Genomic DNA, 140,060 nt, shown 5'->3' on the forward strand with positions numbered 1-140,060 from the left:
TTAAATATATGTTTTTTTGTTATATGTATGTTTGTGCAGTAAGGGAGGGAAACAGGGAAGACTATTATGTCGAGAGGGAAGGAAAAATGCCGGAGAAATCTTAATGTTAAGAATGTTAACTCTTAATGTCCAAGGTATGAATACAACAACAAAAAGGTCCTTAATATATAAATATTTAGTCACTGAACATATAGACTTGGGATTTCTACAAGAAACCCATTGGAGGCAATCAGACAAACAAACGTGGGGTGGTAAAAAATTTCCGCTTATCATACAAGCCTCAAACAAACATAAAAAAAAATGTGGAGTAGCTTTGGTGAAAAATTAAAAGTTGAAATAATCCATCAGCCACAAGATGTGGATGGTAGATTCTTGATAGTGGTATGCAAAATTAACTCTAAGATATTTACACTCTGCAATGTCTATCTCCCAAATTATTCACCAGCTTCTTATTTAAGATCTATTCTAGAAAAAATAGAAGAAAATAAAAAGTAGGAAATTTAATACTGGCTGGAGATTTTAATGCGGTCATCGACCCACAAATGGACAAGAAAACAATGAAAGGTGTTAAAATAAATAAAATGGTAGTCAAACAGGCTAAATCCCTAAAAAATATCAAAGATGAATTCAACCTGTTTGATATCTGGAGAATTCACAATTTTAACCTGAGAGACTATACTCATTTCTCCAAAGTTCATTTCTCTTATTCAAGGTTGGATATGATTTGGATAGATCCAAACTTATTGAAAAAATCCAAAAAGTATATATAAAAGAAACTATTTGGACAGACCATAATGGTGTAATATGTGAAATAGATATTGGAAAAAATTTAAAAGAGCCATATAGTTGGCGTCTAAATGACAGTTTGCTTGGCACTGAATTGAATAAAAAACTTATGAAAACAAATATAAATAATTACTTCAAAGAAAACAGCACAGAAGATATTGACCCACCCACTTTGTGGTGCGCCTTCAAGGCAGTAATAAGAGGCCATTTCATTAAACTCCAAAGCCAAATCGATAAAAATATTAACTTATCTTATCTCCATTGTCAGTTAGGGAAGTTGACTCAAAATAATAAACAAAATCCAACAGTTGAAAATTCTGAGAAAATATCAGTAATAAAAGATAAAATCAACCAAAAATTAATGGAAAGAACGGTTAAAAGCTTAGATAGATTAAAATTAAAATATTATTCTAAGGGTAACAGAGCTGATAAATTGTTATCACAAAAACTTAGAAAACAAAAGGGACTAAATAAAGTGGATAAACTAATAAACAATGGAATAACCATAGTAACCCCTAAGGAAATAGGTCAACAGTTTAATGATTTCTATAGTAAGCTATATAACATACCTCAAACTATGATGGTTGAAGATATTAAAAACTATTTAGGACAAATAAATAAGTTTCAGCTAACACAATTACAAAATGAAGCAATAAACAAAGATATAACAATAGATGAAATAATGAAGGCTATAAATTATTTGGAAGAGTCTAAAACCCCAGGTCCAGATGGATTCAGTAATTTATTTTATAAAACATTCAAAGAATTAATTTGCCCTTATATGACCAATACTTTTAACAGTGCAGCTAAAAGAGGTTTCTTTCCAACAGAGATGTTAAAAGCCAACATCTTACCAATTCTAAAACAAGACAAAAATCCTACTGATGTTAAGAACTATCGTTCAATATCCCTGATAGACGTTTGTACCAAACTATACGCCTCAGTGTTGGCTGCTAGAGTGAAAAAACTCTTACCATTGATCATACATCGAGATCAAATAGGATACGTTCCAGGGAGAAATTCGTATACTAATATCAGGAAAATTATCAACATCTTGGACGATGCCAAAAGAAACAAAGTTCCAGTATTGGCTCTGTCGATTGATGCTGAAAAAGCATTCGACAGAGTCAACTGGACCTATTTAGATGCGGTACTGTCGCATTACGGTCTTGATGGCTGGATCAAAAAAGCCATCATGGCCCTATATGCAAACCCATTAGCTCGCACTAAAGGACCAAATATTACTGCCCCATGGTTCCATTTGAAAAATGGTACATGACAGGGGTGTCCACTCTCACCATTACTGTATCTACTCTCTATTGAACCATTAGCTGAGAAAATCGGAAATAATAAAAAGATCAATGGCTATAAAATACTAGATGTTGAACAGAAATTAAGTCTATATGCGGATGATATTTTAATTACCATAATTAACCCGGATATTTCATTGGACTTTCTAATGTTAGAAATCGATAGTTACAGTAAAATATCCAATTACAAATTAAATATAAACAAAACTATGATTCTGGATATCAATTTGGATAAGCAAATTAAAGATAAAATTAAGGATAAATATAAATTCTCATGGGTCGAAAACAACATGAATTATTTGGGTGTTAAATTGACAAGAGATGTAAATAAAATTATGGAGACAAATTTTTTTAGATTCATTATTAAATCTTAATAAATGGTTAAAAAACCGACGAAATATAGAAATATCTTTTTGGGGAAGAATAAACGTAATTAACTCATATGTCATTCCAAAATGGAACTATATGTTCCAAATGTTGCCATTATACATTTCTAACCAATGGTTGGAAATGATTCAGAAAAGTTTCACCCAATATATTTGGAAAGGTAAAAAACCAAGGTTGAGCCAGTTAGTATTAACACAAAAATTAACCAGAGGAGGTTTAGCTTATCCTTTAATATTAAATAACTATAGAGCAGCTGTAATTCTACATATTTATAGGATGCAAGTAGAAGAGAATAAAAATGAAGGTTGGTATAAAATAGAACTAATAGCAGGAGAAGTTCCTAGTCTGGACTGTTTAATTTGGAATACTACCAAATCCCTCCATAAAAAAGATTATTCCAATATAATTCTAACACATTTAATGAATAGTTGGTTTTAAATAAAAAAAAATCTTAAAAATAGAAAATAAATTCCCATGCCATCAAAAACTTGATTTTGTTGAACAACAAGTTGCAGACATAAATCTCAAAAATTGGAAACAAGTTGGAATTTTGCGATTGTCCCAACTACTTCTAGAAGACAAAATTAAAACTTTTGCACAATTAATTCAGGAATATAATGTACCATCAAAAGAACTGTTTAATTTTTTAAGAATCAAAAGTTATCTGATGTCACATCTAATAGCATCAAAAACTAGTTTGAAGAATGCGTTAAATACACTATTCAATACAGATAAGATAAACAAACCACTCTCAAAAGCTCTGGTAATAAGCAAAATGTGTAACAAAGAAAAAACTCCAACAGCTATAGCAGTTTGGGAAAAAGAATTGAATATAGAGATAAATATAAAGCAATGGGGATCTTCTTTGACTGAAGTCTCGAAGGGTATACACTCGTTGAATCTACTGGAAACCCACTTCAAGGTTTTAAATAGATGGTACTTAGTACCAGATAAATTAAATAAAATGTACCCTACAATAAACCATCTATGCTGGAGATGTGGTATAGATATAGGTACCTTTAAGCACATTTGGTGGGAGTGCAGTAAATTGAATAATTTGTGGTTTAACATTCAAAAGTTTGTGTCGGTAGATTTAAACCTTGAGCTGAGACTCTCTCCAGAGATAGTTTTGCTCCATCTAAATTGGCCGGTAATGGCGTACGATCTGAAAATTACTCTTATCCATCTTTTTTTAGCAGCAAAAATTGTAATTGCAAGAGGTTGGAAAAATGATAAGGATGTTTCCTGGGATCAAGTCAAAGCCCAGCTAAAGTTTCAGATAAAAATGGAACTGTTGTTGAGCAAACAAAAACCAAGTAAAAAAAACAACAGTATGGATGAAATGCTGGGAGTGGAGTAATAAATAAATAGAGTTTTTTTTTTTTCTTTTTCTTTTTTCTTCTCCTTTTAGTACACAGGTCAAAAACTAACCTCTATGCAAATTTATAAATAAACTGGGTTCGACTCTTTATACCTTGGACAATATAAGACATAAGATATACATCTCCACTTGACATGTTTCTTCCTTCCTCCCTTTGCTGCTCTGTTTTGTCTATATAAATATATATATATATATGTATGTTAAAGTAGTGTCCCTGTTTAATAGAAGTGTTCAGAGTAACTTTTTATGGATGCATTTTTCAAATGGAAGCAATGCTTTACCTTTTGTATGTAATTTGTAGTTTTGTCGAAAGTAAAAGAAAAAAGGTAAAACCTTTTAATAAAGATTATTTTAAAAAAAAGAATAACATGGCCTCTATATACAGAGTAACCTGGCTTCCCTCTATATACCGTGTAAACATGGCTCCCTCTATATACAGAGTAATATGGCTCCCTCTATATACAGTGTAAACATGGCTCCCCTCTATATACAGAGTAACATGGCTTCCCTCTATATACCGTGTAAACATGGCTCCCTCTATATACAGAATAACATGGCTCCCTCTATATACAGAGTAACATGGCTCCCTCTATATACAGAGTAACATGGCTTCCCTCTATATACCGTGTAGACATGGCTCCCTCTATATACAGTGTAAACATGGCTCCTCTCTATATACAGAGTAACATGGCTTTCCTCTATATACCGTGTAAACATGGCTCCCTCTATATACAGAGTAACATGGCTCCCTCTATATACAGAGTAACATGGCTCCCTCTATATACAGAGTAACATGGCTCCCTCTATATACAGTGTAAACATGGCTCCCCTCTATATACAGAGTAACATGGCTCCCTCTATATACAGTGTAAACATGGCTCCTCTCTATATACAGAGTAACATGGCTCCCCTCTATACAGGGGCGTACCTGAAGCTTTTGGCACCCGGGGCGGATCCTTTATTTGGCACCCCCCTCCCCAACTTTGAAATGTAAAAAACAACTGCAATTTTTTAAAATGTATGTGTATGCAGTGTGTGTATAGTGTATGAAGTGTATGCAGTGTGTGCATAGAGTGTGCAGTGTGTGCATAGTGTATGCAGTGTGTGTATAGTGTGTGCATAGTGTATGCAGTGTGTGTATAGTGTGTATGCAGTGTGTGTAGTGCATGTAGTGTGTGCAGTGTGTATGTAGTGTGTGTATATTGTGTGCAGTGTGTACTGTGTGTGTATAGTGTGTGCATAGTGTATGCAGTGTGTGCATAGTGTGTACAGTGTGTGTATAGTGTGTATAGTGTGGGTGTATAGTGTGTATATAGTGTGTGCAGTGTGTATATAGTGTGTGCAGTGTGTGTATAGTGTGTATGCAGTGTGTGTGTATAGTGTGTGCAGTGTTAGTATAGTGTATGCAGTGTGTGTATAGTGCAGGGGTAGGCAACCTTTTGGTAGTGCTGTGCCAAAATAAAACTTTGACGTCCCTTGGTGTGCCGGCAATAAATTCAATGAGGAATGCATGGTTAAGAAAGTTTAATATTTTATTAATGATGACAACAAATAAAGAAGGTCTGTTTTAAGAGAACAACTAATCATATTGATTTGTCTTTTGCTTTTTAATGTAATTTCTAATTACATTTACACGTGCTGAAAATATTTTTAGAACGTAATAACAAAGAACATACAACAGCATTTTTTTATTTTTTACAGGACAAACTTAGTGAGATCCCTGTCCTTGCTTTTCCTTGCTTAGTTCCTCTATGTCAGGAACATACTGCGTAACTTTAAGCTTCACACAGGCTTCTGAATGAGCAGTTGTGAGACGGCTTCGATGCGGATTCAAAATGATCTTCATGTGTGAAAAGATTTGCTCACATATATATGTTGACCCAAAGGCCGAAAGCAACGCAAGTGCAATTTTCTTTAACCTCCCTGGCGGTATGATTATGTCAGGAATTTTGTACCAAAAGCGGTACCATTTTTTTGCATTTGAATTACCCGCCCAGTTCCGCCTCCATGTCAGGCATGTCAATCAAATTTTAATTAATCAAATCACATAATTACGTTAAAAGATTATTTAAATATACATGTAGAATTTTAATATATATGCATTTATAGGTATTTAAATTCTACGTGTATACTAATGTAATTTTTTATGTAATTATATGTATTTATCTCTATATATATATTTGCGGTTATTTGTATTTTATATATATATATATAGATATATATAGAATGTCATTCTAAGTGTATTTTGTTACCGATATATATATATTAATAACAAAATACAGTTAGAATGAAATTACATATGCATATATAATTTATATTAAATTTTGTTTCAATATTTTATTTATTTATTTTATTATTTTATTTATTTATTATTTTAACCCCTTAAGGACACATGACATGTCTGACACGTCATGATTCCCTTTTATTCCAAGTTTGGTCCTTAAGGGGTTAAGGACCAAACTTCTGGAATAAAAGGGAATCATGACGTGTCACACACGTCATGTGTCCTTAAGGGGTTAATTATACGTATTTATATATATATGTACATCTATTATATATATAATATATATACATATTATATATATGTAACGTCATTCTAAGTGTATTTTAATATTAATATATATACTTATATTAATATTAAAATACACTTTGTATGACGTTACATATATATAATATGTATATATATTATTATATAATATATATACATATTATATATATATAAAAATATATTTAATTTATTTTTACACTTGTCTTTTATTTATTTTTTTATACTTCCCACCAGCAGGGGGACTGTCTGATATTTCAAACAGTCCCCCTGCTGGCAGATCCACAGCCAGCTATAGAGGGCCATGTGATCGCTCTTTGAGAGCGATCACATGGCCCCCGGGGGCCTGATTTGCCGTGGGAGGGCTGCCTGGGCTGTGAGGCAGTCCTCCCGAAGCGGATCGCGGCGGAGGTAAGTACATCTTATCTACCCCGAGCGTGACTCGGGGTTACCGCTTCTGGCAGCGAAAATTAACCCCGAGTCACGCTCGGGAATACCGCTAGGGAGGTTAAGCAGATGAATTTTTCAGGTAGACTGGTCCAACATTGCACAATGGCAGCTGATCTATCTGTGCAATTTCCCTCCAGAGTTTTCCGCAGTTCTTCAAATTTTGTTCTCCATAATTCTGATGCCTTCAATTCAATAAAAAAAAATTGAACAGAAAAATAAGATGAATCAAGAGGCGCAGTAAGGAATATTAAAGGAGGTGTAAATGTCCCATTTTGTCAGAAATTACTAGTACAGTGTACATGCCACAGACAGGCCTGTAGAGTTCAGCCCCAGTCTAATAACACCAGAAAATAACAAATGACACAGCGACATAATGGGCTTCAATAAGAGGGTAAATAAGTACAAAGATACTCTTTCCTTTTTTATTTTTTATAATTCTTTATTTTTGTTGTGAATGAGATTACATTTCAACTTTTATTGCCACAACAGCGAGAAGTAAAACACATACAAGGCATATAATGAAACGATTGTATGCCATTTTTATATACTGCACTATTTGCAGTAACAGGCCAGGTTTACATGTCTGTGTCTGTTTCAGTAGTAGTGGATGAGCAATCAAAAATAGACATGTAATGACAATTAGATCTAGAAAATAGTGGTACACCCAGAAGGCCTCAGCCATAGGCATTAGGTGTGGGATCGCTGCTGCTGGGGCCACTGATTCCAGGCAAGCTGCCAGCTTCTCCCAAAAGGCGTCCGAGCCGGTTCAGCCGATCCTGCATATCCCATTTCCCACTGCCTGGGTCAGAAGCCACCGTGTCATTTTAGTTGCCACATGGTGTTGGCTTTGTGGTGGTGTCGTGTGCTCCTAGCTCACTGAGGAGGGAGGACAGGGCACAAGCTGGTGTTTGGCTTAGCACAGGCTGCTCCAGGTGGGAGATTGGCCGCCCCTCCCTTCCATGCTTCACACCAGGCCGCAATATGCTCGGAGCCCCCTCCAGGACTGTCAGCCACAATCACAGCTTGTCGCCAGTAGTCGGGTAAGCCCAGGTTAGAGCTACTGCAATATTGATTTAGAGCGTGGCAGGGCCCAGCAGGGTCCCCAAAAACAACCATGACTACTTAAATGTATTTAAGTGGTCATGTTACCTGGAGTCCGTGGGTGCCAGGATCCACGTCACTAACATTTAGCAGTGCAGGTTGGTCCCCAGTAACCCGGCCTCCAATGATGATGCAGAGGAGACAGAACTATGCTTCCACCTGAAGCCATACCAGAGATTAGGAGAGTGATTGACTGAGAGTGCTTAGTTGACAGTTTATCACAGGTCTCAAACTATGTACGGAGTGTATTAATGTATTCAGTGGCGTATTTTGGATTTGTGCTGCCCAAGGCATGATGAACTTGGGAACCCTCTAATTTAAATTTGCCCCACCTTTCCTGTTAAAGACTAACTCACATTTTGACTGACACACACACACACACACACTCACTGAATTGAAATTTTAATTGAATTGACACAATCTGACAGACACACAATAACTCGGACACACACTGACAGAAGCGCACATGCACTGACAGACACGCACACTCACACATTCATTGACAGACACGTATAATCACTCAGACACACATACAGACATACACAAACTCACTCACAGACACACACACCCATCCACCCACATTCACTGACCCTCACACACATTCACTTACAGGCACACACACTCACACATTCATTGACAGACTGACACAAACTCACTGACAGACACAAACTTACACACACACACACTCACACACTGAAAGATATAAATACACACACTCAAAGACCCACACTGACAGACACACAAACTTACTGACAGACAGACACACATATATTCACTGACAAACACATACACACACATTTTTCCCCCAACACTCACAAATTTTTGCTATTTCTTTTAAAAAAAATAAAAAATCTACCCAGCCTCATTACTGTTGAGAAAGCTGGGTGGATAATTTACCTGTGGTCCAGTGGGGCTCATGGGAGGGCAGGCAGATGGGCTTGCAGGCAGGCAGGCTCGCAAAGTAGGCAGCGGGGGAGCTTGCTTGCATGCCACTTAGTGATGCCGGCAGCTGAAATATGATGTTGTATTTCAGCTCGGAGCAACACTAAGCGGCGCGCGAGGGAGCAGAGCAGTAAGAGCTCACAGATCAGTGATCCCGTGCCGCCCACATGGAAAACAACTAGCTGTCCACCCCACGGGGGCCCAAAACTGGCTAACCGGTCAGCTCTTGGGCCCCCATAAAACAAGGCTAACAAGGCATGGGCATTTGGAGCTGTGTTTTGGAAAGTGCCGCCCAACGCAAATACCTTGTTAGCCTCACGGTAAATGCATCGCTGAATGTATTATAGAGCCCCACAGCAATAAAATGCGCGTGTATGTAAGGAGAAGTGTATCACACAGCTCAACTGCAAAAACAATCACAATAATATGAACGTAATAAATGCAGTGTATGAACATATCACAGAGCCCTCAGAGATACAACTCACATCAAAGTGAGTGCATAATTTCATCACAGAGCTCCGCAGCAATAAAAATCAGTTATGTGGTTCAGAGTGCATCAGTGTTCTACTACTGTGTGTGGGATGTCTGTGTATTGTACGGCTGATTGTGATGTGTGTGTGTGTGTGTGTGGAGGAGGGTAGCTGTTGTGCATATGGTTGGCTGAGTGTGATTTGTGTGTGTGTGAGTGGTGGAGTGTAATGTGACACATTGTAGTCGAGTTTACTGGTCACACTTCATGTCTGATCTCTCCTAGTCTCTCACATTGCAGGAATGGCTCCAAGAGCTTGCAATCTAACTCAAGCTAGTATTTCTGTTTGTATTTTTTACATAATTAGGAAATGCTCACTTGACTTAGATTGCAAGCTTTTGGGGGCTATTCCCTTAAGCCTTTACATATAGAAACCAGGGCACCCAGGGAATGGACTGTACAGCTTACAATCTAACACAAGTTAACATTTATGTGATATATATATATATGAGTATAATAAAACTTTTGTATCACATTAAAGTTAATTTGAGTTAGATTGACAGCTCTTGGGGACCATCCCTGTATGCCCTGATGAGGATTTATTTGTAACATAAATAATGTGGCACTGGCACCAGGTAAATTAAGGCAATTTACCTGATAGTATTCAGGGTCAGGGACTGACAGGCAAACAGTGAAATAGTAGTAGCAGACACAAGGGACAAGGCAATCTCTGATTTTGTGACACAGTCAGGAGCAGAAGTGATTCCTGTGATCACTACTGCTTCTGATTGGCTCCCATAAACAATAAGCCCCACACAGATTTGCTGTAGACCTGTAAATAAATCATCCAGTCTGAGGATGCTGCTGACAGAGTAGGACAGGAGGCGGGGCTGAAGCTTGGTCTGGAGGCGGGGCTGAGGATGCTGCTGACAGAGTAGGAGGCGGGACTGAAGACTAGGCAGGAGGCGGGGCTAATCACTAGGCAGGAGGCAGGGCTGAGGATGCTGCTGACAGAGTGGGAGGGCTGGAGGCGAGGCACAGATCATTGGAGCTGAGGTAAGAGTGGCGGAACTCCAGATCGCAAGTTCTTGTGATGCTGGAAGTTCCGCCGCCGCGCAAGTTCCCTTCCGGTTTCCCTCAGTGTAGATCGGTCGGCAGCCTCGCGTGCCGGTCAAATGCACCCCGCGTGCCACGAGTGGCACGCGTGCCAGAGGTTGCCGACCCCTGGTATAGTGTATGCAGTGTGTGTAGAGTGTGTATTGTGTATAGTGTTTGCAGTGTGTGTATAGAGTGTGCAGTGTGTGCATAGTGTATGCAGTGTGTGTATAGTGTGTAGTGCATGTAGTGTGTGCAGTGCGTGCATAGTATGTGCAGTGTGTATAGTGTGTGCAGTGTGTATGCAGTGTGTGTATAGTGTGTGCATAGTGTATGCAGTGTGTGTGTGCAGTGCGTGCATAGTATGTGCAGTGTGTATAGTGTGTGCAGTGTGTATGCAGTGTGTTTATATTGTGTGCAGTGTGTATGCAGTGTGTGTAGTGTGTGTATAGTGTGTGCATAGTGTATGCAGTGTGTGTATAGTGTGTATGCAGTGCGTGTAGTGCATGTTTAGTGTGTAGTGTGTGTATAGTGTGTGCAGTGTGTATAGTGTGTGCAGTGCGTGTAGTGTGTATATAGTGTGTGTAGTGTGTGTGTATAGTGTGTGCACCGTGTATGCAGTGTGTGTGTATAGTGTGTATGCAGTGTGTGTAGTGCATGTAGTGTGTGTAGTGCATGTAGTGTGTGCAGTGTGTGTATAGAGTGTGCAGTGTGTGCATAGTGTATGCAGTGTGTATAGTGTGTGTGCATAGTGTATGCAGTGTGTGTATAGTGTGTGTGCATAGTGTGTATGCAGTGTGTGTAGTGCATGTAGTGTGTGTATAGTGTGTGCAGTGTGTATAGTGTTTGCAGTGTGTATGCAGTGTGTGTAGTGTATGTATATTGTGTATAGTGTGTGCATAGTGTGTGCATAGTGTGTGTATAGTGTGTACAGTGTGTGTATATTGTGTGTATAGTGTTGTGGACATGAAAAGTAAATCCGATTTTCTTTTATAGTAAAATGTCTATTTACTCATAGTTTTGATCAGCATTTATAACTTCATAATGTGATTTATTTAGTTTAGCTAAAATGGCCGCTAGGGCCAGGGAGTTTTCCCTTAGTCATCGAAATAACACTTGCACTAACAAGATGGCGCTGGAATCTGGGGGAGACTCACAAGATGCCAGTGACATCACACCCGGTAGGACGAGCAATGAATCAACCACTTAACCCCTAACCAATAATTGATGCATAAATCAATGTTATCTCTGACAATGCTTATGATGTTTTTCATTAACCTGAAACTTGTGTCCGGTGTGAATTACTTCAGGGAGCGTGCACGCACTGTTTCTTAATTTGGCCAGGGGCAGATACACAAAATAATCAATTTATTGATTGATTTCCATTACATTTGGCGCCCAACGTGGGGCTTCGGATTGGCCATTTCGGAGGGCTGGAAACCAACGGACCGGAGCGAACCTCTGGAAAGTGGGACAACCGGAGCCTGATCACCTCCAAATACAGCCGTTGCCTGTATTCTCCTGTTTTGTGTCGGTCTGTCTCCGTGTTCACTTCCGGCTTCCAGAAGGCTACAAGACAGGTAAATTCTTATCCGGTGCCTCTTTTAATGAACCTGTCAATTGTCTATCTCCCTCCTGAGTGCTTGTGGGTATGCGTGTAACGGCCGGTGTATGTGTTTTGCTCTTAATAATTTTAGCTTGACTGCCTAGCGGGCAGGGGACGCTATAGCCAGTGAAGGGCTGGGGGCCACCCGAGTTAGAGGGTTGGGTTATTGATAGCAGCGCTGGGGACCACCTGAGCAAGAGGGTTGCTCCTGATAGCTGGTGAAGGGCTAGGGACCACCTGAGCAAGAAGGTTGGGTTATTATTGACAGCCGGAGAAGGGCTGTGGACCACCCGGGATAAGGAGAGTTGGGAAGATTACGAGCAGCCAGTGAAGGGTTGGGACCACCTAGTGTAGGGTGGGGTTATTACAGTTGATCTGGTAAAAAGGAGAGACTGGGATTGTCATTATTGTGGTTTACTGTTTAATGATCAATGTCTTAATATGTACATGGCCATATTGCTCTCTGTTATTTTGTGGATCCTGTTTAATTGTTGTTACAGTGTGGCTACCCTTGGTGTGTGCGTGTGTGTTGTGTGGCTTGTTTTGGATTCTGGAGTTCACCCTCATCTCTATGTGTGTGATTTTTGTAAGTGTCTCCTACTTAGTCTCGCCACGTTTATCTTTTCCTTTATGCTCTATCTTTCCTGTGATTGCTGCCAAGAGCTGTGTTAGTCACCCACGCTCGCTCCGGTCCGTGGCCACCATCTCGGGTGAGCGTACCCTCGTGACTAGTCTACGTTTAGGGAAGACGCACAGGACTCGAGTCCTTGTGGCAGTCGAGCACTGTAGACTTTCCTTCTTCTTCTTCTCCCTTCCACTGTCACTATCACGTGGCGCTCTTTGTTTGATAAAGATGGGGCAGGATCATGCTAGACCTGCTAAGGGATTTTTGGCTTGTGATATTGTGAAAGAAAGGGCGGGGGAGGAGGCAATGCTGAAAGTAAAGAAAATAGCCAAAGTTTGTGGTTCTCAAATGTCACCTATCGGTAGATTGGAGAAAGTTACTTGTCGATAAGGAGGGTCTGTTGTTAGATAATGGATTGACGAAGGCTGTAGAAGCCTGGTATAGGGTTGCAAGGGGACTCAAACGGGAAGGTTGGACAGAGGAAGAACTAGAATTTGAGGGGCAAACGATTTATGTATATCATCGAAATGTATGTAATGACGATGCATCCCTCACTACCCCACGGCCACCGCCCTATGATGGCGCCCAGAGTGTGCTGAGCGGTTCTCGCCAGCTTCCCCAGCTAATGCCCAGACTCCACCCCCCAGTATTGTAGGACATGCCCCAACTCCCCTATGTCCCGTAATTGGAGCCGATGGGGCTTACTATTACCCTGTGCCGATTCATTATTTTTCCCATGCCCCCCTCTACAGTCGCATTTCCAGGTTCCCGACCCAGTTTTGTCATCGCCCTATCCCAAGACCTCCCCGGATGTCCCTACGCCCTCACCGCTCCCTTGTCCGCCACCTCTCCCGATATCTCCGCCTATTCCTATTGTTCCTCCGTCCATCCCTCCCTCTCCTATCCCTGATCCCATCCCATTCCCTTCTGATACTTCTATTCCACCTTCTTCTTCTTCTTCTTTCTCTCCCTCGTTGCTCCCACCTGCCCCTCCCCTTACTAACATCTCGTCACTCCTCAACGCTATTTCTGCTGCTCTCAGTCATCCCACTAACCACACCCCTTTACCCATTGACGCTTCGCCTACTCCCGATCCCCCCCCTAATTCTCTTAACATCCCTCCCTCTGATCTATCATCCCTCCTCATCGCTCTCTCCTCCTCAACCCATCTTACTACTCCTACCCCTCCCACTACACCTTCTGACGTCCTCCCTAATTCCTCCCCTTCCGATTTACCATCCCTCCTCGCTGTCGTCTCCTCCTTAACCCATCCTACTACTCCTACTCCTCCTACTACACCTTCAGACGCTCTTCCTAATTCTCCCACCGACCTACCATCCCTTCTAGCTGCTCTCTCCACTCTAACCCGCCCCCTTGCTGCTGACGCCCCTACTACTCCTACTCTGTTACCTCTCCCACCTCATGTGCCTACCTTAGCACTCTCCGATCCATTGTTTACCCTTGCCTCAGCCCTGTCTGCCTGGTTTCCACACCCGACTCAACCTGTGTCTGCCCCCAACCATCCAACTTCCCTCACCCCATGTTCTCCCGATGCAGGACCCAGCTATCCACTTATGGCAGTCGGCTCGGATGAGTCCGCGGCCTCGGGACCACCCCATGCTGTGGGTGTTTCCCCGGCGGCCTCAGGTTACCACCCCACCACATCACAGATGATTACTCCCCGTAATATTGCAACTGATCTCCCCCCGGCCGGGCCCTCAGCTACGCGAGCCCCGGCTTCCCTTGATGTAGCTTCATACCACGATCTCCCGAACGTACCCGAAGATGATAACACACACGGGCATAGCTTGTTCCGCTCTCGAGATCACAGACCTTTACAGAGACAAACTGTCTCTGGAGTGCACCTTCAGGTACTCCCTTCTACTGAGGGGGCTCCACCGATGTATGTCACGTTCAATCCTTCACAAGCAGCCACTCTGGTCACTTCCCTCCCTTACCCTGAAAAACAACCTATGCCCTTCTACCGTAGAATGGCTCAGATACGTAAAACATATTCCGCAGCCTGGCGGGACCTTTACAGTTTGTGTGAAATTAAAGCTGGTGATGCCTATTGTCCGATTATGGCTAGGAGTTTTAATGATGCAACTCTTACCACTGACATGGACTTCCAGTCAGGTATTACATTCTGTGAACAACTCCGTACATGGGCCCAAGATAAGCTAGCTGACCAAGCCGCCTGTATTAACGATATTGTTCAGGATAAACTCGAGTCTGTAGAGAAGTATCATTCCCGCCTCACCCAAACTTTCTATGATCTTGGTTTTAGTGTCTACAACAAAGCACATACTCAGATGTTGTCTGCTGCCTTTGTGGCCGGTTTAAGGGAGACAATACGTAAAGGCTTAGTCCTTTCTCGCCCTGAATATAGAATAATTCCCCATGACACACTTTTGCTGTAAGCCAAGGGTCTAGAGTCAGTGTCACAGCCTGTGCAGAGAAGGAATAACCCTCTGATGCTTGCTGCACCAGCCCCAGTTGCAGATCTGACCGCACTCCCCCCTCCCCCGGTTTACCCCATGCAACAGCACCAGCCCATGAATCCCACTCGGGGCCGCATCCAGACCGCAGCTAGAACTTGCTATAATTGCCACCAGACTGGCCACTTTCGCAGGGATTGCCCTCATCCCAGGTTGAACAGGCCACAACTTCCCCGGTATTCCAACTCTTCTGCTGCTGCCTATGGATATTTCCCTCCAGGGTATTTTCAACCGCCACCACCTCCACCTGTTCCATATTTCCCTCCACCTGAGTATTCCCAGGCTCCTCCCCCACCCCCTCCGGACGCCCGAGCTCATCCTCCGGCTCCTGCTGAGAGGTATGATGCTGATGACTGCCAGGAGGAGCGCCCCGTACTCATACAGAGCCTTGCTGCGCACCCGGCTCCCCAGACTAGCCTTCCCACTACTTCCACACGCCGATACACTGGTCCTGACCAGGCTCATTTAGATTTATTGCAATAGGTAACCGGCAAGCCTGTGTCTGATACCCCTGTTATGGCAGTGTCTACAGGGGATGGGGGGGGGGGGGGGCACTTGCTACAGTTGTCCTACCCGTTGAGGGACACCCTACTACCTTTTTAGTTGACACAGGTGCAGCCCACAGTGTCCTTAGGGAACAAGACCTGCCAGACCCGTCCTGTCTGTCAGACACCGATGTATCCTGTGTAGGTGTTGACGGCACGCCCCGTAGTAACCCATTAACTAAGCTTCTGCGCGTAGGTTCAGACATACTCTCTCGATTTGTAGTTTCTTCCACATGTCCCATTAACCTCTTGGGAGTAGATGTTTTATCCCGCCTTCAGGCTTCCATTACATTCACTGCTGATGGTCAGGTACAACTACTCACACCCCTATCACGCAAAGACACCTCTGTACTCTGCTCCTTACCTTTGTTGCTGCACCTCACCTCCCCCCCTAGAAGAAACCCCCAGTGCTTTAGACAGAATCCCTGTCAAGTTATGGTCTACAGGCCACGATGATATTGGCCGCCTGCGTCTCCCACCGGTTGTGGTCACCCTTATCCCAGGAGCCGCTCTGCCACGGAGACCCCAATATCCACTGAAACATGCTGAGGCACTCGCTATCTCTAAACAAGTTGACAGTCTTCTAGCAAAAGGAGCCCTCATCAAGTGTGTGTCCCAGTTCAATACTCCATTGTTTCCTGTCAAGAAGAAAACAGAAAAGGGCCAACCTGATTACCCCCCACAAGAAACTCTAATCCTCTTTAAAATATCAGTGGGCAATATAATAGGGTAAAATATACAAAGGGGAGAGGCTGGAGTTTAGATTGTATATACCAAACGGAGAGGCGAAAGATAAACCTTTTTATTCAAATGATATATAAGTAATGAATATAAAATACAAGAATGTAATCATATGTTATATTGTGTACCAATCTCCCCGTTGTCATGTCAACCGACATATACAGAGATCGCGAGTGCCGAGCGCATAGTGATGACGTATCGGCACACAGACGGAAACCGGAAGTGACGAGTGGATCAGGAAACAAACTGAGAGTGAGGCTTGGAACGCAGGGCGTCACCGTTTCCATGGTGAACGCCCGCGATTCAACAAGCCGGAAATCAATCACAGTACCCATGAAGAGGTACTTATAGCAGGAGCCAGTCCAAGGAAGAAGCAAAGATTTTTTCTCCAAACCCCAGTTGAAGAAGCCAGATCGGCGAAACGCATCCTGGGGACCTTGTGAGGAAAGAGACTCTTACATTGGACTTTTTTAGCCATTTTAGTGGTATTTTATGTATAGAAGATATCTTATAATATTATTACTTTTTTATATATGATTAATAAATTGTTTATTATTTTTTATACCACTTGTGGCATCTCCTGCTATTTTCACAAAGAAGGCTTGTAGTCCTTAACTACATACACCCTCAGACCAGAGCCGATGTGGAGGGCTCTGGGTTTGTAAGTACAAAATTTTACTTGTTTTAATATCACCACTGGAACCCACAATATTGCACCATAGATGTCTGTGTTTTAATCTAGAAAACCAATGACAAAAGAACAACTACCCAAGAAGGGATAGGGTCGCCTTCACGGACCCCACAGGCAATCACAGTGAGCTATATATTGTTAGCTCCTGAAAGTGTGAGTGGGCATATTTCCCCTATTTTTATATACCACTTATTCATATTACAGTATACACTATGTGTGGTTATTTTGCCTTTTGTCTTTAAGGTACAGCATACCTCCATTAGGACTCCTGTATTAAAATATTCTAAGGTAGAGGCTTCTGAAATCTGATGAGATCAGGCATTTTCAGACTGGTATGGCCATAGGCAAAATTAATCGAATGCAATTTCACTGATGTTGGTAGAATATCAAACACTGGTTGCGACAAAAGACAAGACGCTTCTGGATAGGGAAAAAAGGGATCTGATTATGACATCATAATGCAAAAAAGAAATAAACAAAAGCTTATGGCACCTGAGGTTCTTAGTTGGTCTCCCATACAAGTACTAACCAGGCCCGAGTCTGGATGGCTTCTGAGATCCAACGAGATCAGGCATTTTCAGACTGGTATGGCCATGGGCAAAATTAATTGAATGCAATTTCACTGATGTTGGTAGAATATCAAACACTGGTTGCGAAAAATGACAAGACGCTTCTGGATAGGGAAAAAAGTGATCTGATTATGACATCATAATGCAAAAAAGAAATAAACAAAAGCTTATGGCACCTGAGGTTTCTAGTTGGTCTCCCTTACAAGTACTAACCAGGCCCGAGTCTGGATGGCTTCTGCGATCTGACGAGATCAGGCATTTTCAGACTGGTATGGCCATAGGCAAAATTAAACGAATGCAATTTTACTGATGTTGGTAGACTATCAAACACTGGTTGCGACAAAAGACAAGACGCTTCTGGATAGGGAAAAAAGTGATCTGATTATGACATCATAATGCAAAAAAGAAATAAACAAAAGCTTATGGCACCTGAGGTTCCTAGTTGGTCTCCCATACAAGTACTAACCAGGCCTGAGTCTGGATGGCTTCTGAGATCTGACGATATCAGGCATTTTCAGACTGGTATGGCCATAGACAAAATTATTTAAATGCAATTTCACTGATGTTGGTAGAATATCAAACACTGGTTGCGACAAAAGACAAGACGCTTCTGGACAGGGAATAAAGTGATCTGATTATGACATCATAATGCAAAACGAAATAAACAAAAGCTTATGGCACCTGAGGTTTCTAATTGGTCTCCCATACAAGTACTAACCAGGCCTGAATCGGGATGGTTTCTGAGATCTGACGAGATCAGGCATTTTCAGACTGGTATGGCCATAGACAAAATTGATCGAATGCAATTTCACTGATGTTGGTAGAATATCAAACACTGGTTGCGACAAAAGACAAGACGCTTCTGGATAGGGAAAAAAGTGATCTGATTATGACATCATAATGCAAAAAAGAAATAAACAAAAGCTTATGGCACCTGAGGTTCCTAGTTGGTCTCCCATACAAGTACTAACCAGACCCCAGTCTGGATGGCTTCTGAGATCTGACGAGAACAGGCATTTTCAGACTGTTATGGCAATAAGCAAAACTAGTAGAATGCAATTTCACTGATTTTGGTAGAATATCAAACACTGGTTGCGACAAAAGACAATACGCTTCTGGATAGAGAAAAAAGTGATCTGATTATGACATCATAATGCAAAAAAGAATTAAACAAAAGCTTATTGCACCTGAGGTTCCTAGTCGGTCTCCCATACAAGTACTAACCAGGCCTGATTCTGGATGGCTTTTGAGATCTAATGAGATCAGGCATTTTCAGACTGGTATGGCCATAGCCAAAATTAATTGAATGCAATTTCCCTGATGTTGGTAGAATATCAAACACTGGTTGCGACAAAAGGCAAGACGCTTCTGGATAGGGAAAAAAGTGATCTGATTATGACATCATAATGCAAAAAAGAAATAAACAAAAGCTTATGGCACTTGAGGTTCCTAGTTGGTCTCCCATACAAGTACTAACCAGGCCCGAGTCTGGATGGCTTCTGAGATCTGACGAGATCAGGCATTTTCAGACTGGTATGGCCATAGGCAAAATTAATCGACTGCAATTTCACTGATGTTGGTAGAATATCAAACACTGGTTGCGACAAAAGACAAGACGCTTCTGGATAGAGAAAAAAGTGATCTGATTATGACATCATAATGCAAAAAAGAAATAAACAAAAGCTTATGGCACCTGAGGTTCCTAGTTGGTCTCTCATACAAGTACTAACCAGACCCCAGTCTGGATGGCTTCTGAGATCTGACGAGAACAGGCATTTTCAGACTGTTATGGCAATAAGCAAAACTAGTCGAATGCAATTTCACTGATTTTGGTAGAATATCAAACACTGGTTGCGACAAAAGACAATACGCTTCTGGATAGAGAAAAAAGTGATCTGATTATGACATCATAATGCAAAAAAGAATTAAACAAAAGCTTATTGCACCTGAGGTTCCTAGTCGGTCTCCCATACAAGTACTAACCAGGCCTGATTCTGGATGGCTTTTGAGATCTAATGAGATCAGGCATTTTCAGACTGGTATGGCCATAGCCAAAATTAATTGAATGCAATTTCCCTGATGTTGGTAGAATATCAAACACTGGTTGCGACAAAAGGCAAGACGCTTCTGGATAGGGAAAAAAGTGATCTGATTATGACATCATAATGCAAAAAAGAAATAAACAAAAGCTTATGGCACTTGAGGTTCCTAGTTGGTCTCCCATACAAGTACTAACCAGGCCCGAGTCTGGATGGCTTCTGAGATCTGACGAGATCAGGCATTTTCAGACTGGTATGGCCATAGGCAAAATTAGTCGACTGCAATTTCACTGATGTTGGTAGAATATCAAACACTGGTTGCGACAAAAGACAAGACGCTTCTGGATAGGGAAAAAAGTGATCTGATTATGACATCATAATGCAAAAAAGAATTAAACAAAAGCTTATGGCACCTGAGGTTCCTAGTTGGTCTCCCATACAAGTACTAACCAGGCCCGAGTCTGGATGGCTTCTGAGATCTGACGAGATCAGGAATTTTCAGACTGGTATGGCCATAGGCTGAATTAATGAAGTGCAATTTCACTGATGTTGGTAGAATATCAAACACTGGTTGCGACAAAAGAAATAAACAAAAGCTTATGGCACCTGAGGTTTCTAGTCGGTCTCCCATACAATTACTAACCAAGCCCAAGTCTGGATGGCTTCTGAGATCGGACGAGATCAGGCATTTTCAGACTGGTATGGCCATAGGCAAAATTAATCGAATGCAATTTCACTGATGTTGGTGGAATATCAAACACTGGTTGCGACAAAAGACAAGACGCTTCTGGATAGGGAAAAAAGTGGTCTGATTATGACATCATAATGCAAAAAAGAAATAAACAAAAGCTTATGGCACCTGAGGTTCCTAGTTGGTTTCCCATACAAGTACTAACCAGGCTTGAGTCTGGATGGCTTCTGAGATCTGACGAGATCAGGCATTTTCAGACTGGTATGGCCATAGGCTGAATTAATGAAGTGCAATTTCACTGATGTTGGTAGAATATCAAACACTGGTTGCGACAAAAGACAAGATGCTTCTGGATAGGGAAAAAAGTGATCTGATTATGACATCATAATGCAAAAAAGAAATAAACAAAAGCTTATGGCACCTGAGGTTCCCAGTTGGACTCCCATACAAGTACTAACCAGGCCCGAGTCTGGATGGCTTCTGAGATCTGACGAGATCAGGCATTTTCAGACTGGTATGGCCATAGGCAAAATTAATCGCATGCAATTTCACTGATGTTGGTAGAATATAAAACACTGGTTGCGACTATAGACAAGACGCTTCTGGATAGGGAAAAAAGTGATCTGATAATGACATCATAATGCAAAAAAGAAATAAACAAAAGCTTATGGCACCTGACGTTCCTACTTGGTCTCCCATACAAGTACTAACCAGGCCCGAGTCTGGATGGCTTCTGAGATCTGGCATTTTCAGACTGGTATGGCTATAGGCAAAGTTAATCGAATGCAATTTCATTGATGTTGGTAGAATATCAAACACTGGTTGCGACAAAAGACAAGACGCTTCTGGATAGGGAAAAAAGTGATCTGATAATGACATCATAATGCAAAAAAGAAATAAACAAAAGCTTATGGCACCTGAGGTTCCTAGTTGGTCTCCCATACAAGTACTAACCAGGCCCGAGTCTGGATGGCTTCTGAGATCTGACGAGATAAGGCATTTTCAGACTGGTATGGCCATAGACAAAATTAATCTAATGCAATTTCACTGATGTTGGTAGAATATCAAACACTGGTTGCGACAAAAGACAAGACGCTTCTGGATAGGGAAAAAGGTGATCTGATTATGACATCATAATGCAAAAAAGAAACAAACGAAAGATTATGGCACTTGAGGTTCCTAGTTGGTCTCCCATACAAGTACTAACCAGGTCCGAGTTTGGATTGCTTCTGAGATCTGACGAGATCAGGCATTTTCAGACTGGTATGGCCATGGGCAAAATTAATTGAATGCAATTTCACTGATGTTGGTAGAATATCAAACACTGGTTGCGAAAAATGACAAGACGCTTCTGGATAGGGAAAAAAGTGATCTGATTATGACATCATAATGCAAAAAAGAAATAAACAAAAGCTTATGGCACCTGAGGTTTCTAGTTGGTCTCCCTTACAAGTACTAACCAGGCCCGAGTCTGGATGGCTTCTGCGATCTGACGAGATCAGGCATTTTCAGACTGGTATGGCCATAGGCAAAATTAAACGAATGCAATTTTACTGATGTTGGTAGACTATCAAACACTGGTTGCGACAAAAGACAAGACGCTTCTGGATAGGGAAAAAAGTGATCTGATTATGACATCATACTGCAAAAAAGAAATAAACAAAAGCTTATGGCACCTGAGGTTCCTAGTTGGTCTCCCATACAAGTACTAACCAGGCCTGAGTCTGGATGGCTTCTGAGATCTGACGATATCAGGCATTTTCAGACTGGTATGGCCATAGACAAAATTATTCGAATGCAATTTCACTGATGTTGGTAGAATATCAAACACTGGTTGCGACAAAAGACAAGACGCTTCTGGACAGGGAATAAAGTGATCTGATTATGACATCATAATGCAAAACGAAATAAACAAAAGCTTATGGCACCTGAGGTTTCTAATTGGTCTCCCATACAAGTACTAACCAGGCCTGAATCGGGATGGTTTCTGAGATCTGACGAGATCAGGCATTTTCAGACTGGTATGGCCATAGACAAAATTGATCGAATGCAATTTCACTGATGTTGGTAGAATATCAAACACTGGTTGCGACAAAAGACAAGACGCTTCTGGATAGGGAAAAAAGTGATCTGATTATGACATCATAATGCAAAAAAGAAATAAACAAAAGCTTACCGCACCTGAGGCTGTTTGTTGGTCTCTCATACAAGTACTAACCAGGCCCGAGTCTGGATGGCTTCTGAGATCTGACGAGATAACGCATTTTCAGACTGGTATAGCCATAGGCAAAATTAATTGAATGCAATTTCATTGATGTTGGTAGAATATCAAACACTGGTTGCGACAAAAGACAAGAAGCTTCTGGATAGGGAAAAAAGTGATCTGATTATGACATCATAATGCAAAAAAGAAATAAACAAAAGCTAATGGCACCTGAGGTTTCTAGTTGTTCTCCCATTCAAGTACTAACCAGGCCCGAGTCTGGATGGCTTCTGAGATCTGACGAGATTAGGTATTTTCAGACTGGTATGGCCATAGGCAAAACTCATCGAATGCAATTTCACTGATGTTGGTAGAATATCAAACACTGGTTGTGACAAAAGACAAGACACTTCTGGATAGGGAAAAAAGTGATCTGATTATGACATTATAATGCAAAAAAGAAATAAACAAAATCTCATTGCACCTGAGGTTCCTAGTTGGTCTCCCATACAAGTACTAACCAGGCCTGAGTCTGGATGGCTTCTGAGATCTGACGAGAGGGGCATTTTCAGACTGGTATGGCCATAGGCAAAATTAATGAAATGCAATTTCAGTGATGTTGGTAGAATATCAAACACTGGTTGGGACAAAAGACAAAACGCTTCTGGATAGGGAAAAAAGTGATCTGATTATGACATCATAATGCAAAAAAGAAATAAACAAAAGCTTATGGCACCTGAGGTTTCTAGTCGGTCTCCCATACAATTACTAACCAAGCCCAAGTCTGGATGGCTTCTGAGATCGGACGAGATCAGGCATTTTCAGACTGGTATGGCCATAGGCAAAATTAATCGAATGCAATTTCACTGATGTTGGTGGAATATCAAACACTGGTTGCGACAAAAGACAAGACGCTTCTGGATAGGGAAAAAAGTGGTCTGATTATGACATCATAATGCAAAAAAGAAATAAACAAAAGCTTATGGCACCTGAGGTTCCTAGTTGGTTTCCCATACAAGTACTAACCAGGCTTGAGTCTGGATGGCTTCTGAGATCTGACGAGATCAGGCATTTTCAGACTGGTATGGCCATAGGCTGAATTAATTGAATGCAATTTCACTGATGTTGGTAGAATATCAAACACTGGTTGCGACAAAAGACAAGGCGCTTCTGGATAGGGAAAAAAGTGATCTGATTATGACATCATAATGCAAAAAATAAATAAACAAAAGCTTATGGCACCTGAGGTTCCTAGTTGGTCTCCCATACAAGTACTAACATGACCCGAGTCGGGATGGCTTCTGAGAGCTGACGAGATCAGGCATTTTCAGACTGGTATGGCCATAGGCTAAATTAATTGAATGCAATTTCACTGATGTTGGTAGAATATCAAACACTGGTTGCGACAAAAGACAAGACGCTTCTGGATAGAGAAAAAAGTGATCTGTTATGACATCATAATGCAAAAAAGAAATAAAAAAAAGCTTATCGCACCTTTGGTTCCTAGTTGGTCTCCCATACAAGTACTAACCAGACCCGAGTCTGGATGGCTTCTGAGATCTGACGAGATCAGGCATTTTCAGACTGGTATGGCCATAGGCAAAATTAATCAAATGCAATTTTACTGATGTTGGTAGAATATCAAACACTGGTTGCGACAAAAGACAAGACGCTTCTGGATAGAGAAAAAAGTGATCTGATTATGACATCATAATGCAAAAAATAAATAAACAAATGCTTACGGCACCTGAGGTTCCTAGTAGGTCTCCCACACAAGTACTAACCAGGCCTGAGTCTGGATGGCTTCTGAGATCTGACGAGATCAGGCATTTTCAGACTGGTATGGCCATAGACAAAATTAATCGAATGCAATTTCACTGATGTTGGTAGAATATCAAACACTAGTTGCGACAAAAGACAAGACGCTTCTGGATAGGGAAAAAAAGTGATCTGATTATGACATCATAATGCAAAAAAGAAATAAACAAAAGCTTACGGCAACTGAGGTTCCTAGTTGGTCTCCCACACAAGTACTAACCAGGCCTGAGTCTGGATAGTTTCTGAGATCTGACGAGATCAGGCATTTTCAGACTGGTATGGCCATAGGCTAAATTAATTGAATGCAATTTCACTGATGTTGGTAGAATATCAAACACTGGTTGCGACAAAAGACAAGACGCTTCTGGATAGGGAAAAAAGTGATCTGATTATGACATCATAATGCAAAAAAGAAATAAACAAAAGCTTATGGCACCTGAGATTCCTAGTTGGTCTCCCATAAAAGTACTAACCAAGCCCGAGTCTGGATGGCTTCTGAGATCTGACGAGATCAGGCATTTTCAGACTGGTATGGCCATCGGCAAAATTAATCAAATGCAATTTCACTGATGTTGGTAGAATATCAAACACTGGTTGCGACAAAAGACAAGACGTTTCTAGATAGGGAAAAAAGTGATCTGATTATGACATCATAATGCAAAAAAAAAATAAACAAAAGCTTACGGCACCTGAGGTTCCTAGTTGGTCTCCCATACAAGTACTAACCAAGCCCGAGTCTAGATGGCTTCTGAGATCTGACAAGATCTGACGAGATCAGGCATTTTCAGACTGGTATGACCATAGGCAAAATTAATCGAATGCAATTTCACTGATGTTGGTAGAATATCAAACACTGGTTGCGACAAAAGACAAGACGCTTCTGGATAGGGAAAAAAGTGATCTGATTATGACATCATAATGCAAAAAAGAAATAAACAAAAGCTTACCGCACCTGAGGCTGTTTGTTGGTCTCTCATGCAAGTACTAACCAGGCCCGAGTCTGGATGGCTTCTGAGATCTGACGAGATAACACATTTTCAGACTGGTATAGCCATAGGCAAAATTAATTGAATGCAATTTCACTGATGTTGGTAGAATATCAAACACTGGTTGCGACAAAAGACAAGACGCTTCTGGATAGGGAAAAAAGTGATCTGATTATGACATCATAATGCAAAAAAGAAATAAACAAAAACTTATGGCACCTGAGGTTCCTAGTTGGTCTCCCATACAAGTACTAACCAGACCCGAGTCTGGATGGCTTCTGAGATCTGATGAGATGGGCATTTTCAGACTGGTATGGCCATAGGCAAAATTAATCAAATGCAATTTCACTGATGTTGGTAGAATATCAAACACTGGTTGCGACAAAAGACAAGACGCTTCTGGATAGGGAAAAAAGTGATCTGATTATGACATCATAATGCAAAAAAGAAATAAACAAAAGCTTATGGCACCTGAGATTCCTAGTTGGTCTCCCATACAAGTACTAACCAAGCCCGAGTCTGGATGGCTTCTGAGATCTGACGAGATCAGGCATTTTCAGACTGGTATGGCCATAGGCAAAATTAGTCAAATGCAATTTCACTGATGTTGGTAGAATATCAAACACTGGTTGCGACAAAAGACAAGACGCTTCTGGATAGAGAAAAAAGTGATCTGATTATGACATCATAATGCAAAAAAGAAATAAACAAAAGCATAGGGCACCTGAGGTTCCTAGTTGGTCTCCCATACAAGTACTAACCAGGCCCGAGTCTAGATGGCTTCTGAGATCTGACAAGATCAGGCATTTTCAGACTGGTATGGCCATAGAATAATTTAATCAAATGGAATTTCACTGATGTTGGTAGAATATCAAACACTGGTTGCGACAAAAGACAAGACGTTTCTAGATAGGGAAAAAAGTGATCTGATTATGACATCATAATGCAAAAAAGAAATAAACAAAAGCTTACGGCACCTGAGGTTCCTAGTTGGTCTCCCACACATGTACTAACCAGGCCTGAGTCTGGATGGCTTCTGAGATCTGACGAGATCAGGCATTTTCAGACTGGTATGGCCATAGACAAAATTAATCGAATGCAATTTCACTGATGTTGGTAGAATATCAAACACTGGTTGCGACAAAAGACAAGACGCTTCTGGATAGGGAAAAAAGTGATCTGATTATGACATCATAATGCAAAAAAGAAATAAATAAAAGCTTATGGCACCTGAGGTTCCTAGTTAGTCTTCCATACAAGTACTAACCAGGCCCGAGTCTGGATGGCTTCTGAGATCTGACGATCTCAGCCATTTTCAGACTGGTATGGCCATAGGCAAAATTAATCAAATGCAATTTCACTGATGTTGGTAGAATATCAAACACTGGTTGCGACAAAAGACAAGACGTTTCTAGATAGGGAAAAAAGTGATCTGATTATGACATCATAATGCAAAAAAGAAATAAACAAAAGCTTACGGCACCTGAGGTTCCTAGTTGGTCTCCCACACAAGTACTAACCAGGCCTGAGTCTGGATGGCTTCTGAGATCTGACGAGATCAGGCATTTTCAGACTGGTATGGCCATAGACAAAATTAATCGAATGCAATTTCACTGATGTTGGTAGAATATCAAACACTGGTTGCGACAAAAGACAAGACGCTTCTGGATAGGGAAATAAGTGATCTGATTATGACATCATAATGCAAAAAAGAAATAAACAAAAGCTTAGGGCACCTGAGGTTCCTAGTTGGTCTCCCATACAAGTACTAACCAGGCCCGAGTCTAGATGGCTTCTGAGATCTGACGAGATCAGGCATTTTCAGACTGGTATGGCCATAGACAAATTTAATCAAATGCAATTTCACTGATGTTGGTAGAATATCAAACACTGGTTGCGACAAAAGACAAGACGCTTCTGGATAGGGAAAAAAGTGATCTGATTATGACATCATAATGCAAAAAAGAAATAAACAAAAGCTTATGGCACCTGAGGTTCCTAGTTGGTCTCCCATACAAGTACTAACCAGGCCCGAGTCTAGATTGCTTCTGAGATCTGACGACATCAGGCATTTTCAGACTGGTATGGCCATAGACAAAATTAATCGAATGCAATTTCACTGATGTTGGTAGAATATCAAACACTGGTTGCGACAAAAGACAAGACGCTTCTGGATAGGGAAAAAAGTGATCTGATTATGACATCATAATGCAAAAAAGAAATAAACAAAAGCTTATGGCACCTGAGGTTCCTAGTTAGTCTTCCATACAAGTACTAACCAGGCCCGAGTCTGGATGGCTTCTGAGATCTGACGATCTCAGCCATTTTCAGACTGGTATGGCCATAGGCAAAATTAATCAAATGCAATTTCACTGATGTTGGTAGAATATCAAACACTGGTTGCGACAAAAGACAAGACGTTTCTAGATAGGGAAAAAAGTGATCTGATTATGACATCATAATGCAAAAAATAAATAAACAAAAGCTTACGGCACCTGAGGTTCCTAGTTGGTCTCCCACACAAGTACTAACCAGGCCTGAGTCTGGATGGCTTCTGAGATCTGACGAGATCAGGCATTTTCAGACTGGTATGGCCATAGACAAAATTAATCTAATGCAATTTCACTGATGTTGGTAGAATATCAAACACTGGTTGCGACAAAAGACAAGACGCTTCTGGATAGGGAAAAAAGTGATCTGATTATGACATCATAATGCAAAAAAGAAATAAACAAAAGCTTATGGCACCTGAGGTTCCTAGTTGGTCTCCCATACAAGTACTAACCAGGCCTGAGTCTGGATGGCTTCTGAGATCTGACAATATCAGGCATTTTCAGACTGGTATGGCCATAGACAAAATTATTTGAATGCAATTTCACTGATGTTGGTAGAATATCAAACACTGGTTGCGACAAAAGACAAGACGCTTCTGGACAGGGAATAAAGTGATCTGATTATGACATCATAATGCAAAACGAAATAAACAAAAGCTTATGGCACCTGAGGTTTCTAATTGGTCTCCCATACAAGTACTAACCAGGCCTGAATCGGGATGGTTTCTGAGATATGACGAGATCAGGCATTTTCAGACTGGTATGGCCATAGACAAAATTGATCGAATGCAATTTCACTGATGTTGGTAGAATATCAAACACTGGTTGCGACAAAAGACAAGACGCTTCTGGATAGGGAAAAAAGTGATCTGATTATGACATCATAATGCAAAAAAGAAATAAACAAAAGCTTATGGCACCTGAGGTTCCTAGTTGGTCTCCCATACAAGTACTAACCAGACCCCAGTCTGGATGGCTTCTGAGATCTGACGAGAACAGGCATTTTCAGACTGTTATGGCAATAAGCAAAACTAGTAGAATGCAATTTCACTGATTTTGGTAGAATATCAAACACTGGTTGCGACAAAAGACAATACGCTTCTGGATAGAGAAAAAAGTGATCTGATTATGACATCATAATGCAAAAAAGAATTAAACAAAAGCTTATTGCACCTGAGGTTCCTAGTCGGTCTCCCATACAAGTACTAACCAGGCCTGATTCTGGATGGCTTTTGAGATCTAATGAGATCAGGCATTTTCAGACTGGTATGGCCATAGCCAAAATTAATTGAATGCAATTTCCCTGATGTTGGTAGAATATCAAACACTGGTTGCGACAAAAGGCAAGACGCTTCTGGATAGGGAAAAAAGTGATCTGATTATGACATCATAATGCAAAAAAGAAATAAACAAAAGCTTATGGCACTTGAGGTTCCTAGTTGGTCTCCCATACAAGTACTAACCAGGCCCGAGTCTGGATGGCTTCTGAGATCTGACGAGATCAGGCATTTTCAGACTGGTATGGCCATAGGCAAAATTAATCGACTGCAATTTCACTGATGTTGGTAGAATATCAAACACTGGTTGCGACAAAAGACAAGACGCTTCTGGATAGGGAAAAAAGTGATCTGATTATGACATCATAATGCAAAAAAGAATTAAACAAAAGCTTATGGCACCTGAGGTTCCTAGTTGGTCTCCCATACAAGTACTAACCAGGCCCGAGTCTGGATGGCTTCTGAGATCTGACAAGATCAGGAATTTTCAGACTGGTATGGCCATAGACAAAATTATTCGAATGCAATTTCACTGATGTTGGTAGAATATCAAACACTGGTTGCGACAAAAGACAAGACGCTTCTGGACAGGGAATAAAGTGATCTGATTATGACATCATAATGCAAAACGAAATAAACAAAAGCTTATGGCACCTGAGGTTTCTAATTGGTCTCCCATACAAGTACTAACCAGGCCTGAATCGGGATGGTTTCTGAGATCTGACGAGATCAGGCATTTTCAGACTGGTATGGCCATAGACAAAATTGATCGAATGCAATTTCACTGATGTTGGTAGAATATCAAACACTGGTTGCGACAAAAGACAAGACGCTTCTGGATAGGGAAAAAAGTGATCTGATTATGACATCATAATGCAAAAAAGAAATAAACAAAAGCTTATGGCACCTGAGGTTCCTAGTTGGTCTCTCATACAAGTACTAACCAGACCCCAGTCTGGATGGCTTCTGAGATCTGACGAGAACAGGCATTTTCAGACTGTTATGGCAATAAGCAAAACTAGTCGAATGCAATTTCACTGATTTTGGTAGAATATCAAACACTGGTTGCGACAAAAGACAATACGCTTCTGGATAGAGAAAAAAGTGATCTGATTATGACATCATAATGCAAAAAAGAATTAAACAAAAGCCTATTGCACCTGAGGTTCCTAGTCGGTCTCCCATACAAGTACTAACCAGGCCTGATTCTGGATGGCTTTTGAGATCTAATGAGATCAGGCATTTTCAGACTGGTATGGCCATAGCCAAAATTAATTGAATGCAATTTCCCTGATGTTGGTAGAATATCAAACACTGGTTGCGACAAAAGGCAAGACGCTTCTGGATAGGGAAAAAAGTGATCTGATTATGACATCATAATGCAAAAAAGAAATAAACAAAAGCTTATGGCACTTGAGGTTCCTAGTTGGTCTCCCATACAAGTACTAACCAAGCCCGAGTCTGGATGGCTTCTGAGATCTGACGAGATCAGGCATTTTCAGACTGGTATGGCCATAGGCAAAATTAGTCGACTGCAATTTCACTGATGTTGGTAGAATATCAAACACTGGTTGCGACAAAAGACAAGACGCTTCTGGATAGGGAAAAAAGTGATCTGATTATGACATCATAATGCAAAAAAGAATTAAACAAAAGCTTATGGCACCTGAGGTTCCTAGTTGGTCTCCCATACAAGTACTAACCAGGCCCGAGTCTGGATGGCTTCTGAGATCTGACGAGATCAGGAATTTTCAGACTGGTATGGCCATAGGAAAAATTAATGAAGTGCAATTTCACTGATGTTGGTAGAATATCAAACACTGGTTGCGACAAAAGACAAGATGCTTCTGGATAGGGAAAAAAGTGATCTGATTATGACATCATAATGCAAAAAAGAAATAAACAAAAGCTTATGGCACCTGAGGTTCCCAGTTGGTCTCCCATACAAGTACTAACCAGGCCCGAGTCTGGATGGCTTCTGAGATCTGACGAGATCAGGCATTTTCAGACTGGTATGGCCATAGGCAAAATTAATCGCATGCAATTTCACTGATGTTGGTAGAGTATCAAACACTGGTTGCGACAAAAGACAAGACGCTTCTGGACAGGGAATAAAGTGATCTGATTATGACATCATAATGCAAAACGAAATAAACAAAAGCTTATGGCACCTGAGGTTCCTAGTTGGTCTCCCATACAAGTACTAACCAGGCCTGAGTCTGGATGGCTTCTGAGATCTGGCATTTTCAGACTGGTATGGCTATAGGCAAAGTTAATCAAATGCAATTTCATTGATGTTGGTAGAATATCAAACACTGGTTGCGACAAAAGACAAGACGCTTCTGGATAGGGAAAAAAGTGATCTGATTATGACATCATAATGCAAAAAAGAAATAAACAAAAGCTTATGACACCTGAGGTTCCTAGTTGGTCTCCCATACAAGTACTAACCAGGCCTGAGTCTGGATGGCTTCTGAGATCTGACGATATCAGGCATTTTCAGACTGGTATGGCCATAGACAAAATTGTTTGAATGCAATTTCACTGATGTTGGTAGAATATCAAACACTGGTTGCGACAAAAGACAAGACGCTTCTGGACAGGGAATAAAGTGATCTGATTATGACATCATAATGCAAAACGAAATAAACAAAAGCTTATGGCACCTGAGGTTTCTAATTGGTCTCCCATACAAGTACTAACCAGGCCTGAATCGGGATGGTTTCTGAGATCTGACGAGATCAGGCATTTTCAGACTGGTATGGCCATAGACAAAATTGATCGAATGCAATTTCACTGATGTTGGTAGAATATCAAACACTGGTTGCGACAAAAGACAAGACGCTTCTGGATAGGGAAAAAAGTGATCTGATTATGACATCATAATGCAAAAAAGAAATAAAGAAAAGCTTATGGCACCTGAGGTTCCTAGTTGGTCTCCCATACAAGTACTCACCAGACCCCAGTCTGGATGGCTTCTGAGATCTGACGAGAACAGGCATTTTCAGACTGTTATGGCAATAAGCAAAACTAGTAGAATGCAATTTCACTGATTTTGGTAGAATATCAAACACTGGTTGCGACAAAAGACAATACGCTTCTGGATAGAGAAAAAAGTGATCTGATTATGACATCATAATGCAAAAAAGAATTAAACAAAAGCTTATTGCACCTGAGGTTCCTAGTCGGTCTCCCATACAAGTACTAACCAGGCCTGATTCTGGATGGCTTTTGAGATCTAATGAGATCAGGCATTTTCAGACTGGTATGGCCATAGCCAAAATTAATTGAATGCAATTTCCCTGATGTTGGTAGAATATCAAACACTGGTTGCGACAAAAGGCAAGACGCTTCTGGATAGGGAAAAAAGTGATCTGATTATGACATCATAATGCAAAAAAGAAATAAACAAAAGCTTATGGCACTTGAGGTTCCTAGTTGGTCTCCCATACAAGTACTAACCAGGCCCGAGTCTGGATGGCTTCTGAGATCTGACGAGATCAGGCATTTTCAGACTGGTATGACCATAGGCAAAATTAATCGACTGCAATTTCACTGATGTTGGTAGAATATCAAACACTGGTTGCGACAAAAGACAAGACGCTTCTGGATAGGGAAAAAAGTGATCTGATTATGACATCATAATGCAAAAAAGAATTAAACAAAAGCTTATGGCACCTGAGGTTCCTAGTTGGTCTCCCATACAAGTACTAACCAGGCCCGAGTCTGGATGGCTTCTGAGATCTGACGAGATCAGGAATTTTCAGACTGGTATGGCCATAGACAAAATTATTCGAATGCAATTTCACTGATGTTGGTAGAATATCAAACACTGGTTGCGACAAAAGACAAGACGCTTCTGGACAGGGAATAAAGTGATCTGATTATGACATCATAATGCAAAACGAAATAAACAAAAGCTTATGGCACCTGAGGTTTCTAATTGGTCTCCCATACAAGTACTAACCAGGCCTGAATCGGGATGGTTTCTGAGATCTGACGAGATCAGGCATTTTCAGACTGGTATGGCCATAGACAAAATTGATGGAATGCAATTTCACTGATGTTGGTAGAATATCAAACACTGGTTGCGACAAAAGACAAGACGCTTCTGGATAGGGAAAAAAGTTATCTGATTATGACATCATAATGCAAAAAAGAAATAAACAAAAGCTTATGGCACCTGAGGTTCCTAGTTGGTCTCTCATACAAGTACTAACCAGACCCCAGTCTGGATGGCTTCTGAGATCTGACGAGAACAGGCATTTTCAGACTGTTATGGCAATAAGCAAAACTAGTCGAATGCAATTTCACTGATTTTGGTAGAATATCAAACACTGGTTGCGACAAAAGACAATACGCTTCTGGATAGAGAAAAAAGTGATCTGATTATGACATCATAATGCAAAAAAGAATTAAACAAAAGCTTATTGCACCTGAGGTTCCTAGTCGGTCTCCCATACAAGTACTAACCAGGCCTGATTCTGGATGGCTTTTGAGATCTAATGAGATCAGGCATTTTCAGACTGGTATGGCCATAGCCAAAATTAATTGAATGCAATTTCCCTGATGTTGGTAGAATATCAAACACTGGTTGCGACAAAAGGCAAGACGCTTCTGGATAGGGAAAAAAGTGATCTGATTATGACATCATAATGCAAAAAAGAAATAAACAAAAGCTTATGGCACTTGAGGTTCCTAGTTGGTCTCCCATACAAGTACTAACCAGGCCCGAGTCTGGATGGCTTCTGAGATCTGACGAGATCAGGCATTTTCAGACTGGTATGGCCATAGGCAAAATTAGTCGACTGCAATTTCACTGATGTTGGTAGAATATCAAACACTGGTTGCGACAAAAGACAAGACGCTTCTGGATAGGGAAAAAAGTGATCTGATTATGACATCATAATGCAAAAAAGAATTAAACAAAAGCTTATGGCACCTGAGGTTCCTAGTTGGTCTCCCATACAAGTACTAACCAGGCCCGAGTCTGGATGGCTTCTGAGATCTGACGAGATCAGGAATTTTCAGACTGGTATGGCCATAGGAAAAATTAATGAAGTGCAATTTCACTGATGTTGGTAGAATATCAAACACTGGTTGCGACAAAAGACAAGATGCTTCTGGACAGGGAATAAAGTGATCTGATTATGACATCATAATGCAAAACGAAATAAACAAAAGCTTATGGCACCTGAGGTTTCTAATTGGTCTCCCATACAAGTACTAACCAGGCCTGAATCGGGAAGGTTTCTGAGATCTGACGAGATCAGGCATTTTCAGACTGGTATGGCCATAGACAAAATTGATGGAATGCAATTTCACTGATGTTGGTAGAATATCAAACACTGGTTGCGACAAAAGACAAGACGCTTCTGGATAGGGAAAAAAGTTATCTGATTATGACATCATAATGCAAAAAAGAAATAAACAAAAGCTTATGGCACCTGAGGTTCCTAGTTGGTCTCTCATACAAGTACTAACCAGACCCCAGTCTGGATGGCTTCTGAGATCTGACGAGAACAGGCATTTTCAGACTGTTATGGCAATAAGCAAAACTAGTCGAATGCAATTTCACTGATTTTGGTAGAATATCAAACACTGGTTGCGACAAAAGACAATACGCTTCTGGATAGAGAAAAAAGTGATCTGATTATGACATCATAATGCAAAAAAGAATTAAACAAAAGCTTATTGCACCTGAGGTTCCTAGTCGGTCTCCCATACAAGTACTAACCAGGCCTGATTCTGGATGGCTTTTGAGATCTAATGAGATCAGGCATTTTCAGACTGGTATGGCCATAGCCAAAATTAATTGAATGCAATTTCCCTGATGTTGGTAGAATATCAAACACTGGTTGCGACAAAAGGCAAGACGCTTCTGGATAGGGAAAAAAGTGATCTGATTATGACATCATAATGCAAAAAAGAAATAAACAAAAGCTTATGGCACTTGAGGTTCCTAGTTGGTCTCCCATACAAGTACTAACCAGGCCCGAGTCTGGATGGCTTCTGAGATCTGACGAGATCAGGCATTTTCAGACTGGTATGGCCATAGGCAAAATTAGTCGACTGCAATTTCACTGATGTTGGTAGAATATCAAACACTGGTTGCGACAAAAGACAAGACGCTTCTGGATAGGGAAAAAAGTGATCTGATTATGACATCATAATGCAAAAAAGAATTAAACAAAAGCTTATGGCACCTGAGGTTCCTAGTTGGTCTGCCATACAAGTACTAACCAGGCCCGAGTCTGGATGGCTTCTGAGATCTGACGAGATCAGGAATTTTCAGACTGGTATGGCCATAGGAAAAATTAATGAAGTGCAATTTCACTGATGTTGGTAGAATATCAAACACTGGTTGCGACAAAAGACAAGATGCTTCTGGATAGGGAAAAAAGTGATCTGATTATGACATCATAATGCAAAAAAGAAATAAACAAAAGCTTATGGCACCTGAGGTTCCCAGTTGGTCTCCCATACAAGTACTAACCAGGCCCGAGTCTGGATGGCTTCTGAGATCTGACGAGATCAGGCATTTTCAGACTGGTATGGCCATAGGCAAAATTAATCGCATGCAATTTCACTGATGTTGGTAGAATATAAAACACTGGTTGCGACTATAGACAAGACGCTTCTGGATAGGGAAAAAAGTGATCTGATAATGACATCATAATGCAAAAAAGAAATAAACAAAAGCTTATGGCACCTGAGGTTCCTACTTGGTCTCCCATACAAGTACTAACCAGGCCCGAGTCTGGATGGCTTCTGAGATCTGGCATTTTCAGACTGGTATGGCTATAGGCAAAGTTAATCAAATGCAATTTCATTGATGTTGGTAGAATATCAAACACTGGTTGCGACAAAAGACAAGACGCTTCTGGATAGGGAAAAAAGTGATCTGATAATGACATCATAATGCAAAAAAGAAATAAACAAAAGCTTATGGCACCTGAGGTTCCTAGTTGGTCTCCCATACAAGTACTAACCAGGCCCGAGTCTGGATGGCTTCTGAGATCTGACGAGATAAGGCATTTTCAGACTGGTATGGCCATAGACAAAATTAATCTAATGCAATTTCACTGATGTTGGTAGAATATCAAACACTGGTTGCGACAAAAGACAAGACGCTTCTGGATAGGGAAAAAAGTGATCTGATTATGACATCATAATGCAAAAAAGAAATAAACAAAAGCTTATGGCACCTGAGGTTCCTAGTTGGTCTCCCATACAAGTACTAACCAGGTCCGAGTTTGGATTGCTTCTGAGATCTGACGAGATCAGGCATTTTCAGACTGGTATGGCCATGGGCAAAATTAATTGAATGCAATTTCACTGATGTTGGTAGAATATCAAACACTGGTTGCGAAAAATGACAAGACGCTTCTGGATAGGGAAAAAAGTGATCTGATTATGACATCATAATGCAAAAAAGAAATAAACAAAAGCTTATGGCACCTGAGGTTTCTAGTTGGTCTCCCTTACAAGTACTAACCAGGCCCGAGTCTGGATGGCTTCTGCGATCTGACGAGATCAGGCATTTTCAGACTGGTATGGCCATAGGCAAAATTAAACGAATGCAATTTTACTGATGTTGGTAGACTATCAAACACTGGTTGCGACAAAAGACAAGACGCTTCTGGATAGGGAAAAAAGTGATCTGATTATGACATCATACTGCAAAAAAGAAATAAACAAAAGCTTATGGCACCTGAGGTTCCTAGTTGGTCTCCCATACAAGTACTAACCAGGCCTGAGTCTGGATGGCTTCTGAGATCTGACGATATCAGGCATTTTCAGACTGGTATGGCCATAGACAAAATTATTCGAATGCAATTTCACTGATGTTGGTAGAATATCAAACACTGGTTGCGACAAAAGACAAGACGCTTCTGGACAGGGAATAAAGTGATCTGATTATGACATCATAATGCAAAACGAAATAAACAAAAGCTTATGGCACCTGAGGTTTCTAATTGGTCTCCCATACAAGTACTAACCAGGCCTGAATCGGGATGGTTTCTGAGATCTGACGAGATCAGGCATTTTCAGACTGGTATGGCCATAGACAAAATTGATCGAATGCAATTTCACTGATGTTGGTAGAATATCAAACACTGGTTGCGACAAAAGACAAGACGCTTCTGGATAGGGAAAAAAGTGATCTGATTATGACATCATAATGCAAAAAAGAAATAAACAAAAGCTTACCGCACCTGAGGCTGTTTGTTGGTCTCTCATACAAGTACTAACCAGGCCCGAGTCTGGATGGCTTCTGAGATCTGACGAGATAACGCATTTTCAGACTGGTATAGCCATAGGCAAAATTAATTGAATGCAATTTCATTGATGTTGGTAGAATATCAAACACTGGTTGCGACAAAAGACAAGACACTTCTGGATAGGGAAAAAAGTGATCTGATTATGACATCATAATGCAAAAAAGAAATAAACAAAAGCTAATGGCACCTGAGGTTTCTAGTTGTTCTCCCATTCAAGTACTAACCAGGCCCGAGTCTGGATGGCTTCTGAGATCTGACGAGATTAGGTATTTTCAGACTGGTATGGCCATAGGCAAAACTCATCGAATGCAATTTCACTGATGTTGGTAGAATATCAAACACTGGTTGTGACAAAAGACAAGACACTTCTGGATAGGGAAAAAAGTGATCTGATTATGACATTATAATGCAAAAAAGAAATAAACAAAATCTCATTGCACCTGAGGTTCCTAGTTGGTCTCCCATACAAGTACTAACCAGGCCTGAGTCTGGATGGCTTCTGAGATCTGACGAGAGGGGCATTTTCAGACTGGTATGGCCATAGGCAAAATTAATGAAATGCAATTTCAGTGATGTTGGTAGAATATCAAACACTGGTTGGGACAAAAGACAAAACGCTTCTGGATAGGGAAAAAAGTGATCTGATTATGACATCATAATGCAAAAAAGAAATAAACAAAAGCTTATGGCACCTGAGGTTTCTAGTCGGTCTCCCATACAATTACTAACCAAGCCCAAGTCTGGATGGCTTCTGAGATCGGACGAGATCAGGCATTTTCAGACTGGTATGGCCATAGGCAAAATTAATCGAATGCAATTTCACTGATGTTGGTGGAATATCAAACACTGGTTGCGACAAAAGACAAGACGCTTCTGGATAGGGAAAAAAGTGGTCTGATTATGACATCATAATGCAAAAAAGAAATAAACAAAAGCTTATGGCACCCGAGGTTCCTAGTTGGTTTCCCATACAAGTACTAACCAGGCTTGAGTCTGGATGGCTTCTGAGATCTGACGAGATCAGGCATTTTCAGACTGGTATGGCCATAGGCTGAATTAATTGAATGCAATTTCACAGATGTTGGTAGAATATCAAACACTGGTTGCGACAAAAGACAAGGCGCTTCTGGATAGGGAAAAAAGTGATCTGATTATGACATCATAATGCAAAAAATAAATAAACAAAAGCTTATGGCACCTGAGGTTCCTAGTTGGTCTCCCATACAAGTACTAACATGACCCGAGTCGGGATGGCTTCTGAGAGCTGACGAGATCAGGCATTTTCAGACTGGTATGGCCATAGGCTAAATTAATTGAATGCAATTTCACTGATGTTGGTAGAATATCAAACACTGGTTGCGACAAAAGACAAGACGCTTCTGGATAGAGAAAAAAGTGATCTGTTATGACATCATAATGCAAAAAAGAAATAAAAAAAAGCTTATCGCACCTTTGGCTCCTAGTTGGTCTCCCATACAAGTACTAACCAGACCCGAGTCTGGATGGCTTCTGAGATCTGACGATCTCAGCCATTTTCAGACTGGTATGGCCATAGGCAAAATTAATCAAATGCAATTTCACTGATGTTGGTAGAATATCAAACACTGGTTGCGACAAAAGACAAGACGCTTCTGGATAGAGAAAAAAGTGATCTGATTATGACATCATAATGCAAAAAATAAATAAACAAATGCTTACGGCACCTGAGGTTCCTAGTAGGTCTCCCACACAAGTACTAACCAGGCCTGAGTCTGGATGGCTTCTGAGATCTGACGAGATCAGGCATTTTCAGACTGGTATGGCCATAGACAAATTTAATCGAATGCAATTTCACTGATGTTGGTAGAATATCAAACACTAGTTGCGACAAAAGACAAGACGCTTCTGGATAGGGAAAAAAAGTGATCTGATTATGACATCATAATGCAAAAAAGAAATAAACAAAAGCTTACGGCAACTGAGGTTCCTAGTTGGTCTCCCACACAAGTACTAACCAGGCCTGAGTCTGGATAGTTTCTGAGATCTGACGAGATCAGGCATTTTCAGACTGGTATGGCCATAGGCTAAATTAATTGAATGCAATTTCACTGATGTTGGTAGAATATCAAACACTGGTTGCGACAAAAGACAAGACGCTTCTGGATAGGGAAAAAAGTGATCTGATTATGACATCATAATGCAAAAAAGAAATAAACAAAAGCTTATGGCACCTGAGATTCCTAGTTGGTCTCCCATAAAAGTACTAACCAAGCCCGAGTCTGGATGGCTTCTGAGATCTGACGAGATCAGGCATTTTCAGACTGGTATGGCCATCGGCAAAATTAATCAAATGCAATTTCACTGATGTTGGTAGAATATCAAACACTGGTTGCGACAAAAGACAAGACGTTTCTAGATAGGGAAAAAAGTGATCTGATTATGACATCATAATGCAAAAAAAAAATAAACAAAAGCTTACGGCACCTGAGGTTCCTAGTTGGTCTCCCATACAAGTACTAACCAGGACCGAGTCTAGATGGCTTCTGAGATCTGACAAGATCTGACGAGATCAGGCATTTTCAGACTGGTATGACCATAGGCAAAATTAATCGAATGCAATTTCACTGATGTTGGTAGAATATCAAACACTGGTTGCGACAAAAGACAAGACGCTTCTGGATAGGGAAAAAAGTGATCTGATTATGACATCATAATGCAAAAAAGAAATAAACAAAAGCTTACCGCACCTGAGGCTGTTTGTTGGTCTCTCATACAAGTACTAACCAGGCCCGAGTCTGGATGGCTTCTGAGATCTGACGAAATAACACATTTTCAGACTGGTATAGCCATAGGCAAAATTAATTGAATGCAATTTCACTGATGTTGGTAGAATATCAAACACTGGTTGCGACAAAAGACAAGACGCTTCTGGATAGGGAAAAAAGTGATCTGATTATGACATCATAATGCAAAAAAGAAATAAACAAAAACTTATGGCACCTGAGGTTCCTAGTTGGTCTCCCATACAAGTACTAACCAGACCCGAGTCTGGATGGCTTCTGAGATCTGATGAGATGGGCATTTTCAGACTGGTATGGCCATAGGCAAAATTAATCAAATGCAATTTCACTGATGTTGGTAGAATATCAAACACTGGTTGCGACAAAAGACAAGACGCTTCTGGATAGGGAAAAAAGTGATCTGATTATGACATCATAATGCAAAAAAGAAATAAACAAAAGCTTATGGCACCTGAGATTCCTAGTTGGTCTCCCATACAAGTACTAACCAAGCCCGAGTCTGGATGGCTTCTGAGATCTGACGAGATCAGGCATTTTCAGACTGGTATGGCCATAAGCAAAATTAGTCAAATGCAATTTCACTGATGTTGGTAGAATATCAAACACTGGTTGCGACAAAAGACAAGACGCTTCTGGATAGAGAAAAAAGTGATCTGATTATGACATCATAATGCAAAAAAGAAATAAACAAAAGCTTAGGGCACCTGAGGTTCCTAGTTGGTCTCCCATACAAGTACTAACCAGGCCCGAGTCTAGATGGCTTCTGAGATCTGACAAGATCAGGCATTTTCAGACTGGTATGGCCATAGAATAATTTAATCAAATGGAATTTCACTGATGTTGGTAGAATATCAAACACTGGTTGCGACAAAAGACAAGACGTTTCTAGATAGGGAAAAAAGTGATCTGATTATGACATCATAATGCAAAAAAGAAATAAACAAAAGCTTACGGCACCTGAGGTTCCTAGTTGGTCTCCCACACAAGTACTAACCAGGCCTGAGTCTGGATGGCTTCTGAGATCTGACGAGATCAGGCATTTTCAGACTGGTATGGCCATAGACAAAATTAATCGAATGCAATTTCACTGATGTTGGTAGAATATCAAACACTGGTTGCGACAAAAGACAAGACGCTTCTGGATAGGGAAATAAGTGATCTGATTATGACATCATAATGCAAAAAAGAAATAAACAAAAGCTTAGGGCACCTGAGGTTCCTAGTTGGTCTCCCATACAAGTACTAACCAGGCCCGAGTCTAGATGGCTTCTGAGATCTGACGAGATCAGGCATTTTCAGACTGGTATGGCCATAGACAAATTTAATCAAATGCAATTTCACTGATGTTGGTAGAATATCAAACACTGGTTGCGACAAAAGACAAGACGCTTCTGGATAGGGAAAAAAGTGATCTGATTATGACATCATAATGCAAAAAAGAAATAAACAAAAGCTTATGGCACCTGAGGTTCCTAGTTGGTCTCCCATACAAGTACTAACCAGGCCCGAGTCTAGATGGCTTCTGAGATCTGACGACATCAGGCATTTTCAGACTGGTATGGCCATAGACAAAATTAATCGAATGCAATTTCACTGATGTTGGTAGAATATCAAACACTGGTTGCGACAAAAGACAAGACGCTTCTGGATAGGGAAAAAAGTGATCTGATTATGACATCATAATGCAAAAAAGAAATAAACAAAAGCTTATGGCACCTGAGGTTCCTAGTTAGTCTTCCATACAAGTACTAACCAGGCCCGAGTCTGGATGGCTTCTGAGATCTGACGATCTCAGCCATTTTCAGACTGGTATGGCCATCGGCAAGATTAATCGAATGCAATTTCACTGATGTTGGTAGAATATCAAACACTGGTTGCGACAAAAGACAAGACGTTTCTAGATAGGGAAAAAAGTGATCTGATTATGACATCATAATGCAAAAAAAAAAATAAACAAAAGATTACGGCACCTGAGGTTCCTAGTTGGTCTCCCATACAAGTACTAACCAGGCCCGAGTCTGGATGGCTTCTGAGATCTGACGATAGGGGCATTTTCAGACTGGTATGGCCATAGGCAAAATCAATGAAATGCAATTTCACTGATGTTAGTAGAATATCAAACACTGGTTGGGACAAAAGACAAGACACTTCTGGATAGGGAAAAAAGTGATCTGATTATGACATTATAATGCAAAAAAGAAATAAACAAAATCTCATTGCACCTGAGGTTCCTAGTTGGTCTCCCATACAAGTACTAACCAGGCCTGAGTCTGGATGGCTTCTGAGATCTGACGAGAGGGGCATTTTCAGACTGGTATGGCCATAGGCAAAATCAATGAAATGCAATTTCACTGATGTTAGTAGAATATCAAACACTGGTTGGGACAAAAGACAAGACACTTCTGGATAGGGAAAAAAGTGATCTGATTATGACATCATAATGCAAAAAAGAAATAAACAAAAGCTTACGGCACCTGAGGTTCCTAGTTGGTCTCCCACACAAGTACTAACCAGGCCTGAGTCTGGATGGCTTCTGAGATCTGACGAGATCAGGCATTTTCAGACTGGTATGGCCATCGGCAAGATTAATCGAATGCAATTTCACTGATGTTGGTAGAATATCAAACACTGGTTGCGACAAAAGACAAGACGTTTCTAGATAGGGAAAAAAGTGATCTGATTATGACATCATAATGCAAAAAAAAAATAAACAAAAGATTACGGCACCTGAGGTTCCTAGTTGGTCTCCCATACAAGTACTAACCAGGCCCGAGTCTAGATGGCTTCTGAGATCTGACAAGATCTGACGAGATCAGGCATTTTCAGACTGGTATGACCATAGGCAAAATTAATCGAATGCAATTTCACTGATGTTGGTAGAATATCAAACACTGGTTGCGACAAAAGACAAGACGCTTCTGGATAGGGAAAAAAGTGATCTGATTATGACATCATAATTCAAAAAAAGAAATAAACAAAAGCTTACTGCACCTGAGGCTGCTAGTTGGTCTCTCATACAAGTACTAACCAGGCCCGAGTCTGGATGGCTTCTGAGATCTGACAAGATCAGGCATTTTCAGACTGGTATGGCCATAGGCAAAATTAATTGAATGCTATTTCACTGATGTTGGTAGAATATCAAACACTGGTTGCGACAAAAGACAAGACGCTTCTGGATAGGGAAAAAAGTGATCTGATTATGACATCATAATGCAAAAAAGAAATAAACAAAAGTTTATGGCACCTGAGGTTCCTAGTTGGTCTCCCATACAAGTACTAACCAGGCCCGAGTTTGAATGGCTTCTGAAATCTGACAAAATCAGGCATTTTCAGACTGGTATGGCCATAGACAAATTTAATCAAATGCAATTTCACTGATGTTGGTAGAATATCAAACACTGGTTGCGACAAAAGACAAGACGCTTCTGGATAGGGAAAAAAGTGATCTGATTATGACATCATAATGCAAAAAAGAAATAAACAAAAACTTATGGCACCTGAGGTTCTTAGTTGGTCTCCCATACAAGTACTAACCAGACCCGAGTCTGGATGGCTTCTGAGATCTGATGAGATGGGCATTTTCAGACTGGTATGGCCATAGGCAAAAGTAATCATATGCAATTTCACTGATGTTGGTAGAATATCAAACACTGGTTGCGACAAAAGACAAGACGCTTCTGGATAGAGAAAAAAGTGATCTGATTATGACATCATAATGCAAAAAAGAAATAAAAAAAAGCTAATGGCACCTGAGGTTTCTAGTTGTTCTCCCATTCAAGTACTAACCAGGCCCGAGTCTGGATGGCTTCTGAGATCTGACGAGATTAGGTATTTTCAGGCTGGTATGGCCATAGGCAAAACTCATCGAATGCAATTTCACTGATGTTGGTAGAATATCAAACACTGGTTGTGACAAAAGACAAGACACTTCTGGATAGGGAAAAAAGTGATCTGATTATGACATTATAATGCAAAAAAGAAATAAACAAAATCTCATTGCACCTGAGGTTCCTAGTTGGTCTCCCATACAAGTACTAACCAGGCCTGAGTCTGGATGGCTTCTGAGATCTGACGAGAGGGGCATTTTCAGACTAGTATGGCCATAGGCAAAATTAATGAAATGCAATTTCAGTGATGTTGGTAGAATATCAAACACTGGTTGGGACAAAAGACAAAACGCTTCTGGATAGGGAAAAAAGTGATCTGATTATGACATCATAATGCAAAAAAGAAATAAACAAAAGCTTATGGCACCTGAGGTTTCTAGTCGGTCTCCCATACAATTACTAACCAAGCCCAAGTCTGGATGGCTTCTGAGATCGGACGAGATCAGGCATTTTCAGACTGGTATGGCCATAGAATAATTTAATCAAATGGAATTTCACTGATGTTGGTAGAATATCAAACACTGGTTGCGACAAAAGACAAGACGTTTCTAGATAGGGAAAAAAGTGATCTGATTATGACATCATAATGCAAAAAAGAAATAAACAAAAGCTTACGGCACCTGAGGTTCCTAGTTGGTCTCCCACACAAGTACTAACCAGGCCTGAGTCTGGATGGCTTCTGAGATCTGACGAGATCAGGCATTTTCAGACTGGTATGGCCATAGACAAAATTAATCGAATGCAATTTCACTGATGTTGGTAGAATATCAAACACTGGTTGCGACAAAAGACAAGACGCTTCTGGATAGGGAAATAAGTGATCTGATTATGACATCATAATGCAAAAAAGAAATAAACAAAAGCTTAGGGCACCTGAGGTTCCTAGTTGGTCTCCCATACAAGTACTAACCAGGCCCGAGTCTAGATGGCTTCTGAGATCTGACGAGATCAGGCATTTTCAGACTGGTATGGCCATAGACAAATTTAATCAAATGCAATTTCACTGATGTTGGTAGAATATCAAACACTGGTTGCGACAAAAGACAAGACGCTTCTGGATAGGGAAAAAAGTGATCTGATTATGACATCATAATGCAAAAAAGAAATAAACAAAAGCTTATGGCACCTGAGGTTCCTAGTTGGTCTCCCATACAAGTACTAACCAGGCCCGAGTCTAGATGGCTTCTGAGATCTGACGACATCAGGCATTTTCAGACTGGTATGGCCATAGACAAAATTAATCGAATGCAATTTCACTGATGTTGGTAGAATATCAAACACTGGTTGCGACAAAAGACAAGACGCTTCTGGATAGGGAAAAAAGTGATCTGATTATGACATCATAATGCAAAAAAGAAATAAACAAAAGCTTATGGCACCTGAGGTTCCTAGTTAGTCTTCCATACAAGTACTAACCAGGCCCGAGTCTGGATTGCTTCTGAGATCTGACGATCTCAGCCATTTTCAGACTGGTATGGCCATCGGCAAGATTAATCGAATGCAATTTCACTGATGTTGGTAGAATATCAAACACTGGTTGCGACAAAAGACAAGACGTTTCTAGATAGGGAAAAAAGTGATCTGATTATGACATCATAATGCAAAAAAAAAATAAACAAAAGATTACGGCACCTGAGGTTCCTAGTTGGTCTCCCATACAAGTACTAACCAGGCCCGAGTCTGGATGGCTTCTGAGATCTGACGATAGGGGCATTTTCAGACTGGTATGGCCATAGTCAAAATCAATGAAATGCAATTTCACTGATGTTAGTAGAATATCAAACACTGGTTGGGACAAAAGACAAGACACTTCTGGATAGGGAAAAAAGTGATCTGATTATGACATTATAATGCAAAAAAGAAATAAACAAAATCTCATTGCACCTGAGGTTCCTAGTTGGTCTCCCATACAAGTACTAACCAGGCCTGAGTCTGGATGGCTTCTGAGATCTGACGAGAGGGGCATTTTCAGACTGGTATGGCCATAGGCAAAATCAATGAAATGCAATTTCACTGATGTTAGTAGAATATCAAACACTGGTTGGGACAAAAGACAAGACACTTCTGGATAGGGAAAAAAGTGATCTGATTATGACATTATAATGCAAAAAAGAAATAAACAAAAGCTAATGGCACCTGAGGTTCCTAGTTAGTCTTCCATACAAGTACTAACCAGGCCCGAGTCTGGATGGCTTCTGAGATCTGACGATCTCAGCCATTTTCAGACTGGTATGGCCATAGGCAAAATTAATCAAATGCAATTTCACTGATGTTGGTAGAATATCAAACACTGGTTGCGACAAAAGACAAGACGTTTCTAGATAGGGAAAAAAGTGATCTGATTATGACATCATAATGCAAAAAAGAAATAAACAAAAGCTTACGGCACCTGAGGTTCCTAGTTGGTCTCCCACACAAGTACTAACCAGGCCTGAGTCTGGATGGCTTCTGAGATCTGACGAGATCAGGCATTTTCAGACTGGTATGGCCATCGGCAAGATTAATCGAATGCAATTTCACTGATGTTGGTAGAATATCAAACACTGGTTGCGACAAAAGACAAGACGTTTCTAGATAGGGAAAAAAGTGATCTGATTATGACATCATAATGCAAAAAAAAAATAAACAAAAGATTACGGCACCTGAGGTTCCTAGTTGGTCTCCCATACAAGTACTAACCAGGCCCGAGTCTAGATGGCTTCTGAGATCTGACAAGATCAGGCATTTTCAGACTGGTATGACCATAGGCAAAATTAATCGAATGCAATTTCACTGATGTTGGTAGAATATCAAACACTGGTTGCGACAAAAGACAAGACGCTTCTGGATAGGGAAAAAAGTGATCTGATTATGACATCATAATTCAAAAAAAGAAATAAACAAAAGCTTACTGCACCTGAGGCTGCTAGTTGGTCTCTCATACAAGTACTAACCAGGCCCGAGTCTGGATGGCTTCTGAGATCTGACAAGATCAGGCATTTTCAGACTGGTATGGCCATAGGCAAAATTAATTGAATGCTATTTCACTGATGTTGGTAGAATATCAAACACTGGTTGCGACAAAAGACAAGACGCTTCTGGATAGGGAAAAAAGTGATCTGATTATGACATCATAATGCAAAAAAGAAATAAACAAAAGTTTATGGCACCTGAGGTTCCTAGTTGGTCTCCCATACAAGTACTAACCAGGCCCGAGTTTGAATGGCTTCTGAAATCTGACAAAATCAGGCATTTTCAGACTGGTATGGCCATAGACAAATTTAATCAAATGCAATTTCACTGATGTTGGTAGAATATCAAACACTGGTTGCGACAAAAGACAAGACGCTTCTGGATAGGGAAAAAAGTGATCTGATTATGACATCATAATGCAAAAAAGAAATAAACAAAAACTTATGGCACCTGAGGTTCTTAGTTGGTCTCCCATACAAGTACTAACCAGACCCGAGTCTGGATGGCTTCTGAGATCTGATGAGATGGGCATTTTCAGACTGGTATTGCCATAGGCAAAAGTAATCATATGCAATTTCACTGATGTTGGTAGAATATCAAACACTGGTTGCGACAAAAGACAAGACGCTTCTGGATAGGGAAAAAAGTGATCTGATTATGACATCATAATGCAAAAAAGAAATAAACAAAAGCTTATGGCACCGGAGCTTCCTAGTTGGTCTCCCATACAAGTACTAACCAAGCCCGAGTCTGGATGGCTTCTGAGATCTGACGAGATCAAGCATTTTCAGACTGGTATGGCCATAGGCAAAATTAATCAAATGCAATTTCACTGATGTTGGTAGAATATCAAACACTGGTTGCGACAAAAGACAAGACGCTTCTGGATAGAGAAAAAAGTGATCTGATTATGACATCATAATGCAAAAAAGAAATAAAAAAAAGCTAATGGCACCTGAGGTTTCTAGTTGTTCTCCCATTCAAGTACTAACCAGGCCCGAGTCTGGATGGCTTCTGAGATCTGACGAGATTAGGTATTTTCAGGCTGGTATGGCCATAGGCAAAACTCATCGAATGCAATTTCACTGATGTTGGTAGAATATCAAACACTGGTTGTGACAAAAGACAAGACACTTCTGGATAGGGAAAAAAGTGATCTGATTATGACATTATAATGCAAAAAAGAAATAAACAAAATCTCATTGCACCTGAGGTTCCTAGTTGGTCTCCCATACAAGTACTAACCAGGCCTGAGTCTGGATGGCTTCTGAGATCTGACGAGAGGGGCATTTTCAGACTGGTATGGCCATAGGCAAAATTAATGAAATGCAATTTCAGTGATGTTGGTAGAATATCAAACACTGGTTGGGACAAAAGACAAAACGCTTCTGGATAGGGAAAAAAGTGATCTGATTATGACATCATAATGCAAAAAAGAAATAAACAAAAGCTTATGGCACCTGAGGTTTCTAGTCGGTCTCCCATACAATTACTAACCAAGCCCAAGTCTGGATGGCTTCTGAGATCGGACGAGATCAGGCATTTTCAGACTGGTATGGCCATAGGCAAAATTAATCGAATGCAATTTCACTGATGTTGGTGGAATATCAAACACTGGTTGCGACAAAAGACAAGACGCTTCTGGATAGGGAAAAAAGTGGTCTGATTATGACATCATAATGCAAAAAAGAAATAAACAAAAGCTTATGGCACCTGAGGTTCCTAGTTGGTTTCCCATACAAGTACTAACCAGGCTTGAGTCTGGATGGCTTCTGAGATCTGACGAGATCAGGCATTTTCAGACTGGTATGGCCATAGGCTGAATTAATTGAATGCAATTTCACTGATGTTGGTAGAATATCAAACACTGGTTGCGACAAAAGACAAGGCGCTTCTGGATAGGGAAAAAAGTGATCTGATTATGACATCATAATGCAAAAAATAAATAAACAAAAGCTTATGGCACCTGAGGTTCCTAGTTGGTCTCCCATACAAGTACTAACATGACCCGAGTCTGGATGGCTTCTGAGATCTGATGAGATGGGCATATTCAGACTGGTATGGCCATAGGCAAAATTAATCAAATGCAATTTCACTGATGTTGGTAGAATATCAAACACTGGTTGCGACAAAAGACAAGACGCTTCTGGATAGAGAAAAAAGTGATCTGATTATGACATCATAATGCAAAAAAGAAATAAAAAAAAGCTTATCGCACCTGAGGTTCCTAGTTGGTCTCCCATACAAGTACTAACCAGGCGCGAGTCGGGATGGCTTCTGAGAGCTGACGAGATCAGGCATTTTCAGACTGGTATGGCCATAGGCTAAATTAATTGAATGCAATTTCACTGATGTTGGTAGAATATCAAACACTGGTTGCGACAAAAGACAAGACGCTTCTGGATAGAGAAAAAAGTGATCTGTTATGACATCATAATGCAAAAAAGAAATAAAAAAAAGCTTATCGCACCTTTGGTTCCTAGTTGGTCTCCCATACAAGTACTAACCAGACCCGAGTCTGGATGGCTTCTGAGATCTGACGATCTCAGCCATTTTCAGACTGGTATGGCCATAGGCAAAATTAATCAAATGCAATTTCACTGATGTTGGTAGAATATCAAACACTGGTTGCGACAAAAGACAAGACGCTTCTGGATAGAGAAAAAAGTGATCTGATTATGACATCATAATGCAAAAAATAAATAAACAAAAGCTTACGGCACCTGAGGTTCCTAGTAGGTCTCCCACACAAGTACTAACCAGGCCTGAGTCTGGATGGCTTCTGAGATCTGACGATATCAGGCATTTTCAGACTGGTATGGCCATAGACAAAATTAATCGAATGCAATTTCACTGATGTTGGTAGAATATCAAACACTAGTTGCGACAAAAGACAAGACGCTTCTGGATAGGGAAAAAAAGTGATCTGATTATGACATCATAATGCAAAAAAGAAATAAACAAAAGCTTACGGCAACTGAGGTTCCTAGTTGGTCTCCCACACAAGTACTAACCAGGCCTGAGTCTGGATAGTTTCTGAGATCTGACGAGATAAGGCATTTTCAGACTGGTATGGCCATAGGCTAAATTAATTGAATGCAATTTCACTGATGTTGGTAGAATATCAAACACTGGTTGCGACAAAAGACAAGACGCTTCTGGATAGGGAAAAAAGTGATCTGATTATGACATCATAATGCAAAAAAGAAATAAACAAAAGCTTATGGCACCTGAGATTCCTAGTTGGTCTCCCATAAAAGTACTAACCAAGCCCGAGTCTGGATGGCTTCTGAGATCTGACGAGATCAGGCATTTTCAGACTGGTATGGCCATCGGCAAAATTAATCAAATGCAATTTCACTGATGTTGGTAGAATATCAAACACTGGTTGCGACAAAAGACAAGACGTTTCTAGATAGGGAAAAAAGTGATCTGATTATGACATCATAATGCAAAAAAAAAATAAACAAAAGCTTACGGCACCTGAGGTTCCTAGTTGGTCTCCCATACAAGTACTAACCAGGCCCGAGTCTAGATGGCTTCTGAGATCTGACAAGATCTGACGAGATCAGGCATTTTCAGACTGGTATGACCATAGGCAAAATTAATCGAATGCAATTTCACTGATGTTGGTAGAATATCAAACACTGGTTGCGACAAAAGACAAGACGCTTCTGGATAGGGAAAAAAGTGATCTGATTATGACATCATAATGCAAAAAAGAAATAAACAAAAGCTTACCGCACCTGAGGCTGTTTGTTGGTCTCTCATACAAGTACTAACCAGGCCCGAGTCTGGATGGCTTCTGAGATCTGACGAGATAACGCATTTTCAGACTGGTATAGCCATAGGCAAAATTAATTGAATGCAATTTCACTGATGTTGGTAGAATATCAAACACTGGTTGCGACAAAAGACAAGACGCTTCTGGATAGGGAAAAAAGTGATCTGATTATGACATCATAATGCAAAAAAGAAATAAACAAAAACTTATGGCACCTGAGGTTCCTAGTTGGTCTCCCATACAAGTACTAACCAGACCCGAGTCTGGATGGCTTCTGAGATCTGATGAGATGGGCATTTTCAGACTGGTATGGCCATAGGCAAAATTAATCAAATGCAATTTCACTGATGTTGGTAGAATATCAAACACTGGTTGCGACAAAAGACAAGACGCTTCTGGATAGGGAAAAAAGTGATCTGATTATGACATCATAATGCAAAAAAGAAATAAACAAAAGCTTATGGCACCTGAGATTCCTAGTTGGTCTCCCATACAAGTACTAACCAAGCCCGAGTCTGGATGGCTTCTGAGATCTGACGAGATCAGGCATTTTCAGACTGGTATGGCCATAGGCAAAATTAGTCAAATGCAATTTCACTGATGTTGGTAGAATATCAAACACTGGTTGCGACAAAAGACAAGACGCTTCTGGATAGAGAAAAAAGTGATCTGATTATGACATCATAATGCAAAAAAGAAATAAACAAAAGCTTAGGGCACCTGAGGTTCCTACTTGGTCTCCCATACAAGTACTAACCAGGCCCGAGTCTAGATGGCTTCTGAGATCTAACAAGATCAGGCATTTTCAGACTGGTATGGCCATAGAATAATTTAATCAAATGGAATTTCACTGATGTTGGTAGAATATCAAACACTGGTTGCGACAAAAGACAAGACGTTTCTAGATAGGGAAAAAAGTGATCTGATTATGACATCATAATGCAAAAAAGAAATAAACAAAAGCTTACGGCACCTGAGGTTCCTAGTTGGTCTCCCACACATGTACTAACCAGGCCTGAGTCTGGATGGCTTCTGAGATCTGACGAGATCAGGCATTTTCAGACTGGTATGGCCATCGGCAAAATTAATCAAATGCAATTTCACTGATGTTGGTAGAATATCAAACACTGGTTGCGACAAAAGACAAGACGTTTCTAGATAGGGAAAAAAGTGATCTGATTATGACATCATAATGCAAAAAAAAAATAAACAAAAGCTTACGGCACCTGAGGTTCCTAGTTGGTCTCCCATACAAGTACTAACCAGGCCCGAGTCTAGATGGCTTCTGAGATCTGACAAGATCTGACGAGATCAGGCATTTTCAGACTGGTATGACCATAGGCAAAATTAATCGAATGCAATTTCACTGATGTTGGTAGAATATCAAACACTGGTTGCGACAAAAGACAAGACGCTTCTGGATAGGGAAAAAAGTGATCTGATTATGACATCATAATGCAAAAAAGAAATAAACAAAAGCTTACCGCACCTGAGGCTGTTTGTTGGTCTCTCATACAAGTACTAACCAGGCCCGAGTCTGGATGGCTTCTGAGATCTGACGAGATAACGCATTTTCAGACTGGTATAGCCATAGGCAAAATTAATTGAATGCAATTTCACTGATGTTGGTAGAATATCAAACACTGGTTGCGACAAAAGACAAGACGCTTCTGGATAGGGAAAAAAGTGATCTGATTATGACATCATAATGCAAAAAAGAAATAAACAAAAACTTATGGCACCTGAGGTTCCTAGTTGGTCTCCCATACAAGTACTAACCAGACCCGAGTCTGGATGGCTTCTGAGATCTGATGAGATGGGCATTTTCAGACTGGTATGGCCATAGGCAAAATTAATCAAATGCAATTTCACTGATGTTGGTAGAATATCAAACACTGGTTGCGACAAAAGACAAGACGCTTCTGGATAGGGAAAAAAGTGATCTGATTATGACATCATAATGCAAAAAAGAAATAAACAAAAGCTTATGGCACCTGAGATTCCTAGTTGGTCTCCCATACAAGTACTAACCAAGCCCGAGTCTGGATGGCTTCTGAGATCTGACGAGATCAGGCATTTTCAGACTGGTATGGCCATAGGCAAAATTAGTCAAATGCAATTTCACTGATGTTGGTAGAATATCAAACACTGGTTGCGACAAAAGACAAGACGCTTCTGGATAGAGAAAAAAGTGATCTGATTATGACATCATAATGCAAAAAAGAAATAAACAAAAGCTTAGGGCACCTGAGGTTCCTACTTGGTCTCCCATACAAGTACTAACCAGGCCCGAGTCTAGATGGCTTCTGAGATCTAACAAGATCAGGCATTTTCAGACTGGTATGGCCATAGAATAATTTAATCAAATGGAATTTCACTGATGTTGGTAGAATATCAAACACTGGTTGCGACAAAAGACAAGACGTTTCTAGATAGGGAAAAAAGTGATCTGATTATGACATCATAATGCAAAAAAGAAATAAACAAAAGCTTACGGCACCTGAGGTTCCTAGTTGGTCTCCCACACATGTACTAACCAGGCCTGAGTCTGGATGGCTTCTGAGATCTGACGAGATCAGGCATTTTCAGACTGGTATGGCCATAGACAAAATTAATCGAATGCAATTTCACTGATGTTGGTAGAATATCAAACACTGGTTGCGACAAAAGACAAGACGCTTCTGGATAGGGAAAAAAGTGATCTGATTATGACATCATAATGCAAAAAAGAAATAAATAAAAGCTTATGGCACCTGAGGTTCCTAGTTAGTCTTCCATACAAGTACTAACCAGGCCCGAGTCTGGATGGCTTCTGAGATCTGACGATCTCAGCCATTTTCAGACTGGTATGGCCATAGGCAAAATTAATCAAATGCAATTTCACTGATGTTGGTAGAATATCAAACACTGGTTGCGACAAAAGACAAGACGTTTCTAGATAGGGAAAAAAGTGATCTGATTATGACATCATAATGCAAAAAAGAAATAAACAAAAGCTTACGGCACCTGAGGTTCCTAGTTGGTCTCCCACACAAGTACTAACCAGGCCTGAGTCTGGATGGCTTCTGAGATCTGACGAGATCAGGCATTTTCAGACTGGTATGGCCATAGACAAAATTAATCGAATGCAATTTCACTGATGTTGGTAGAATATCAAACACTGGTTGCGACAAAAGACAAGACGCTTCTGGATAGGGAAATAAGTGATCTGATTATGACATCATAATGCAAAAAAGAAATAAACAAAAGCTTGGGGCACCTGAGGTTCCTAGTTGGTCTCCCATACAAGTACTAACCAGGCCCGAGTCTAGATGGCTTCTGAGATTTGGCATTTTCAGACTGGTATGGCCATAGACAAATTTAATCAAATGCAATTTCACTGATGTTGGTAGAATATCAAACACTGGTTGCGACAAAAGACAAGACGCTTCTGGATAGGGAAAAAAGTGATCTGATTATGACATCATAATGCAAAAAAGAAATAAACAAAAGCTTATGGCACCTGAGGTTCCTAGTTGGTCTCCCATACAAGTACTAACCAGGCCCGAGTCTAGATGGCTTCTGAGATCTGACGACATCAGGCATTTTCAGACTGGTATGGCCATAGACAAAATTAATCGAATGCAATTTCACTGATGTTGGTAGAATATCAAACACTGGTTGCGACAAAAGACAAGACGCTTCTGGATAGGGAAAAAAGTGATCTGATTATGACATCATAATGCAAAAAAGAAATAAACAAAAGCTTATGGCACCTGAGGTTCCTAGTTAGTCTTCCATACAAGTACTAACCAGGCCCGAGTCTGGATGGCTTCTGAGATCTGACGATCTCAGCCATTTTCAGACTGGTATGGCCATAGGCAAAATTAATCAAATGCAATTTCACTGATGTTGGTAGAATATCAAACACTGGTTGCGACAAAAGACAAGACGTTTCTAGATAGGGAAAAAAGTGATCTGATTATGACATCATAATGCAAAAAAGAAATAAACAAAAGCTTACGGCACCTGAGGTTCCTAGTTGGTCTCCCACACAAGTACTAACCAGGCCTGAGTCTGGATGGCTTCTGAGATCTGACGAGATCAGGCATTTTCAGACTGGTATGGCCATAGACAAAATTAATCTAATGCAATTTCACTGATGTTGGTAGAATATCAAACACTGGTTGCGACAAAAGACAAGACGCTTCTGGATAGGGAAAAAAGTGACCTGATTATGACATCATAATGCAAAAAAGAAATAAACAAAAGCTTATGGCACCTGAGGTTCCTAGTTGGTCTCCCATACAAATACTAACCAGGCCCGAGTCTGGATGGCTTCTGAGAGCTGACGAGATCAGGCATTTTCAGACTGGTATGGCCATCGGCAAGATTAATCTAATGCAATTTCACTGATGTTGGTAGAATATCAAACACTGGTTGCGACAAAAGACAAGACGTTTCTAGATAGGGAAAAAAGTGATCTGATTATGACATCATAATGCAAAAAAAAAATAAACAAAAGATTACGGCACCTGAGGTTCCTAGTTGGTCTCCCATACAAGTACTAACCAGGCCCGAGTCTAGATGGCTTCTGAGATCTGACAAGATCTGACGAGATCAGGCATTTTCAGACTGGTATGACCATAGGCAAAATTAATCGAATGCAATTTCACTGATGTTGGTAGAATATCAAACACTGGTTGCGACAAAAGACAAGACGCTTCTGGATAGGGAAAAAAGTGATCTGATTATGACATCATAATTCAAAAAAAGAAATAAACAAAAGCTTACTGCACCTGAGGCTGCTAGTTGGTCTCTCATACAAGTACTAACCAGGCCCGAGTCTGGATGGCTTCTGAGATCTGACAAGATCAGGCATTTTCAGACTGGTATGGCCATAGGCAAAATTAATTGAATGCTATTTCACTGATGTTGGTAGAATATCAAACACTGGTTGCGACAAAAGACAAGACGCTTCTGGATAGGGAAAAAAGTGATCTGATTATGACATCATAATGCAAAAAAGAAATAAACAAAAGTTTATGGCACCTGAGGTTCCTAGTTGGTCTCCCATACAAGTACTAACCAGGCCCGAGTTTGAATGGCTTCTGAAATCTGACAAAATCAGGCATTTTCAGACTGGTATGGCCATAGACAAATTTAATCAAATGCAATTTCACTGATGTTGGTAGAATATCAAACACTGGTTGCGACAAAAGACAAGACGCTTCTGGATAGGGAAAAAAGTGATCTGATTATGACATCATAATGCAAAAAAGAAATAAACAAAAACTTATGGCACCTGAGGTTCTTAGTTGGTCTCCCATACAAGTACTAACCAGACCCGAGTCTGGATGGCTTCTGAGATCTGACGAGATCAAGCATTTTCAGACTGGTATGGCCATAGGCAAAATTAATCAAATGCAATTTCACTGATGTTGGTAGAATATCAAACACTGGTTGCGACAAAAGACAAGACGCTTCTGGATAGAGAAAAAAGTGATCTGATTATGACATCATAATGCAAAAAAGAAATAAAAAAAAGCTTATCGCACCTGAGGTTCCTAGTTGGTCTCCCATTCAAGTACTAACCAGGACCGAGTCGGGATGGCTTCTGAGATCTGACGAGATCAGGCATTTTCAGACTGGTATGGCCAAAGGCAAAATTAATCGAATGCAATTTCACTGATGTTGGTAGAATATCAAACACTGGTTGCGACAAAAGACAAGACGCTTCTGGATAGGGAAAAAAGTGATCTGATTATGACATCATAATGCAAAAAAGAAATAAACAAAAGCTTATGGCACCTGAGGTTCCTAGTTGGTCTCCAATACAAGTACTAACCAGGCCCGAGTCTAGATGGCTTCTGAGATCTGACGAGATCTGACGAGATCAGGCATTTTCAGACTGGTATGGCCATAGGAAAAATTAATTGAATGCAATTTCACTGATGTTGGTAGAATATCAAACACTGGTTGCGACAAAAGACAAGGCGCTTCTGGATAGGGAAAAAAGTGATCTGATTATGACATCATAATGCAAAAAAGAAATAAACAAAAGCTTATGGCACCTGAGGTTCCTAGTTGGTCTCCCATACAAGTACTAACCAGGCCCGAGTCTGGATGGCTTCTGAGATCGAACGAGATCAGGCATTTTCAGACTGGTATGGCCATAGGCAAAATTAATTGAATGCAATTTCACTGATGTTGGTAGAATATCAAACACTGGTTGCGACAAAAGACAAGACGCTTCTGGATAGGGAAAAAAGTGATCTGATTATGACATGATAATGCAAAAAAGAAATAAACAAAAGCTTATGGCACCTGAGGTTCCTAATTGGTCTCCCATACAAGTATTAACCAGGCCCGAGTCTAGGCTTCTGAGATCTGACGAGATCAGGCATTTTCAGACTGGTATGGCCATAGGAAAAATTAATTGAATGCAATTTCACTGATGTTGGTAGAATATCAAACACTGGTTGCGACAAAAGACAAGGCGCTTCTGGATAGGGAAAAAAGTGATCTGATTATGACATCATAATGCAAAAAAGAAATAAACAAAAGCTTATGGCACCTGAGGTTCCTAGTTGGTCTCCCATACAAGTACTAACCAGGCCCGAGTCTGGATGGCTTCTGAGATCTGGCATTTTCAGACTGGTATGGCCATAGGCAAAATTAATCGAATGCAATTTCACTGATGTTGGTAGAATATCAAACACTGGTTGCGACAAAAGACAAGACGCTTCTGGATAGGGAAAAAAGTGATCTGATTATGACATCATAATGCAAAAAAGAAATAAACAAAAGTTTATGGCACCTGAGGTTCCTAGTTGGTCTCCCATACAAGTACTAACCAGGCCCGAGTTTGGATGGCTTCTGAAATCTGACAAAATCAGGCATTTTCAGACTGGTATGGCCATAGACAAATTTAATCAAATGCAATTTCACTGATGTTGGTAGAATATCAAACACTGGTTGCGACAAAAGACAAGACGCTTCTGGATAGGGAAAAAAGTGATCTGATTATGACATCATAATGCAAAAAAGAAATAAACAAAAACTTATGGCACCTGAGGTTCCTAGTTGGTCTCCCATACAAGTACTAACCAGGCCCGAGTCTGGATGGCTTCTGAGATCGGACGAGATCAGGCATTTTCAGACTGGTATGGCCATAGGCAAATTTAATTGAATGCAATTTCACTGATGTTGGTAGAATATAAAACACTGGTTGCGAAAAAAGACAAGACGCTTCTGGATAGGGAAAAAAGTGATCTGATTATGACATCGTAATGCAAAAAAAGAAATAAACAAAAGCTTACGGCACCTGAGGTTCCTAGTTGGTCTCCCATACAAGTACTAACCAGGCACGAGTCTGGATGGCTTTTGAGATCTGACGAGATCAGGCATTTTCAGACTGGTATGGCCATAGGCAATATTAATCAAATGCAATTTCACTGATGTTGGTAGAATATCAAACACTGGTTGCGACAAAAGACAAGACGCTTCTGGATAGGGAAAAAAGTGATCTGATTATGACATCATAATGCAAAAAAGAAATAAACAAAAACTTATGGCACCTGAGGTTCCTAGTTGGTCTCCCATACAAGTACTAACCAGACCCGAGTCTGGATGGCTTCTGAGATCTGATGAGATGGGCATTTTCAGACTGGTATGGCCATAGGCAAAATTAATCTTATGCAATTTCACTGATGTTGGTAGAATATCAAACACTGGTTGCGACAAAAGACAAGACGCTTCTGGATCAAAAGACAAGACGCTTCTGGATCATAATGCAAAAAAGAAATAAACAAAAGCTTATGGCACCTGAGGTTCCTAGTTGGTCTCCAATACAAGTACTAACCAGGCCTGAGTCTAGATGGCTTCTGAGATCGGACGAGATCAGGCATTTCCAGACTGGTATGGCCATAGGCAAAATTAATCGAATGCAATTTCACTGATGTTGGTAGAATATCAAAAACTGGTTGCGACAAAAGACAAGACGCTTCTGGATAGGGAAAAAAGTGATCTGATTATGACATCATAATGCAAAAAAGAAATAAACAAAAGCTTATGGCACCTGAGGTTCCTAGTTGGTCTCCCATACAAGTACTAACCAGACCCAAGTCTGGATGGCTTCTGAGATTTGATGAGATGGGCATTTTCAGACTGGTATGGCCATAGGCAAAATTAATCATATGCAATTTCACTGATGTTGGTAGAATATCAAACACTGGTTGCGACAAAAGACAAGACGCTTCTGGATAGGGAAAAAAGTGATCTGATTATGACATCATAATGCAAAAAAGAAATAAACAAAAGCTTATGGCACCTGAGATTCCTAGTTGGTCTTCCATACAAGTACTAACCAAACCCGAGTCTGGATGGCTTCTGAGATCTGACGAGATCAAGCATTTTCAGACTGGTATGGCCATAGGCAAAATTAATCAAATGCAATTTCACTGATGTTGGTAGAATATCAAACACTGGTTGCGACAAAAGACAAGACGCTTCTGGATAGAGAAAAAAGTGATCTGATTATGACATCATAATGCAAAAAAGAAATAAAAAAAAGCTTATCGCACCTGAGGTTCCTAGTTGGTCTCCCATTCAAGTACTAACCAGGACCGAGTCGGGATGGCTTCTGAGATCTGACGAGATCAGGCATTTTCAGACTGGTATGGCCATAGGCAAAATTAATCGAATGCAATTTCACTGATGTTGGTAGAATATCAAAAACTGGTTGCGACAAAAGACAAAGACGCTTCTGGATAGGGAAAAAAGTGATCTGATTATGACATCATAATGCAAAAAAGAAATAAACAAAAGCTTATGGCACCTGAGGTTCCTAGTTTGTCTCCCATACAAGTACTAACCAGGCCTGAGTATGGATGGCTTCTGAGATCTGACAAAATCAGGCATTTTCAGACTGGTATGGCCATAGACAAAATTAATCAAATGCAATTTCACTGATGTTGGTAGAATATCAAACACTGGTTGCGACAAAAGACAAGACGCTTCTGGATAGGGAAAAAAGTGATCTGATTATGACATCATAATGCAAAAAAGAAATAAACAAAAGCTTACGGCACCTGAGGTTCCTAGTTGGTCTCCCATACAAGTACTAACCAGGCCCAAGTCTGGATAGCTTCTGAGATCTGGCATTTTCAGACTGGTATGGCCATAGGCTAAATTAAACGAATGCAATTTCACTGATGTTGGTAGAATATCAAACACTGGTTGCGACATAAGACAAGACGCTTCTGAATAGGGAAAAAAGTGATCTGATTATGACATCATAATGCAAAAAATAAATAAACAAAAGCTTATGGCACCTAAGGTTCCTAGTTGGTCTCCCATACAAGTACTAACCAGACCCGAGTCTGGATGGCTTCTGAGATCTGACGAGATGGGCATTTTCAGACTGGTATGGCCATAGGCAAAACTAATCGAATGCAATTTCACTGATGTTGGTAGAATATCAAACACTGGCTGCGACAAAAGACAAGACGCTTCTGGATAGGGAAAAAAGTGATCTGGTTATGACATCATAATGCAAAAAAGAAATAAACAAAAGCTTACGGCACCTGAGGTTCCTAGTTGGCCTCCCATACAAGTACTAACCAGGCCCGAGTCTGGATGGCTTCTGAGATCTGACATTTTCAGACTGGTATGGCCATAGGCAAAATTAATTGAATGCAATTTCACTGATGTTGGTAGAATATCAAACACTGGTTGCGACAAAAGACAAGACGCTTCTGGATAGGGAAAAAAGTGATCTGATTATGACATCATAATGCAAAAAAGAAATAAACAAAAGCTTATGGCACCTAAGGTTCCTAGTTGGTCTCCCATACAAGTACTAACCAGACCCGAGTCTGGATGGCTTCTGAGATCTGACGAGATAGGCATTTTCAGACTGGTATGGCCATAGGCAAAACTACTCTAATGCAATTTCACTGATGTTGGTAGAATATCAAACACTGGTTGCGACAAAAGACAAGACGCTTCTGCATAGGGAAAAAAGTGATCTGATTATGACATCATAATGCAAAAAAGAAATAAACAAAAGCTTACGGCACCTGTGGTTCCTAGTTGGTCTCCCATACAAGTACTAACCAGGCCTGAGTCTGGGTGGCTTCTGAGATCTGGCATTTTCAGACTGGTATGGCCATAGGCAAAATTAATCGAATGCAATTTCCCTGTTGTTGGTAGAATTTCAAACACTGGTTGCGACAAAAGACAAGACGCTTCTGGATAGGGAAAAAAGTGATCTGATTATGACATCATAATGCAAAAAAGAAATAAACAAAAGCTTATGGCACCTAAGGTTCCTAGTTGGTCTCCCATACAAGTACTAACCAGACCCGAGTCTGGATGGCTTCTGAGATCTGACGAGATGGGCATTTTCAGACTGGTATGGCCATAGGCAAAACTAATCGAATGCAATTTCACTGATGTTGGTAGAATATCAAACACTGGTTGCGACAAAAGACAAGACGCTTCTGCATAGGGAAAAAAGTGATCTGATTATGACATCATAATGCAAAAAAGAAATAAACAAAAGCTTACGGCACCTGTGGTTCCTAGTTGGTCTCCCATACAAGTACTAACCAGGCCTGAGTCTGGGTGGCTTCTGAGATCTGGCATTTTCAGACTGGTATGGCCATAGGCAAAATTAATCAAATGCAATTTCACTGTTGTTGGTAGAATTTCAAACACTGGTTGCGACAAAAGACAAGACGCTTCTGGATAGGGAAAAAAGTGATCTGATTATGACATCATAATGCAAAAAAGAAATAAACAAAAGCTTACGGCACCTGAGGTTCCTAGTTGGTCTCCCATATAAGTACTAACCAGGCCCGAGTCTGGATTGCTTCTGAGATTTGACGAGATGAGGCATTTTCAGACTGGTATGGCCATAGGCAAAATTAATTGAATGCAATTTCACTGATGTTGGTAGAATATCAAACACTGGTTGGGACAAAAGACAAGACGCTTCTGGATAGGGAAAAAAGTGATCTGATTATGACATCATAATGCAAAAAATAAATAAACAAAAGCTTATGGCACCTGAGGTTCCTAGTTGTTCTCCCATACAAGTACTAACCAGGCCCGAGTTTGGATGGCTTCTGAGATGTGACGAGATCAGGCATTTTCAGGCTGGTATGGCCATAGGCAAAATTAATCGAATGCAATTTCACTGATGTTGGTAGAATATCAAACATTGGTTGCGACAAAAGACAAGACGCTTCTGGATAGGGAAAAAAGTGATCTGATTATGACATCATAATGCAAAAAAGAAATAAACAAAAGCTTATGGCACCTGAGGTTCCTAGGTGGTCTCCCATACAAGTACTAACCAGGCCCGAGTCTAGATGGCTTCTTAGATCTGACGAGATCAGGCATTTTCAGACTGGTATGGCCATAGGTAAAATTAAACGAATGCAATTTCACTGATGTTGGTAGAATATCAAAAACTGGTTGCGACAAAAGACAAAGACGCTTCTGGATAGGGAAAAAAGTGATCTGATTATGACATCATAATGCAAAAAAGAAATAAACAAAAGCTTATGGCACCTGAGGTTCCTAGTTTGTCTCCCATACAAGTACTAACCAGGCCTGAGTATGGATGGCTTCTGAGATCTGACAAAATCAGGCATTTTCAGACTGGTATGGCCATAGACAAAATTAATCAAATGCAATTTCACTGATGTTGGTAGAATATCAAACACTGGTTGCGACAAAAGACAAGACGCTTCTGGATAGGGAAAAAAGTGATCTGATTATGACATCATAATGCAAAAAATAAATAAACAAAATCTTACGGCACCTGAGGTTCCTAGATGGTCTCCCATACAAGTACTAACCAGGCCCGAGTCTGGATGGCTTCTGAGATCTGATATTTTCAGACTGGTATGGCCATAGGCAAATTTAATCGAATGCAATTTCACTGATGTTGGTAGAATATCAAACACTGGTTGCGACAAAAGACAAGACTCTTCTGGATAGGGAAAAAAGTGATCTGTTTATGACATCATAATGCAAAAAAGAAATAAACAAAAGCTTACGGCACCTGAGGTTCCTAGTTGGTCTCCCATACAAGTACTAACCAGGCCCAAGTCTGGATAGCTTCTGAGATCTGACGAGATCAGGCATTTTCAGACTGGTATGGCCATAGGTTAAATTAAACGAATGCAATTTCACTGATGTTGGTAGAATATCAAACACTGGTTGCGACATAAGACAAGACGCTTCTGAATAGGGAAAAAAGTGATCTGATTATGACATCATAATGCAAAAAAGAAATAAACAAAAGCTTATGGCACCTGAGGTTCCTAGTTGGTCTCCCATACAAGTACTAACCAGACCCGAGTCTGGATGGCTTCTGAGATCTGACGAGATGGGCATTTTCAGACTGGTATGGCCATAGGCAAAACTAATCGAATGCAATTTCACTGATGTTGGTAGAATATCAAACACTGGCTGCGACAAAAGACAAGACGCTTCTGGATAGGGAAAAAAGTGATCTGGTTATGACATCATAATGCAAAAAAGAAATAAACAAAAGCTTACGGCACCTGAGGTTCCTAGTTGGCCTCCCATACAAGTACTAACCAGGCCCGAGTCTGGATGGCTTCTGAGATCTGACATTTTCAGACTGGTATGGCCATAGGCAAAATTAATTGAATGCAATTTCACTGATGTTGGTAGAATATCAAACACTGGTTGCGACAAAAGACAAGACGCTTCTGGATAGGGAAAAAAATGATCTGATTATGACATCATAATGCAAAAAAGAAATAAACAAAAGCTTATGGCACCTAAGGTTCCTAGTTGGTCTCCCATACAAGTACTAACCAGACCCGAGTCTGGATGGCTTCTGAGATCTGACGAGATAGGCATTTTCAGACTGGTATGGCCATAGGCAAAACTACTCGAATGCAATTTCACTGATGTTGGTAGAATATCAAACACTGGTTGCGACAAAAGACAAGACGCTTCTGCATAGGGAAAAAAGTGATCTGATTATGACATCATAATGCAAAAAAGAAATAAACAAAAGCTTACGGCACCTGTGGTTCCTAGTTGGTCTCCCATACAAGTACTAACCAGGCCTGAGTCTGGGTGGCTTCTGAGATCTGGCATTTTCAGACTGGTATGGCCATAGGCAAAATTAATCGAATGCAATTTCCCTGTTGTTGGTAGAATTTCAAACACTGGTTGCGACAAAAGACAAGACGCTTCTGGATAGGGAAAAAAGTGATCTGATTATGACATCATAATGCAAAAAAGAAATAAACAAAAGCTTATGGCACCTAAGGTTCCTAGTTGGTCTCCCATACAAGTACTAACCAGACCCGAGTCTGGATGGCTTCTGAGATCTGACGAGATGGGCATTTTCAGACTGGTATGGCCATAGGCAAAACTAATCGAATGCAATTTCACTGATGTTGGTAGAATATCAAACACTGGTTGCGACAAAAGACAAGACGCTTCTGCATAGGGAAAAAAGTGATCTGATTATGACATCATAATGCAAAAAAGAAATAAACAAAAGCTTACGGCACCTGTGGTTCCTAGTTGGTCTCCCATACAAGTACTAACCAGGCCTGAGTCTGGGTGGCTTCTGAGATCTGGCATTTTCAGACTGGTATGGCCATAGGCAAAATTAATCAAATGCAATTTCACTGTTGTTGGTAGAATTTCAAACACTGGTTGCGACAAAAGACAAGACGCTTCTGGATAGGGAAAAAAGTGATCTGATTATGACATCATAATGCAAAAAAGAAATAAACAAAAGCTTACGGCACCTGAGGTTCCTAGTTGGTCTCCCATATAAGTACTAACCAGGCCCGAGTCTGGATTGCTTCTGAGATTTGACGAGATCAGGCATTTTCAGACTGGTATGGCCATAGGCAAAATTAATTGAATGCAATTTCACTGATGTTGGTAGAATATCAAACACTGGTTGGGACAAAAGACAAGACGCTTCTGGATAGGGAAAAAAGTGATCTGATTATGACATCATAATGCAAAAAATAAATAAACAAAAGCTTATGGCACCTGAGGTTCCTAGTTGTTCTCCCATACAAGTACTAACCAGGCCCGAGTTTGGATGGCTTCTGAGATGTGACGAGATCAGGCATTTTCAGACTGGTATGGCCATAGGCAAAATTAATCGAATGCAATTTCACTGATGTTGGTAGAATATCAAACATTGGTTGCGACAAAAGACAAGACGCTTCTGGATAGGGAAAAAAGTGATCTGATTATGACATCATAATGCAAAAAAGAAATAAACAAAAGCTTATGGCACCTGAGGTTCCTAGGTGGTCTCCCATACAAGTACTAACCAGGCCCGAGTCTAGATGGCTTCTTAGATCTGACGAGATCTGACGAGATCAGGCATTTTCAGACTGGTATGGCCATAGGCAAAATTAAACGAATGCAATTTCACTGATGTTGGTAGAATATCAAAAACTGGTTGCGACAAAAGACAAAGACGCTTCTGGATAGGGAAAAAAGTGATCTGATTATGACATCATAATGCAAAAAATAAATAAACAAAAGCTTATGGCACCTGAGGTTCCTAGTTTGTCTCCCATACAAGTACTAACCAGGCCTGAGTATGGATGGCTTCTGAGATCTGACAAAATCAGGCATTTTCAGACTGGTATGGCCATAGACAAAATTAATCAAATGCAATTTCACTGATGTTGGTAGAATATCAAACACTGGTTGCGACAAAAGACAAGACGCTTCTGGATAGGGAAAAAAGTGATCTGATTATGACATAATGCAAAAAATAAATAAACAAAATCTTACGGCACCTGAGGTTCCTAGATGGTCTCCCATACAAGTACTAACCAGGCCCGAGTCTGGATGGCTTCTGAGATCTGATGAGATCAGGCATTTTCAGACTGGTATGGCCATAGGCAAATTTAATCGAATGCAATTTCACTGATGTTGGTAGAATATCAAACACTGGCTGCGACAAAAGACAAAGACGCTTCTGGATAGGGAAAAAAGTGATCTGATTATGACATCATAATGCAAAAAAGAAATAAACAAAAGCTTATGGCACCTGAGGTTCCTAGTTGGTCTCCCATACAAGTACTAACCAGACCCGAGTCTGGATGGCTTCTGAGATCTGACGAGATGGGCATTTTCAGACTGGTATGGCCATAGGCAAAACTAATCGAATGCAATTTCACTGATGTTGGTAGAATATCAAACACTGGCTGCGACAAAAGACAAGACGCTTCTGGATAGGGAAAAAAGTGATCTGGTTATGACATCATAATGCAAAAAAGAAATAAACAAAAGCTTACGGCACCTGAGGTTCCTAGTTGGCCTCCCATACAAGTACTAACCAGGCCCGAGTCTGGATGGCTTCTGAGATCTGACATTTTCAGACTGGTATGGCCATAGGCAAAATTAATTGAATGCAATTTCACTGATGTTGGTAGAATATCAAACACTGGTTGCGACAAAAGACAAGACGCTTCTGGATAGGGAAAAAAGTGATCTGATTATGACATCATAATGCAAAAAAGAAATAAACAAAAGCTTATGACACCTAAGGTTCCTAGTTGGTCTCCCATACAAGTACTAACCAGACCCGAGTCTGGATGGCTTCTGAGATCTGACGAGATAGGCATTTTCAGACTGGTATGGCCATAGGCAAAACTACTCGAATGCAATTTCACTGATGTTGGTAGAATATCAAACACTGGTTGCGACAAAAGACAAGACGCTTCTGCATAGGGAAAAAAGTGATCTGATTATGACATCATAATGCAAAAAAGAAATAAACAAAAGCTTACGGCACCTGTGGTTCCTAGTTGGTCTCCCATACAAGTACTAACCAGGCCTGAGTCTGGGTGGCTTCTGAGATCTGGCATTTTCAGACTGGTATGGCCATAGGCAAAATTAATCAAATGCAATTTCACTGTTGTTGGTAGAATTTCAAACACTGGTTGCGACAAAAGACAAGACGCTTCTGGATAGGGAAAAAAGTGATCTGATTATGACATCATAATGCAAAAAAGAAATAAACAAAAGCTTACGGCACCTGAGGTTCCTAGTTGGTCTCCCATATAAGTACTAACCAGGCCCGAGTCTGGATTGCTTCTGAGATTTGACGAGATCAGGCATTTTCAGACTGGTATGGCCATAGGCAAAATTAATTGAATGCAATTTCACTGATGTTGGTAGAATATCAAACACTGGTTGCGACAAAAGACAAGACGCTTCTGGATAGGGAAAAAAGTGATCTGATTATGACATCATAATGCAAAAAAGAAATAAACAAAAGCTTACGGCACCTGAGGTTCCAAGGTGGTCTCCCATACAAGTACTAACAAGGCCCAAATCTGGATGGCTTCTGAGATCTGACGAGATAAGGCATTTTCAGACTGGTATGGCCATAGGCAAAATTAATCGAATGCAATTTCACTGATGTTGGTAGAATATCAAACACTGGTTGCAACAAAAGACAAGACGCTTCTGGATAGAGAAAAAAGTGATCTGATTATGACATCATAATGCAAAAAAGAAATAAACAAAAGCTTATGACACCTGCGGTACCTAGTTGTGCTCCCATACAAGTACTAACCAGGTCCGAGTCTGGATGGCTTCTGAAATCTGACGAGATCAGGCATTTTCAGACTGGTATGGCCATAGGCAAATTTAATCAAATGCAATTTCACTGATGTTGGTAGAAAATCAAACACTGGTTGCGACAAAAGACAAGACTCTTCTGGATAGGGAAAAAAGTGATCTGTTTATGACATCATAATGCAAAAAAGAAATAAACAAAAGCTTACGGCACCTGAGGTTCCTAGTTGGCCTCCCATACAAGTACTAACCAGGCCAGGGTCTGGATGGCTTCTGAGATCTGACATTTTCAGACTGGTATGGCCATAGGCAAAATTAATTGAATGCAATTTCACTGATGTTGGTAGAATATCAAACACTGGTTGCGACAAAAGACAAGACGCTTCTGGATAGGGAAAAAAGTGATCTGATTATGACATCATAATGCAAAAAAGAAATAAACAAAAGCTTATGGCACCTAAGGTTCCTAGTTGGTCTCCCATACAAGTACTAACCAGACCCGAGTCTGGATGGCTTCTGAGATCTGATGAGATAGGCATTTTCAGACTGGTATGGCCATAGGCAAAACTAATCGAATGCAATTTCACTGATGTTGGTAGAATATCAAACACTGGTTGCGACAAAAGACAAGACGCTTCTGCATAGGGAAAAAAGTGATCTGATTATGACATCATAATGCAAAAAAGAAATAAACAAAAGCTTACGGCACCTGTGGTTCCTAGTTGGTCTCCCATACAAGTACTAACCAGGCCTGAGTCTGGGTGGCTTCTGAGATCTGGCATTTTCAGACTGGTATGGCCATAGGCAAAATTAATCGAATGCAATTTCCCTGTTGTTGGTAGAATTTCAAACACTGGTTGCGACAAAAGACAAGACGCTTCTGGATAGGGAAAAAAGTGATCTGATTATGACATCATAATGCAAAAAAGAAATAAACAAAAGCTTATGGCACCTAAGGTTCCTAGTTGGTCTCCCATACAAGTACTAACCAGACCCGAGTCTGGATGGCTTCTGAGATCTGACGAGATGGGCATTTTCAGACTGGTATGGCCATAGGCAAAACTAATCGAATGCAATTTCACTGATGTTGGTAGAAAATCAAACACTGGTTGCGACAAAAGACAAGACTCTTCTGGATAGGGAAAAAAGTGATCTGTTTATGACATCATAATGCAAAAAAGAAATAAACAAAAGCTTACAGCACCTGAGGTTCCTAGTTGGTCTCCCATACAAGTACTAACCAGGCCCGAGTCTGGATAGCTTCTGAGATCTGACAAGATCAGGCATTTTCAGACTGGTATGGCCATAGGCTAAATTAAATGAATGCAATTTCACTGATGTTGGTAGAATATCAAACACTGGTTGCGACAAAAGACAAGACTCTTCTGGATAGGGAAAAAAGTGATCTGATTATGACATCATAATGCAAAAAAGAAATAAACAAAAGCTTATGGCACCTGAGGTTCCTAGTTGGTCTCCCATACAAGTACTAACCAGGCCCGAATTTAGATGGCTTCTTAGATCTGACAAGATCAGGCATTTTCAGACTGGTATGGCCATAGACAAAATTAAACGAATGCAATTTCACTGATGTTGGTAGAATATCAAACACTGGTTGCGACAAAAGACAAAGACGCTTCTGGATAGGGAAAAAAGTGATCTGATTATGACATCATAATGCAAAAAAGAAATAAACAAAAGCTTATGGCACCTGAGGACCCTAGTTGGTCTCCGATACGAGTACTAACCATGCCCGAGTCTGGATGGCTTCTGAGATCTGACGAGATCAGGCATTTTCAGACTGGTATGGCCATAGGCAAAATTAATCGAATGCAATTTCACTGATGTATGGAGAATATCAAACACTGGTTGCGACAAAAGACAAGACGCTTCTGGATAGGGAAAAAAGTGATCTGATTATGACATCATAATGCAAAAAAGAAATAAACAAAAGCTTATAGCACCTCAGGTTCCTAGTTGGTCTCCCATACAAGTACTAACCAGGCCCGAGTCTGGATGGCTTCTGAGATCTGACGAGATGGGCATTTTCAGACTGGTATGGCCATAGGCAAAACTAATCGAATGCAATTTCACTGATGTTGGTAGAATATCAAACACTGGTTGCGACAAAAGACAAGACGCTTCTGCATAGGGAAAAAAAGTGATCTGATTATGACATCATAATGCAAAAAAGAAATAAACAAAAGCTTACGGCACCTGTGGATCCTAGTTGGTCTCCCATACAAGTACTAACCAGGCCTGAGTCTGGGTGGCTTCTGAGATCTGGCATTTTCAGACTGGTATGGCCATAGGCAAAATTAATCGAATGCAATTTCACTGTTGTTGGTAGAATTTCAAACACTGGTTGCGACAAAAGACAAGACGCTTCTGGATAGGGAAAAAAGTGATCTGATTATGACATCATAATGCAAAAAAGAAATAAACAAAAGCTTACGGCACCTGAGGTTCCTAGTTGGTCTCCCATATAAGTACTAACCAGGCCCGAGTCTGGATTGCTTTTGAGATTTGACGAGATCAGGCATTTTCAGACTGGTATGGCCATAGGCAAAATTAATTGAATGCAATTTCACTGATGTTGGTAGAATATCAAACACTGGTTGGGACAAAAGACAAGACGCTTCTGGATAGGGAAAACAGTGATCTGATTATGACATCATAATGCAAAAAAGAAATAAACAAAAGCTTATGGAACCTGAGGTTCCTAATTGGTCTCCCATACATGTACTAACCAGGCCCGAGTCTGGATGGCATGAGATCAGGCATTTTCAGACTGGTATGGCCATAGGCAAAATTAATCGAATGCAATTTCACTGATGTTGGTAGAATATAAAACACTGGTTGTGAAAAAAGACAAGACGCTTCTGGATAGGGAAAAAAGTGATCTGATTATGACATCATAATGCAAAAAAGAAATAAACAAAAGCTTATGGCACCTGAGGTTCCTAGGTGGTCTCCCATACAAGTACTAACCAGGCCCGAGTCTAGATGGCTTCTTAGATCTGACGAGATCTGACGAGATCAGGCATTTTCAGACTGGTATGGCCATAGGCAAAATTAATTGAATGCAATTTCACTGATGTTGGTAGAATATCAAACACTGGTTGGGACAAAAGACAAGACGCTTCTGGATAGGGAAAAAAGTGATCTGATTATGACATCATAATGCAAAAAATAAATAAACAAAAGCTTATGGCACCTGAGGTTCATAGTTGGTCTCCCATACAAGTACTAACCAGACCCGAGTTTGGATGGCTTCTGAGATCTGACGAGATCAGGCATTTTCAGACTGGTATGGCCATAGGCAAAATTAATCGAATGCAATTTCACTGATGTTGGTAGAATATCAAACACTGGTTGCGACAAAAGACAAGACGCTTCTGGATAGGGAAAAAAGTGATCTGATTATGAGAAAAGGTCGAGAAATGAAACACATGGAGGGGCTGGGGTTTGGGGGGGTGAAAGAGACAAGAGAGAGACACAGGGTTTTATAGTAAATGAGGGGAGAGACAGAGGGTTTTATATTGAATGGGGGGAGAGACAGGGTTTTTATAGTAAATGGGAGGAGAGACACAGGGTTTTTATAGTAAATGGGAGAGACACAGGGTTTTTATAGTAAATGGGAGAGACACAGGGTTTTTATAGTAAATGGGAGAGACACAGGGTTTTTATAGTAAATGGGAGAGACACAGGGTTTTTATAGTAAATGGGAGAGACACAGGGTTTTTATGGTAAATGAGGGGAGAGACAGAGGGTTTTAATAGTAAATGAGGGGAGAGACACAGGGTTTTATAGTAAATGGGAGGAGAGACACAGGGTTTTTATAGTAAATGGGAGGAGAGACACAGGGTTTTTATAGTAAATGGGAGGAGAGACACAGGGTTTTTATAGTAAATGGGAGGAGAGACACAGGGTTTTTATAGTAAATGGGAGGAGAGACACAGGGTTTTTATAGTAAATGGGAGGAGAGACACATGGTTTTTATAGTAAATGGGAGGAGAGACACAGGGTTTTTATAGTAAATGGGAGGAGAGACACAGGGTTTTTATAGTAAATGGGAGGAGAGACACAGGGTTTTTATAGTAAATGGGAGGCGAGACACAGGGTTTTTATAGTAAATGGGAGGAGAGACACAGGGTTTTATAGTAAATGGGAGGAGAGACACAGGGTTTTTATAGTAAATGGGAGGAGAGACACAGGGTTTTTATAGTAAATGGGAGGAGAGACACATGGTTTTTATAGTAAATGGGAGGAGAGACACAGGGTTTTTATAGTAAATGGGAGGAGAGACAGGGTTTTTATAGTAAATGGGAGGAGAGACACAGGCTTTTTATAGTAAATGAGGGGAGAGACACAGGGTTTTTATAGTAAATGAGGGGAGAGACAGGGTTTTTATAGTAAATGGGAGGAGAGACACAGGGTTTTTATAGTAAATGGGAGGAGAGACACAGGGTTTTTATAGTAAATGGGAGGAGAGACACAGGGTTTTTATAGTAAATGGGAGGAGAGACAGGGTTTTTATAGTAAATGGGAGGAGAGACACAGGGTTTTTATAGTAAATGGGAGGAGAGACACAGGGTTTTTATAGTAAATGGGAGGAGAGACACAGGGTTTTTATAGTAAATGGGAGGAGAGACAGGGTTTTTATAGTAAATGGGAGGAGAGACACAGGGTTTTTATAGTAAATGGGAGGAGAGACACAGGGTTTTTATAGTAAATGGGAGGAGAGACACAGGGTTTTTATAGTAAATGGGAGGAGAGACACAGGGTTTTTATAGTAAATGGGAGGAGAGACACAGGGTTTTTATAGTAAATGGGAGGAGAGACAGGGTTTTTATAGTAAATGGGAGGAGAGACACAGGGTTTTTATAGTAAATGGGAGGAGAGACACAGGGTTTTTATAGTAAATGGGAGGAGAGACACATGGTTTTTATAGTAAATGGGAGGAGAGACACAGGGTTTTTTTAGTAAATGGGAGGAGAGACACAGGGTTTTTATAGTAAATGGGAGGAGAGACACAGGGTTTTTATAGTAAATGGGAGGAGAGACACAGGGTTTTTATAGTAAATGGGAGGAGAGACACAGGGTTTTATAGTAAATGGGAGGAGAGACACAGGGTTTTTATAGTAAATGGGAGGAGAGACACAGGGTTTTTATAGTAAATGGGAGGAGAGACACAGGGTTTTTATAGTAAATGGGAGGAGAGACACAGGGTTTTTATAGTAAATGGGAGGAGAGACACAGGGTTTTTATAGTAATTGGGAGGAGAGACACAGGGTTTTTATAGTAAATGGGAGGAGAGACAGGGTTTTTATAGTAAATGGGAGGAGAGACACAGGCTTTTTATAGTAAATGAGGGGAGAGACACAGGGTTTTTATAGTAAATGAGGGGAGAGACAGGGTTTTTATAGTAAATGGGAGGAGAGACACAGGGTTTTTATAGTAAATGGGAGGAGAGACACAGGGTTTTTATAGTAAATGGGAGGAGAGACACAGGGTTTTTATAGTAAATGGGAGGAGAGACACAGGGTTTTTATAGTAAATGGGAGGAGAGACACAGGGTTTTTATAGTAAATGGGAGGAGAGCCACAGGGTTTTTATAGAAGATGGGAGGAGAGACACAGGGTTTTTATAGAAGATGGGAAGGGAGAAACAGAGTTTCATAGAAGACAAGGAGTGAATGACAAACAAGATTGGTTAGATAGGGAAACACACAAGGGAGCTAGAGGAGCTAAAGACCCAAGAGGCATTAGGTAGATGAAAAAAAAAAAGACACAAGGTTCTTATGAGAGACTGGAGGATAAAGTGACAGAGACATCTTAGAAATAAGATTAATGATAAAGAGAGACACTAAAGGTGGATAAATATAGATTGCATTAAAGGGACACTGTAGCTTAATGTAATTGTTTTGGTAGTTCTTTTCCTTTTTTCTCCACTACAGCACTTTTCACCTCCTGATATTTGGTTCTGGATCCGCCCCTGTCTCCAGTCGCCACTCCGCAGATGGCTACTAGAGGTGCTTCCTGGGGGAGTGCTGCACAATGTGCAAAACTGACATTCATTCCATGCATCTCTATGAGGAGATGCTGATTGACCAGGATGCCGTTTTGCTCTGCCCCCTGCCCCACCTCCTTGGAAATCTCAGCTAATCCAATACTTTCCTATGGAAAAGCATTGTGATTGGCTCAAGGACAGAGCGAACAGCAGCAGACTGGAATAAAGGTAAGATTTTACTATATTTAGGGGGGAAAGGAAGAACCAGGAGGAAGCCAGATAGTGATTTTAACACTATAGGGTCAGGAATACATGTTTGTGTTCCTGACCCTACAGTGTTTCTTTGAGTGTGAGGGATACACGGGGTTAAAAGGAGTGTCACCCCCTCAATTGCTATCCACTAACCATTCAATTTGTCAAAAACATGTGAATGAGGCTGTAAATGAACTGATAGCAGTCACAATATGATTGTTATCAGCATATTGGTCACTTACACTAATCAGATCTGACAAATATAACTGTGGCTGGGAGCGGAACTAAAGCCCTGCTGGCCTGGGATTAATGGGATGTAATCAGACGACCTAACTCAAAATGAGCGGTGGTGCCCCTTCCTGGTCTGAAACTGAAACGTGACCAACTTTTCGTTTGGTATCTTTTTCATTTTATAGTTTTAAAACGTCCATGGTGCATTCAAAATGGAGGCACGTCCAACCCAGGAGACCATTTACTGGTTAACGAGCTCTGTTCGCTTTGGAATACAAAGCAAAATTTTAGATTATGCTAGCTTTAGTGTACCTATAATCTTAATTTTATTAATGACAGGAGGCGAGTATTTGCTTAAGTCTCTCTTTACTAGAACTCCACAGCAGCACAGAAAACAACCAATCAGAAAAAAGTTAGGTACTATAAAACTCCCCTCCCCATGCATCATTTCCTCTTTCAAGCTGCGACAAAACAGAATAAAAGGCATAGAACATCATGGGGAAGAAACGAAGTCCTAGATACGATGAATATAACAATGTCCACCCTCCAAGTGTAACCGACAAACTAGATAGTGTAGATGGACTGTAAACTGAAACGAGAGAAAAACAGAATAGAACAGGTTGATTATCCAATGAAATTAACTCTGAATAAGCATGTAGGTACCCAATGTAGCAACCAAATTAACCTAATATGTAAATATCCTAACCCTACTTATGGAAAAAACACAGACATAAGAAACAATCGACAGGTAGCAGAGACAACAAACAGAGTTGCATACGTACCTGATAATCTAAACTATAACATTAAACAAGGGAGGGACAAGAATGGGTGGGAAATACTCGCCTCCTGTCATTAATAAAATTAAGATTATAGGTACACTAAAGCTAGCATAATCTACAATTTTATAACATGACAGGAGGCTTCGTATTTGCTGTTTCAATCACCAATCCAACGCTGTTTGTGTCGCTGGTATCTATTCCAGGAAGTATCAAAGTAATCCTAATTGGACATTCCAAATACGATAAATGACAGCCGACGGGTCAAAGAAGATGCCAACCGACGAAGCATCTCAAATCCGGAAAAAAACACCATCCGCCGGTAAATCCATTGTACGAGGTGTTGCGACCTGTTTCCTAGAAATCGGCCCATGAGCTGGCAAGCTGACCTATTAGCCACATTCTTGCAGTTGTATAAATTCGAAATCCGATCTAGGACTTAGAGTCGCGAGAAGGAAACTGACACCAAGTCTCAATACCTGATCCGTAAGGCGGCTCCTCCAATCGTGCCAGGCCCATTCGGCGATGCGGCCTTGCAGGTAGATCTCCAATCTCAAGGAATGCACCTAAGACCGCCACCAAAATCACAAAAGAAAAAACCGAGGAGGGTCTTCCGTTCCTTCCTGTCCTACCCGGTGAGATGTCTCATCCGAGGATAAATCCATAATGCAGGCAAGAGTGTGGCCAAACCGGCCGTACTCTAAGTGATACCAATATTCCAAATGGACCGTGTAATCCTCGGACGCAGTAGAGAAAAAAAAACTCCAAAGGACGTCCATTCAAGGTTCCGAACTGAACTGGTGTGGAGGAAACGGTGGTCGACTACTCTGGGAATAGAGAATCCCAGAATCTTTGAAGGAATGGAAAAGGGAAGCCGGAACGCAGATTTCCATCCAGAGATGCCTCCGTCCAAGAGTGAGAGATGGCTGTGTAGGAGTCGGGGCACACCAAGCTCCTCCATAAAGTCTCGTAGGTCACCTCAACGGTAGTTGAAAAATAGGTTAGCGCGAATCCAGCAAACGGCTCCCGTGAGGGATAAGTAGAGCCTAAACGGAGGGACCTCTATCTCCGAACCATGTACACCAGGCACGCGCTCCGAGGAGACGGGGTAGCCTGCCATCAATCCCAAGGTCCTAATGATCGGGAAAGTCAAGGCAACCGGGGTTTCTGGTCTTACCATGTGATCCATACGTACGGTTTTACCTTCAGACCGGGTAATAGGCCTTCCAGAATCCAGTTACCCGAGCAAGGCAGTGCTCGTTTTCTCCATGAAGGTCACCGTAACTCCTGACGTCTTGACATGGGAGAAACTGTCTGCGCAGTTTGTTCGTAATGGTCTGGATATCCAAAAACAGAAAGCAGTCTCTGTATTAGATGGTGGAGAATATGCCAAACCTGCACTCTCAGAATACCGGAGGGCCATCCGTTAGCCGCACCCTCTCCAGGAGTGCGTGTCAATAAGTGGGAGACTCCCCCCGTTATACCTCTGAGTATTTTGTACGTGTTACAGCGGTCCAAATCCAGTAGATCCATAACAGGAGATAGAATAGAGGTCTCTAGTCTAAACATGCAATTCTTGCATGACCAGGCAGTCCTCTAGGACGAAGTCAGTAGCGTGGATGTCAGCTCCATTGAACGCAGGAGGGACGCCTCTCTATGTAGTCATTAATGTCCTGCACAGGTACAAGCCTGTGCGATGAACAGATGGCCGGTACTGAAGAGCGTCGAGTGTATGAGAGAGCCGCGCTCTCTACTACTGTGATCGCATACCGTGAGAGCGTCCGGCTGCTAGCCTGAGCGGGCCGAGCCCGTTAGCAACCAACAGCAGAGTCTACATCCGATATCGGTTCCCTCTATGAGAATGGGTCCTCCCAATCTGTCCTCTGCATCCAGCCCAGTATCTGGTTGAGGGCAAATGAGGGGTTGCGCCCTCTAATAATAAATCATTATCCGGCTCTGCATGAGAGGGATCGCCCCATGTTCCTGAAAATAAATACATACTCGGATAGAGGAGATGGGGGGCCGCACCCTCCCGTGGTGCAAACTAGAGTCCCTAGAGATTCAGGGTGACCAAACCGTAGGGCGCACCGAATAGTAATGTCAGCATAAGGCTGAGGGCAATCTTCGGAAACAACGATGGAAAAACTATCAACCGACTAACTGGATCCCGTGCGCGCGCGGGGTCCAGGTAGACCATTGGTAGTCTGAGGAAAGCTGGAGACGTTCTCCGTGATCCACAAGTGCCCAGGAGGCCGGAGGAGGTCAAGTCAGGCCTCACGACGACCCGAGCGAAGGAAAAGGAAGTCATGAAAAACAAAAAGCAACAATCAATGTGGATAAGGGAAAAATACACCAATTCTATCCGGATAGAAGGCAAACAGCAGGCCGGGAGGTAAGAAAAAGTAAGTCCCACCGGACAGGGCCAGGAGCCAACCCGACGCAGGAAAAAACTACTGAACCTATAAGGTTCCGGGGGGCAGATACGGAGTAGCTGGCAAAGACAAGGGAAACACACTGAGTACCGGTCCTTGCCTGTGCGAAGTTCTCCTTGGAGATGTGCCGTCGCCGGTTTGGAGTAAACCGTGGATGTGTCCGGGGTCTTCATAAGAAACTCTGTCCTTCAGGCATGAGGTTAAGGGCCTTCACTCTTCCCACCATATTCAGATGGCCGTATACTGGTGTCCTCTTGAACACTATGGCAATGGTGTTTGTCTGGAGACCTGCCTATCTCCATGTCACCGGTGGGCACTGGGATCCCCTCAGTGATATTACCCCTGGCCTGCGGCCAAGAGGGGGTTCAGTACCAATAGTGTAGGCCCGTCAGTAGGGCGCAGGCCCAGCAGGCCAAACGAATGGACACAGAACGGTTAGTCTAGCAAATAGTCACAGACATAGCAGGCCATTCAAGTAGGCACCGACATAGCGGGCCATTCAGACCTAGCAGGCCGTTCTAAAGGGCACAGACATAGTAGGCTGTCCTTATGGGCACAGACATAGCAGGCCGTTCTTACGGGCACAGACATAGCAGGCCGCTTTTACCGGCGCAGACATAACAGGCCGTTTTTACGGACACAGACATAACAGGCCGTTTTACGGGCACAGACGTAACAGGCCGTTCTTATGGGCGCAGACATAGCAGGCCGTTCTTATGGGTGTAGACATAGCAGGCCGTTCATATGGGCACAGACATAGCAGGCCGTTCTTATGGGCACAGACATAGCAGGCCATTCTTATGGGCACAGACATAGCAGGCCAATCTTATGGGCACAGACATAGCAGGCCAATCTTATGGGCACAGACATAGCAGGCCAATCTTATGGGCACAGACATAGCAGGCCAATCTTATGGGCACAGACATAGCAGGCCAATCTTATGGGCACAGACATAGCAGGCCATTCTTATGGGCACAGACATAGCAGGCCATTCTTATGGGCACAGACATAGCAGGCCATTCTTATGGGCACAGACATAGCAGGCCATTCAATGGGTTGTGTATTACCACAATATTATTATTAACATGTATTTATATAGCGCCTTCCAATTCCGTTGCGCTTTACAGTGGTTATGAATGAGTAACGGGGACCTCTGAGTTCGGGTAGAGGTCCCTAAAATAGTAGATCCTCAGGGAATCTTGTGACATAGGACCTTTAGACAATCAACCCTTTTAGACAGCGTAAGGCTGTGTGAGCAACGTGAACCCGGACTGGCAGTCCCTAAGTGCCCGGCAGTCAAATAGTGGTATTCCAGCTGTATTGGGTACAAGCGGAAGTAGTCCCGTGACCATCATGTCCACGAATGTAAGGTACACTGAGCGCCACTGTCCATGAACTGTGGATAGGTATGCACATGCGCACACGGATCTACTTGAAATATCTTAGCATATTATGGATTACCATCCGCACATACGTGAAGGGGAATGTAATCACGGACACCTCAAGGAGTAGGGTTAAACAACAGCCAACATAATTAGTTCCCCAAGAACCTGATAAATTGTACCGTATCGGTGTAGACTGGTCTCCCATACCAGCTAGAGTCAGATCCAAGTCTTAACTATATATATGCCATGGACAGAGAATACATACCAGAGTAGTCCCATCTGAGAGAAAATATATACACTGAGAAGCGAATGAATCCCAGAGCTAACTGTAGGATGTAGGATATACACCCCTGAACAGAGCTTGTATAACAGGGATTATAAATACTCGAAATTCACAGTAATCTGTGATATACCCTGACGGTAGATCAAACAAAAGTAGTGATATGCACTGTCTGCAAAAACCCGCAGCGATATGAGGTATACACTGACAGTAAACACACAGCAACCTGTGATATACACTGACAGCCAAACAAAATCTTTGAAATACACTGTCAGTAACAACACATAGCAACCTGTGATACACACTGTCAGCAAAAACCCACAGTATTCTGTGATATACAGTAATCATATATACACTAGACAGTAAAATCACAGTACACATAGGTAAATTATGTCAATCAAACTCACAGCAATCCTGACATGTAACAAAAAACGTATATGCAAATATATATACACCCACACATACATGGATAGTAATCCATAGGAGAAAGTCACTCAGAGTGTCCCTTAATAGAAGGTTCAAGCTCAAATCGGTCACTATAGTGGAACTAAACTGACATGCAGTCAAAAGCCTGTATACAGCTCCAAGTGCAGAAGGTAAGCACTGAGCTGGGTGGAGGCAGACCTCCAAAGAGTAGTGTACCGACGAGGGAGGGGGCCGCGGGCGGTCGCACCCACCCGCGGTCGCACTCTCCCCCGCCCGGACACACGCCGTCCACGGACGGAGGCGTCCGCGGCGAGGCGGCCACGTGGAGAAAAAGATCCGGCCGCCGGGTACTTGGGCGCACGCGAGTACCCCGCGACCGAAAAAGGCACGTGGGGCCGCCGGAGTCGAACTCCACGGACCCGGAGCTCGGGGGATGAAAGAGGCAGAAGAGTCAGCCTCCTGAAGCCCCAGAGCGGCAGGCACACCGCGGGAAAAAGCGGAAAGCAAAATAGCATGGAAAACGCATGAACCCAGAAAAGGGAAACGGGCAGGGGGCACAAGTCCAAAGAAAACACAGTAAGGACCCCAAAGACCCCCACAAATATAGGGAAAAATACATTGATAGAATGAAAGCATAGACAAACTGAAACATAAGAAAAAATCTCACAAGGGAAAGATAAATAAATTACTGACTATATATATACAAATATAGCTAAGTCCCACAAAGGCAATCTACAGTAAAGAATAAAAAATACTGAAAATAAGCAATAAAAACCCCAAAGCCACCCACTATAAGCAGGAGGCAGTGGTACTCTGACCTGTACTGGTGCGGAGCAGCAAAGAAAGAGGAAATGATGCATGGGGAGGGGAGTTTTATAGTACCTAACTTTTTTCTGATTGGTTGTTTTCTGTGCTGCTGTGGAGTTCTAGTAAAGAGAGACTTAAGCAAATACGAAGCCTCCTGTCATGTTATAAAATTTTCTAGCATTTTTCTACTGGTGAGAAAAGTTCCAATCCTCCATAGAAATTAGACCACATTTGTTATATTTGTACGGAAATCAGAAAGTGCCCAGAAGCTATTCCGTAAGTACATTTACATTGAGATTCCAAAGCAAACAGCGAGTCTAGCTTCAAATGAAATCTGAGCTGTATTTATTTGATAGAAATAAGAAAATCATATTTTTGGATACAAATTTATCTGACGGTAATGGAAATGTCTTTCAGAATCAGAAAGTAGAAGAAAAACCCATCAGGTTTGGGTAACCTCTAGAACTTTAACTGGAAACATCGGGACACCCATTATTTAACCAGCCTTGGAGTTATATATGATAGAAGATGGAATGCCAGGGAGTTATGACAGCAAGCTGCAAATCTACTGGTTCTTATCGACAATTACACAATTACTTAGTTCCTGAAGTTGAAAATACCGAAGTCCATCAATTTTGACATTTGCCGGAGCTATAAAAGTATGCAGAGCAGAGAAAAAAGAAATAAAATGTACTTTAACAGCTTAATGTTTTCCATCTTAGGTTCTTTTCCATTTGTATTAATAAAAAAACTAAACAACGATTTCTGCATTTTTGAGTCTTTAGAATTTTTTCAACTTCTATTACATTTAATCTGATTGTCCTTTTGCTTATTTTTATGACATTACTCACCGTTTTAAAATAATCACTCTTTCACGTTTTCTTTTTTTCCCCCTGTGTATATTTATTCAGTAACATGAAATACAGTTTATTTCTTATGTATTTTTTTTTCTTTAACGAAAACGACTCTTTTCTTGCAAAATTTCGGCAATAATTGTTTTAGCATTTGTTCAGCTGTCAAGGATTTGTTGAGTCTAAAATGGCAAAATAGGGGGTTTAGGTTTATTTACTAAACAACGAATTGTGGGTTAACCGACAGTGGAATTGCAAATGTTAGGCTGCATTAGCTAAACTGGAACAAAATATCTCATACTTAAAGGGTTACTCCAACCACCAGGATCACTTCAGTGATTTGAAGTTGTGATGGTGGTAGGAATCTGTACGTGCATCGTTTCTGCTTAAAATGTTGCACACACAAAGCAATCTGCATTTTTGTGCTAGAGGTTAGTAACACCCTCAGCACACGTGACTTTTGCAGCCCAGAACTGTGCACGTTGACAATGCATGTATTGGATGCTTGCAAAGAGAAGCATGTTCTCCTCCTACCTCTCTCCCTCCTTTACTTAGTTGAGCCTTCCCCACCTTCCGATCCCCTCAAGAGAACTTGTTGTGACAGTACTAGTCACCATCGCCTGGGGTTTCATACAGACATTTTATGTAGGACCCTGGACTATTCCTATGTTTAAGTCACCCTGTGTCCATTGTGGGTGCAGGGTGTGTGTGTGTATAATGTGATTGTTTGGGGTTACATGTTAGTGTTTTTTGTACTGTCTTGCTTGACTTAAAGGTAAGTCAAGCAAGTCAAGACAATGTAATAGAACAGCAGGAAATGCTAGCAGAATGCTTGGTTGTATAGGGAGAGGTATTAGCAGTAGAAAGTGGGAAGTGCTCATGCCATTGTACAGAACACTGGTGAGACCTCACTTGGAGTATTGTACACAATACTGGAGACCGTATCTTCAGAAGGATATTGATACCTTGGAGAGAGTTCAGAGAAGGGCTACTAAACTGGTTCATGCAGGGCCGGCGCTTCCTGTAAGGCGAACTAGGCAGCCGCCTAGGGCGCCATATAGGAGGGGGCGCCCTGCACCCCCATCGCCGGCCCTTTAAATACTGCAGGGGGGGGGGGGAGGAGAAAATTACAGGGGGGAGGAGGAGAAAATTACAGGGGGGGGGGGGGAGAAGCGAAAATTACAAGGAGGGAGGAGGGAGAAGAGAAAATTACAAGGAGGGGGGAGAAGAGAAAACTACAAGGAGGGGGGAGAAGAGAAAACTACAAGGAGGGGGGAGAAGAGAAAATTACAAGGATGGGGGAGAAGAGAAAATTACAAGGAGGGAGGGGGGGAGAAGAGAAAATTACAAGGAGGGGGGAGAAGAGAAAATTACAAGGAGGGTTGGAGAAGAGAAGATTACGGGGAGGGGAGAAGAGGAGAAGGGGAGCAGAGCACGCGGGGGAGATAAGAACACAGGGGGAGTTGAGGAGAACGTGGGGGAAGGAGAGACCACTAAAGGAGAGGGGGTTAAGGAGAACGTGGGGAGGGAGAGACCACTAAAGGAGGGGGGGGGGGTTGAGGAGAACGTGGGGAGGGAGAGACCACTAAAGGAGGGGGGTGTTGAGAAGAACGTGGGGGAGGGAGAGACCACTAAAGGAGGGGGGTGTTGAGAAGAATGTGGGGGAGGAAGAGACCACTAAAGGAGGGTGGGGGGAGAGGAGAACGTGGGGGAGGGAGAGACCACTAAAGGAGGGAGGGAGGGGGTGGTGGAGAGACCACTAGGGGAGGGGGTGAGGAGAGACTGATAAGGGAGGGTGGGGGAGAGCAGAGACCACTAAGGGGGGGGGGGGTGGAGGATAGACCACTAAGAGTGGGGGGGAGACCACTAATGGAAAGGGGAGAAAAGTTGGGGAGAAAAGAAGACCACTAAGGGAGGTGGGGAGGAGGAGAGACCACTAAGGGGCAGGGGAGATCTCTAAGGGACGGAAGGGAGAGCTCTATAGGACACTGGGCAGGACAGGGAGCTCTTTCACACTACGCACACACACACAATGAATCCCTACACATACTCAGAAACACACAATGCATCCCTACACACACAGAAACACAACATGCTTCCCTTACACACAGAGAAACACACAATGCATCCATTATGATACCGGAGAAACTGACGGAAGCCAAGCACAGAGAGATGGACACAGGTTTCTTCAGGAAGGAAGAGATTCTTTATTGGATCACCGATCGGGACTCAGAGGGACTAATGTCACCAAAATACAGCAAGTTCTGAGCCCCGGACAATAGTGCAGGCTCCTTATATAGGCACATAACTCCTCCCATATTAAGCTCCACCCGCACATTCTCTTGACCAATCAATACAAATAAGAATTAACTTCCTGCTTGACCGCATGGCCTGTCCAGTACAATGGAGGAGGGGAATACTACATTCTGTATTCTTGCACATGCTCCGTACACTACTGATCGTATCTTACCTCGTGCAACCAACTGATCGATACGTCAGCATATGCACGTACACATGCCACGTGGTAATCTCGGCCTACTAAATTTATTTTTACCGAGATTCCACCACATTCCCCCCTTTGATGCCTCTTGATATTTCACAATTACTTGAGGCATCACTTAACCTTAGTTTGCATACACCGCAAGTTACCTTGAACCAGACCAGACTTATCTTATGATGTGAATCTTCAACACTCATCTTCCTGCATTGGTTCTCCCTGATCTAGAGCCTTATATTTATAAATTGCCATTATCTGTGCAGCAGCCTTCCTCTCTGCTATATTTTCTATCAGGCTTTGCACAGACCTAACTACTAAGGGTATAAGACACAGCAGGAGTAGACACAACATTAAAATCAGTAGGACTCCACCTACCATTGCCTTAAGCCCTCCAAACCACTCATACCAGCTACCAAACCAACTGCTTGGATTATACCCTTTCCATACCTGAGTAGGCACATGCGCTAGTTTAACCATATGGCTAGTAAGCTCAGCTATTGCTTGCCCTTCGTCATCTATTTGAAGACAGCAATTGCTCAGGTTAAACTTCCCACATACACCTCCCTCTACTGCCAAAAGGTAATCCAAGGCTAATCTATTTTGGTATACTGCTGTCCTCATCCTGGTATTATGCTTCGCTAGAAGATTGAGCGCTTGTGATGTCTCGTTAGTAATGATCTCAACCACCGCCTGTAATCGTATAATACGGTTGAGCATATAAATAGGGGTTCTATAACCAAAGGTACCATCTTCTGCCCACGTGGCTGGCCCATAATAATCTATAATACGCTGGGGAGGCCATTCATTATCTTCCCAGGCGCCTATCTCTATGGGTCCCCTTTTCTTCCTATGATTCACATCATACACTTTAACACCTAAAGTCTCACCTGTTTCAATAGGTAACAAGAAGAAGGATGGTTTGAGCATACCCAACACACATGCCCCTTCCCAGTCCTGTGGCAACTCCGAATAGGCTTTCTTACCACAGATCCAGTACAAATTTGCTGGGGCTCTCCAGGTAGATGTGATGGATAGATCAAACCACACATCCTTTAAATTGGCGTATCTAGCAAACGGGTTAGATGGTTCTGAGACATTTGAAGCCGACCACCAAGTTGTATTCTTTGTATCATCATCATAAGCTTTTTGCCCTAGACAAGTTAATTCTCCTACAGAAGTATTATACATCATTCCTTTCCTTGCTATGCAAACATAACCTATGATGGAGGTCTTTAATCTCCACTCAGATTTACCTCTAACACTCATATGATAATCGGCTTGTGTAGATATTAATTGGTCAACTGCCTCAGAACCGGACATTACCTCCTTTGCTTCCCAAGGCCATTGGTCTCCCATGTTAGTACCTCCACACACATAGCAGTTGGTAACATTAAGACTACCGGCAATACTTTCGGCTAAATCAATAAACAGGTTTTTAGCATTATGGGGGATCTTATTATCTATGCTCATCTCTTCATAAAAGGAATGGTATACTTGATGAGTCTGGGAGGATACCGTATCAGTCTCTATCCCTATAAACAATACTGTCCCAGGATCTAAACCCGTCCCATATATTTGAAACCCAAATAAATTACCATATTTATCTAAGAACTTGTCGGGGTTATTTATAAGTATATGGACTGGATTGCATTCCATAGACTTACAATATGGGCTGGTAGGCAACTTAGTCACAATCATGTCCTTGTCTACTGTCTGTCTCCAAGTTGCCCACCCCACACAAGACCAATATGGGCAAAAGTTATAATCTCTATTTGGGCATCTAGGACTCACATATTTATTTTTACTACTGGGACAAATATATTTATCGTTAGACCTATACGTCCTCTCCCATCTAAGATCCCCACATACATTCCACGGCTTTCTACCACTTGATATCGCCTTACACGCATCAAATAGCAGAACACCCGAAGAATGTACGGATTCTAACACCGTCTTATTAATTAGGGTCCCCTGAGGATCTCCATTCCTGAGAGTCAACCAAATTGTACGAGGTTGATACTCCGGACTGAAGCACTTAGGTTCTCCTACTCCTAAATGGCACACACTATATTCTATATTTAGGTATCTACATCTTGATACATCTCCTTTACACTCGTATTGTGAATGCCAAATTAGGGTTTGGGAAATATGGTTACCTGTTCTTGTAGTCTTAATGCATACCTCACAGCTAGGAGTGTCGGTACCTCTACCTTCCTGAATATAAAAATACACATAAATAAACATTATCATAAACACATCTTTCGTCGTCATCCTCAGTCTTCGTCCGTGCGAAGGCACCTCAGCTTCCAGGATGTAAGGGCTGCAGGGAATGGAGTTCTGCTCGTCTTCACAGGAGTCCCTTCGAGACTTTTCCTGGCTTATATACTATACGTCGGTGAGCGGACAGGCTTTATTATGGCCCTCTCACTCACTTACCAAATCTCTGAAACAATAAAATTTTGTAATCCACAAAGTTCCTCGTCACTCCGACTGAGTCGTGCGCTTCAACCGGATCTTGCAGGGATTCTCTGGATCTGCTGTAACTTGCCAAGAATCGACTGCTGCTGGTTTAACCCTGGAGTGATGTATCCACGGAGTCACTTCGGCTACTTTTATCGCTGTAGGGGTAGACAAAAGAACAACATAAGGACCTCTCCACTTGGGTCCTAACGGTACATTATTCCACTCTTTAATCCACACTTGGTCTCCTGGGTGGTAACTATGAACAGGGGGATAAATATTCACAGGTAATCTATCTGGTACCCATTTCTGTACCTCCTCCATATTCTTACCCAACTCTACAACCTGCTGCCGGGTAATTCCTTCTCCCAACTGACTCAAATCCCCCCTTAAGTTACCGAGTACAGGAGGTGGTCGCCCATACATGATTTCAAAAGGAGAGAGGCCCATCCTTCTGGTAGGTGTACTGCGGATTCGCAATAGAGCTATGGGTAAGAGAATGTTCCACTTAAGTTGGGTTTCCTGACACATTTTAGCCAACTGATTCTTAATAGTTCTATTCATTCTCTCTACCTTACCAGAACTCTGGGGTCTATATGCCGTATGAAGCCTCCACTTTATACCAAGCATATGAGTCAGTTGAGGCACTGATGAACAAAAGCTGGACCATTGTCCGATCCTATAGAGCAGGGTAGTCCATATCGGGGTATTATTTCTCGTAGCAGGAATCTCACAACTTCTCCTGCTTTCTCTGTACGAGTAGGACATGCTTCTACCCAGCCTGAATAGGTACACACAACCACCAGCAGGTAGCGATGTCCACCCGATTTAGGCATCACTGTATAGTCAATTTGTAAATCGGACCTGGGGAGTCCCCCCATAAACTGGACTCCTGGTGGCTTTACTGGTCCTTGCCTTGCATTATTTTTAGCACACGTTACACATCTTCGTACAATGGCCTGAGTCAAGTTGGACAATCTTGGTATGTAGAAATGTTTTCTGAGAGATTCTTCTGTGCTGTCTCTCCCAGAATGTGTCCCGTTGTGATAGTTTTGGACAATTTCTACCGCTAGTGATGCTGGAATGACTATTCTTCCATCTTCTAACTGATACCATTTGTTCTCCAAATACTTTCCAGGTTCAGTCTTTAACCACTCCTCTTCTTGAGCTGTATAAACTGGAGTCCATTGAGACAGTGGAGTTGGTATAAGAGCAGCTATATGCCCCACATACTCCTGTCTTCCCGATTCAGCGGCACGCTTAGCTGCACTATCTGCCATCTGATTTCCTTTGGTTACATCACCATCTCCTCTCAGATGCGCTCGACAATGTATGATACCGACTTCTTTCGGCTCCCACACTGCTTCCAATAGTTGTAGGATTTCAGCTGCATACTTGATTTCTTTGCCTTCTGAATTCAATAGTCCTCTTTCTTTATACAAAGCTCCGTGGGCATGAGTGGTTAAAAACGCATACTTGGAGTCCGTGTAGATGTTCACTCTTAAACCTTCAGCCAATTGTAACGCTCGTGTCAGTGCTATCAATTCTGCCTTTTGTGCTGATGTTCCTTTTGCCAGTGGCCGAGCTTCTATCACCTTGTCTATTGTTGTTACTGCATATCCTGCATAGCGGATCCCTTCTTTCACATAACTACTGCCGTCGGTGTAATATTGAACATCGGGGTTCTGGATGGGAAAATCACGAAGATCTGGTCTACTTGAAAATACTTCATCCATTACTTCCAAACAATCATGTTGACTTTCAGTAGGTTGTGGCAAAAGGGTAGCTGGATTTAAGGTGTTTACAGTCTCTAAATGCACTCTTGGGTTTTCACACAACATTGCTTGATACTTGGTCATACGGCTATTACTAAACCAATGATTTCCTTTGTAATCCAACAACGTCTGTACTGCATGTGGGACTCGTACATAAAGTTCTTGACCCAGAGTGAGTTTATCGGCTTCAGCTACTAGCAGGGCGGCTGCAGCTACTGCTCTTAGACAAGGTGGAAGTCCGCTGGCCACTGCATCCAGTTGCTTAGACATGTAGGCAACAGGTCTTTGCCATGATCCCAAGTACTGTGTCAATACTCCCACAGCCATTCTTCTTTGCTCATGTACATACAGGTAGAATGGTCGTGTGTGATCAGGTAGACCTAATGCTGGGGCACTCATCAAAGCCTTCTTCACATCTTCAAATGCCGTTTGCTGTTCTTGAGTCCATAAGAAGGGGTCGTGCTCTGTACCTTTGATAGCTGCATACAGAGGTTTTGCCAGTATCGCGTAGCTGGGAATCCATATCCTACAGAAGCCTGCTGCCCCCAAGAATTCTCGCACTTGTCTTCTATTCTTGGGTATCGGTATTTGGCACACAGCTTCTTTTCTCTCTGGCCCCATAATTCTTTGACCTTCAGAGATATGGAATCCCAGATATTTGACAGTTGGCAAACACAACTGAGCCTTCTTTCTAGACACCTTGTATCCTGCCTTCCAGAGAATGTGTAGTAGATCATGCGTTGCCTGCTGACATATTTCCTTTGTAACTGCTGCTATCAACAAGTCATCTACATATTGTAACAATACACACTCTCCTGGGATGGACTCGAAATCCAATAAATCCTGACTTAGAGCTGAACCAAATAGGGTAGGTGAATTTTTAAACCCTTGGGGCAGTCTTGTCCAGGTCATTTGGCGTTTTGAGCCCGTTACAGCGTTTTCCCATTGGAAAGCGAAGATACATTGACTTTCGGCGGCAATTCGGAGGCAAAAGAAGGCATCTTTGAGGTCTAAGACTGTAAAATAAGTAGCCCCGCCCGGAATTAAAGCAAGCAGGTTATATGGATTGGGTACAACTGGATGTATACTAACAACCGCATCATTGACTGCTCTCAAGTCCTGCACAGGTCTATACTCATCTGTACCGGGCTTTTGAACAGGCAGCAATGGGGTGTTCCAGGGGGAAGTACAGAATTTTAGGATACCATACCGTATGAACTTATCCAGATAAGATTGGATGTTCTTCTTAGCCTTCTGCGGGATGTGATATTGTCTTAGGCTCACTGGATAAACCCCAAGTTTTAGTTCGATTTTAATAGGTGGAATATTGCGGGCCAGTCCTGGTGGGTTGTTCTCTGCCCAAACTCCTGGTATGTTGAATAAGGATTCATCACTCCTAGGGTTTTGGCTAGTCAACGCTTTATAAAGTCGCCACTCTTCTTCCTTTGGTACGAATAATGTCATAATACCTGAAGGTCCATTAAACTTTAAGGATGTTGTTCCATTTGGTAGGAACGTAATCTGCGCTTGTAATTTAGATAGCATATCACGTCCCAGCAATTGGACTGGACATTCAGGCATATAAAGGAATTGATGTTTTACTACGTGGCCTCCCAATGTACAGAGTCGACTTTTAAGAACCGGTTTTTCAGCACTTCTTCCAGTTGCTCCTATTACAGTAATAGTTCTTCCAGATGGAGGAGCAACTAGATTAGTCACCACCGAATGTTCAGCACCAGTGTCGATCATGAACGCACTCCTTTTTCCCCCTATTGATACATCGACCATAGGCTCCGCTCGACCAAGGGGGATGGAGCCCGGTCGGTATCAATAGTCCTCCATGACCGTGTCAGCCAATCCTACAAAGTCCCTACCTTCTCTATCGCGGGACCTTTGCGCTGCTGGAAAATACCTATCTTCCCTAACACTTCCTCTGTTCCCATTGCTCCCTCTATTACCATTACTCCCTCCGGGGCCTCCTCTACCTCTCGCTCTGCATCTAAAGTTTCCGTAACCTGCCCTGGGTTGGTCTCTCTCGTACTGCTCTCTTTGTGGACACTCGTTCCTCCAATGCCCTTCTTCCTTGCAATACGCGCACTGATTCCTACTCAAAGGCTCCCTATTCCATCTACTATCGCCTCTATCTGGGCCCCGTCTATCTACGCCTGCGATCGCTACCGCTAGCATATCAGCCTTTTTACGCATCTTGCGCTCTTCCTCTTTCTTACTTTCTGTTTCCCTATTCATATACACTTTATTCGCTACCTCCATTAGTTGGGTGATAGACATTCCTGCAAACCCTTCTAACTTCTGAAGCTTGCGCTTAATATCTCCGTAAGCTTGGCTGACAAAGGCGGAGTTCACCATTCGGGAATTATCTGCGTCTTCCGGATTAAAGGGGGTATACAAGCGGTATGCCTCCAATAATCGGTCATAAAAGACACTGGGCGCTTCATCACTTTTCTGAATCACCTCAACTGTCTTCGACATGTTAATAGCTTTCTTTCCTCCGGCTTTCATGCCAGCAATTATAGCGTCTCTATAGGCTCTGAGTTGAACCATATCTGCACCATTTACATTCCAGTCGGGATCGGTGTTAGGATAATGTGTTGCGGCCCATGCTGCTGGATTGGCTTGATTCAAAGCACGGGCTCTATCCTCTAGCGCTTTAATGGCCGCTTGATTAATCCTTGTCCTTTCCTCATTATTGAACAAAGTCATTAATAACTGCTGGCAATCAGCCCATGTCGGGTTATGTTTCTGAACTATCGAGGTGAACAGATCGGTCATAGCTTGTGGTTTCTCAGTGTACGAGGAATTGTGGGTCTTCCAATTCAAGAGATCGGTAGTCGTGAACGGGACATATACGAAGACTGGGTCAGCATGTGCCATTTGACCTGCGGCATCGATATAGGCTGACCCGGGATTCAGACGAAGAGGCATCTGATAATGTTTTAATTGTTGGGTACCGGTCAGTTGTCGGGTTAGTATGGGGCTACGTGGAGGGGCGTCAGTTAGAGGTTCCGGTCGGGGGGTAATAAAGCATGAGGATGTGGGAGCTTGGTTTTGGGAAAAGTTAGTAAATAGAACACTTCGAGCCGAGCTAGAAGAAGCTTGACCGGAAGTCTGAAGTGGCGCCAAATCAGGATATTCAGATCTAATGGGGGTTGGTTCTGGTTCCGGAAGGGGAGATTTAGTACGAGAGGGGGTGGATTCTGTACTGGAGGAGGAAGCGGAAGTGGATGGGGGCAATGGGGGAAGGGGTGCAGGACTTCCTGCATTCGCGTCACTTCCTCTTAAAGGAAAGTAAGGGGGCGGCAAAGGGATCTCGGACTCAGGGGGCGTGTCCAAAATGGGCCTAACACCAGTCCTAGGGGACAAACAAGTCCTAGCCACCATGAGGCGACATTGCTCCTCGTGGCATGTCTGAATCCATTTTGGCGAGTCATTTACGGCCTGTCTCCAACAATCAATATAAGGAAACTGCCCGTAAAGTTCAGGCCTACCCGATACAGCCACGTGTACGCGCTGTACCAGATTTGGATCCAAACTGCCACGTGGCGGCCATGCCGCAACCAAAGTAGGCCACTCCCTAGTACACAAAGTGACCAAACGTACAGGAGACATTTTAACCCCAAAATCACATGTTTTGAATCCCTTTTTAAAATTCTTTACCATACAACCTAAGGGATCCGGAATCGTTGACTCCGACGCGCCCATACTTATCAATGGAACGTCGTTGACAACGAATACTATGCACACGTACTTTTCAACAGTTACACCCGTTTCCTCTGGCAACAGCACCACGTGGTACGGTTACCAAGTGAAACGTACACAATAACACAATAAACACTCAGGGAATTCCCGTACACGCACAGCTGTTACACCAGTCACTAAATAATCAATATTATGCCCTTTGGCGAAACTATACAGTCACCCACGCTATAATTCTCTATATATGAATTACCCGTCTATAACACACCCCAGTAACATCGTCTTTTACAAATAGCGGTTACAGTACGGTTAGCATAGGTCAAAGCACAATTTAAGGTCACAATACAATTATTAGTGGTTATGGTGTTAAACATGCAATAGACGACAATGATTAGTACTTATATACAGTGTCAGTAAATATACAGGGTTATGGTACCGTGCACTATGATACAGCAACACACTATTAACACTCTCGCTAGACGGTTGAGCTCGCGCTATCTAACAAGATATACACTTTACTAAACAATCTTTAACACATTTACAATTCCCAACTAAACTATTGGCCAGTACCTTGAATGGACTACCTAAAACTATGTACACCCGTTTTGGTTAGCCATACTGCCCAAGCACCACATATAGCGAGCTAGAGGACCGAATTTACACAGGCGCCTCTTAGTCGATTACTATCAAAAATCTAGTGGGTTCCAAATTTACACGCCTTCCCACTTAGCCAAGATAGGTTGAGAGCTAGCGAACCGAATTTACACAGGCGCCGCTTAGTCTCCCGGTCCCTCCGACCTAGCGAACGTAATATACACCCTAGAACGCTAGTCTAGACAAGACACCGGTGTCCGGCTAGGGCTATTTACACCAGAACCCCGCCTGACTAACCAAATCAAACGGTCTGACTAAAGAGCGTTCGATTGAGCGGTGCGCCTTCGCTCCTTCCCTCCGACAGAGGGGGCAGATTCCATACACAATTCAAACCCCTTATGGGCCTACCGCACAATCGGTATACCCCTAGTGGGTCTGCCGTCTAAAACAGCAGTTGTCTTACCTCCTCGTTCCTGAACCTGAGTTCACACTCATCGACGGGGACACCCCAGCACTTCTTACGTAGAGGCCGATGATCTCCTGGACAACAGACCAGTGGCGCCGAGACGAAGGGAGGTCCACGCAGAAGTTCAGGGGTGCAGCCGTAGAGAACGTGGACAAAGATAGACCGTCTCACGCCTCTGCCTCTCAGCTACCGTTGAACGATGAGCTTCCCGGCCAATGCACCAAATGATACCGGAGAAACTGACGGAAGCCAAGCACAGAGAGATGGACACAGGTTTCTTCAGGAAGGAAGAGATTCTTTATTGGATCACCGATCGGGACTCAGAGGGACTAATGTCACCAAAATACAGCAAGTTCTGAGCCCCGGACAATAGTGCAGGCTCCTTATATAGGCACATAACTCCTCCTATATTAAGCTCCACCCGCACATTCTCTTGACCAATCAATACAAATAAGAATTAACTTCCTGCTTGACCGCATGGCCTGTCCAGCACAATGGAGGAGGGGAATACTACATTCTGTATTCTTGCACATGCTCCGTACACTACTGATCGTATCTTACCTCGTGCAACCAACTGATCGATACGTCAGCATATGCACGTACACATGCCACGTGGTAATCTCGGCCTACTAAATATATTTTTACCGAGATTCCACCACAATTACACACACAATGCAACCCTTACACATAAAGACAATGCATCCTTTGCACACATACACAGAAACACACAATGCATCACTTACACACACATGCAAACACACATTGCTTCTCTTACACACACACAGAAACACAATGCATCTCTTACACACACAGAAACACACTTTGCATCCCTTGTGCATACAAACACAGATTCACACAATGCATCCCTTACACACAACAAGAAACACACAATACATCCATGGGCGTCCGCAGGAATTTTTCCAGGGGGGGGCATAATTGTAATGACATCCATGCTTGGCCCCTTTTTGACAGTGTCATGAAAGGGAAGGAGCATAGTCATTTTCACATAAAGCCAGGGTGAATAGCTTTTTTACAACTATGATGTCAGGAATATATGTTTGTATTCCTGACACTATAGTGTTCCTTTAATCAAATTAAAGGAACATTCTGGTCACCATAACAACTAAATGAAAATGCTATGATGCAAGGAGGCCCCTGGGCGCTCTCTTTCCTTTTGATACCGGAGAAACTGACGGAAGCCAAGCACAGAGAGATGGACACAGGTTTCTTCAGGAAGGAAGAGATTCTTTATTGGATCACCGATCGGGACTCAGAGGGACTAGCGTCACCAAAATACCACAAGTTCTGAGCCCCGGACAATAGTGCAGGCTCCTTATATAGGCATATAACTCCTCCCATATTAAGCTCCACCCGCACATTCTCTTAACCAATCAACACAAATAAGAATTAACTTCCTGTTTGACCGCATGGCTTGTCCAGCACAATGGAGGAGGGGAATACTATATCCTGTATTCTTGCACATGCTCCGTACACTACTGATCGTATCTTGCCTCGTGCAACCAACTGATCGATACGTCAGCATATGCACGTACACATGCCACGTGGTAATCTCGGCCTACTAAATTAATTTTTACCGAGATTCCACCACATTCCCCCCTTTGATGCCTCTTGATATTTTACAATTACTTGAGGCATCACTTAACCTTAGTTTTGCTTACACCGCAAGTTACCTTGAAACAGACCAGACTTATCTTATGATGTGAATCTTTTAACACTCATCTTCCTGCATTGGTTCTCCTTGATCTAGAGCCTTATACTTATATATCGCCATTATCTGTGCGGCAGCCTTCCTCTCTGCTATACTTCCTATCAGGCTTTGCACAGACCTAACTACTAAGGGTATAAGACACGGTAGGAGTAGACACAACAGTAAAATCAGTAGGACTCCACCTACCACTGCCTTAAGCCCTCCAAACCACTCATACCAGCTACCAAACCAACTACTTGGATTATACCCTTTCCATACCTGAGTAGGCACATGCGCTAGTTTAACCATATGGCTAGTAAGCTCAGCTATTGCTTGCCCTTCGTCATCTATTTGAAGACAGCAATTGCTTAGGTTAAACTTCCCACATACACCTCCCTCTACTGCCAAAAGGTAATCCAAGGCTAATCTATTCTGGTATACTGCTGTCCTCATCCTGGTATTATGTTTCACTAGGAGATTGAGCGCTTGTGATGTTTCGTTAGTGATAATCTCAACCACCGCCTGTAATCTTATAATGCGGTTGAGCATATAAATAGGGGTTCTATAACCAAAGGTACCATCTTCTGCCCACGTGGCTGGCCCATAATAATCTATGATACGCTGGGGAGGCCATTCATTATCTTCCCAGGTGCCTATCTCTAAGGGTCCCCTTTTCTTCCTATGATTCACATCATACACTTTAACACCTAAAGTCTCACCTGTTTCAATAGGTAACAAGAAGAAGGATGGTTTGAGCATACCCAACACACATGCCCCTTCCCAGTCCTGTGGCAGCTCCGAATAGGCCTTCTTACCACAGATCCAGTACAAATTTGCTGGGGCTCTCCAGGTAGATGTGATGGATAAATCAAACCACACATCCTTTAAACTGGCATATCTAGCAAACGGGTTAGATGGTTCTGAGACATTTGAAGCCGACCACCAAGTTGTATTCTTTGTATCATCATCATAAGCTTTTTGCCCTAGACAAGTTAATTCTCCTACAGAAGTATTATACATTATTCCTTTCCTTGCTATGCAAACATAACCTATGATGGAGGTCTTTAATCTCCACTCAGATTTACCTCTAACACTCAAATGATAATCGGCTTGTGTAGATATTAGTTGGTCAACTGCCTCAGAACCGGACATTACCTCCTTTGCTTCCCAAGGCCATTGGTCTCCCATGTTAGTACCTCCACACACATAGCAGTTGGTAACATTAAGACTACCGGCAATACTCTCAGCTAGGTCAATGAACAGGTTCTTAGCATTATGGGGGATCTTATTATCTATACTCATCTCTTCATAAAAGGAATGGTATACTTGATGAGTCTGGGAGGATACCGTATCAGTCTCTATTCCTATAAACAATAATGTCCCAGGATCTAAACCCGTCCCGTATATTTGAAACCCAAATAAATTGCCATACTTATCTAAGAACTTGTCGGGGTTATTAATAAGTATATGGACTGGGTTGCATTCCATAGACTTACAATAAGGGCTAGTCGGCAACTTAGTCACTATCATGTCTTTATCTACTGTCTGTCCCCAAGTCGCCCACCCCACACAAGACCAATATGGGCAAAAGTTATAGTCTTTATTTGGGCATCTAGGACTCACATATTTATTTTTACTACTGGGACAAATATATTTATCGTTAGATCCATACGTCCTCTCCCATCTAAGATCCCCACATACATTCCACGGCTTTCTACCACTTGATATCGCCTTACATGCATCAAATAGCAGAACACCCGAAGAATATACGGATTCTAACACCGTCTTATTAATTAGGGTCCCCTGAGGATCTCCATTCCTGAGAGTCAACCAAATTGTACGAGGTTGATACTCTGGACTGAAGCACTTAGGTTCTCCTACTCCTAAATGGCACACACTATAGTCTATATTTAGGTATCTACATCTTGATACCTCTCCTTTACATTCGTATTGTGAATGCCAAATTAGGGTTTGGGAAATATGGTTACCTGTTCTCGTAGTCTTAATGCATACCTCACAGCTAGGAGTGTCGGTACCTCTACCTTCCTGAATATAAAAACACATATAAATAAACACAATCAAAAGCACATCTTTCGCCGTCATCCTCAGTCTTCGTCCGTGCGATGGAACCTCAGCTTCCAGGATGTGAGGGCTACAGGGAATGGAGTTCTGCTCGTCTTCACAGGTGTCCCTTCGAGACTTTCCTGGCTTATACACTATGTGTTGGTAAGCGGACAGGCTTTATTATGGCCTTCTCACTCACACCTGTAACAATAAAATTTGTAATCCACAATAATTCCTCGTTACTCCGACTGAGTAGTGCGTTTCAACCGGATCTTGCAGGGATTCTCTGGATCTGCTGTAACTTGCCAAGAATCGACTGCTGCTGGCTTAACCCTGGAGTGATGTATCCACGGAGTCACTTCGGCTACTTTTATCGCTGTAGGGGTACACAAAAGAACAACATAAGGACCTCTCCACTTGGGCCCTAACGGTACATTATTCCACTCTTTAATCCACACTTGATCTCCTGGATGATAACTATGAACAGGGGGATAAATATTCACAGGTAATCTATCTTGTACCCATTTCTGTACCTCCTCCATAGTCTTACCCAACTCTACAACCTGCTGCCGGGTAATTCCTTCTCCCAACTGACTCAAATCCCCCCTTAAGTTACCAAGTACGGGAGGTGGTCGCCCATACATGATTTCAAAAGGAGAGAGGCCCATCCTTCTGGTAGGGGTACTGCGGATTCGCAATAAAGCTATGGGTAAGAGAACGTTCCACTTAAGTTGGGTTTCCTGACACATTTTAGCCAACTGGTTCTTAATAGTTCTATTCATTCTCTCTACCTTACCAGAACTCTGGGGTCTATATGCAGTATGAAGCCTCCACTTTATACCAAGCATATGAGTCAGTTGTTGTAGGCACTGGTGAACAAAAGCTGGACCATTGTCCGATCCTATAGAACAGGGTAGTCCATATCGGGGTATTATTTCTCGTAGCAGGAATCTCACAACTTCTCCTGCTTTCTCTGTACGAGTAGGACATGCTTCTACCCAGCCTGAATAGGTGCACACAATTACCAACAGGTAACGATGTCCACCCGATTTAGGCATCACTGTAAAGTCTATTTGTAGATCGGACATGGGGAGTCCCCCCATAAACTGGACTCCTGGTGGCTTTACTGGTCCTTGTCTTGCATTATTTTTAGCACACGTTACACATCTACGTACAATGGCCTGAGTCAAGTTGGACAATCTTGGTATGTAGAAATGTTTTCTGAGAGATTCTTCTGTACTGTCTCTCCCAGAATGTGTCCCGTTATGATAGTTCTGGACAATTTCTACTGCTAGTGATGCTGGTATGACTATTCTTCCATCTTCTAGCTGATACCACTTGTTCTCCAAATACTTTCCCGGTTCAGTCTTTAACCACTCCTCTTCTTGAGTTGTATAAACTGGAGTCCATTGAGACAGTGGGGTTGGTATTAGAGCAGCTATATGCCCCACATACTCCTGTCTTCCTGATTCAGCAGCACGCTTAGCTGCACTATCTGCCATCCGATTTCCTTTGGTTACATCACCATCTCCTCTCAGATGCGCTCGACAATGTATAATACCGACTTCTTTCGGCTCCCACACTGCTTCCAATAGTTGTAGGATTTCAGCTGCGTACTTGATTTCTTTGCCTTCTGAATTCAGTAGTCCTCTTTCTTTATACAAAGCTCCGTGGGCATGAGTGGTTAAAAACGCATACTTAGAGTCCGTATAGATATTTACTCTTAAACCTTCAGCCAATTGTAACGCTCGTGTTAGTGCTATCAATTCTGCCTTTTGTGCTGATGTTCCTTTTGCCAGTGGCCGAGCTTCTATCACCTTGTCTATTGTTGTTACTGCATATCCTGCATAGCGGATCCCTTCTTTCACATAACTACTGCCGTCGGTGTAATATTGAACATCGGGGTTCTGGATGGGAAAATCACGAAGATCTGGTCTACTTGAGAATACTTCATCCATTACTTCCAAACAATCATGTTGACTTTCAGTAGGTTGCGGCAAAAGGGTAGCTGGATTTAAGGTGTTTACAGTCTCTAAATGCACTCTTGGGTTTTCACACAACATTGCTTGATACTTGGTCATACGGCTGTTACTAAACCAATGATTTCCTTTGTAATCCAACAACGTCTGTACTGCATGTGGGACTCGTACATAAAGTTCTTGACCCAGAGTGAGTTTATCGGCTTCAGCTACTAGCAGGGCGGCTGCAGCTACGGCTCTTAGACAAGGTGGAAGTCCGCTGGCCACTGCATCCAGCTGCTTAGACATGTAGGCAACAGGTCTTTGCCATGATCCCAAGTACTGTGTCAATACTCCCACAGCCATTCTTCTTTGCTCATGTACATACAGGTAGAATGGTCGTGTGTGATCAGGTAGACCTAATGCTGGGGCACTCATCAAAGCCTTCTTCACATCTTCAAAAGCCGTTTGCTGTTCTTGAGTCCATAAGAAGGGGTCGTGCTCTGTACCTTTGATGGCTGCGTACAGAGGTTTTGCCAGTATCGCATAGCTGGGAATCCATATCCTACAGAAGCCTGCTGCCCCCAAGAATTCTCGCACTTGTCTTCTATTCTTGGGTATTGGTATTTGGCAGACAGCTTCTTTTCTCTCTGGCCCCATAATCCTTTGACCTTCAGAGATATGGAATCCCAGATACTTGACAGTTGGCAAACACAACTGAGCCTTCTTTCTAGACACCTTGTATCCTGCCTTCCAGAGAATGTGTAGTAGATTGTGCGTTGCTTGCTGACATTTTTCTTTTGTAACTGCTGCTATCAACAAGTCATCTACATACTGTAACAATACACACTCTCCTGGGATGGACTCGAAATCCAGTAGATCTTGACTTAGAGCTGAACCAAATAGGGTAGGTGAATTTTTAAACCCTTGGGGTAGTCTTGTCCAAGTCATTTGGCGTTTTGAGCCCGTTACAGCGTTCTCCCATTGGAAAGCGAAAATACATTGACTTTCTGCGGCAATTCGGAGGCAAAAGAAGGCATCTTTGAGGTCTAAGACTGTGAAGTAAGTAGCCTCGCCCGGAATTAAAGCAAGCAGGTTATATGGATTGGGTACAACTGGATGTATACTAACAACCGCATCATTGACTGCTCTCAAGTCCTGCACAGGTCGATACTCATCTGTACCGGGCTTTTGAACAGGCAGCAATGGGGTGTTCCAGGGGGAAGTACAGAATTTTAGGATACCATACCGTATGAACTTATCCAGATAGGATTGAATGTTCTTCTTAGCCTTCTGCGGGATGTGGTATTGTCTTAGGCTCACTGGATAAACCCCAAGTTTCAGTTCAATTTTTATAGGTGGAATATTGCGGGCCAGTCCTGGTGGGTTGTTCTCTGCCCAAACTCCTGGTATGTTAAATAATGTCTCATCACTCCTAGGGTTTTGGCTAGTCAACACTGTATAAAGTCGCCACTCTTCTTCCTTTGGTACGGATACAGTCATAATACCTGAAGGTCCATTAAACTTTAAGGATGTTGTTCCATTTGGTAGGAACGTAATCTGCGCTTGTAATTTTGATAGCATATCACGTCCCAGCAATTGGACTGGACATTCAGGCATATAAAGGAATTGATGTTTTACTACGTGGCCTCCCAATGTACAGAGTCGACTTTTAAGAACCGGTTTTTCAGCACTTCTTCCAGTTGTTCCTATCACAGTAATAGTCCTTCCAGATGGAGGAGCAACTAGATTAGTCACCACTGAATGTTCAGCACCAGTGTCGATCATGAACGCACTCCTTTTTCCCCCTATTGATACATCGACCATAGGCTCCGCTCGACCAAGGGGGATGGAGCCCGGTCGGTATCAATAGTCCTCCATGACCGTGTCAGCCAATCCTACAAAGTCCCTACCTTCTCTATCGCGGGACCTTTGCGCTGCTGGAATATACCTGTCTTCCCTAACACTTCCTCTGTTCCCATTACTCCCTCTATAACCATTACTCCCTCCGGGGCCTCCTCTACCTCTCGCTCTGCCTCTAAAGTTTCCGTAACCTGACCTAGGTCTGTCTCTCTCAGACTGTTCTCTTCGCGGACACTCATTTCTCCAATGCCCTTCTTCCTTACAGTAGGCGCACTGATTTCTACTTAGAGGTTCCTCATTCCACTTACTATCGCCTCTATCTGGGCCCCGTCTATCTACGCCTGCGATCGCTACCGCTAGCATATCAGCCTTTTTACGCATCTTGCGCTCTTCCTCTTTCTTACTTTCTGTATCCCTGTTCATATAAACCTTATTTGCTACCTCCATTAGTTGGGTGATGGACATACCTGCAAACCCTTCTAACTTTTGTAGCTTGTGCTTAATATCTCCGTATGCTTGGCTGACAAAGGCGGAGTTAACCATTCGGGAATTATCTGCGTCTTCCGGATTAAAGGGGGTATACAAGCGGTATGCCTCCAATAATCGGTCATAAAAGACACTGGGTGCTTCATCGCTTTTCTGGATCACCTCAACTGTCTTCGACATGTTAATGGCTTTCTTTCCTCCTGCTTTCATGACAGCAATTATAGCGTCTCTATAGGCTCTGAGTTGAACCATATCAGCACCATTTACATTCCAATCGGGATCGGTGTTGGGATAATGTGTTGCGGCCCATGCTGCTGGATTAGCTTGGTTCAAAGCACGGGCTCTATCCTCTAGTGCTTTTATGGCTGCTTGATTTATTCTTGTCCTTTCCTCATTGTTAAATAAAGTCATTAGTAACTGCTGGCAATCAGCCCATGTCGGATTATGCGTCTGTACTATTGAGGTGAACAGATCAGTCATAGCTTGTGGTTTCTCAGTATACGAGGAATTATGGGTCTTCCAGTTTAAAAGATCGGTTGTGGTAAATGGGACATATACGAAGACTGGGTCAGCGTGTGCCATTTGACCTGCGGCATCGATATAAGCTGACCCGGGATTCAGACGAAGAGGCATCTGATAGTGCTTTAATTGTTGGGCACCAGTCAACTGTCGGGTTTGGATGGGGCTACGTAGAGAGGCGTCAGTCATGGGTTCCGGTCGGGGAGAGATAGGGTATGGGGATGTGGGAGGTTGGTTTTGGGAAAAGGTCGTAAATAAAACACTTCGAGCCGAGCTAGATGAAGCTTGACCGGAAGTCTGAAGTGGCGCCAAATCAGGATATTCGTTTCTAATGGGGGTGGGTTCTGGTTCCGGAAGGGGAGATTTAGTACGAGGGGGGGTGGATCCTGTACTGGAGGAGGAAGCGGAAGTGGATGAGGGTAATGAGGGGAGGGGTGCAGGACTTCCTGCGTTTGCGTCACTTCCTCTTAACGGAAAGTAAGGGGGCGGCAAAGGGATCTCGGACTCAGGGGGCGTGTCCAAAATGGGCCTAACACCAGTCCTAGTGGACGAACAAGTCCTAGCTACCATGAGGCGACACTGCTCCTCGTGGCATGTCTGGAGCCATTTTGGCGAGTCATTTACGGCCTGTCTCCAACAGTCAATATAAGGAAACTGGCCGTAAAGTTCAGGCCTACCCGATACAGCCACGTGTAAGCGCTGTACCAGAGTTGGATCCAAACTGCCACGTGGCGGCCATGCCGCAACCAAAGTAGGCCACTCCCTAGTGCACAAAGTAACTAAACGTACAGGAGACATCTTAACCCCAAAATCACAAGTTTTGAATCCCTTTTTAAAATTCTTCACCATACAACCTAAGGGATCCGGAATCGTTGACTGCGACGCACCCATACTTAACAATGGAACGTCGTCGACAACGAATACTATACACGCGTACTATTCAACAGTCACACCCGTTTCCTCTGGCAACAGCACCACGTGGTACGGTTACCAAGTGAAACGTACACAATAACAATAAACACTCAGGGAATTCCCGTACACACACAGCTGTTACACCAGTCACTATATAATCAATATTATGCCCTTTGGCGTAACTATACAGTCACCCACGCTATAATTCTCTATATACGAATTACCCGTCTATAACACACCCCAGTAACATCGTCTTTTACAAATAGCGGTTACAGTACGGTTAGCATAGGTCAAAGCACAAGTTAAGGTCACAATACAATTATTAGTGGTTATGGTGTTAAAACATGCAATGGACGACAGTGATTAGTACTTATATACAGTGTCAGTAAATATACAGGGTTATGGTACCGTGCACTATAATACAGCAACACACTATTAACACTCTCGCTAGACGGCTGAGCTCGCGCTATCTAACAAGATATACACTTTACTAAACAATCGTTAACACATTTACAATTCCCAACTAAACTATTGGCCAGTACCTTGATGGACTACCTAAAACAATCTACATACGTTTTGGTTAGCCACACTGCCCAATCACCACATATATAGCGAGCTAGAGGACCGAATTTACACAGACGCCTCTTAGTCGCACTATCAAAAGTCTAGTGGGTTCCAAATTTACACTCCTTCCCACTTAGCCCAGATAGGATGAGAACTAGCGAACCGAATTTACACAGACGCCGCTTAGTCTCCCGGTCCCTCCGACCTAGCGAACAAAATGTACACCCTAGAACGCTAGTCTAGACAAGACACCGGTGTCCGGCTAGGGCTATTTACACCAGAGCCCCGCCTGACTAACAGAATCAAACGGTCTGACTAAAGAGCGTTCGATCGAGCGGTGCGCCTTCGCTCCTTCCCTCCGACAGAGGGGGCAGATACACAGATTCAAAACCCCTTTGGGCCTACCGCACAATCGGTATACCCCTAGTGGGTCCTGCCGTCTAAAACAGCAGTTGTCTTACCTCCTCGTTCCTGAACCTGAGTTCACACTCATCGACGGGGACACCCCAGCACTTCTCACGTAGAGGCCGATGATCTCCTGGACAACGGCCCAGTGGCGCCGAGACGAAGGGAGGTCCACGCAGAAGTTCAGGGGTGCAGCCGTAGAGAACGTGGGCAAAGATAGACCGTCTCACGCCTCTGCCTCTCAGCTACCGTTGAACGATGAGCTTCCCGGCCAATGCACCAAATGATACCGGAGAAACTGACGGAAGCCAAGCACAGAGAGATGGACACAGGTTTCTTCAGGAAGGAAGAGATTCTTTATTGGATCACCGATCGGGACTCAGAGGGACTAGCGTCACCAAAATACCACAAGTTCTGAGCCCCGGACAATAGTGCAGGCTCCTTATATAGGCATATAACTCCTCCCATATTAAGCTCCACCCGCACATTCTCTTAACCAATCAACACAAATAAGAATTAACTTCCTGTTTGACCGCATGGCTTGTCCAGCACAATGGAGGAGGGGAATACTATATCCTGTATTCTTGCACATGCTCCGTACACTACTGATCGTATCTTGCCTCGTGCAACCAACTGATCGATACGTCAGCATATGCACGTACACATGCCATGTGGTAATCTCGGCCTACTAAATTAATTTTTACCGAGATTCCACCACACTTTAAGGGGTGAAACCACTCTCAAATGGTTTACCCCCAAAGGCTTCCTCCAGGTCCAGATCTCCAGGTCCCTCAGTGGTATTCAGCTTCTTAAACGGAGTGTCAGGAAGTGCAGATTGACGTCAGGCATGGGTGCAGCTGATTGGCTAGAATGATTGACGCTCTAAGCCAATCGCTGGTTCCCGATTCATAAACATTTTTACGTTTTCATGAATGGGGAGCTACTGATTGGCTTAGAGTGCCAGCTGACCCTCTAACTAAATCAGCGGCACCCCCTACCCAGCGGCCCTCTGTGTTTCCTGACACTCAGTAAATTAAAGTGAACACATTAATACTGATATTTTTTTTTTACCTGGGGAGATGAGAAGGTCCAAAGTTTCCCTGTCAGGCCCAGGTACCAAAGTCTTATGATGTGCTGTCCAGAATGAAGTGCTCCAATCTCATTTTCTTCTCCTTCATTTGACACAGTCTTCTTTTTCTTCTGAGGCTCCTTCTGCAGAGGCGGCTCTAGACTTTATGAAGCCTTAGGTGAAACTCAAATGAGGCCCCACTAACAAAAAAGTGAAAAAAATTGCAATACATGCACACTGTCACATATACACATTGAGTTTACCTGTGTATGTGCCTGAGAGTGTGTCTGACAGAGAGTATCCTTGTGTGTGTGTGTATGTATGTCTCTGTGAGCATGTTTGCGTTTTTGTCTGGTACCCTATGTGTATAGGGTAGCTGCTTGAAGTGTGTTGTGTGATGGTGAGAGGGAGGAGGGTGATTGGAGAGGATGATGGGGAGAGGGATGATGGGGAGAGGGATGATGGGGACAGGGATGATGGGGACAGGGATGATGGGGACAGGGATGATGGGGAGAGGGTGATGGTGAGGGAGGTGATGCTGAGGGTGGTGGGGGGGTGATGCTGAGGGTGGTGAGGGGGATGATAGTGAGGCGGTGGTGCTGAGGGAGGGGGGGTGCTGAGGGTGGTGAGGGGGGTGATAGTGAGGGGGGGTGATGCTGAGTGAGGGGGTAATGCTGAGGGTGGTGAGGGGGGTGATAGTGAGGGGGGGTAATGCTGAGGGTGGGGAGGGGGGTGATAGTGAGGGGCGGTAATGCTGAGGGTGGTAATAGTGATTGGGTGATGCTGAGGGTGGTGAGGGGGGTGATAGTGAGGGGGGTAATGCTGAGGGTGGTGAGGGGGGTAATAGTGAGTGGGTGATGCTGAGGGTGGTGGGGGGGTGATAGTGAGGGGGGTGATGCTGAGGGTAGTGTGGGGGGTGATGCTGAGTGAGGGTGTAATGGTGAGGGTGGTTGATAGTGAGGGGGTGATGCTGAGGGTGGTGAGGGGGGTGATGCTGAGTGAGGGGTAATGCTGAGGGTGTGAGGGGGGTGATAGTGAAGGGGGTGATGCTGAGGGTGTGGGGGGTGATAGTGAAGGGGGTAATGCTGAGGGTGGTGAGGGGGGTGATAGTGAGGGTGGTGATGCTGAGTGAGGGGGTAATGCTGAGGGTGTGAGGGTGGTGAGTGGGGTGATAGTGAAGGGGGGGTAATGCTGAGGGTGGAGAGGGGGTGATAGTGAGGGGGTGATACTGAGTGAGGGGGTAATGCTGAGGGTGTGAGGGTGATGAGGGGGGTGATAGTGAAGGGGGGGTAATGCTGAGGGTGGTGATACTGAGTGAGGGGGTAATGCTGAGGGTGGTAATAGTGAGGGGGTAATGCTGAGGGTGGGGAGGGGGGTAATAGTGAGTGGGTGATGCTGAGGGTGTGAGGGTGGTGAGGTGGGGTGATAGTGAAGGGGGGTAATGCTGAGGGTGGGGAGGGGTGGTGATAGTGAGGGGGTTATGCTGAGTGAGGGGGTAATGCTGAGGGTGGTGATAGTGAGGGGGGGTAATGCTGAGGGTGGTGAGGGGGGTGATGCTGAGTGAGGGGATAATGAGGTGTGAGGGGGGTGATGCTGAGGGGGGGTGATAGTGAAGGGGGGGTGGTGGTTTAGGGGTAATAGTGCCCCCCCATCCCTCACTTACCTGCTCTGTAGGCTGCCTCTGTGCTGCTCCCCTGCGGTTTCAGTGATGAGAGAGGCAGGGATAAGCTGTAGCTTCCTGCCTTTCAACATTCACAGCGCCACCTACTGGCCGGTGCTGGTATTGCAGTGTATTCTCACACAAATAGCAGCACAAGCTGAAAAATCCCCTCCCCCTGCGGACGCCCATGAATACATCCCTTATACACAAACACACACTGCTTTCTATCCCTTACACAAAAACACACTGCTTCCACTACACACAAACACACTGCATCACCTACACAAACTGGTATCCCTATACACTACATACCATAAGCACACATATTAGATTCTCTACAATAACACATAACACATCCCCTACACACTCCACTCCCTGTGAGCGAACTCATGGGTGGAACATGTAGGTGGACTTATGGGTGGGCCCTTATGGGCATACTCACCGTCAGGCCCTGGGTCCCAGACCTTGAGCTGTGTAAAGGGCCCCCAAAAAATGGAGCTGCTTCCCGTTCTCCCAGAACATTGAATTTTGTGACCACAGTTACAAACAGCCTCCAGAGATCCTGTTCTACACCAGACCAGTGGAGCCAAACTGCAGCCCATCATCATCCTCATCTAATTGTAAGTAGGCAATCTAGTATATTATTAGTGACACTAATCTATAATTTACCTCACATTAAAGGGACACTATAGCCGGTCCCTGCAGGCTCTTTAATATAAACACACCCTGTGTGCACCACTAGCGTTAGTTCAAATGGCAGATCATATAGGTGGGGCATTGTGATGTCACGAGGAGGGGAGGGGCGGCAAATCTTTTTTTTGCCTAGGGCGGCAAAAATCCTTGCACCGGCCCTGGGTTCATGGATGGTTGCGACTAGTTCCTATCCAGTAGAAGGACCCTGTCCTTTCTGAGGATAGGAAATAGCTTGCTCAGTGTGAGAGAGCTAGTTCCTATCCTTCTAAGGGACCTTTTTGCCCCCCTACTGGTCAGGTCCTGTATAGGGATAGGAACTAGACGGTTCACACTGAGAGAGCTAGTTCCTATCCTGCTAAAGGACCTATTGCTCCATAGTGTTCGGGTCCTCTTAAAGGATAGGAACTAGACAGCTCACAATGAGAAATCTAGTTCCTATCCAGCAGAAGGACCTTTATAGCTCCAGCTCACACAGGTCCCTAACAGGGATAGGAACTAGACAGCTCACAGTGAGAAATCTAGTTCCTATCCAGCAGAAGGACCTTTATAGCTCCAGTTTACACAGGTCCCTTACAGGGATAGGAACTAGACGGTTCACTGTGAGAAATCTAGTTCCTATCCAGCAGAAGGACCTTTATAGCTCCAGTTTACACAGGTCCCTTACAGGGATAGAAACTAGACGGTTCACAGTGAGAAATCTAGTTCCTATCCGGCAAAAGGACCTTTATAGCTCCAGCTTACACAGGTCCCTTACAGGGATAGGAACTAGACGGTTCACAGGGAGTTAGCTAGTTCCTATCCTGCTAAAGGACCTTTTTGCCCCTAGTGGTCAAGTCCTGTATAGGGATAGGAACTATCCTGCTCACACTGAGAGAGCTAGTTCCTATCCTGCTAAAGGACCTATTGCTCCATAGTGTTTGGGTCCTCTTAAAGGATAGGAACTAGACAGCTCACAGTGAGAAATCTAGTTCCTATCCAGCAGAAGGACCTTCCAGCTGTCAGGGTACCTGTAGTCTCTACCCCTGAGAGGGGTAGAGACTTAGACGTTTCTCCTTCCAGAGGCTCTATTTCCCTCGTTCCTCGCGGTTCCCTCGGCCGTTTAGACGCCGGCCGCGAGGGAACTACTTCCTCTTATGACGCGACGCTCAATAGCCGACGTCATGACGCTAATCCGGTCCGACCTGTCACTCAAGTCCGGAACACGAATCAGGACTCGTCGGAGGCGTGATTACTCTCTAGAGCCAGGGTATTTAATGGAGCTTTCTGCATTTGCTCATTGCCCTGTCGTGGTTCTAGCCAGTCTAGTCACACAGTGCTCTTGTATCCTGATTGTCTTTTGGTTCTGACCCGGCTTTGTTGTTACTACCCTGCTTTTCTGTTATCCTTTGACCCAGCTTGTCTTTCGCTTACCTGTCTTCTCGTTCCCTCGACCTCGGCTTGTCTCTGACCATTCTATTCGTAGTTCTTACGTTAGTCCGGCCATTCTAAGGTCCGGTATACGTATCTATCTACTCTTTGTACTCTGCGTGTTGGATCCCTGTCTTGATCCTGACATTACGACAGGGCCAATGGATCCTGCAGGTACAAATAGTCAGCTTGGTTCTTCTGATCCTAGGTTTGACGCCATGGAACACAGAATGGATCAGATGGCACTGGCGCTACAGGCGTTGTTATCTCGTCCTAATAATCCACCAGAGGAGATGCGTAATACTTCTATTTCTCCGGTGGGTTCAGGTCTAGAGGTAGCTACGGTAGGGGCTTCTTCTCGAATTACTCCACCTGTACGTTATGCTGGATCTCCTGAGAGGTGTCGTGGTTTTTTAAACCAAATAAGTATCCACTTCGAGTTACAACCCCGCTCCTATCCTACAGATAGGGCGATGGTGGGATTTATTATCACCTTACTCGTTGAGAAAGCTCTGAGATGGGCTAATCCGTTATGGGAGAATGATAATCCATTAGTATACAATTATAATGCCTTTGTAGCTGCTTTTAAAAGAACTTTTGACCCTCCTGGCAGAAAGGTTAATGCAGCTAGATTACTGTTGCGCCTTAGACAGGATAACCGAACACTTGTGGATTACGCACTAGAGTTCAGGTCTTTGGCGGGAGAGGTTAAGTGTAATATTATCGCTAACACAAGTCTCAAAATCCATTCTCCGCTGCTTGCCAAGATCGTGAAGTTGCAACATCTGGCACCTAGACAGACTCCTGCGTCAAGACACTTCGTTCCTCCTGAACTCCAACTGGAGCTCTTACAGTGTCTTCACGAGAGTAAGGTAGCTGGTCATCCGGGCATTCGCAAAACATATTCCTTGATCTCTAAGGATTTCTGGTGGCCTTCTTTACGGAGGGATGTTAAGGATTTCATCGGAGCTTGTGAGGTATGTACCAAGACCAAACTACCTCATTCCCTTCCATATGGTCTTTTACATTCCTTGGAGATTCCAGAGAAAACTTGGTCCTGTTTGGCTATGGACTTTATTGTGGATTTGCCTGTTTCTAAAAGACAGACTGTTATCCTCACGGTGGTTGATAGGTTTACCAAGATGGCACATTTCGTACCCTTACCTAAACTTCCGACTTCTCCTGAATTGGCGGAGATTTTTGCAAGATAAATTTTTTGTTTACATGGGATACCTTCTGAGATTACTTCTGATAGAGGCTCTCAATTTGTTTCACGTTTCTGGAGATCATTTTGTTCTCAACTAGGCATCAAATTGAATTTTTCTTCTGCCTATCATCCTCAGTCTAACGGAGCCGCTGAACGTACCAATCAAAAAATTGAGCAATATCTGCGTTGTTTTGTTTCTGAACACCAGGACGACTGGGTCGGTCTGATTCCTTGGGCAGAGTTCGCACACAATAATCTCGTTTGCGATTCAACTCGCTCTAGCCCCTTTTTCATGAATTATGGCTTTCATCCTTCCATTCTTCCTTCGGTTCCCTCTTCCCAAGGGTTACCGTCGGTTGATGTTCATGTTGCCAATCTGAGGAAGTTGTGGGATCAGACTCGACAAATTCTCCTACATAATTCCTTACTGTACAAAAAACACGCTGATAAACGCAGAAGGGCGGCTCCAAGTTTTGTGCCTGGGGATAGGGTATGGTTGAGCACTAGAAACATTCGGTTGAGGGTACCTTCCATGAAATTCGCTCCTCGCTACATTGGGCCATACAGAATTCTGACTCGAATTAATCCAGTTGCGTATCGCTTAGCGCTTCCTCCTGCATTGCGTATCCCTAACTCTTTTCATGTTTCATTGCTGAAACCGTTAATCTGTAACAGATTCTCCTCCAAGCTTTCATCTCCTCACTCTGTTCAGGTTGAGGGTCAGGAGGAGTACGAGATCAACTCCATCATCGATTCTCGCATCTCCTTCCAGAGGCTCTATTTCCCTCGTTCCTCGCGGTTCCCTCAGCCGTTTACACGGCGGCCGCGAGGGAACTACTTCCTCTTATGACGCGACGCTCAATAGCCGACGTCATGACGCTAATCCGGTCCGACCTGTCACTCAAGCCCGGAACACGAATCAGGACTCGTCGGAGGCGTGATTACTCTCTAGAGCCAGGGTATTTAATGGAGCTTTCTGCATTTGCTCATTGCCCTGTCGTGGTTCTAGCCAGTCTAGTCACACAGTGCTCTTGTATCCTGATTGTCTTTTGGTTCTGACCCGGCTTTGTTGTTACTACCCTGCTTTTCTGTTATCCTTTGACCCAGCTTGTCTTTCGCTTACCTGTCTTCTCGTTCCCTCGACCTCGGCTTGTCTCTGACCATTCTATTCGTAGTTCTTACGTTAGTCCGGCCATTCTAAGGTCCGGTATACGTATCTATCTACTCTTTGTACTCTGCGTGTTGGATCCCTGTCTTGATCCTGACACCAGCTCACACAGGTCCCTTACAGGGATAGGAACTAGACAGCTCACAGTGAGAAATCTAGTTCCTATCCAGCAGAAGGACCTTTATAGCTCCAGTTTACACAGGTCCCTTACAGGGATAGGAACTAGATGGTTCACTGTGAGAAATCTAGTTCCTATCCAGCAGAAGGACCTTTATAGCTCCAGCTCACACAGGTCCCTTACAGGGATAGAAACTAGACAGTTCACTGTGAGAAATCTAGTTCCTATCCAGCAGAAGGACCTTTATAGCTCCAGTTTACACAGGTCCCTTACAGGGATAGGAACTAGACGGTTCACTGTGAGAAATCTAGTTCCTATCCAGCAGAAGGACCTTTATAGCTCCAGTTTACACAGGTCCCTTACAGGGATAGGAACTAGACGGTTCACTGTGAGAAATCTAGTTCCTATCCAGCAGAAGGACCTTTATAGCTCCAGTTTACACAGGTCCCTTACAGGGATAGGAACTAGACGGTTCACTGTGAGAAATCTAGTTCCTATCCAGCAGAAGGACCTTTATAGCTCCAGTTTACACAGGTCCCTTACAGGGATAGGAACTAGACGGTTCACTGTGAGAAATCTAGTTCCTATCCAGCAAAAGGACCTTTATAGCTCCAGCTCACACAAGTCCCTTACTGGGATAGGAACTAGACAGCTCACAGTGAGAAATCTAGTTCCTATCCAGCAGAAGGACCTTTATAGCTCCAGCTCACACAGGTCTCTTACAGGGATAGGAACTAGACGGTTCACTGTGAGAAATCTAGTTCCTATCCGACAAAAGGACCTTTATAGCTCCAGCTCACACAGGTCCCTTACATAGTTTTTATACTGCTAATGGACTGTAAACCTTAAGCTAATAGTGATCCTTTACAAGGATAAGAATTCCTAGTTTTTATACTGCTAATGAACATTTATTGATTGCAAACTTCTCAGCTAGAGGGAATGATTTTAACGTATGTGGATCACAAGACAGCACGTACTGAGATCTGAGTTTGTTACACGCAAAGACCTGCTACAGCCCTTGCGACTCATAATAACTGGATGCTGCAGGCCGGTAGGGAGACTGAGTTGCTCCCAACTTAGTAAAGCTGTAGCAGTGTGGAAAGTGGGGGACAGTGCTTATGTGGGTGCAGGTCAATTTGAAAGTAAAGGGATGCAATTGCTAGCAATGGAGAAATTGAAGTGGGCAGTATATAGACCCACGCAAGGTGGGAGAGGATATATGGCACTGTGATTAGATACAACACCCATATTCATGTCATTGCTTTGAAATAAAATTCACATAAACACACTGAACTGTTAATGCTGAGATTTTCTTTTCTTCTTTTGACTTCCGCAGTGTCATTATATACCTATATTTATTGTTTAGTTTATGGGTACTGGTCTGGTTCGTTTCTGACTCCAACATTTTTTCATTTGTCGTGGACTCATAGAGAGTGATTTTGTCCATGGAGCGGCAGCCGCAAGTGTCAGGAAAGTGAGGTGCTTTGGCTGTTATATTTATAAAATCCATTGCACTGGTTTTATACTTCACACAGCACATTTGGCTTCTGAAATTGAGACTCTGCCACGCACAGTTTGGTGGAGATTATTAGAGGAATTCTAGGCAAATAGCACCAGAGCAATCCCTACTTTTGTCATGACTTCATGCTGGAAATTGGAGCACACTAAGATTGTGCCACTATTGGGCACCATTTCTTTCAGCACCACTTATAAAAATCCTGACACATTGCCCTTTAACTTTACACCTGTGTGGTCTTTCTATTAACTCACAATCAATCTTCATCTGAGCTGCAGAAACTCCCGGCTGTCTTTAAAAATTTTGTAGAACATTTGTAAAACTTGGTGTACCCCAGTTGTTGCAGAAAATGGCACTATCTCCTACTCAAATATTAACTTTTTCCTAGTCAACCATATGTTTTACAGATTAAATAAGGTTTTATATATTTAAAAAAAAAAAAAAATCTTATTTTGCAATGGTTTGCCATTTACAGGCTGGTGTAGGCCATTTTGTTGCTTATTTTGCAAGGGATGTGGCAGCTTGTTGTCAGTTGGCTGTAGTTACTTGTGGTTTTTTTTATGGGTATTTTTATACACTTTAATAATGACATGTTAGCCGAAGATTGTGAAAAATAAAGAAAACTGGTTTATTTTATCTGACACTTTGTAAAGCGGAATGGGTATATGGTACTGTGTTTACTACTCACATCTGCTTGCCATGATTTGAAAGGCTAGAAATATCATAGAAAAATTGTTAATTATTTCTTTTCATTTTATTTATTCAATATTCTTCCATCTACCCTGGACTCACTGTGCCCTTCCACCTTAAACTGTGTGGTCTTTAAAAATCTAGCAGAAGAAAAATGCAGTTATTGACCATATATTATACCTTGCTTTTAGGACAATACACAGCTGTGCTAGTTCACATCACCTTTGTACATGTCCACTACACAATACTTTGAAGGCAGCATCTTATGCCTGGGCTCCTATTTCACAAACCACACCTGCTACTATGTGGACTTAATCCGCGGTTAGTTAGGAGTCAGGTTGTTGTTTTTTTCTAAAACTAACAAATGCTATTGATACCGGAGAAACTGACGGAAGCCAAGCACAGAGAGATGGACACAGGTTTCTTCAGGAAGGAAGAGATTCTTTATTCGATTCACCGACCGGGACTCAGAGGGACTAATGTCACCAAAATACAACAAGATCTGAGCCCCGAACAATAGTGTAGGCTCCTTATATAGGCATGTAACTCCTCCCATAGTAAGCTCCACCCACACATACTCTTACCCAATCAATCAAACAAGAACTAACTTCCTGTTTGACCACATGGCTTGCCCAGCACAATGGAGGAGGTGAATACTACATCCGGTATTCTCGCACATGCTCCGTACACTACTGATTGTATCTTTGCCACGTGCAACCAACCAACCGATACACCAGTATACGCACGTACACATGCCACGTGGTAATCTCGGCCTACTAAATTTATTTTTACCGAGATTCCACCACACTATATTTTCAACAACAAAAATATAATTCTTAAAGGGACACTGTAGGCCCCAGAACCACTACAGCTTAATGAAGTGGTTAATTTCTGTTCAGCTGAATCATAAGAGTAACAACATGTACATTGAAAGGACGTCACATACGTAGTATGGCACATGCCCATCTTTGTTCCCCCTCTTCTAGTAAGACCCTATCGGTACACCCTCCTATTCTAAGAACACCCTGCCTAGTAATGCCCCCTAGATAAACATAGAATCAATTTGTTGCATATTTTATGCTGCTGTTAGTTAATAGTTGTCAATATTTGATTGATAATTAATGATACTCCCACTAGACCCCCCCCCCTTATTGCATAAGATTTATAAGCAGTGTTCTGTTTAATACATTTTGGACATTTTCTGAATCAGACTCCTTTGTATGGTCTCTCAAGAGTGTCTCCAAATACTTGAGGTCGTGGTACAGTTTGGTTAGAACTATAAGACCATGGCAGGTAATTCTGCTGATCATCAAGGACAGGACATGTTCCAACACTTAATATCGTGATTCTGGTGTCTATAGCTTGTTCCTGCAGGGTTTTCAATGTAAACACTGCCTTTTGAGAGAAAATGCATCTCTATGAGTAGATGCTGATTGGCGCAGTGAGGCATTTTTGCCACGCATGCGCAGTAGTCTCCTAATGCTATCCTATGGGAAGCAATGGACTGGTTCAGATCATCAAGAATGAATATTAGCCATTGAGGCAGGGCCAGCCACTGCGAGCCAACACAGCGTGGGAAAAAAGGTGAGGGCGCCAGTCATACTCACTGACAGACACACACACTCAGTGACTGACAGACACACACTCACTAATTTGACACTCACTGACAGACACACACCTATCGTACTGTGCTGCGGAATTTGTTGGGGATTTATAAATACTAATAATAATACTGGCACACACACACACACACATTCTCTCACACTCACAAATTATTAGTTTTTTAATTTAATGGCACCCAGCCTCACTACGTTCCTTTCCCTCGGGTCCAGTGTGGGGTTGCTCTGCCTCTTCGTGGGCCGGCTTCCGGCATCACAGCAGAGCAACAAGATCACAGCTCCTTCAACGCCGCCTCCATTCTCCCTCAGCCCCCTGAACGCACTGACAAATACCCAAGCGCCAAGAGAAAATTCCTAGTCGCCATGGCGATCTGGCGCCTGGGATTTGTTGAGTCTTGATTTAATCTATTAGATTAATATACCCATGTGACTAAAAAGTTATTGTTTGGTTGTGGGAGACTGTTCCTGTCCGTGAATTGCTATGTGCTATTCTCATGTTTTGCCCTGTATTCATATGCTTTGCCTGCTCCCCTTTCGGGAGCGCCATATGAACGGGTTCCATTCACCTCCTTAACGGGGACCACCACGAAACCCCATTTAGAATGTTGTTGTAGAACGTTCAAACCGCGGTACGAGGTGTCAAAACCACAGACCGGAAGGGAAGCCTCGGCGCGTGCCGACCCTGGGTGACAGCCCGTTCATTAGACGAACGTCATCCAGAGGGAGCATTTGCAGATTCCAATGCTCCCTGGCATGCTCACACCAATCAATTAGAACGTTGGCAACTCGCAACATAAGTGTGAAACCGCAAGGGAAGTAATTAATGAGTGCTTCCCTGGGTGGCCGCCGTTCGTATAGACGAACGGCATCCAGGGGGAGCATTTGTGTGGCCAAATAAAGTGGTTGTTGTACCCCTGGAATAGTGTGACGTCCAGTTACTAGGGGAAAATGGGTCTCTTCATTCTGCATTAGCTGATGTAACCAGTCGGGTTACCCTCGGCCCGCTACAGAGACTAACATGGTTTCCCACATGAGAAGAAAAACAGTATAGGCATATAGTTAAAAGAAAACAAACAGATTTTAATTTAAATTTATTTTTTATTAAAAGTAAACAGGAATAAAGTTTAACATTGTGAAACATGTACAGTTGTTGCTTTATTCTATTCTATTTCCATAAACATATTAAAAGGATAACTCCAGAATGAATGAACACTGATATAAATAATACAAGTTAAATTAAAAATATATATTTATATTACAGAAAATCTAACTAATTATGTTAAAAATGTTTTCATCAAGTTTCAACATGCAGTAGTAAAAAACATTTCATTTTTAAAATACTTACTTTAAAAAAAAAATGTATTATTGAGCTTCTCAAGGGAGGTATACTCCTATTTTGAGTCCCCCTGAGAGAATTTTATTGGACAGTTTTGGTGATACATTGAGTACATGCACTTTGCACAAAGTGCATTGACCTGCAGATGGGAGTAGCAACGCACACTCCCAGGCAGTCCGCAAAGAATGGGCGCTCACACATACGATAGGTGGGTGGTAAAGACATATACACAAATACATGAAATACAACACTCAATGATGAGTGGACATTAGATTAGAGTAAACATTTATTTTTTTAATAAGGGATATTTTTCATAAATATAGAGTTAAAATTATACAATTTATTTGTTAACAGAGTTTGAGAGCAAGCTTAGAAGATCAAGTTGCTAGGTCCCTTACTCGGGGCATAAGTGCCCCTGAATAAAACAGTGATGTGGTCTGTGGGTGACACTCACACTGAGGCAGGGCTGGTGCTAGACTATTTTCCACCCTAGAGAAGACCAGATACTTGCACCACCCCCAAAAAACAAAAATCGCCAGCTTTGTGTGTCTCTCTATCCCTCTTAGCCCTGTGTCTCTTTGCCTCTCTGTGTGTCTTTTTATCCTCCAAGCTCCTGTATGTGTGTCTTTTTCTCTCTAAGCCCTTCTGTGTCTGACACCCCAGCCCTTCTGTGTGCCTCTTTGCCCCCCTTAGCCCCTCTGTGTGTCTGTTCCCTCAAGTTTGTCTCTTTGCCCCTGCGTGTCTTTGTCCCCCCAAAGCCCCACTGTGTCTCTTTGCCCCCCCCGCAGCTCACTTTGTATGTCTTTGTCCTTCCATGTGTCTCTTTGCCCCTCTGTGTATCTCTTTGTTCCTCCAGCCCTGTGTGTCTATATCCCCCCCAACTCTTCTGTGTGCCTCTTTGTTTAGCCAAGTCCCTCTAAGTATGCTCCTCCTTGTCTCTTTGTCCCCGCCAAACCCTCTGTTTGTGTCTTTGCCACCCAAAGCCTCTTTGTGTGTCACTTTGCCCCCTGTGTATCTCTTTGCCACCCCTGCCCCACTCTGTGTCTTTTTGTCCACCCTCAGTCCCCTATGTGTCTCTTTGTCCGTCCGCTCTTTTTACTGTCTTCCTCCTTCTGCAGTGCCAGCTTACCTACTTGTAGCGTGGTCGAGTGAACTGTGGTGGAGAATCTCTGTATCCACTATTCTGTCTGGGAGCACTTCCGGTTAGACTGGGTAGAGGATACAGAAGATTCTCTACTGCGGTGCCTTGGCCATGCTACACGAAATGATTGGCAGGAAGGGAATGCGTGGGACAGAGACACACTGGCTGTGCGTGGCTGGGAGAGAGACACGATGGCTGTGCGTGGGTAGGGGAGAGAGAGCGACACACACGCACACACACACCGGCTGTGCGTGGCTGGCAGAGAGAGCGACACACACACACCGGCTGTGCATGTGATGTAGATTAATTTAGAAATAAACAAATATGTTTAAATGTCTATCTGTTCCTGTCCAAATCTGAGATGATTAAATTGCGTATACGCAGAAGTAAGTTCACACTGACACATGCAGTTCAGGTTAAAAATAACTTCAGAAAATTTAATGGCATCTGGGCAAAAAACAGGCTTGCAGGCCCTTATAAGACCAAAATGACATCATCATTGAATATCAGATAATAACAAATAAACATCATTAATTGGATTAACTGTTAAGTGGCTATGTCAATGTCCACCCATCAATATTATTAATTGGCTCAGGGATTTGAGTTGACTAGTGGAGCACCCTCCCATCATGGGATGTCGTCTTTACTCGATGGGAGGGGGAATCTGGCGGCTAGCCATTTTGGGTAGTTAGTGATGTCAGACTCATGATCAGGCTCAGGGTTCTTTTTATGAATAGAACATTTCATTAGTACAGTGTTCTCATGGCCTTCAGATTATACTATGTTGCAAATTACAGGAGATTCAGCAATTCCGGGGTTAGTCATGTCTTTATAGAAAATACAGTCTCTATTCATTATACTAAATGCTGTTAGGAAATTCTGTCATGTAATGTAGACAAAATGGAGGGTCTGTCATAATGTGAGGTTATGTGAGATTAAAATGGAGTTAGTACAATAATTCAATACAGGTGCAATAAAGATTTTTAAATAATTCTACATCAGTCCCCCCTATGAAATGTTAGATTCTAAAAAAGATAAACTTTATTGGTTAGTTCCAGAAGACAGGTTAGCCCAAAGGCACAAAACCCTATGAAGTAACGGTTCTTAAAGTCTTCTTAGTTCTTCAGAGGGACATCATAAAATAGACAAGCTTACATTACCATATGGACCTGTGTTATCTGGAGTATAGGCACAACAAGTCATGGTGACAGGTAAACGTTGTTGGTTGCAATAGATATTATAAATGCAAATCAAAATATTATTATTAGCAGTGACAGTTGGGAAAATGGGCTCAAACTTTCCTTTTACTGCAAAATCATCTGGTACCCCCCTTGGCACACCTATGGCATCAATATATATATGTGTCAAACTTTCCCTTTAGAGGGGTGCTCCTCTTTATGTTCTGAAGCATGAATGTGGTGTGTCAAGAGTACCTTGTCATGTATTATGTGTATGGACATAATAACCTTGGCTAGGGCACATTTGCTTATGCATTGTAGTATTAAACCTGTCCCATGCTACATCAGCGTAGGTGGACTCGGATCATTTAGTCAATATTAATATCACCACAAACTCAGGATGGGCAAATAATCCGATGGAAGCTTGGCGTTTGGATCTCTTTAGCTTCACGAGGTCTCCTTTTGGGGTCCTCGGCTTTCCATCGATGGCAGGTGGTCAGGCATTATTATGGCCATCAACCACCTACGTGTTGATATCTTTTTGTTTTCTAACAAGTCATTTTTCCTTTAGAGTCAAAGGTTTGTCAAAATCAACAAATGTTACTTCCCATGTTGCAGAGAGAGAGTCTTGAATCTGGAACAATGAATCCACTGAGTGATCTCTGCAACTTTCACAATGCACTTTTGGGTATATGGTCTTGGTTGTCACATTGATGACCGGCTAGGCTTCTGGCCATCCTGACAAAATGTCTATTATAACTAGTGCATATTTAACCCAGCAGCTCTTTGGCACCTGGATATAGTCACTTGGATTCTTGAAAGGGATAGTGAGAGTTAGCTAGGTGCTCCAGAGTATTTAGGGATCAAAGAGTTCATGAGGGTCTTGGATAGGTATAAAAAAATCCATGGGCCCACTGTCCAGTACATGTTTTTTGGGTAAACAGAACTTGAGAGTGTTGGAGTACAGCCCGTCTTCAAGGGTTGCCCCTTTCTGTTTTTCCAGCTTTGTATTTCTTCAGGGTCAGCAGCTGCTTGTCATTCTTTCAGAAGCTTGAGATCTGTGGGTAGGATCTACATGGTGAGTATAGAAGTTTCTTCAGCGGACACCCTTCTGTCCACTTCCCTTGGTGCACTTGTGGCTTGGTTGGCAGCTTTGGTCAGCTGAGTGGTGCTTCTTATCTTCCAGATTGATCCAAAATAATGTGCTGGACCCAGGGCATATCTTGAGTGTAGATATTGGCATGTCTTCCTTCAGGCATTTTCCATGCCACTGAGAAGGCTGTCAATTCAGCGTCTTGAGCAGATGTGGGTGAGGAAAGTGAAGATGCTTGACGTACCTGATCTTCTGTAGCAACAGCAAATCCAGTATGGTACCTTTCCTCTTTATCCGCAAACAGAGTGGAGTCAGGATCTGGTAAAGCTACTGCATGCCCTGTTGAGAGGTGTCTTGTTTCTTCTTTCATCTGTTCAAAGCAACCATGAGGAGCAGTAGAAGAGGTTTCCTCACCTATTTCTGTGTGAGATTGGGGGGTATTTATCTTTCTATTTACAGTTCTCTTGCTGGCCCCCCTCTGTAGAGAGCTGATATCGATTGTTAGTGTTTCATGTTTTTGTTCTAATGAGTCAGGTTCCTTTCATGAGATTTCTGGGGACTTAGTGAAGAAAACATGAGGGACAGCCACCTCCCAGTGATGATACAGGTGTCTTACTTCCATGGGAATCTGGGTCAGGACCGCACTATTTCCTTGAGAGTGCCCAAAACAGGTCTTTCATGATGAAGTGCACTCCACCAGTCTGAATAATTTTTCATTAGTGTGGTATTCCCCCCTGGGAAGTGGCGGAAGAGTGGCCAGAGCAACTTTTTCTTCAAAATATAATGTTGTCAGGTAGAGGACAAGGTGGAGTAGAGAGAGGAGTAGGAGGAGGAGAAGGTGGAGTAGAGGGAGGAGAAGGTGGAGTAGAGGGAGAAGTAGGAGGAGGAGAAGGTGGAGTAGGAGGGAGGAGTAAGAGGAGGAGAAGGTGGAGTAGAGAGAGGAGTAGGAGGAGGAGAAGGAGGAGGAGAGAGAAGTAGAAGGAGGAGAAGGTGGAGTAGGAGGAGGAGAAGGTGAAGTAGAGGGAGGAGTAGAGGAGAGGAGTAAGAGGAGGAGAAGGTAGAGTAGAGGGAGGAGTAGGAGGAGTAGGAATGAGTAAGAGGAGGAGGGAGAAGTAGGAGGAGGAGAAGGTGGAGTAGAGAGAGGAGAAGGTGGAGTAGAGGGAGAAGTAGGAGGAGGGGAGTAAGAGGAGGAGAAGGTAGAGTAGAGGGAGGAGTAGGAGGAGTAGGAATGAGTAAGAGGAGGAGGGAGGAGTAGGGGGAGGAGAAGGTGGAGTAGGAGGGAGGAGTAAGAGGAGGAGAAGGTGGAGTGGAGGGAGGAGTAGTTGGAGTAGGAATGAGTAAGAGGAGGAGGGAGGAGTAGGAGGAGGAGAAGGTGGAGTAGAGAGAGGAGAAGGAGAAGGAGGAGGAGAAGGTGGAGTAGGGGGAGGAGAAGGTGGAAAAGGTGGAGTAGAGGGAGGAGTAGGAGGAGGAGTAGAGGAGAAGTAGGAGGAGAGAGGAGAAGGTGGAGTAGAGGGAGGAGTAGGAGGAGAAAGTGGGGGACTGTAGATGAAGGGGAGGGATAGGTGGAAGGAGTAAGCGGGGGTGGGCAGGTAAGGGAGCAGACAGGTGATGTAGCAATGGAGGATACATCAGAAATCAAGACTAGGCAGAAATGCAATGGAGGCTGCAAATAGCCCATGTACAACAACTATTAACTGGCCCTATGCTTTCCCTAGAGAAAAATAATAAAAGGCTAACATGCTCATCTTGTCTGCACAGGCCTCGAACGTTTCACTCCGTGGGTGCCCCGCAGTGGCTAGCCCACTACTTCTCCCACACCAGACTTGTGCCCGTGGAGACAGACGCTATCCCTGACTCTCGTTCTTTATTTTATTTATATCTAACTTCTCAAAATGTAATTCTTACTTATATCACAAATATACATTATCACAATTTTATGTCTTGCAAATGGGATAAAACGTATTCTACTTTTCACTGATAATGTTTTTTTTTTTTTAAAACATACAAAATAGACAAATAACATTGTCTTCTGCGAAATAAATGAAAAGATAATGGAGATTTTGTTAGGCTTATAAATAGCTATACATTAATTCACATTTCTTGTTTTCCAGTTTCTGGCTGTTAATGACAATGTACAATGTAATAGAGCAGCAGGAAATGCCAGCAGAGTGCTTGGTTGCATAGGGAGAGGCATCAGCAGTAGAGAGAGGGAAATGCTCATGCCATTGTACAGAACACTGGTGAGACCTCACTTGGAGCACTGTTTACAGTACTGGAGACCATATCCTGGATATGGATACCTTAGAGAGAGTTCAGAGAGGTACTACTAAACTGGTTCACGGATTGTAGGATAAAACTTACCGGGAATGGTTAAAGGATCTTAACAGGTATAGCTTAGTGGAAAGACGAGACAGGGGAAATATAATAAAAGCATTTTAAATACATAAAGGGAAACAACACAGTAAAAGTGGAGACTATATTTAAAAGAAGAAAAACTACCATAACAAGAGGACATAGTCTCAAAAATAGAGGGACAAAGGTTTAAAAATAATATCAGGAAGTATTACATTACTGAGAGGGTAGTGGATGCATGGAATAGCCTTCCAACTGGAGTGGTAGAGGTTAACTCAGTAGAAGTGTTTAAGCATGCGTGGGATAGGCATAAGGCTAAGCACTTGCTGCTAGTAACAGATCTAGCATCAATACACTATAATGCCCAAAGTCTCAATTCCTATGCATATGCAATAATAAAATATCTGGGCTTACAACAAAAATTATGTTAGTCAGTCTTTAATCTTGGAGGCAAACATTATCCAATAAAAACAGACTGGAGCACACTCCCACCTTATCCATTTGTTAATATTTAGGCTTATAATGTTTACTGGTTCCTTTTCAATTAGATCAAAACATTTTGAAACCAATCCTTAATTGTATTACCATTTGTTCAAGAAATCTTTGTTTATTAGAAATTTCTTTTAGTAAATGTTCTTTAAGATAACCCCTTTTCCAGCATGTTATCAATTTTTGTACACAAAGTTAAAACACATTTGTTACTTACACGTGAATCGATACATATATATATTCTATCTACATATTAACCATCACTTGTCACAGACACTTTCCTGATATAGGGAAACTAATAGCAGGATTATTTTAGTAATTGTAACTTTCTTGTTCATAATATGTGGGATACAAGGAAAACAGTATGTCTTAAGATGGGATGAGCATGACACGATATATGGGGGGATATGACCTCACTGATATGGTAAGGGCAGAGTGAGGGCAGGCCACATAAGGACAACCTTCTTTTGTTCTAGGGGCCATTTTCTTTTAGGGCATTTCAGCTTTACACTAAGTTATAGCCTAATAAAATAAATCAGAGAAGCAACATTCTGTTCAGCAAAATGAAATACCAAACTATGGACAGACTTGACGGATTAAATAAGACAGTTTAAAACATTATACATTTAACAGCCCGTGAAGCTTTGAAATAACATGGTGCAAAAAATAAACTCACGGAATGCAATTAACCTCCCCCACCACTCACCAGCCATCAATCACCCAACACGTCCAAATACATATACAACGCCACGGAACCTGCTGGCGTCACACAAATGGCAACAACAACAACAACACACAAACCCTAGAAACCTCCTATACGACGCATCACTCCTATGTAAGTAGCAAAATACACAATTAGAATATTTTCTAGCAAAAACTTCCGTTGCCAACCCAGTATTTTCTGAATAACTCTACGGAAGAAACAAATCTGAATTTGCAAGCATGCAACCCCCCTCCCTCCCCACCGAACCTCCGCACACGGAGACCAGAAGCAGGAGGGGGAGGGGGGGGGCAAGAGAGGAGAGAAACAAGCACAGGCACAAGTTTTAACCATGTCACTGCTGGAAGGACAGTAACCAAACAGAAGGATAGATTCATTACAATTATTGCAAAAGCAAAGAGACACAAAAACACAACATTTAGTAATACTCTCAGTGAAACTGGGCTTTTACCAGCTAATGGCTGACACAAAAATACAAAAACCCCACAGCATTTAAGATTGGATGGGGATGGTGACCGTGGTCAGCTACATTTCGGTCATTACTGACGGGATGATGGGAGTGGTCACCTCCTGGACGCCATGACAGGGCTCTGGCTGGGAGAGCTTCCCAGTAACACAATTATTATAATATACATACATTCTTAACCCTTTGTGATCTAGTTCTTCCTCAACCCAACCTTCCTGCTGAATAGCTCTTGCTACTCTGTACCAGGCTTCTGCTTGTATGAAGCAAATCATTATCTGTAAGCTTGCTTTCTTCTCTGTTAACAATCTGCGCCAGCTCTCTGGCTGCAATCTACCACATGAAGGCACAGCAATTTTACACACTTTAGCAATCTTTTCAACTCCTTTAACCATCTCCTCACCCTCTCTGTCTTCCACTAAATCACATGCTAACCAGCCCCTACTGGGCTTCCCTAATTCTTGACCCATCTCCTCTATAAAGGCGTCCCAGATATAGAGGAAAGAAGGTTTTTGAACAGAGTGTCTACAATGGTCGGCTGCCACCTGAATGGGTGGGTCCCTCCAAGTGCATCTTCCCAAAACGCAGACTAGTCACTAATTCCGTGTACCCGAGGTGGTAGCCACGGATTGGAGCGGGGTGAGAAGTGTGTGACCAATCACTTCTCTCACAAGAGAAATAGGAGTGGATAGTGTAAATAATACAGGAAGTAGAGTAAAAAGTAAAAAAGTAAAGTGAATGTAGAGACAGACACGGGAGTTTGAATGACTCCCAAATAAAACAACAATTCAATTGAAATACAGTGCATGCATCACAGTTCAAATAAAATCAACAGTAATCCCTTTCCTTTACTCGTGTGACCAAAGTCACCTCCCTCAACCTCGTAGTGTCCCCGCTCGGAGAACAACTTTCGTAAGTTTCACTACCAGCGGCCAAGGATAACAGCTAACACCGGTCCGAAATCCATATGCCTCCCTCGTTACAGCAGTCCACTAAGTGTGGCCACCTCTATCCTCACCCCCGTAGCGCCCCTATGAACCCACTCATAAGTCTCACTACCCCGTGGTGATGGAGACAGCAATGCCTGCCCGAATCCACGCACCACAAATAACAATTGGAATGCCACCAGCCTCAGCGCTCGAAGCTGGAGGGTACCACCTCTCTGCAAGCAGAGTTATGTGCACAATGAGGCTAGCTAGGCTATCAAAGTGACACCAGAAGGACCCCCAGGAAACTATGAGTCTACACAATCTCCACAGATCCAACACCCTCTTTTTCCTTACAGCCACAGCCACGAGGCTCCTAAAAGAGGTAAACAGGCAAAGAAGACCCCCAGGAAAACTTCCACAGGTCCACCCCCCTTTTTCCCTACAGCCACAGCCACGTGGCTCCTAAAAGGGGTAAACAGGCAACAGAGGACCCCCAGGCAAACTACCACAGGTCCACCCCCCTTTATCCCAAAAGGGGTACACAGATAAACACTCTACCCGGGCACTTAAGCTAAAACAGGCCAATACAAACACACCCAGGCAACAGATAGACTAAATGCAGGTAAACAAGTGAGTAACAAGACACCGGGCAAGATATTACCTGTCTTTGATGTCCTCCCGGCAGCAGTCACAGACACGTGGACGGGTCAATCAAAGGGGCTGGAACATACCGGCTAGGCTCTGCAGAAGTCTCTACCGTGTACAGGGAGGTGATCAGTCTCCTTTCCTTCCCCCAGGATTCCCCCGTCCAACAGCATCTTCCTTAGGACGGCTTACCGGCCAGAGGCCATAGCCCGGTGCCCCACGTTCTGGGCGCCAAATTGATGTAGATTAATTTAGAAATAAACAAATATGTTTAAATATCTATCTGTTCCTGTCCAAATCTGAGATGATTAAATTGCGTATACGCAGAAGTAAGTTCACACTGACACATGGAGTTCAGGTTAAAAGCACTTCGAGAAAATTGAATGGCATCTGGCAAAAAACAGGCCCTTATAAGAGAAAAATGACATCATCATTGAATATCAGATAATAACAAATAAACATCATTAATTGGATTAAATGTTAGGTGGCTATGTCAGTGTCCACCCATCAATATTATTAATTGGATCAAGAACTAAGTGGTTAGCTAGGGAGGTGGTATTGTTCTGGACACGGGTGTGGACAGATGGCTCAAGCGCCATCTCTCGCAGCATGAGGCTTACTCGGTGGGAAGGGGGGCTTGAGCGTCATTTTGGGCAGTTAGTGATGTCAGACTCGTGGTCAGGTGCAGGGTTCTTTTATGAATAGAACATTTCATTAGGCCTGCTTCACATGGCCTTGGCTCTGGCCTTGGTTATACTTTGTTGCATGTTACAGGAGATTCAATAATTCCGGAGTCAGCTATGTCTTTATAGAAAATACAGTCTCTATTCATTACACTAAATGTTGCTGGGAAATTCTGTCATGTAATGTAGTTTAAAATGGAGGATCTGTCAGGTAATGTGGGTTAAAATGGAGTTAGTGCAAACATTCAACACAATAAAGATTTTTCAATAATTCTACATCACCCCTACAATCAAACGCAAACATTACACACAAACACACCACTGTATTAAAACACTAAAACTATGTACAAGCACCCCTTCAAACACCAACACTACACATTCAATTAGAGTGCCAGTATATGCCGCAGGGCTGTACAGGTATACAACCTAGAAATTTTGAAAGAAAAATATTGAAATATTAAGGGCGTCTAAAAAGTTTGGGAACCAAAGTTTGGGAACCACTGTCATAGATTCCTTAATTATTGGTTAACCTGCACACTAATGGGCCCTTTTTAACTTTCAGAATAGCAGCCAATCAGAATATAGGTTTGATTTAAAAGTTTTTTGCTAGTTTTGGATCTTTTTTTTTTCCTCTATATTTGCCATTACACACTTTTGTAAAATAAAAAGTAATAAATATTACTGCAGTCCAATACAGAGAAGCTGCAATTAATGTTTCAGTGTACGTACAAACATATCTCTGTGCACTTTATTATATAAAATACGACTATATCCAGGTACTACTGGCTCATCAGAACATCTGGATGCTTTCAGTCACCTGACCATGCACGGCCATTGTCCTCTAGCTCACAGCTGCCGTTGCCTAGTAACAATCAGACCAAGTGGGGATATGATGTAAAATGATGATGTATCTGGGGTTCATTATCTGTTAGTCCAGAGTCGAGTAGACAGCGATTAACAGTTACTCCAGTCATATATTGGATCAATTTGGAAGATATCCAGTTCATAAAATGGAGACAAACCTAGATACATCTGAATCTGAGGAGTACGAGGATGACTTGCTGTAGGTTTATTTAAAATAGTTTGTTTTCTATATTAGTAATGACATAATCATTAAGTTAGAAGGTAAATCCCTAGGTAACTACTTCTATGGCCGTCCATATATATATATATATATATATATATATATATATATATATAAATACAATTTAACAGGTTAGGATTTTTGGGTGATATTTTGTTTATCATTTCAATGTTCAATATTTAACCCCTTAAGTCCGGAGGACGTAATATTACGTCCTGCAGGAACCGGCTCTAAACGCCGGCGGGCGTAATATTACGTCCTCGCCATAATGGCCGCCCACGTGGCCGGCGCTAATCGCCCGCTGCAGATCGCGGTCGGGGGGGATGCCTGGCCCCCCAGGCAACCCCCCCTGTGGCCGGTGACCGCGATCTGCAGTCTCTGATCGCAGTGACAGGCTGTCACTGCGACCAGTATTAAGCATGTGTCAGCCGATTTCAAATCGGCTGACACATGCGGCCGGCGGCTTTCCCCTTCTGCAGATCGCGGTCGGGGGACGTACCTGGCCCCCCAGGCAGTCCCCCTGGGGTCAGTGACCGCGATCTGCGAAGTCTGATCGCAGTGACAGGCTGTCACTGCGATCTCAAAGCACTCTGATCGCAGTGACAGCCTGTCACTGCGATCAGTGTTACATGTGTCAGCCTATTGGCTGACACATGTAACTGGCACAGTGATCCCCCTGCAGATTGGAAGGGGGGAGTGCTTGTACCACCCAGGCACTCCCCCCTGTGGTCAATTACCCAATCTGCAGGAGGTGATCACAGTGACAGGCAGTCACTGTGATCACTGATCCTGTGTGTCAGCCAGTGATGTGAAATCACTGGCTGACACTGTCTCTGACCCCTGTCCTGTAAAAAAAATAAAATATTAGTTCAAAAAATAAATTAAAAAAATTACAGTTACAAATAAAATATACTTAGATCATATATATTATATATATATGATCTAAGTATATATATATATACACATACACACACACACACACACACACATTTACACATACACGACGTGTATTTAAATATTAATAAATATATATATATATTAATATCAAATTACACGTAGACTGATACTGATTAAATATATATATAATTATTGTTATATATATATTTATATATAATATAAAAAAATATATATGTAAATACGTAAAAAAATAAAATTAAAAAAATATTTAAAAATAAATAATTAAAAAATATATAGATGTGTTATTTCGTTCTAACTGTATTGTGATATTAATATATATATTTATATCAAAATACACGTAGAACAAAATAATATATATATCATAATATATATATATCTATATATATAAATATATACGTATATATCACTATATATATACCTATATATAAATAAAAATATTAAAAAAAAATTATATATATATATACGTATATATACACATATGTATATATATACATATATTAATTCTACACATATATTTATGTAATAATTTTACATAATTAGGTATCCTAATTAATTACAATTAGCGGGACCTGCCTGACAACCCATGCCGAAAGTATAGGGAATTTAATTTGCTAGCACTATATTTAACCCTATAACTTTCCAAGACACCATAAAACCTGTACATGGGGGGTACTGTTTTACTCGGGAGACTTTGCTGAACACAGATATTAGTGTTTCAAAACAGTAAAATGTATTACAACGATGATATCGCCAGTAAAAGTGACGTTTTCTGCATTTTTCACGCACAAACAGCACTTACACGGACGATATTATTGCTGCAATACTTTTTACTGTTTTGAAATACAAATATTTGTGTTGAGCGAAGTCTCCCGAGTACAACAGTACCCCACATGTACAGGTTTTATGGTGTTTTCAAAAGTTACAGCGTCAAATATAAGGCTTGTGTTTCATTTTTTTCACATTAAAATTCGCCAGATTGCTTACGTTGCCTTTGTGACCCTATGGTAGCCCAAGAATGAAAATTACCCCTATGATGGCATACCATTTGCAATAGTAGACAACCCAAGGTATTGCAAATGGGGTTTGTCCAGACTTTTTTAGTAGCCACTTAGTCACAAACACTGGCCAAAATTGGCGTTTTTTGCATTTTTCACACACAAACAAATACTAACGCTAACTTTGGCCAGTGTTTGTGACCAAATGGCTACTAAAAAAGACTGGACATACCCCATTTGCAATACCTTGGGTTGTCTACTATTGCAAATGGTATGCCATTATGGGTGTAAATTTAATTCCTGGGCTACTATACAGTCTCAAAGGCAACGTAACCAATCTGGCGAATTTCAATTTCAAATGTAACGTGCTATATTTGACCCTGTAACTTCCCAAAACACCATAAAACCTGTACATAGGGGGTACTGTTTTACACGTGAGACATCGCTGAATACAAATATGTGTATTGTATTGCAGTAAAAGCAAACAGTATTTTGACATCCACAGTTAAAATGTCACATAGAACAAAAAAAATTTAAAAAATTCTTTTTTTCTCCCATTTTTTTATAAATTTTTTATATTAAATTATGTTCAATACCTAAATATTTGATGTTAAATGAAAGCCCTGTTTCCCCTGAATAAAATGATATATAATAAGGGGGGGTGCATTTAATATGAAAGAGGTGAATTACGGTTGGACAGACATATAGCGTAAATGCCAGGTTTTGTTTACGTTTTGTTCTGTTCACAACTTGTACATTTGGCTGCGGTGTTAAGGGGTTAACTTATGACCCTGGACATTATAACCTCAACCATACTGGATACTACCAGAACTATAATAATGATGTTATTCCTAGTCTCTTAAATTATTTTTAAGATTAGGAATAAAAAAATTAGTTTAACAATTATCCAATGTTTAAAACAAACAGTGTACAAGGTCTATTCTGTAAAGTCTAGAATGTTTGCCTATTTTAGAAAAATGATTAAAATAATTTACAAAGTGTAGGGTGGGGATGAGGGGGGGGAATTTATGTTGGAAAATTGATTATGATAGTAATTAGCCATTTATTCAAAAATACACGACTATTTCCAACAATCGAAGCAGGAGCACGGAATGATTCAATACGTATACAATGTGTCTCCATGCACTATGTTATATAAAATATATTTAATTATAAAAGTATCATTGGTCATCAGAACCGCTGGATGCTTGCAGCTAGCTGACCATAATTGTACATTGCACTCTACCTACAGCTACAGACCAAACAACCTGATACAAAGTGTGATTATGATACAAAATATCATGTATCTGGGTTTATTATCTGGTATATGAAGTGCTGAATAGTCAGTGATTAAAGGGACACTATAGTCACCTGAACAACTTTAGCTTAATGAAGCAGTTTTGGTGTATAGAACATGCCCCTGCAGCCTCACTGCTCAATCCTCTGCCATTTAGGAGCTAAATCCCTTTGTTTATGAACCCTAGTCACACCTCCCTGCATGTGACTTGCAAAGCCTTCCATAAACACTTCCTGTAAAGAGAGCCCTATTTAGGCTTTCTTTATTGCAAGTTCTGTTTAATTAAGATTTTCTTATCCCCCGCTATGTTAATAGCTTGCTAGACCCTGCAAGAGCCTCCTGTATGTAATTAAAGTTCAATTTAGAGATTGAGATACAATTATTTAACCCCTTAAGGACCGAGGACGGTTCAGGACCGTCATCGGCATTTTTGCATTGCCGACCGAGGACGGTCCTGAACCGTCCTAACGGTCCAATGTACTTACCCGATCGCCGTCGTTCCCCCGGCGGCGATCGGCGGTGCTCCCGGTGTGGGGAGACTGCCTGCAGCCCAGACAGTCTCCCCATGGCGGATTAGGACCCCTGTGGCCATGTGATCGCCCAACAGGGCGACCACATGGTCACCAGGGCCGGATTAACATAGGGGCTGATGGAGCTGCAGCTCCAGGCCCAGGCCCATGGAATAGGCCCATTTAAAAAAAAAAAAAAAAAAAAATTTTTTTTTTTTTTTTTTTTTTACACACTACTCTTAGGTTTGCCACCTGACAGTTTTTTTTTTTTTTACTGGCACAGCCGGTATTTGAGGCTGCCTGGCCGTCCCGGTATTGCAGTAATACCGGCAATACAAATGCAGGTAATTTTCTCAGAATAAATGGAGATTACTCTGCAATACCAGCACCGGCCAGTAGGGGTCACTGTGTGTGGAGAGAGGCAGGGATAAGAAGTTACAGCATATCCCTGCCTCTCTCTACTACTCACTGATCCGTGGTCCAGGCAGTCCAGACAGCAGCTATACAGCTCAGGTAAGTGAGGGATGGGGGGAAAGGCAGCAGGGACACATGGGGACACTGAGACACTAGGGGACACAGACATTAGGGGACATATGGGGACACTGAGACACTAGGGGACACAGACACTAGGGGACACATGGGGACACCGACTCTAGGGGACACTGAGACACTAGGACACAGACACTGGGAGACCTGGGAACACTGAGACACTTGGGGACACTGGAAAACATGGGGACACTGGAAAACATAAGGACACTGAGACACTAGGGGACACAGACACTAGGGGACACTGAGACACTAGGACACATGGGGACACAGACACTGGGAGACCTGGGGACACTGAGACACTTGAGGACACTGGAAAAGATGGGGACACTGAGACACTAGGGGACACTGGGACACATGGGGATGCTGAGACACATGGGGATGCTGAGACACATGGGGATGCTGAGACACATGGGGACGTTGTGAGACATAAAGACATTGGGAGACACTGAGACATTGCGACATGGAGATGTTCCCATGTCCCCCAGCCAGTGTCCCTAGTGTCTCAGTGTCCCCAAGTCTCCCAGTGTCTGTGTCCCATGTCTCTCAGTGTGCCTAGTGTCCCTATATGTCACAGTGTCCCCATGTGTATGTCCACAACTGTCCCCATGTCTCCCCAAGTGTCTGTCTCCCAGCCAGTGTCCCCTAGTCTCCCAGAGTCCCCTAGTCTCCCAGTGTCTGTGTCCCTAGTGTCTTAGTGTCCCTAAATGTTTCAGTGTCCCCATGTCTCCCAGTGTCTGTGTTCCTAGTGTCTCAGTGTGCCTGGTGTCCCCATGTCTCCCAGTGTCCCTATATGTCCCAGTGTCCCTATGTCTATGTCCACAACTGTCCCCATGTCTCCCAGTGTCCCCATAAAGTGACATGGGGACACTTTATCAGGAAATATTACTTTACTGAGAGGGTAGTGGATGCATGGAATGGCCTTCCAGCTGAAGTGGTAGAGGTTAACACAGTAAAGGAGTTTAAGCATGCGTGGGATAGGCATAATGCTATCCTAACTATAAGATAAGGCCAGGGACTAATGAAAGTATTTAGAAAATTGGGCAGACTAGATGGGCCGTATGGTTCTTCTCTGCCGTCACATTCTATGTTTCTATGTCTGTCTCCCAGCCAGTGTCCCCTAGTCTCCCAGTGTCTGTGTTCCCATGTCTTAGTGTCCCCATGTCTCCCAGTGTCTGTGTCCCTAGTGTCTCAGTGTCCCCATTTCTCCCAGTTTCCCTAAATATCTGTGTCCCCATGTCTCCCATTGTCCCCGGGTCTCCCATTGTCCCTGGGTCTCTCTGTGTCCCCGGGTCTCTCTGTGTCCCCGGGTCTCTCTGTGTCCCCGGGTCTCTCAGTGTCCCCGGGTCTCTCAGTGTCCCCGGGTCTCTCAGTGTCCCCAGTATCCTAGTGACATGGGGACACACTGAGACATTGGGACACTGGGAGAAATAGGGACACAGACACTGGGAGACTAGGGGACTGGGCGACATGGGGACACTGACAATGTGATACATAGGGACAGACACTGGGTGACTTGCGAGACTGAGACACTGGGAGCAATCCATCTATACAGCAGAATCAAACTGTGAGTAGTTTGTTGGTGGTTTTACAGAATTTTCTCTGATGTCACTCCTTGTGATTTACATCATGTGATGTCACGCATAACTAATTAATTATACAAATGATTAAGGCTGGTATTTTTTTCCAAGAAAGGTGGCAACCTTAACTACTCTTCACATACTCTTGCTTAAAGGAGCACTTTAGGGTCAGGAACACAATCATGTATTTCTGACCCTATTATGTTAAAACCACCACCCTGGCCCCTTCTTGCCTCCCTAAATATAGTAAAATATTACTTGTATTCAAGTCTGCAGCTGCTGGCTCAGAAGTGGTGGTCTGAGCAAATTACAATACTTCCCCATAGGATTGGCTGAGATTGTCAACTAGGCAGATCAGGTGCAGAGCCAGCACAAGTCCAACATTGCCCTGGCCAATCAGCATCTCCTCATAAAGATAGATTGAATCAATGCATCTCTATGAGGAAAGTTCAGTGTCTGCATGCAGAAGGTGGAGACACTGAATGGCAGTGCTGCACACTAGGCAGTACTGCCCCAGGAAGCACCTCTAGCAGCCATCTAAGGAGAGGCCAGTTGAGTTATTTTCTCTGAAAAGACAGTGTTTACTGCAAAAAGCCTGAATGGAATGATTCTACTCACCAGAACAAATCCAATAAGCTGTAGTTGTTCTGGTGACTATAGTGTCCCTTTAAGTTTGGAAGCTTAAGAGGGATGTATGGGAACAAAACTTGTGTGGACTGGCTGACATTAAAATTAGTTTAGGTAATGCAGAGTTTGGTCTCTCTAACACTGTGGCATGTCCCCTTTCTTCTACACTCACTACATACACCTTTTCTCTGTCTCAGACTATATACCAGGAACTTCTGCCTGCTAGTAAGAAGGCAAGGAGACAAGTGGACCAGCGAGTGCTAGGGGACAGTCCTTAGAAAGCATGGAGTGAGCGCATCATTAGACGCATTTATGTCAAGCTCAAGGTGCTGCCTGCATAGTATGATCTTAGTTGGACAGCCTGGATGATTGGCAGGCAGCCTGACATGCATTCATGCCAGACTGACCTTCCAATTCTTTGGACAGACATGCCCCCTTTTTGGGCATGTTCACCCCTTTTGGCAGGTCTTGTCACGTGATTCGCACCAGTGGCACACCCTTTTACCCCGCCCATTGACTTCCTGCTTCACTGGACACTGCTGTTAGGAGGTATGGATTTACTTGAAAGATGAAAGTATGAATTAGAGAGAGATTAGCATAGAGTATGTGTTTTCTTATAACTGCATTCTATGAGTTTCCCTCCAGCACCATCTCCATCAGATACATGATGCTTGGGAGGTATGACTGTTTTAGTGTTTTTGGTCGATAAGATTCTGTAATTAGGCCCATCATAATTGTCAGCACCAGGCCCACTGGGCTCTTAATCCGGCCCTGATGGTCACAATAGGTGTCCTAGTCTCTGCCTGCAGGGGGACTGTCTGTGCTGACAGGCAGTCTCCCTGCTTAGTGTAAAATCATAAAAAAAATAAAGTTTAAAGGTTAATAAATAAAAATAATAATTATATATGTGTATATATATATATGATATATAGACGTATATTATATATATATAATATACGTCTAAATATCATATATATAATGTCATACTAAGTGTATTTTTATATTAATATGTACATATATTAATATAAAAATACACTTATAATTAAATTACACACGTGTATATATATAAAATATATATAATAACTATATATATTGTATATATATTTTTTTATATATAATCTTTATTGAAAAGTTTCCCCTTCTTTTCTCCCCCCTTTTTTCTTTCTCTTTTTTTTTTTTACATACATTATTACAAACAGATATGAAGACATAAATTAAACATTCAACATTTACACATTGAGAATAAAATGACATAGGGTATGTATAAATATTGTTACAGTTCAGTCATAGTTTGGCAATTTTCATTCCGAAGAGGATGAAGTTAAATATATGTAATAAGTTCTAAGGGCCCTTTCCTTTTCTTTTCTCTTTCCTTCCTACTTCCTCTTCTCCCTTTTTCCCTCAATACCCCTTTACTCATTCCTCTTAGTTTTAAATCCCTTCCTTATATATTTCTGCATTGCCCTGAAACTCCCATCTACCCTAGTCTTATGTTAACAAAACCTAGACATAGGAAAAGAAAAAACAAAACAAAAAAAACACACTCTCGCCGAGGGTTGGTCCCGAGTCAATCTTAAGAACCCGAGAGGCAACACTCATCAATCATTCTATCTACTAATCAGGTTCCATATAACCACGGATATACTGTAAGTGAATGCCCAGGGTTCACCCCCCAACCATAATTCCATAGCATAAACATCCTAGTGTAAATTAAGACTCATTTCTTCTATCTAGTTTTATAATCCATTTCTGCCATTGTTCAATGCGCGGATTAAAGTAGTGTTCTTGCCTTAATATCCCTATTTCCATTTTACAATTATTCAAGACCTGCTGTTTTATCGGCTCCCATATCGGGGAGTCTGGAATTTTCCAGAATCTTGCAAGAGTAGCTTTAGTTTCTATGAGAATATGGATTATTAATTCTTTTTTATCCTTTGGAATTGTAGGCCAGCCCAGATGTAATATCATAGAACTACAGGTATAATCAAGGTCTACCTCTATTGCTTCCCTGCAGAATTTCGCTACCTTTTGCCATAATGGAGATATAATCGGGCATGACCACCATATATGAACATAATCTGCTCTCAATGAGGCACATCGCCAGCAGGAATATTGAGATCCTGGATATATTTTTGTTAATTTAGCTGGGACGTAATGCCATCTATTGATAACTTTATAATGACTTTCCGTTAGATTTAGGCAGTGCGAGGCTTTCATTACTGCTTTATTGGCCTTAAGCCATTCATCTCTCGTAATTGTAATTTGTAAGTCTCTTTCCCATGCTTTTAGGGCTGGGAATTCAGGGATTGACTTATATTTACTAGAAATTTTTAAGCTTTTGGAAACTAAATTTTTGTTATGTCTGGTGTTTATCAAATTTAGGAAAGTTTGTAATTCCTCAGGAATCTCAGTTATTCTATGTCTCATTAGAAAATGTTTTATCCTTAAATACGCAAAACTTTCTCTATAGGAAAGCGAAAAAACTTGTTTAATCTCCTCAAAAGGTCTAATTTGTTGCTGCTGGAATAGCTGGTCTATTCTATTAATACCTTTGCTTAACCATGTATCTAGATTTAAATCCTCAATATTATTGGACAATACATGCAGGGGTAAATCTATAATAATTTTATCTTCAATTTTGAGTCTTTTTTTCCAAATTCTCCATTGACCCAGTAAATTAGCTAAAATTAAACCCATATCATCTCTCTCATATTTAACTATCCTCCAAAATAAAGTCGTCAAATCCGGAACTGCCGCTTTCCTAGCCTCAATTTTTTCCCATGATTCACCCCTAGAGCTCTCTTTCATAGAGGAAATAACATGCGCCAATGAACAAGCTTCATATATGTCCGTAATATCAGGGACTCCCATCCCTCCCAACTTAGGCTTTAAATTCAAAAAATTTTTATTAACCCTGGGTTTTTTCCCCAGCCATATATATTTATCTAAAGCAGATTGAATCATCATAAGCCATGGTTTAGGCATTTTCAATGGTAACATACGGAATATATAACTCCATCTGGGGATCAAATAAGACTTTACAATATTAATTCTACCTGTCCATGATATCTCTGCTATTCTCAAGTCCTTCAGTTGTTTATTAATTTGCATCATTAGAGGTAAAAGATTGTATTCAATAAATCCTAAAAGGATTACTGGAAATCTTAATGCCTAGATAGATAATAAATTTTTTTGCCCATTCAAAACTATATTTCGCTTTAATATGTATTTTATCTTCCTTCTTTATATTTTTGGCAAGAATAGTTGACTTATCTACGTTTAACTTAAAGTTGGAATAGTGCCCAAATTCATAAATCACCCTTAACAGTTCATCTGTTGATATTATAGGGTCTGAAACAGTGATTAGCACATCGTCTGCATAAAGTAAAGTTTTAAATTCCTCTTGGCCTATTGTTATTCCCTTTATTTTCTCATTAGACCTGATGTCACAAATCAAGGGTTCTATATATATCAAATATAGCAATGGGGACAGGGGACACCCCTGTCTTGTCCCATTTCTTATGTTAAACCACTCAGAAGTTATACCCCTGCCAATTGTTCTTGCCATTGGGGAGCTATACAAGGCCATAATAGCGCTCAGAATCCAGCCTTCAAAACCAAAAGCCTTCAATGCCTCCCAAAGGAAGTCCCATCTGACCCTGTCAAAGGCCTTCTCCGCGTCCAATGACAGGGCCAGCAATGGAATGCCTGATTCATGAACGTGTTCCAAAATGTCAATCACTGTCCTTACACTATTGTTTGATTGTCTATCCTTCATAAATCCAACCTGGTCTCCATGAATTATGGACGGGAGGACTCTTTGTAGTCTCTTTGCCAAAATACTTGCGAATATTTTTATATCAGAATTTAATAAGGATATAGGACGATAATTCCCTACCAATTCCGTCGATTTATCTGGCTTTTGTATGGGAATTATATTGGCGTATAATAATTCGTTAGGCAAATCTTTTTCTAGAACTATACTATTAAAAAGATCTTCAAGGTGTATTACCAGTACGTCTTTAAACTGTTGGTAAAATATATTTGGAAAGCCGTCCGGCCCCGGAGTTTTATTTTTTTTTTTAAAGACTCAATTGCATTTGTTATTTCAATTTTTGAAAAGGGTTCATTAATAGAATTCAATTGTTCCCTTGATAATTTTTTTAGGGTTTTATTTTGAAAATATGTTTCTGGATTATAGGGGTGATCAGGTAAGTTATACAATTTTTGGTAAAATGAATTAAATGCTTTACCTATATTTTCAGGAGTTAATTGGATGCCATCATCTGTAATAATTTTTTGTATTAACTTATTTAATTTCGCACCTTTAACTCGGTTTGTGAGCATTTTATTTGCTCGGTTTCCTTTATAGTACCATTTTATTTTTAAATATTCGAGTTTTTTTGAGGTTTGTAAAAGTAGAATTTTATTGATTTTATTTTTTATTATTCCTATTTTCTCACTTATCTCTGTATTTGGGTTATTTTTGTTAAGATTTGTTAATTTATAAAGAGACACATATAGTTCTGTCAGGGAAGCTTCTTTTTGTTTTTTCTTAATTGTACCTAATTTAATAAAATGTCCCCTCAACACAGCCTTATATGTACACCAAACTATGGCGTCTGAAGTTCCTTTATTTTTATTCTCCTCGAAAAAACGGTTTGTTAATTCTTTTATGGTATCTATATCTTGGGCCTCCCTCAGGAGGGATTCATTAAGTCTCCAACTATTCCTAATTTTGATATCTGGTGAAATAGTGAAATCAAGTATTACTGGGTTATGATCTGACCAGGTTACTTCTTGAATCAAAACCTTTTTAGTCTTATATGAAACCTCTAAAGAACCCAGAAACAAATCTAATCTAGAGTAGGTACAATGTGCTTTCGAGAAGCATGTATAATCTTTTTCTGATGGGTGATTTATCCTCCAAAGATCTAATAATTCATACTTGTTTATCAAAGTTAAGAATTGCATTGAGGATTTCTTTCCCCTTTTATCTTGCATTACCCCTATCAATGAGTTCCTATCCAACGTTCCGTCCAGAATGCAATTGAAATCTCCTCCTATAATAATCTTACCCTTTTTAATTTTTTCCACTTTACTCAAAACCATTTGTATAAACTGAACTGGGTTAGTATTAGGAGCATAGATGTTTACAATAGTGAGTTCTTCATCTTGTATTTTACATATAGCTAAGATGAATCTGCCATTTTTATCTATATCCTGGTATATAACTTGAATATCTAAATCATCTGTTGCTAATAAAGCTACTCCACATTTCTTTTTATCCTCCAATGAAGAGCAAAGTTGGATTTTAAATTTTTTTGGGATAAAACGTTTTATATCTTTCTTTAACCAGTGAGTTTCTTGGAGTAATATAACTTTTGCACCTTCCTTTTTAATATATTGGAACACCATGGCTCTTTTAGTTGGGTTATTCAGACCCTGTACATTCACCGTCAAAAACTTAACCATAGTCTAAGCATTTAAGACTCGGGACCATACCCCCCGGCGGGGAAAGAAGAGAGAAAAAAAAGGAAGGGGAAGAAAACACGTAACAATTACATTCATATGACCTCATGTAAATCAAGCATGAGTCCAAACATACCCACATTCTTGGTAAAAAGTTCCGTCTCCACTCCCACTTAGTGGAAGACAGAAAATGCGTCCCAAAACCCTGGGAATACATCCAAAACTCCACAAAAATATGGAGTTAGTTGGGGGAGCATGAGGAAAGCCCTCCCCGAGAGTGCTGCGGGAGTCCATATAATCCCAACAGGAAGAAGAAGGGAAGAGAGGGGAAGAAAGAAAGAAAAAAAAAATAAATAAAAAAAAAAGGGAAAAAAATTAGAAAATTTCATATTTACATTTTCTTGGATCTCACTAACCTATGTAATTATTTCAATTTCTTGTATATCAGCTTTACATTAATAAAGTCAATCCCTATAATCAATAAGCCATATCGTGCGGACCATTATAAACAATTTAGCTATTAAATATCCCCAATATAAGAAAGAAAAGAAAAAAAAAATACCCTTTTCTATATACATATCATAGTCCCCACTGTGAAAGCTACTTCCAATATAACTATTTCAATTTCTCATGTTACACCTTGTGTTAATTCTACCAATCCTTGTGATCTAAGAATTATTCTATACCAAAAACATATCATGTAATCCATTATAATCCATTTTACTATTCAAATTACACCAAGAAGTGTCATTATATATGTATTATCCTAATCCCCTCTAGCCAGAGGTGCCTTTAAATGTGGTTATTTCAATTTCTTATATAACAGTTTTATATTACTAGAATCTATCTTTGCAATCTAAAATGTTGTCTATACCATATCGTATGAACCATATAGCTAATTTAAGCATTAGAATTACACCCAAAAATACACTAAGAAAAATACAAAGAAAAAAAAAAAAAAAAAAAAAAAGGCACACCTATATATATACATTCTCCTAATCTCCACTAATGAAGACAATTTGTAGTGTAATTAGTTCTATTGCTCTCATAATAACTTTACATTAGTGATTTCAATACTTATACTTTATAGATTATTTTAAACCAGTGTTCTATCATGCGAACCATTCTTATAGTTTAATCATTCATATTACACCAAAAAGTGTCATTATCTATACGTGATCTCATTCTCCTCTGGGAGGAGACGCCACCAAGTGTGGTCCCCTCAATCTCACACGTGCCATCCCCATGCCAACGAAGTCAGCCGGGATGATCCAAAGTTTCTCCCCTTCCCCCCATACAACGTCACCAAATCCATACACCTGGCTTTACCATTAACATAAAAAAAAAAAAAAAAAATGTGTCATTTATATATGCATTAACCTGTTCCCCTGTAACATGAGAAGTTTATAGTATAGATATTGCAATTTCCTATGTACCACCTATTATAAGGAGCATCTTTATAAGCTGTGAGTTCAGCCGGCCAATGCCGTGCCAACCATTTACAGTATAGTATATTTAGTTATTGTAATTACATCAGGGAAAACAAACACACAAAAAAAAATAAAAAAAAAATTATTCAACCCTTAATCGGCCCGCTGGAATGGCCAGTCTTATCAATTAAGTTGTTTACATATGGACCTCCTGTAGCCATTTCCTGGCTAGATCTGAGTTGGCAAACACCAGAGTTTTTGCTTCATATATGATGATTAGTTTTGCTGGAAAAGCCCAAAAGTGTTTAACATTATTTTTCCTTAATGTCTCCAGAACCGAAGCGAATAATCGCCTTTTCTTCCTCGTTTCGTATGATAAATCTGGAAGAACTTTTATACTCGCATATTCTTCTTTTTTACTGCCTTGCTTTGAGGCTTTTCTTATTTCTTCTCTAAATAGGTATGAGTTACAGCAGACCATAATATCTCTGGGAGCTTCCATTTTGAGATTTTTAGGTTTTGGAATTCTGTGGTATCTCTCTAGAAATTTATAATTATCATCCTTCTGGATACCTAACTCCAAAAAATATGAATCCAGGAATGCTTTTAT

The 140,060-nt window shown here is 42.0% G+C and overlaps 114 pseudogenes; all 114 read right to left on the reverse strand.

The window, feature by feature from the left end:
* Positions 1-17,652: 17,652 nt before the first annotated feature.
* LOC134579799 (5S ribosomal RNA) lies at positions 17,653-17,771 on the reverse strand (annotated as a pseudogene).
* Positions 17,772-17,905: 134 nt separating this feature from the next.
* LOC134580074 (5S ribosomal RNA) lies at positions 17,906-18,024 on the reverse strand (annotated as a pseudogene).
* Positions 18,025-18,158: 134 nt separating this feature from the next.
* LOC134580079 (5S ribosomal RNA) lies at positions 18,159-18,277 on the reverse strand (annotated as a pseudogene).
* A 386-nt stretch (positions 18,278-18,663) lies between these two features.
* On the reverse strand, positions 18,664-18,782 carry LOC134579596 (5S ribosomal RNA; annotated as a pseudogene).
* Positions 18,783-19,169: 387 nt separating this feature from the next.
* LOC134579644 (5S ribosomal RNA) lies at positions 19,170-19,288 on the reverse strand (annotated as a pseudogene).
* A 640-nt stretch (positions 19,289-19,928) lies between these two features.
* On the reverse strand, positions 19,929-20,047 carry LOC134579645 (5S ribosomal RNA; annotated as a pseudogene).
* Positions 20,048-20,181: 134 nt separating this feature from the next.
* LOC134579739 (5S ribosomal RNA) lies at positions 20,182-20,300 on the reverse strand (annotated as a pseudogene).
* Positions 20,301-20,374: 74 nt separating this feature from the next.
* Positions 20,375-20,493, reverse strand: LOC134579742 (5S ribosomal RNA; annotated as a pseudogene).
* A 134-nt stretch (positions 20,494-20,627) lies between these two features.
* On the reverse strand, positions 20,628-20,746 carry LOC134579991 (5S ribosomal RNA; annotated as a pseudogene).
* Positions 20,747-20,880: 134 nt separating this feature from the next.
* Positions 20,881-20,999, reverse strand: LOC134579641 (5S ribosomal RNA; annotated as a pseudogene).
* A 377-nt stretch (positions 21,000-21,376) lies between these two features.
* On the reverse strand, positions 21,377-21,495 carry LOC134579816 (5S ribosomal RNA; annotated as a pseudogene).
* Positions 21,496-21,629: 134 nt separating this feature from the next.
* On the reverse strand, positions 21,630-21,748 carry LOC134579608 (5S ribosomal RNA; annotated as a pseudogene).
* A 134-nt stretch (positions 21,749-21,882) lies between these two features.
* On the reverse strand, positions 21,883-22,001 carry LOC134580075 (5S ribosomal RNA; annotated as a pseudogene).
* A 134-nt stretch (positions 22,002-22,135) lies between these two features.
* On the reverse strand, positions 22,136-22,254 carry LOC134580080 (5S ribosomal RNA; annotated as a pseudogene).
* Positions 22,255-22,893: 639 nt separating this feature from the next.
* On the reverse strand, positions 22,894-23,012 carry LOC134580201 (5S ribosomal RNA; annotated as a pseudogene).
* A 386-nt stretch (positions 23,013-23,398) lies between these two features.
* Positions 23,399-23,517, reverse strand: LOC134579743 (5S ribosomal RNA; annotated as a pseudogene).
* A 134-nt stretch (positions 23,518-23,651) lies between these two features.
* Positions 23,652-23,770, reverse strand: LOC134579992 (5S ribosomal RNA; annotated as a pseudogene).
* Positions 23,771-23,904: 134 nt separating this feature from the next.
* LOC134579578 (5S ribosomal RNA) lies at positions 23,905-24,023 on the reverse strand (annotated as a pseudogene).
* Positions 24,024-24,156: 133 nt separating this feature from the next.
* Positions 24,157-24,275, reverse strand: LOC134580170 (5S ribosomal RNA; annotated as a pseudogene).
* A 134-nt stretch (positions 24,276-24,409) lies between these two features.
* LOC134579770 (5S ribosomal RNA) lies at positions 24,410-24,528 on the reverse strand (annotated as a pseudogene).
* Positions 24,529-24,663: 135 nt separating this feature from the next.
* On the reverse strand, positions 24,664-24,782 carry LOC134579809 (5S ribosomal RNA; annotated as a pseudogene).
* Positions 24,783-24,916: 134 nt separating this feature from the next.
* LOC134579663 (5S ribosomal RNA) lies at positions 24,917-25,035 on the reverse strand (annotated as a pseudogene).
* Positions 25,036-25,169: 134 nt separating this feature from the next.
* LOC134580211 (5S ribosomal RNA) lies at positions 25,170-25,298 on the reverse strand (annotated as a pseudogene).
* Positions 25,299-25,937: 639 nt separating this feature from the next.
* LOC134579923 (5S ribosomal RNA) lies at positions 25,938-26,056 on the reverse strand (annotated as a pseudogene).
* Positions 26,057-26,190: 134 nt separating this feature from the next.
* LOC134580153 (5S ribosomal RNA) lies at positions 26,191-26,309 on the reverse strand (annotated as a pseudogene).
* Positions 26,310-26,443: 134 nt separating this feature from the next.
* LOC134579952 (5S ribosomal RNA) lies at positions 26,444-26,562 on the reverse strand (annotated as a pseudogene).
* Positions 26,563-26,949: 387 nt separating this feature from the next.
* On the reverse strand, positions 26,950-27,068 carry LOC134579747 (5S ribosomal RNA; annotated as a pseudogene).
* Positions 27,069-27,202: 134 nt separating this feature from the next.
* LOC134579819 (5S ribosomal RNA) lies at positions 27,203-27,321 on the reverse strand (annotated as a pseudogene).
* Positions 27,322-27,455: 134 nt separating this feature from the next.
* LOC134580020 (5S ribosomal RNA) lies at positions 27,456-27,574 on the reverse strand (annotated as a pseudogene).
* Positions 27,575-27,961: 387 nt separating this feature from the next.
* LOC134579748 (5S ribosomal RNA) lies at positions 27,962-28,080 on the reverse strand (annotated as a pseudogene).
* Positions 28,081-28,214: 134 nt separating this feature from the next.
* Positions 28,215-28,333, reverse strand: LOC134579604 (5S ribosomal RNA; annotated as a pseudogene).
* Positions 28,334-28,719: 386 nt separating this feature from the next.
* On the reverse strand, positions 28,720-28,838 carry LOC134579599 (5S ribosomal RNA; annotated as a pseudogene).
* A 387-nt stretch (positions 28,839-29,225) lies between these two features.
* LOC134579646 (5S ribosomal RNA) lies at positions 29,226-29,344 on the reverse strand (annotated as a pseudogene).
* A 134-nt stretch (positions 29,345-29,478) lies between these two features.
* Positions 29,479-29,597, reverse strand: LOC134579658 (5S ribosomal RNA; annotated as a pseudogene).
* An 892-nt stretch (positions 29,598-30,489) lies between these two features.
* LOC134579837 (5S ribosomal RNA) lies at positions 30,490-30,608 on the reverse strand (annotated as a pseudogene).
* A 134-nt stretch (positions 30,609-30,742) lies between these two features.
* Positions 30,743-30,861, reverse strand: LOC134580070 (5S ribosomal RNA; annotated as a pseudogene).
* A 134-nt stretch (positions 30,862-30,995) lies between these two features.
* On the reverse strand, positions 30,996-31,114 carry LOC134579567 (5S ribosomal RNA; annotated as a pseudogene).
* A 376-nt stretch (positions 31,115-31,490) lies between these two features.
* LOC134580166 (5S ribosomal RNA) lies at positions 31,491-31,609 on the reverse strand (annotated as a pseudogene).
* Positions 31,610-32,501: 892 nt separating this feature from the next.
* Positions 32,502-32,620, reverse strand: LOC134579657 (5S ribosomal RNA; annotated as a pseudogene).
* Positions 32,621-32,754: 134 nt separating this feature from the next.
* LOC134579911 (5S ribosomal RNA) lies at positions 32,755-32,873 on the reverse strand (annotated as a pseudogene).
* Positions 32,874-33,765: 892 nt separating this feature from the next.
* On the reverse strand, positions 33,766-33,884 carry LOC134579647 (5S ribosomal RNA; annotated as a pseudogene).
* Positions 33,885-34,018: 134 nt separating this feature from the next.
* LOC134580082 (5S ribosomal RNA) lies at positions 34,019-34,137 on the reverse strand (annotated as a pseudogene).
* An 892-nt stretch (positions 34,138-35,029) lies between these two features.
* On the reverse strand, positions 35,030-35,148 carry LOC134579648 (5S ribosomal RNA; annotated as a pseudogene).
* A 134-nt stretch (positions 35,149-35,282) lies between these two features.
* On the reverse strand, positions 35,283-35,401 carry LOC134579762 (5S ribosomal RNA; annotated as a pseudogene).
* Positions 35,402-35,535: 134 nt separating this feature from the next.
* LOC134579782 (5S ribosomal RNA) lies at positions 35,536-35,654 on the reverse strand (annotated as a pseudogene).
* Positions 35,655-36,031: 377 nt separating this feature from the next.
* On the reverse strand, positions 36,032-36,150 carry LOC134579817 (5S ribosomal RNA; annotated as a pseudogene).
* A 134-nt stretch (positions 36,151-36,284) lies between these two features.
* On the reverse strand, positions 36,285-36,403 carry LOC134579914 (5S ribosomal RNA; annotated as a pseudogene).
* Positions 36,404-36,537: 134 nt separating this feature from the next.
* On the reverse strand, positions 36,538-36,656 carry LOC134580076 (5S ribosomal RNA; annotated as a pseudogene).
* A 134-nt stretch (positions 36,657-36,790) lies between these two features.
* On the reverse strand, positions 36,791-36,909 carry LOC134580081 (5S ribosomal RNA; annotated as a pseudogene).
* A 639-nt stretch (positions 36,910-37,548) lies between these two features.
* On the reverse strand, positions 37,549-37,667 carry LOC134580202 (5S ribosomal RNA; annotated as a pseudogene).
* A 386-nt stretch (positions 37,668-38,053) lies between these two features.
* Positions 38,054-38,172, reverse strand: LOC134579744 (5S ribosomal RNA; annotated as a pseudogene).
* Positions 38,173-38,306: 134 nt separating this feature from the next.
* Positions 38,307-38,425, reverse strand: LOC134580071 (5S ribosomal RNA; annotated as a pseudogene).
* Positions 38,426-38,559: 134 nt separating this feature from the next.
* LOC134579579 (5S ribosomal RNA) lies at positions 38,560-38,678 on the reverse strand (annotated as a pseudogene).
* A 386-nt stretch (positions 38,679-39,064) lies between these two features.
* LOC134579771 (5S ribosomal RNA) lies at positions 39,065-39,183 on the reverse strand (annotated as a pseudogene).
* A 135-nt stretch (positions 39,184-39,318) lies between these two features.
* On the reverse strand, positions 39,319-39,437 carry LOC134579810 (5S ribosomal RNA; annotated as a pseudogene).
* Positions 39,438-39,571: 134 nt separating this feature from the next.
* Positions 39,572-39,690, reverse strand: LOC134579665 (5S ribosomal RNA; annotated as a pseudogene).
* Positions 39,691-40,592: 902 nt separating this feature from the next.
* Positions 40,593-40,711, reverse strand: LOC134579904 (5S ribosomal RNA; annotated as a pseudogene).
* Positions 40,712-40,845: 134 nt separating this feature from the next.
* LOC134580171 (5S ribosomal RNA) lies at positions 40,846-40,964 on the reverse strand (annotated as a pseudogene).
* Positions 40,965-41,098: 134 nt separating this feature from the next.
* Positions 41,099-41,217, reverse strand: LOC134579749 (5S ribosomal RNA; annotated as a pseudogene).
* Positions 41,218-41,351: 134 nt separating this feature from the next.
* LOC134579820 (5S ribosomal RNA) lies at positions 41,352-41,470 on the reverse strand (annotated as a pseudogene).
* A 134-nt stretch (positions 41,471-41,604) lies between these two features.
* On the reverse strand, positions 41,605-41,723 carry LOC134580015 (5S ribosomal RNA; annotated as a pseudogene).
* An 892-nt stretch (positions 41,724-42,615) lies between these two features.
* On the reverse strand, positions 42,616-42,734 carry LOC134579823 (5S ribosomal RNA; annotated as a pseudogene).
* Positions 42,735-42,868: 134 nt separating this feature from the next.
* Positions 42,869-42,997, reverse strand: LOC134579569 (5S ribosomal RNA; annotated as a pseudogene).
* A 388-nt stretch (positions 42,998-43,385) lies between these two features.
* On the reverse strand, positions 43,386-43,504 carry LOC134580143 (5S ribosomal RNA; annotated as a pseudogene).
* An 891-nt stretch (positions 43,505-44,395) lies between these two features.
* On the reverse strand, positions 44,396-44,514 carry LOC134579956 (5S ribosomal RNA; annotated as a pseudogene).
* Positions 44,515-44,648: 134 nt separating this feature from the next.
* LOC134579750 (5S ribosomal RNA) lies at positions 44,649-44,767 on the reverse strand (annotated as a pseudogene).
* A 134-nt stretch (positions 44,768-44,901) lies between these two features.
* On the reverse strand, positions 44,902-45,020 carry LOC134579821 (5S ribosomal RNA; annotated as a pseudogene).
* Positions 45,021-45,154: 134 nt separating this feature from the next.
* Positions 45,155-45,273, reverse strand: LOC134580016 (5S ribosomal RNA; annotated as a pseudogene).
* Positions 45,274-46,417: 1,144 nt separating this feature from the next.
* Positions 46,418-46,536, reverse strand: LOC134579824 (5S ribosomal RNA; annotated as a pseudogene).
* A 134-nt stretch (positions 46,537-46,670) lies between these two features.
* LOC134579942 (5S ribosomal RNA) lies at positions 46,671-46,789 on the reverse strand (annotated as a pseudogene).
* A 388-nt stretch (positions 46,790-47,177) lies between these two features.
* On the reverse strand, positions 47,178-47,296 carry LOC134580145 (5S ribosomal RNA; annotated as a pseudogene).
* Positions 47,297-47,682: 386 nt separating this feature from the next.
* Positions 47,683-47,801, reverse strand: LOC134579650 (5S ribosomal RNA; annotated as a pseudogene).
* Positions 47,802-48,440: 639 nt separating this feature from the next.
* Positions 48,441-48,559, reverse strand: LOC134579745 (5S ribosomal RNA; annotated as a pseudogene).
* A 134-nt stretch (positions 48,560-48,693) lies between these two features.
* LOC134579993 (5S ribosomal RNA) lies at positions 48,694-48,812 on the reverse strand (annotated as a pseudogene).
* Positions 48,813-49,703: 891 nt separating this feature from the next.
* On the reverse strand, positions 49,704-49,822 carry LOC134580089 (5S ribosomal RNA; annotated as a pseudogene).
* Positions 49,823-49,957: 135 nt separating this feature from the next.
* On the reverse strand, positions 49,958-50,076 carry LOC134580160 (5S ribosomal RNA; annotated as a pseudogene).
* A 134-nt stretch (positions 50,077-50,210) lies between these two features.
* LOC134579667 (5S ribosomal RNA) lies at positions 50,211-50,329 on the reverse strand (annotated as a pseudogene).
* A 134-nt stretch (positions 50,330-50,463) lies between these two features.
* LOC134580118 (5S ribosomal RNA) lies at positions 50,464-50,592 on the reverse strand (annotated as a pseudogene).
* Positions 50,593-51,231: 639 nt separating this feature from the next.
* On the reverse strand, positions 51,232-51,350 carry LOC134579935 (5S ribosomal RNA; annotated as a pseudogene).
* Positions 51,351-51,484: 134 nt separating this feature from the next.
* On the reverse strand, positions 51,485-51,603 carry LOC134579611 (5S ribosomal RNA; annotated as a pseudogene).
* Positions 51,604-51,737: 134 nt separating this feature from the next.
* Positions 51,738-51,856, reverse strand: LOC134580053 (5S ribosomal RNA; annotated as a pseudogene).
* A 134-nt stretch (positions 51,857-51,990) lies between these two features.
* On the reverse strand, positions 51,991-52,119 carry LOC134580119 (5S ribosomal RNA; annotated as a pseudogene).
* Positions 52,120-52,758: 639 nt separating this feature from the next.
* Positions 52,759-52,877, reverse strand: LOC134579948 (5S ribosomal RNA; annotated as a pseudogene).
* A 134-nt stretch (positions 52,878-53,011) lies between these two features.
* On the reverse strand, positions 53,012-53,130 carry LOC134579612 (5S ribosomal RNA; annotated as a pseudogene).
* A 134-nt stretch (positions 53,131-53,264) lies between these two features.
* On the reverse strand, positions 53,265-53,383 carry LOC134579953 (5S ribosomal RNA; annotated as a pseudogene).
* A 387-nt stretch (positions 53,384-53,770) lies between these two features.
* Positions 53,771-53,889, reverse strand: LOC134579753 (5S ribosomal RNA; annotated as a pseudogene).
* A 377-nt stretch (positions 53,890-54,266) lies between these two features.
* Positions 54,267-54,385, reverse strand: LOC134580018 (5S ribosomal RNA; annotated as a pseudogene).
* A 387-nt stretch (positions 54,386-54,772) lies between these two features.
* Positions 54,773-54,891, reverse strand: LOC134579754 (5S ribosomal RNA; annotated as a pseudogene).
* A 134-nt stretch (positions 54,892-55,025) lies between these two features.
* On the reverse strand, positions 55,026-55,144 carry LOC134579949 (5S ribosomal RNA; annotated as a pseudogene).
* A 134-nt stretch (positions 55,145-55,278) lies between these two features.
* LOC134579570 (5S ribosomal RNA) lies at positions 55,279-55,407 on the reverse strand (annotated as a pseudogene).
* Positions 55,408-55,795: 388 nt separating this feature from the next.
* LOC134580146 (5S ribosomal RNA) lies at positions 55,796-55,914 on the reverse strand (annotated as a pseudogene).
* A 134-nt stretch (positions 55,915-56,048) lies between these two features.
* LOC134579839 (5S ribosomal RNA) lies at positions 56,049-56,167 on the reverse strand (annotated as a pseudogene).
* Positions 56,168-56,301: 134 nt separating this feature from the next.
* On the reverse strand, positions 56,302-56,420 carry LOC134580159 (5S ribosomal RNA; annotated as a pseudogene).
* Positions 56,421-56,817: 397 nt separating this feature from the next.
* On the reverse strand, positions 56,818-56,936 carry LOC134579751 (5S ribosomal RNA; annotated as a pseudogene).
* Positions 56,937-57,070: 134 nt separating this feature from the next.
* On the reverse strand, positions 57,071-57,186 carry LOC134580155 (5S ribosomal RNA; annotated as a pseudogene).
* Positions 57,187-57,563: 377 nt separating this feature from the next.
* Positions 57,564-57,682, reverse strand: LOC134580156 (5S ribosomal RNA; annotated as a pseudogene).
* A 134-nt stretch (positions 57,683-57,816) lies between these two features.
* On the reverse strand, positions 57,817-57,935 carry LOC134579898 (5S ribosomal RNA; annotated as a pseudogene).
* Positions 57,936-58,070: 135 nt separating this feature from the next.
* Positions 58,071-58,189, reverse strand: LOC134579855 (5S ribosomal RNA; annotated as a pseudogene).
* A 381-nt stretch (positions 58,190-58,570) lies between these two features.
* On the reverse strand, positions 58,571-58,689 carry LOC134580093 (5S ribosomal RNA; annotated as a pseudogene).
* A 386-nt stretch (positions 58,690-59,075) lies between these two features.
* Positions 59,076-59,194, reverse strand: LOC134579945 (5S ribosomal RNA; annotated as a pseudogene).
* Positions 59,195-59,328: 134 nt separating this feature from the next.
* On the reverse strand, positions 59,329-59,447 carry LOC134580005 (5S ribosomal RNA; annotated as a pseudogene).
* A 388-nt stretch (positions 59,448-59,835) lies between these two features.
* LOC134579605 (5S ribosomal RNA) lies at positions 59,836-59,944 on the reverse strand (annotated as a pseudogene).
* A 1,619-nt stretch (positions 59,945-61,563) lies between these two features.
* LOC134580122 (5S ribosomal RNA) lies at positions 61,564-61,682 on the reverse strand (annotated as a pseudogene).
* Positions 61,683-62,069: 387 nt separating this feature from the next.
* Positions 62,070-62,188, reverse strand: LOC134579907 (5S ribosomal RNA; annotated as a pseudogene).
* Positions 62,189-62,819: 631 nt separating this feature from the next.
* LOC134580027 (5S ribosomal RNA) lies at positions 62,820-62,938 on the reverse strand (annotated as a pseudogene).
* Positions 62,939-64,557: 1,619 nt separating this feature from the next.
* Positions 64,558-64,676, reverse strand: LOC134579736 (5S ribosomal RNA; annotated as a pseudogene).
* Positions 64,677-65,063: 387 nt separating this feature from the next.
* LOC134580140 (5S ribosomal RNA) lies at positions 65,064-65,192 on the reverse strand (annotated as a pseudogene).
* A 385-nt stretch (positions 65,193-65,577) lies between these two features.
* Positions 65,578-65,696, reverse strand: LOC134579849 (5S ribosomal RNA; annotated as a pseudogene).
* A 1,125-nt stretch (positions 65,697-66,821) lies between these two features.
* Positions 66,822-66,940, reverse strand: LOC134579737 (5S ribosomal RNA; annotated as a pseudogene).
* Positions 66,941-67,074: 134 nt separating this feature from the next.
* On the reverse strand, positions 67,075-67,193 carry LOC134580025 (5S ribosomal RNA; annotated as a pseudogene).
* Positions 67,194-68,570: 1,377 nt separating this feature from the next.
* Positions 68,571-68,689, reverse strand: LOC134579985 (5S ribosomal RNA; annotated as a pseudogene).
* A 1,137-nt stretch (positions 68,690-69,826) lies between these two features.
* On the reverse strand, positions 69,827-69,945 carry LOC134579893 (5S ribosomal RNA; annotated as a pseudogene).
* Positions 69,946-70,320: 375 nt separating this feature from the next.
* LOC134580141 (5S ribosomal RNA) lies at positions 70,321-70,449 on the reverse strand (annotated as a pseudogene).
* A 134-nt stretch (positions 70,450-70,583) lies between these two features.
* On the reverse strand, positions 70,584-70,702 carry LOC134579896 (5S ribosomal RNA; annotated as a pseudogene).
* Between the last annotated feature and the right edge of the window lie 69,358 nt (positions 70,703-140,060).

Source organism: Pelobates fuscus, chromosome 12 (assembly GCF_036172605.1).
Source record: "Pelobates fuscus isolate aPelFus1 chromosome 12, aPelFus1.pri, whole genome shotgun sequence".
NCBI classification, from domain to species: Eukaryota; Metazoa; Chordata; class Amphibia; order Anura; family Pelobatidae; genus Pelobates; species Pelobates fuscus.